The 144179-nt window shown below is 44.6% G+C and overlaps 1 protein-coding gene across 1 annotated transcript; it reads left to right on the forward strand.

Moving 5' to 3' along the window:
* Positions 1–18871: 18871 nt before the first annotated feature.
* LOC147661167 (ubiquitin-conjugating enzyme E2 U-like) lies at positions 18872–115911 on the forward strand (the record flags this gene model as incomplete). Its single annotated transcript, XM_086951268.1, has 4 exons — positions 18872–18960; positions 63922–64000; positions 108307–108431; positions 114900–115911. Coding segments are annotated over 4 exons (421 nt in total), but the record flags the coding sequence as incomplete, so codon positions are not given.
* Between the last annotated feature and the right edge of the window lie 28268 nt (positions 115912–144179).

Consider the following 144179-nt stretch of genomic DNA (forward strand, 5'->3'; position numbering starts at 1 on the left):
TCTAATCCCACTGCATTCCTTTGTTTTTCCTCTGTTGTTTGGAGTTAATACTGAACACCCTGTGTTTGTTGCTCTCTATTAAATACAAATTACCTTACCTTTTGATTTATATTTATATTGTGATGCGAAAATCTTTCATATTGGCTGCAAAATTGACACAAATTCTGTTGACACATTGCACTAATACATTGTACGAACTTTCTAGGTTTAGGTCCACTGCCCTAATGTTTCTAGTGCTTTAAAATATGCAAAATGCTTGAACTTTACCTCCGCCCTGCGGAGTATCACTCTCATCTCATGCTGTTGGCGGTATCCTATGGAGGGCGCATATAAACATGGCTATTTGGTAACCCGCTCTGGGTACAGTAGAGCAGTGTCAGGCTTCTGAGGCCCAACAGTTCTTTAACATTGCATGCATAGAAGCCCACTTTACTAGATTACTACATCACATGCTCCGATTTATGATGTTGTTTGGCATAAATTTATCAGAAAGGAGAAACAGACACTTGTAACACATCAGACCATTGGTAAGGAAAGTTTTTAGAGTAACCTCAAAAACCCTATGCTGATGTGGTTGTGCGGTATATCTGGTTCATCCGCCCCGCATATGGGTTGTTGGCAGTTATCATTGATTACTCCAAAGTAGTGATGTTGCCAGCCTCAGCCCGAGGCACCTCTGGTCTATAGTGCAGTGTCCAGAGAAGTGAGAGAAAGTGTGCAAAAATAAATTCTCGAAAAAAGGAAAAAAGGTTTAAAAACTGGAAGAATCACCCTAAAAGATTTTTATTTTTGGTGTGATTTCCAGGTGTGGTTAAAATAATATCGGTACTACTAGATTGATCGGGTTACTGGATCAAAGTAGTTGTAAATCTACACAAACGTCGACATGTTTCAGCTCTGTCGGCCCTAGGGGTCTATAAAGCTTTCGTCAGGACTAACACATAAACAGACAATGGACTTTTTACTCACACCATTTGTGTTGTAGTAGTGACCTGTATAATTTCAGGGATAAAGGCTCCTCCAGTTTCTGAAATAGAATGGGGAGAGTACATCGAGAGATACACACTTTTTGAAACATCCTGATTCAGGTTTGCGCATTAAATTGAATAAAATTATTATTCTTTCGTTCCAGAGACTTTACTCAATGGGGGGAGGGGTAACGGGGTTGAGTTTATTCACAAAAGTGACATAGTTATTAAACTGGGGATTCAGTTAGTTTATTTCACGCGCTAGCATATGAGGAGACGCACTGATTTTCAAAGTTATCGAGTCATGTTTAGCAATCATTAAGAACTGAAAGGTCAATTCACTCACTTTACGCGCTAGCGTATAAAGGGTTGCACAAGTTAGAATTCAGAATTCGCGCTAGGGACTCTCTAGTTGTAGGTGTTGGATTCCCTAAAAATCGGATAAAAAGGACTAACATTGAGAATGTTCGTAAACGCTGCGCGTTTTCCTACCTTACAACCGGATGGCACTCGCTTGCATCGGGGAAAACACTGGACACAGAGCTATGTTTAAAAAGTATCGCATTAGTCGGTGTTACTCGAGGTCATCTTACCGAGATTCTGTAGTTTTAACAGCCTCGCTCCGCCATTACCCGCGTGTGTTAGCAATCTCTTCTTGTGCTGACTCTGCCCCCGGAAATGAGAAGCTCGGGCAGAGCAGTCATTTTTAAAGTCATTTTTAAAGGGGCAGGCGCACAGAGTGGCGTTTTCTGGGTGTATCAAGCGGAGTTTCTTGTTTTTTTATTTTTTGAAGCAAACTTTATTAATGCGGAGTTTCTTGTTTTTTATCTTTTAAAGCAAACTTTATTAATGCGTAGAGCTCTGGACATAGTATTGTATTCATTAGTGTCCAATCGATAAGGGATTGATGTAGCATTTTGGAAATGATCGGTAAGGTTTTACAGATACTTGAGAGTCAGTGGGGTATTAGAAACAGCATCATTTAGCAAACTGGTGCCACGGAATTGAGTCATTGAGTCCGTGTTCGTGGGTTTTAAGACGTTCCACCCACCTCTGTTCCTTCTCAAATAGAGTTCTTTCACATCTCTGAGTTTTGTCATTGAGCATTTCAATTACTGTCCAGTGGATGTCATCGCAGGAGTGACCTGCTTCCACGAAATGGGAACACAATTTTGTGGTATTCTTTTTTAATCTAATATTGCTCCGATGTTCACCAATTCTTGTTTTTACTTTACGACATGTCATTCCGATATAATGCTTGTCACAAGGACAGCTTACCATGTAAATGACGTGTGTCGAATTACAGTTCGTATGTTGACGCTGCTGCCAAAGGAGTGTGTCAGAAAGTTGTAATGTTTTGGATGCTGTTGTAGTTTTACATGCTACGCATGAACCGCAAGGATAATGCCCAGTTACCGGTGACATGGTTACATCTCGGGTTGTGACCACTTTTGCTTTTCTTATAGGTCGAGTGTGTACTAAGACATCCTTAATGTTCTTTGATCTTCGATTTGCAAACCTTGGTCTAGGCCAATTGAAAGATCCTGTATGAAGGATATGCCAGTTCTTATTGATCAGTTTCTTTACTTCATAGGACGCTTGGCAGAATGCTGTGACGCAAGTAGTCAAATCTGGTGTTGGTACTTTTTGGAATGTTTGTAAGAGACACTATAAGAAAAGCAAAAGTGGTCACAACCCGAGATGTAACCATGTCACCGGTAACTGGGCATTATCCTTGCGGTTCATGCGTAGCATGTAAAACTACAACAGCATCCAAAACATTACAACTTTCTGACACACTCCTTTGGCAGCAGCGTCAACATACGAACTGTAATTCGACACACATCATTTACATGGTAAGCTGTCCTTGTGACAAGCATTATATCGGAATGACATGTCGTAAAGTAAAAACAAGAATTGATGAACATCAGAGCAATATTAGATTAAAAAAGAATACCACAAAATTGTGTTCCCATTTCGTGGAAGCAGGTCACTCCTGCGATGACATCCACTGGACAGTAATTGAAATGCTCAATGACAAAACTCAGAGATGTGAAAGAACTCTATTTGAGAAGGAACAGAGGTGGGTGGAACGTCTTAAAACCCACGAACACGGACTCAATGACTCAATTCCGTGGCACCAGTTTGCTAAATGATGCTGTTTCTAATACCCCACTGACTCTCAAGTATCTGTAAAACCTTACCGATCATTTCCAAAATGCTACATCAATCCCTTATCGATTGGACACTAATGAATACAATACTATGTCCAGAGCTCTACGCATTAATAAAGTTTGCTTTAAAAGATAAAAAACAAGAAACTCCGCATTAATAAAGTTTGCTTCAAAAAATAAAAAAACAAGAAACTCCGCTTGATACACCCAGAAAACGCCACTCTGTGCGCCTGCCCCTTTAAAAATGACTTTAAAAATGACTGCTCTGCCCGAGCTTCTCATTTCCGGGGGCAGAGTCAGCACAAGAAGAGATTGCTAACACACGCGGGTAATGGCGGAGCGAGGCTGTTAAAACTACAGAATCTCGGTAAGATGACCTCGAGCAACACCGACTAATGCGATACTTTTTAAACATAGCTCTGTGTCCAGTGTTTTCCACGATGCAAGCGAGTGCCATCCGGTTGTAAGGTAGGAAAACGCGCAGCGTTTACGAACATTCTCAATGTTAGTCCTTTTTATCCGATTTTTAGGGAATCCAACACCTACAACTAGAGAGTCCCTAGCGCGAATTCTGAATTCTAACTTGTGCAACCCTTTATACGCCAGCGCGTAAAGTGAGTGAATTGACCTTTCAGTTCTTAATGATTGCTAAACATGACTCGATAACTTTTAAAATCAGCGCGTCTCCTCATATGCTAGCGCGTGAAATAAACTAACTGAATCCCCAGTTTAATAACTATGTCACTTTTGTGAATAAACTCAACCCCGTTACCCCTCCCCCCATTGAGTAAAGTCTCTGGAACGAAAGAATAATAATTTTATTCAATTTAATGCGCAAACCTGAATCAGGATGTTTCAAAAAGTGTGTATCTCTCGATGTACTCTCCCCATTCTATTTCAGAAACTGGAGGAGCCTTTATCCCTGAAATTATACAGGTCACTACTACAACACAAATGGTGTGAGTAAAAAGTCCATTGTCTGTTTATGTGTTAGTCCTGACGAAAGCTCTATAGACCCCTAGGGCCGACAGAGCTGAAACATGTCGACGTTTGTGTAGATTTACAACTACTTTGATCCAGTAACCCGATCAATCTAGTAGTACCGATATTATTTTAACCACACCTGGAAATCACACCAAAAATAAAAATCTTTTAGGGTGATTCTTCCAGTTTTTAAACCTTTTTTCCTTTTTTCGAGAATTTATTTTTGCACACTTTCTCTCACTTCTCTGGACACTGCACTATAGACCAGAGGTGCCTCGGGCTGAGGCTGGCAACATCACTACTTTGGAGTAATCAATGATAACTGCCAACAACCCATATGCGGGGCGGATGAACCAGATATACCGCACAACCACATCAGCATAGGGTTTCTGAGGTTACTCTAAAAACTTTCCTTACCAATGGCCTGATGTGTTACAAGTGTCTGTTTCTCCTTTCTGATAAATTACCTACTTACCCTGGGGAATGAAACAGATATTCCAATCCCTAATCCCCCCTCTTGATTATTTGTTGTTTGGCATAAATTGACACGAGAGAGTGTGCGTGTGTGTGTGTGTGTGTGTGTGTGTGTGTGTGTGTGTGTGTGTGTGTGTGCGTTCGTGCGTGCGTGCGTGCGTGCGTGTGTGTGTGTGTGTGTGTGTGTGTGTGCGCGTGCGTGTTCGTGTGTAAGAGGAAACCTTACCATTACAGTGTTGCGTCCTATGATGTAACTGTTGTCTGAGTGACGATTGAACTTCGGTGTTGTAACTACTCTCTTTGCTTATATGAGGAAACCTTGCACTCACTACTGCTTCACCAGCCATATCTGACCTTTGTGTTTCAAGCACCTTTCATCTGTCCCCGCTGCCTTTACTATACCAGTTCTGTGCTGTGCACTACTTCTGCCAGCGCCAGTCTGTGCTTGTTGTGTTTGTGAAACTTACTATCATCTTTTCACGACACAAAAGTAATAACGTTTGGCATTGGCAAAACGTGCGTTAGTTCCCGCTACCCTCATCTTGTATGGGTAGATTGCGAAACATTTAAGGACAGATTTACAAGCCCCTTCTGCCACTTTTGCGTCACTTTTAACATGATGCAAAAGTGGCACATGGGGCTTATACATCTGCCCCTTAGTGCTCATTCACAAAGTTTTGCCGCACATTAGTGGAGGTTATAGTAGATTGGTAAAAAAACAAAAAAGATCTGGAGACAGGAATGCCCTGATACTATTTCACGGAATGTGGTTTGCTGAATTCATAATAATTTATGTGGTGATGCCGCCCTCCTGTGGTTTGACTGTGCATGCAATGGTTGAATAATCAATGATTCCAAATAAGTGTGTGTGTTTTTGTATCTAACACTGGGTATGGATTACAGGAGGATGGATTAGCGTTTGATATTTACAGTTCTTTAAAGCCCTGAATGTAGGAAAACCCACTGTAAGAATGTCAGTTACACTCGGCTGTATTTTGATTTTTAAGCACCCAATAGGTGGTTCTAAAGCACCAGCCCTCTAAAGATGTGATAACATTTTGACACTTTGCTCACATTAACTGCACTTTAAAAGATGGTATTTTCCGTGGAAATATGCTCACCCTTCGCTTTTTCACTGCCACGAATCTCTGGTCAAATGTTCTGTTGGAGGGCTGTAGTAAGGCTATCAGGACTGTACAATAGTTTCATTTTTTTAGTTCATCACTAGTCATATCAGTGAAGTTGGGGAATAAAGCTAATAAAAAAGCAGCAAAAGGACGCCTGTCAAAATATGGGAAACCATGGTCAAAGTCCGAATAAGCGATAGTCAAATCAACCCATCTTATACGATGCTACAACCAGGGCCATCCAAAGTGGATCTAGTCAAATCAACCCATCTTGTACCATGCTACAACCAGGGCCATCCAAAGTGGATCTAGTCAAATCAACCCATCTTGTACCATGCTACAACCACCGCCATCTAAAGTGGATCTAGTCAAATCAACCCATCTTGTACTATGCTACAACCAGGGCCATCCAAAGTGGATCTAGTCAAACCAACTCATCTTGTACCATGCTACACCAGGGCCATCCAAAGTGGATCTAGTCAAATCAACCCATCTTGTACTATGCTACAACCAGGGCCATCCAAAGTGGATCTAGTCAAACTAACCCATCTTGTACTATGCTACAACCACCGCCATCTAAAGTGGATCTAGTCAAATCAACCCATCTTGTACTATGCTACAACCAGGGCCATCCAAAGTGGATCTAGTCAAACCAACTCATCTTGTACCATGCTACAACCAGGGCCATCCAAAGTGGATCTAGTCAAACTAACCCATCTTGTACTATGCTACAACCACCGCCATCTAAAGTGGATCTAGTCAAATCAACTCATCTTGTACCATGCTACAACCAGTGCCATCCAAAGTGAATCTAGTCAAACCAACTCATCTTATACCATGCTACAACCAGGGCCATCCAAAGTGGATCTAGTCAAACCAACCCATCTTGTACCATGCTACAACCAGGACCATCCAAAGTGGATCTAGTCAAACCAACCCATCTTGTACCATGCTACAACCAGGGCCATCCAAAGTGGATCTAGTCAAACTAACCCATCTTGTACCATGCTACAACCAGGGCCATCCAAAGTGGATCTGTTCTAGCTAAACCATTCGTTTAGCGAAAGACAGTTCAACCGATTCTAGTGATTATTAAAAGTACCTAATATAGCACTATCACACAAGCAAATAATATTATCTCTTTCTACAGTTCTGAATCCTAAGGTTGCATGCAATGTCAAAAGAACACTTACCTCTTTGTTCCCATGAAAATTGACCCTAACTTAAAACATCCGATTGTTGCATCTTTTTTTCGACTAAAATAACCTCACGCTATGTTCCCATCTTCTCCATGCCTCCTCTCTCTGAGCACAGCCTACTTAAAGTCACTTGCATGTTCACCTTAATCCCATGTTGTATTCTGCAAATTGCCGGCACATTATCTAAAAAATAACAACTTGTCCCTTAAAAGTCAGACCCCTGTGAGCTAACAATACTTATTCTTTTGTAGCTCATCTATTAATACTGCTAACCATTTGGATGAATTCACCATCCGCTCCCTGCTTAAGATGATGCATAATTCCTATTGATTTAATCTACCACATAGAAGCTGAAGTAAATACATGGAACAGTTTCCTTTAAAGCACAAAACAATAACCATTAATAAAAAAAAAAACACTAACCTTGTGTTTGGATTCAGCTAAGCATAAAATGCTTTACTGGCTTAACAGGAGTGGTAAGAATAAATTCAATTATGACACAATATATAACTCTACAGGCCACACTAATATGAATACCATAACATTCAGCAGTCAGCCAGCCAATTGTAGTTCACATAGACTGCATTAATAATTTCCTTACACTGGTTGACGCTCTCACACTCACACAAGACAAAACTGCTTTGAGACATGTTCATTGTCCATTACTGTACCAGTCCACAGCAATAAACCACCCATCACCAACTGAACAAGCGTAGAATAACTGAAGCGATCTGACACATGTAGCTGACCAATGGAGGACTTTAATTTAGTCCACCACTACAGGTCCCAACAACTACACTATGACCACTTCTTGACATCTCACCATGACAATCAGATATGCAATGATATTACCAATGTCCATCCCACCCGATCTTTCCATCATGTCTTCCTCTAACCGATAGGTCTTGAAACTGTGGGGCGCGCCCCTCTGGGGGGGGCGCGCACTTCACCCCACCACTTCACCTTCGCGAGTCGTGTGTCTCAGCCCGGGCTGCTGCAGCTCCTGTTGCCATGGGCCCGGCTGAGAGTGTCTAGAGTCAGAGGCCAGAGGCGCAACAGTTGGGCAGAGTGGTGGGGGCTAATTCTTCCAGCAATAGGAAGAGTAGACATGCAGGGGCTCGAAGAAGGGGTAAAAAAATACAGAGCCTCGTTAACGCGAAATGGTCTTTTAAAGACCAGCTTCTGAATTGCACAGATTTGGATTGTAGTTTAGCCCTGCTGTAGTAGTCTGTGATGGCAAAAGATCATGCTTGTTACACCTTAGCAACTTTCACATGATTCAGTGAATTGCATTGTATCTTCCACTGCCACCGGGCTACCAAATTGTGCGTAGGGACCGCACACGCGGAAAAGGAGGAGGCCTCGCCATCATTCATAAATCTATATACCAATGCTACTGTACCCTGGATCCAATCCCAGACTGCGAAAGCATGTATTTCTGCCTCAAACTCACCCCTAACGACATTCTGACAGGGGCACTTGTATACCGCCCGCCAGGCCCACTAAATCACTTCCACTCCTCTCTACCTTCGTTAGTATCCAAATCTGCCATGTCTTCCTCCAACTTCACGCTGCTGGGTGACTTCAATATTCACTTCGATGTCAGCACCGACAGTACCGCCAACGAGCTAGTTTCTAGCCTAGCCGCGATTCAACTACAACAACTAATCAGGTCTCCCACTCATAACAATGGTCACTTGCTCGACCCAGTCTTTACCAACTGCCCCAACCTAACAGTTAGCACCATCACTCCCCTACCATGGACGGATCACTTCCTGATTCCCCTCAACTGGTCTACCTGTAAAGTCACCCCTCCCCCACCTCACGCAAGATGAGAAACTGATTGAGACTCCCGCTAGGGCAGTGGTCGAGCCTTCTTTCCACCTCCAAACCCGCTCTTTCCAAAAACCCTGCACCTAATAGCAGGACATTCAACAAGTGGATCGAGGACTCCATCGACACCATCCTCCCGTCCAGGAAAACCAGGCTAAAAAGAGCTTGAGAAACTGCTCCCTGGTATTCGGAGAAACACAGGGAACTGAAACGACAGTGTAGAAAACTGGAAAGGAAGTGGCGCCTGGGATATGCCATCACTGAGAAAGACAGATATAGGGAAGCCATCAGGGCATACAAAACCGAAATAATCTCAGCTCAAACCAACTACTACAAAGAGAAAATTATGGCAGCCCGATCTAAGCCAAGAGAAATATATCAAGTAATCAAAAGCTTCTCTAAGATCCCCCCCCATAGCCCCAACCTACGATCCTATTTCTCGCTGCAACGAACTGGCTGAATTTTTCTTTCAAAAAATCAACAAAATATATTCTTCCTTCGCAGCCACCAGCCCTGAGACTATCACTGTCATATCACCTCCCCCAAGCGCTACAGAACACCCTCCGCGAGTTTACCTGAATGAATTCCCACCGTTAGACCTGGAATCACTCAAATCCCTTGCACTTCAGGTAAAATCAGGTTCTCCCCTCGACCCGGCTTCCCCTCAGATGATGAACATGGCCAACCATGTCATCCTCCCCATCCTCATGGACCTACTCAACAGTTCCATGCAAAGAGGAGTGGTCCCCCCCTCCTGGAAACAAGCAATGGTGAGAGCATTGCTTAAGAAACCCAATCTCAATCCCACAGACCCTAACAACTACCGTCCAATCTCCTTGCTGCCATGGGCAAGCAAAATTCGGGAGAAGTACATCAATCTCCACCTCACCAACTACCTTGAGGAGAACCTTCTACTAGACTCCACCCAAACAGGATTCTGTCCCAAACACGGCACAGAAATGGCTCTTCTAGCTGTCATGGAAGAATCCAGGAGGATCTTGAATGAGGGGGGTCAGTGGCAGTGGTCCTCCTCGATCTAAGCGCCGCGTTCGACACGGTGTGCCATAGAACCCTGTTGTCCCGACTATTCGACCTGGGAGTCTCAGGAAACACCCTCGACTGGCTGAGTTCCTTTCTCAGTGGAAGAACCTTTCAGGTCTTCGACGGCGACTCCTGCTCCACGAGCAGACCCCTAAACTGCGGTGTACCCCAAGGCTCCTCCCTGAGCCCCACGCTGTTTAATGTGTACATGAGGCCACTGGCTGGGGTCGTCCAAAAATACTGTATCAAGATCATCTCGTATGCGGACGACACCCAGCTGGTGGTCTCCCTGACACAGAAAAACAGCGGGCTCCCCCAATCCAACCTGGCAGCCTGCATGGAGGATGTTAGAAGATGGATGACAACATCATCCTTAAAACTCAACGGCGACAACACCGAGCTAACGGTCCTCGGCCCCCCTACTCTCATCGACTGCGACCAGCTATGGCCCGCAAGCTTAGGCCCACCTCCAACCCCGAAGGAGGACATCAAAAGCTTAGGAGTATGGCTGGACAAAACGCTCACCTTCAATACCCAGGCAACTAAAACAGCAGCAACCTGCTTCGGAATTATCCGAATACTGAGAAAGATCCTGCCGATTTTGCCCTTTGAAGCTAAGCAGGTGGTTATTCAGCGCCTCATCCAGTCCAGGCTAGACTTCAACAACGCCCTATACTTGGGAGCCCCTGAATACGTGCTGGAGAAACTTCAGCGCACGCAGAACTGTGCAGCCCGCACCCTTCTCCAGATCCCTCGCAGAGAGTCAGCTAAGGCAGGGATCAGGTCACTTCACTGGCTCCCCGTCAGGGCCAGAATAAAGTTCAAAACCCTGTGCATATCGCACCAAGCCTTCCATAGAGCTAGCCCTGAGATCAACCACTCACTTCTCTCCCCTTACTGTCCCGGTAAATCTCTTCGATCCACAAACGCATTTCTTGCTGCAGTCCCCAGAATCAAAAGGTCCAGAGCAGGAGGCAGGTCCTTCACGCTCAACGCTGCTAGACTATGGAACTCGCTACCCTTCTCACTAAGGTCCAACCCTACTCTCTCGTCCTTCCGCAAAGAGCTGAAAACATTCCTCTTCAGAAATTAGCTCCCCTCCTGGTCTTTCTCCCCTGTCCCTCAGAGTTTCATTTCCTCTACTTAGCGCTTGGACGCCCTCGGCCAGCAGTCGTGCTCTACAAAACCCCTTCATTTCATTCATTTCATTTCACTGCATCTACTACTTCAGGAATGGCATTGTTTGTAAACGTGGTCACAGAAAAGTAATTTTAAATTAACTTGCTTTGACCAAGCACTGGTTGGCTGAGAGTGTCTGGAGTCACAGGCCAGAGGCGCAACAGTTGGTGAGGGGGGTTGGGGGGGCTAATTCTTCCAGCAATAGGAAGATTAGACATGCAGGGGCTCTAAGAAGGTGTGAAAAAAAACAAAGCCTCGTTAACATGAAATAGTCTTTTAAATACCAGCTTCTGAATTGCACAGATTTGGATTGTAGCTTAGCCCTGCAGTAGTAGTCTGTGATGGCGAACGATCATGTTTGTGTGAAGTACTCGGGTGCGTCTGGCAGCTCCAAAACTGTCTCTGTGTGTGTGCCCGGGAAGCTGTCTCATCCCGGGCTGACACACATGACAAAGCCCTTTGAGCCCTATGGGCGTTGCACACCTGATGTGAAGGCATTTGTATCCCCCAGGTCTTAGTCAGAAGCCCCTTTATGGGCGGCACCCTAATCTGGTCAAAATACACCACTGGGCCCAGCAGCTACCTCATCCCTCGGGTCTTCGCAACTGAAACTTGTCAAAAGAGTATGCCTTTGTTCCGGACTTCTCTTAACTCTGATCCACACTTTGGGGATCCTCCTGCACCCACAGGGTGTGTCTGAACTCCGATCCTTTGCAAGTCAAAACTGGTCAGACAGAAGGTCCTGTATGTTTTTTAAGGCCCTTGACATGGCTGCCGCCACCGATTCAGATACTGTCAATTCTCACATGATGATAACATCCGTGTCCATAACATATCTTACTGTTGTGTCCTGCCACATGTACCCATGCTCTTCAGCCATGTCTGCGTGAAGGTGAGTGACAAAGGGGGACTACGGATTATCAGTGTTTAGCAATGCAATCAGACCCCTTGGCCCTAGCTGCTGTTGAAACTTGCATGGAGGGCAGAGATTGAAATGGGACCGCTCACAGGGGGGACTGCCCACTAGAGCTCTCCTTGAGCCATGTGACGTCTAAAACCGGAAGCATGGCAACACCTGGCCGTACTCCACATAATCATGGATTTTTCAATTGTCAGAAAGCATGTTTTGTGGAACTTGTTTTTCTGATATCTTGTTTAGGGGCAAGGATGTGGCACAACAGCCAGAGCTGATGACTGTAGAGCTGGGAAACCAGGTTCAATTCTTGATGTCTGCTCAAAATCCTGTGATTCTGGGCAAATCACTTAATTTCCCTGTGCTTTCAAAAAATGAATGTGTGCTTGTGTAATGTAAAAGATGCTCCTGTAAAGCGCTCCAATACCTTTGGGTAATGTTCGCACTATATAAAACTGCAAAAAATATATTACAACGTTTTGTGAGCACTCCCATTTGAAGGCACTACTCAAGACTGGAACTGGAGCTCAACCTAAGTATGGCAGAAGCAAGAATCCATCCACACATTGTCTCTGTGGAGAAAAACATGCACTCCCACACCTGTGTTTTGGGAGCATTTTTGCTAATCTAGCCTAAATTTTGTGTTTTATGTGAAAAATGAAGCACCAATGTAGTTGTTTGTGCTAACTTTTTTCATGGAGACTTTTCATTTGAACTTTAGAATAAGCACATGGACTACCAAAAACTTCAGTTTACTAAACACTCTACCTTTATTTAATATTATTTGCCCTATAAGACCTGGGCTCTGCAGGAGGGAATGGCCGTCAATGATGCAGAGTGCCAGTTTCCAGAACCTTTTTGTCAGGTTGTGGTGGCGGTAGTAGGGGGGGCTCGACGTGTAAAAAGGTTTAGATGGGGGGACTCAGCCAACAAAAGTTTGAAGACCTCTGCTCTAACCTCTACCTGCCCAGGACTATAAACTGTAAGCAAAAATATCTCAGAATGGACTTTTCAGTGCAGTAACCAGTTAATTGGACTATGATCCTAACAAATACCATACATGGACTTGCATAGCTGTTCATTGTAGCTAAATTAATGAAAACGATAAACTGAATACCTTCTAATACACTTCTACAGTCATCATACCGCTATGCATTGGGTTCTGTAACATAATACCCTAACCTAGTGGTCATCTTGCATGACATGGAACTACTTCCCACATGGGATTTAAGCCAAGACAACACACTTCCAGCCATACACCCTACAAGGTGTAGCATGCTACCCATATAGACAAGCACTTCAGCTGACCCCATAGGGGTGGTAAGCACTATATAAATGTTGCAGTACAATAATCTAACTATCAAGATCCAAACAAAAAGTCAAAAACCATACCAAGGTGTTATAGCGAGCATCACTTCAATGGCAAGAAAGGGACACTAGGATCCTGGGGAGACACCCACTGGCCACCAGGACACCAACAGCATTTCCTGTAAAGGTTTGCAGATGAGCTGGAAGTAAGGGAGCAGAGGGCACTGTATGGAATGGTACAGGAGAAGGACCTAACATGGTCAGACGTAGCTGAACAAGGGAGGGAACTTAAATAAAGTGCCATGAAGGCATATCACTGTCAGTGTTATCAGTCATCATCTGCAAAGCAGGCACTACAGTCCTATAAAATAAATTACAAGCCACAAGACCCCTGTGTTGAATGTTGTGTTTAATGTAGTCATGTATTCCCCACGAAACAATCCCCTTCTGGGCAAACACTGGGCCTTATGTCTTTTAAAGGAATCCCATAGAGTCACTGCTGAAGTCATTCTGGGACCTGTGGAAGCAGGCACCATTGTAACCTACTACTATGACATTTCGTTTGAGTCTAGCAGTGTATGCTTACTCACGACCAACCGTCAGCACCTTGATAAAGGTAGGCCACCAAATGGGGAAGTCAAATTATGCCCGGTGTTAAAATGTCAGAATATTATGATATTGTAAATATATTTTTAAAATACTACTGTGAACATGAACTGTGGGTCATGGTTAAGCGACTGAAATATTGCATAACTTATTTCTTTCCCCAATCCTTTTTATAAGATCATTATATATCTTTCTTCTGTGCAGTGAAAAAATTAACGCCACTTATGTTCCAATATTAACAGGAAGACCCAAAATGTTGCACATATATGTATATATACAATTATATATAGGAAGGCATGTCAAAGGTTATAAGGAATAACTAGTCTTCTTCTTTATCACTCCTAATCCGACCTCTTACCCCATCACTGCCCATCTAAATTAACATCCATTTAATACAATTTGAAGAACTTTAACTTTTATGTTTTGCTAAGCTACACTTGCAGCATCTACGTCTCTCTTAATTGTTTTAATTGACCAACTCTTCTGGCTACTTTATTTAAAAGGTCACTTGAGATAAAGGTATGTGTTTTACTTAGTGGAAGTGAACTAGTCTGAGACTAACTGAAAGCCTCATTACCATGGCCTAATGTTATTGATACTCAACATCATTTTGGCATTCCTGTTGACATTCTGGCTCTCTCCGTATGATAGTTGCCCACCTACATGTTGTAAGCTTTCCTTGTGGCGTTGCTACCCCTTGCTCTGTGTTGTGCCTTTCTTTGTAACATTCTGCCAAATTCTGAACATAATAGAGGTCCATTCTGGCCATGATATATTGTTCTTGACAGACACCTGTCTATCCATTGCATTGCAGCCAATCCTTGACTTATTGTGTCCATTTTTACAAAATCCTGATTATCTTTGCAACAAAATAGATATTCAAAGTATTTGATGGTCATGAATAGGCATAGAAAACAGAATCTGTCTATGTGTGTCATATATATACATTAATGCTAGTTGAAATGACAAGTGTGAGGACCAAAAATACACTTATTGAAAATGAGAATCTAGTGGTTTTGGAGAAAACATTTTTTTTCATTAAAATGGCTGGTATACGTGTTGTAGGAATTGACCTTATTTATGCGAAATGAAAATTTGGTCTGCACTTTCAATTTCAAAAATTTGTAAGCTCATATCTTGGGCAAAATGAATGAATTCCTGAAATGCATTTAAAATAAATGAGTAATACATTATGGGATACTGGTTGCTGATTTTGGTTTGTTGGTACCAGAGGGAAATGAGTGACTGCTGTGGCTTTTGTTTCCTAATTTGTGTGGAATCATATACTAATATATATATATATATATATATATATTGATTAGGCTTTTGTGATAATTTCACTACTGCTTTGAGATGCTTTAGCATGTAAGATTGATGTACTTTGTCCACATTTGTTAGCTTTTTGTAATTGGCAGTTGCAATGCTACTTGAACTATACTGAGATGGTGAGATTTGTGTTCCTTTTGATTTTTTCCCTCCTCCTATTTCCAAGTATAGTGTAAATCATAAAAAGTGACTGAGTATCTGCTCTTTAATAAGACAGGGTTTAAAAATGTAGTTAAGGAAGTGCTACATACATTTTGTGTTTTTATTTTGTTGTAATTCTTTGATGGTTGACTGTTAACACATTCTTCTGCATCAAATGGTATCCGGCAGTGCTCTTTGAATTTCATAGGACCTGTAGCCATAGAAATATAAATTTGTATTTGAAATCAAGCAACAAAAAGAGAAAAAAGAAAAGGTAATTGGGTATGAGGTGTCTGGGGTAGAAAACTTGAAAGAAACAAACGTGAATATGTGAGTGTTGTCTTGGCACTGTTAGGATACATGGGATATTCTGATGTGACCTGGCTTCCAAGTCTAAAGTTTTAGCTTTAAAAAGATTTAGGACCTTTTCATCCTAAACTGTTATTCATTTCTTGATTCTAAGGCATCTTTAATGTTTGATATGAGGTGCTCTACTATATCAATATAGATTACTTTTGTGCAGTGTTTTGACATCTTGTTCTTCTAAAGACGCTTCTGCTTCAGTCATATTCCCTGATGTAGCAGGTTCCCTGTCCTGTGTTCCGCGTGGGTCAGATGATACTAGGTGTGTTTGTGTTCTCCTTTGTCCATGCCTCATGTCCTCCAGGTGTGAGTAAGATCGCCTTAGGTATACAATGGGCCTCTAAAGTCTATTTTTTTTTTTTTTTTAGATCTATGATTTCCCACTGTTAAGTATACACCAGATAGTTAGCAATACCGAATGTAGAGAACTACTAAGTGTACATAGTTAACTCTACACCGTATGATGAATTGATTTTTCCTCTTTTATTTTGGAACAGTCAGTTTAGATTTTTGCAAGCCTTTGCTTAGGGCTAGCTGGTGAACTGCCAGATTAGGGCATCTCATTTGTGAGCATGCAAAGAGGTCAGACTGGTTTTGTACTCCTCTATCACCATTAATGCCGTTTTTCGAGGTTTGGTAATTATTGCTTAGCTGCTTTTCCTGCTTTTGGTGACAGTGAGGCAATGATTTTTCTTTCCTTTTAATACATTTTAATCAGCATAAACAGAGCCAGAAGGCAAACCCGCCAACAGTACCTCCTAAAACCGCGGCTAGGATGTGTATGTGTCCAGTAATTCTTACCACAGCAAAGTATTCCAAGCAAGAGGCATAACTCCCTCCTCACACAGGTGCCCATATTATGTTGCCGGTGTTTATATGAGCTCCCCACATTCTCTTGCCTCAAAGGCTCTGCTACAGGCCACAGTTGTTGTTCCATGCCTCTGTCGCCACAAGATCGGCCAACATCTGTTCTGCCATGACGGGTCCCACCACTCATTAACCAGTTGCTACAACATTCCTGAGCTAGTCAATATGCTCAAGTGCTGCTCATGCCCATATTGCATTCTCCCCCAGTCAAGAGATCTGGGTTAAACCCATCATTCTTTTGCTCACTACGCCACCTCAGTTTGGACCCACCCATATGCAACTCAGTCTTGACCCTGCTCTTCATTGCAACAGTCCAGCCCGAACTGCCAAGTCAAGTCCTCCCTGGACCGGAAATAAGCATCCTAGGACCAGTTCCGGGGTATATCACCTCTCATCAGCCAGGCTAGCTTGAATCCAGGTGCACAGCGAGCAAGGGACTGACGTCAAGGCATACCCATCCCCCTTTGGACAAAAAGTGCCTTTGCAACAAATGATGGAAGTAATGCTAAAGAAAAACATTCTCCCCCAGTCAAGAGATCAGGGTTAAATCCATTGTTATTTTGCTCACCATGCCATCTCAGTTTGGACCCAGCCATATGTAAATCAGTCTGGACCCTGCTCCTCATGCAAACAGTCCAGCTCTAACTTCCAAGCTGGGGCCTCCCTAAACCATAAACAAGCATCCTGGGACTGGTTTTGGGGTGTATCACCCCTCATAAGCCAGGCTCGCTTGAATCCAGTAGCACAGCGAGCAAGGGACTGATGTCTAGGAAGACCCATCCCACTTAGGGCAAAAAGTGCTGCAGCAACAAATGATGGACTAAATGCTGAAAAAAGAAAACATTCTCTCCCAGTCAAGAGATCTGGGTTAAATCCATCGTTCTGTTTCTCACTACGCCACCCCAGTTTAGTCCCGGCCATATGCAAATCAATCTTGACCCTGCTCCTAATGGGAACAGTCCAGCCCGAACTGCCACGCCTTCTCCTTCCTGGACCATAAAAAAGCATCCTTAGACCGGTTTCAGGGTATATCCCACTCATTCGCCAGCCTGGCTTGAATCCAGTGGCACAGCAAGCAAGGGACCAGGTCTGGGCATACCTATCCCAGTTAGGGCATAAAATCCTGCAGCAATAAATGATGGATGGAATGCTGAAAAAATTAAACATTCTCCCCCAGTCACGAGATCTGGGTTAAACACATCATTGTCAAGGGAGCACATCACCAAACCTACCCCATCCCCCTCATTCAACCAAGTATAACCAAGGCCCATCTGTTCCCAACTGCTGCCATGATCATTATGTGCTCTCACTGGCTTGAGGCACCATGATCCTGTAGTGTGCATTGAGTCACATGAGCCCCTCACTGTTACTGCACCTCCGCCTATGCTGTCAACTTGCTCTACCTATGGGACATATAGCCCAGGCTCACATCAGAAGAACAACACAGCAATGGTCCTTGCCAGCAACAATAAAAGTATTTAATACTCCTTGTGATATGTTTATTCTTGCTCTACATCTCCAAGAGCGAGAGGTTATCTCTGTGAAAGGCTTTTGGTGGATGATGTTTCCTGATTCATGGAGCCTCAATACCGTTCGCCTATCTTGGTTCCTAGATCTGTAACTCTGCCCCCTCTTCAGAAATATTAGTATGAGGTTGAAGTTCCTGAACAAAACGAGTTTTGAACATTATTTTTTCCACTTCCTTTGCCTGTACACATTTGTATCGAATTCATGGACCCCAGTGCTCGAGACAACCCTATACAATGTTTGCAGTGCGGTGTCCAAACTAGGACGATGTGGCCTAAAGTGGGAAATCACGTACACTTTAGTCTATTCAGAGCTATCCCGTGAATTATTTTGTGCTGCAGGAAAAAGTGGTGTGTTTAGATGCGCTATAAAGTGTACCATCATCCAGACCGCGTACCATGATCCCAGACCTCTGTTTGTCCTACATACAGTAAGAAGGAGCGATAGAGCACATGAGTTCCATGTTCGTGACTTCACCGTTTCCTCCAATCTGTCCCTGAAGGTGCCTGGTTTTCTGTGCTGAGGCAGGCATAATTTAGTGAAATGTGAATTACATCTATTTTTGTATCTCAGATGGTTGTTGGGGTTTAACAATGATGATCAAATTACCTCCATCCCTTCAGACTAGTATTCGAGCTTAGGCATTTTTATCAATCCAAACATTTGACTCCCCAGAACAATCTATGTCACGATATTCCCTCTTTAGTGTTTTGTTGTTTTTAGCTCCCCTGAACCAATGGGCCAATGGGGCACTTTCAGGTGATGTACTTTCCTGAAATGTAAAATGATGTTGTCGTCTAGATAAAATGTTTATTTGATTGTATGGTTCTTACATTTGCAGAAAGATAAAGAACATATCATTTGAAGATTACCACAAAGCCTGGTCTGAAATTGCAACATCGCAAACAGCAGAAGATATAAGAAATCCCGGTAAATTTCCAATGTCATAAATTACACATTTTGTTCTGACAAATCTGGTACTTCAGCACAAGATACCATTGTCTGCCATTAAATTGTAAATCTCCTGTTACCCGAATATTATGTCACTCCGATTAGATAAAGAAAGAAACATTAGGATTTAACACATATTTATTGGTAAGAAGTGCCAAGTGCGGTGCATGTCTGCATTTGGAGCATATAGGGCGGTGTCATATAAAGTAAGAACCGATGTTGCTCATTCGAAGCATGGTCTTTTCCACCGTGTTGGGCAGATTGATGTCTTATATAGTAAGAGGTCTAGGGCAGCCCTAGTTTACCACCTTAGACAGGGTCAAATTGCCACTCGTACTTTAAAGGAAAGCGTGGCTTCGGATGGAGATAATGCTGCAATTGTTGACATGTCTAAAATAATTACAGAATGGAAGGGAGCACTACAGAATAACATAACTAACATAATGACGTGTTAAACGCGGTTAATTCTGGAGACTCTTAAAGGTAAACAGTGCTAGAAAACGACACCAAGCCCGGTTCAAAAACAAAAAGTTATTAGCAGAAGAACTTTTATTTAATAATATGGCCATTTTGCTCGTATGCAGATGTACATGATTCCTACACAAAAAATAAACCCTATAACATGTGCCAGTGTAATTTGTAGTGTATCTGCAGTGATGCATCGGGATAGTAACAGGTGGGTGAGGAATTGTAACACTGACACCCCCTTATTTTCTGTATAAAATAGCAGTGATGCATATAAATGAAACACCCGCGTTGAGAGGAAAGCTACAGGAGAAACCTGATTTTGAGCCCGATCATGAGTTTGGTGGTGTTGAAGTGGGACCTCCCCGCTCCCACACTGACAAACCCATATGCACATGTCCCTCCAAATTACGACTTTTACTGTCTCTGGCAGGCAGTTCTTTTGTGGTCCCACAGTGGTGCCTATAAAATAGGCACCGCAATGGTAATGTCAAAGGCAGTACCGAAAGGGCATGGACTGGGACAGTCCATGCTGTGAAGGTACTGGGGTGCACGCACACAGGGGGGCACATGTTTGGCCCTGAGGCACATGGGGCCTGTAGGGCCCCTTTTGTTTCCTGTCTGCCACGGTTTTCATGGAGTAGGAACCACCATGAAAACCGCGGCGGAGAGGAAACTCGTAATATGCTTGGTGGGACCGCTGCTGTCCCGCCAAGCATATTGGGGGCAGGGACTGACTGGGAACGACAACCGGCCCTGGCAAAGTGCTCGGCCGGCCCCCCTCCCCACTCGGGGGTTGGGGGGGGGGGGGGGGGGAGGGGTTTGGAGGTGCTGCCGAGCGCTTTGCTAGGGCCGGTTTTCGGACGATTTTGTTGCAGGGCCGATTTTGCAGCTATGCTGCAAAAACGGCCCTGTAACAAAATAGGCCCCCAGGGGCTCAAAACCGGCCCCCACCCGTGCGGCGCACCGGGGGATTGCCCGGTGCCCGCTATGGCCAGTCCGGGCCTGATTGGGGGCTCAAGACAGCCATGCCACCGCCTGGGATCTCTGATCCCTGGCGGTTGTGGCGGTGCAACAGCAGTCTAACCGCCCAAGCTGTAATAGAGCAGTTGGCCCGGCGGTGCTGCATTGCCCGCACCGCCGCCGCAGCTACAGAGGTCCATAGGACCGCAGTACTCGTAATCAGGGCCTTAGTCAAGTTGTCTCTAACTTTGCCTAATGAGGTGTTCATACTCTTGAAAGTGTTGATAGATTTTAATTCAGGATTTAATCAGTATATATGACGTTTTCCTCTTCCTCCTTCCTCCATACTCCTCAACTCCTACAGGCCTGTGAATTGCTTCGTATTTCTCCTCACACACCCAGGTCATTAAGTTGGGCATGTCAAGTAAAGGACGTAACTATAGCACTATAGAGACCCTTTTAAAAGTTGTATTTTAATTACTACCGATCAACTTTACTGGGTAAAAACACGGATTGATTTCTCTACGATGAATCTAAAACCCTTAGGCTATCCATGCCAGTGATACATTTTACATTGTACTTCTTTTTCAATTCCTTAAGAGTATTTGATGTTTTCAAGATGTGTTTCCGTAGTTCTTTTATGCAACATATGACTATTGATAGTGCACCCTTTGAGCTGAATCGCCTCCAGCTGTCAGAGTGAGTTCAGGTTAGGTGTGGGTATTTATGATGGCACACGATTGACAGCTCTGAAGTTGAGGAAGAAGGCAGTTTGAAGTTCTTGCAGTGCCTGTCAGTGGGTCATAGAGGTGTGCAGCCCATAAGCACATCCAATGCGTGGTTCTCGGAAGACAGTCTCAAGTGATACTCTCTTATGGACCAGTGGTATCTGTGGGACAGTGAGAGACCGCAGAAGCATGTGGTGTGAAGGGGGGACGGGACACTCCAAAGAGCACACCCCTTCTAGAGACCTTAGTAATGTTTAATTCCAGGTCTTATATTTTCATAATTGAAACATTTGCAATTCTAATTAGCTAGGGATGTGTTGGCGCTGCAGTTTACACCGGGAAAGTCGCAGCACAAAGTCAGCCATGGTGAAAAAGCTAGATAGTTATTCACATTTTGTGCTGCTCTATTTTACATAATATCAGGGCAGATTACCATGAAACATCTTTTTCTCTGATCAAATCCAAGTACTGACACTGGTCCTCCATGTTCTGGCACATTGCTATTCTGCAACAGAGCATTAGAGGCTCGCCTGCTTAAAGAAATGAAAAAGGGCATCTGATAACACTACTTGTTATATATTCACTCCTCTTTCCCTTGCTTTCAACCTGTCGTTTCTCTGTCTCTCCTCCACCCCTTCTCCTCCTAGCAGAGGACTACCTTACTCCATTCCTCTTCTATTTAAACCCCTTCTCTCACCAACTTCCACCACTCATTCTTCTCTCAGTTGTCTCCATACCTCCCTATCCCTTCCTCTCCACTCACACCCTAGCATCAACTTTGCCCTTTAACTCCCATTGTTTCCTTTGTCTTTTCTACATTCCAACTCATTAGTGCCTCTTCTCACACACACAAGCACACACACACACACACTAAAGAAAATGACGTCACTACATACATCTCAACAGACTCCTCTCATCACAGCCTTAGCTTGGCTCTTATCCCCTCATCACGATGTAGACCTACCGTAAGTAACACCAGTGCATAACTAAACTTTCCAGGCAACAAAAAGCCAACTAATATGGGATCCTTCAGCCAGTCAGGATGGCTCCCACGTGTGCTGCCAACTCCCACGAATCAACGAATGCCATACCCAGCAAACACTGAACCTAACCCAAACCCTGACAAAATCACTTGTATATCAGTAATATATAAGCCTAAAATATAAACCGAGTGATCGAGCATACCCCCACCATAAGTTGGAACTAATTCCTTAAGGCTGACACTAATTGCGAAATTCACCAACACCAAACCAGGTAAAAACAAAGTAAAGTATCTCATTTATACATAACAGCCAGAGCTGTTTCAAAGCTGGATCCATTGGACACCCTCAAAAAACAATACCACTATAAAATCACATGCTCATGAATAGTATGATTATTTTCAAGCATAACCATATCCACCAATCATCCAACCCTTCATCATCTTAAACAGTCTACATTTCTTGACTGTTAAATATCCTCTACTCGCTCATTTTCTCTGCTTTCTAAGCTCCACTCGCTCTCTACCCCTCCTTTATCCCACCCGACCCCACCAGCATCTGCCTTATATTTAACCACAACCATATAATACATAGAAACTCACTAACACAAGCAAAACACCAATAGCTGCTAACCATCTCTGAGTGAATTTCTAACAGTCTTCTCTATAGTGGTCACATTCTAACATACCCATTATAACAAACATAATTACACACAGTACGTCACCCGCCCTGAATAAATATCTTAATTCTTTGGAGAACCACATACATTCTCTACCACTTCAGTAAAAGAGAAATTAACCACAGTCTATATGAACCTTAATACCCACTCTATCTCTAAACACCATACTAACATATTTGATCTCCTCTAAGGAAACATTGATCTTGTGTACCTACCAGAAAGCTGGCTCACAAGTGACTGTAATCACACTCTTCACAAAGCAATCCCTAACCCATAGAAATGTATCTTCTAAATTGTGCCAAACCAGAGAGGAGGAGAAAAAGAATGGTCCATAAGTACACATCTCTGACCACCGCAACCTTCTGGTCACCCCTCAACTTCCAGATGCAGCTCAAGATTCAGGTCCTCATATCTATTAGGAACTCTGTTCTGGAACTCTCTTCTAGCTGAAACATGTCACTCACTTCTTTCAGGTCTGCTCACAAATATCACTTCATGTTGAAAGAATTCATATCATCAACTGCACTACATACTTCTCATCCCAAACCACTAGCTATTTTAAATATGTGTAGTTAAAATCTGCAGTTTGTATTGCCTGGTTTACTTTAATTATGAATTACCCACCAACCCAAGAACCTTATTTACATGTCCCCGTCATAAGAACTGCTTACGTGTTGTGTATTTCTTGCTATCTACTTGTACTATGTTCTTGTCGAAGTGCTTACTGATGCTTGTGTGTGATGATTACATAAATAAATAAACATATATGCTAGCCAATGTATCACCGCAGCTTGTGAAGCCCTTCTTCTCAAGTTTTCCACTTCAAGAACTGCCCCTCTCCTCATCTATTCAGACCATCCTCCTACGATCTTAAACTCACAGAAGCACTCACATACTCCAGGCCATCATCCTCATGCACCCAGGTCTCACAAGGTCACTTCAATATCTGGTTTGCCAACATACTCTTTCATGACCAACGTACAAATCATGCACCTGGGACAACTGACCAATGTACTGGAAACAAACTTCTGTAATTTTCAGCTCCCGCAACCTACTAACAGTAGCTCCAGCCATCCCACTACCATTGGACAACCACTTCCTTATCTCATTTACAACCCAATGCCCTCTGAAGACCCCTTCCCAAACCAAAATTCATTCATCATTTGGATGCAGGATATGAACAACACAGACCTGCCCCCTCCTCCACCATACTAAGCAATCCTAAACCAGATATTCCATACAATGCGCAGCCCTACCAACTTATTAAATCCTTCAACAAATGGCTATGTGCAACCTGTGCCAGACCTCAGAAGGCCCTTGAAGCCCTTTCTAAAGAATGCTCCAAGTGGTTTTCACTCACCTCTCCAGACTAAAATGGGCCAGCATTTACTCAAAAGGAAATGCAACCACCAGCCACCAAGGTAAATTGGATTTCCAGCATCTCAGATACTACCCCAATGATCCTCCATCAGCCCCACCCTGTTCATGGTCTACATGGCCCGCACACCCCCATTGTCAAATCCTACGGACTCAACATTGTATCCTACGCAGACGTCACCCAACTCATTGCCTCCCTATCCAACGAATCCAACGCTTTCAAACACACCTTTCAAGAGGGAATTAAAGCAGTTTTCCAAATGGATGAAGAACAGCTGCCTGCAGCTCAACACAGACAAAACCGAAGTACTCATCATGGGCCCACATCCGACGCCTGTAACAACACCTGGTGGTCGCCCGCCCTTGGGAACCCGCCCTCCCCCACGGACCATGCACGCAACCTCTGAATGGGCTCCAAAGTCAAAATGAACCGCCAAATCAACGCTGTCTCATCATCCTGCTTCCACACACCCCGGCTCCTACGAAAGACCTTAACATGCATCCCCCTCGAACACAGAAAAAACGTTACCCATGTCTCATCAGCAGCAGACTCGTTTATGGCAACGCTCTCTATGCCGGAATCAACAAGAACCTCACCCGCAAACTCCAGAACATCCAGAACACCCCGCCAGGCTAGTCCTCAACCTACCGCACCACAGCCACATCGCCCAACACCTGCGGACACTATGTTGGCTCCCCATCGAGAAGAGAATCACCTTCAAGCTTCTAACCCACGCCCACAAAGCCCTCCACAACACCAGACCTGCATACTTGAACTCCCGCCTCTTCCCACACAAGCCAAAGATCCATCCGCTCAGGGCAGATCTCCCTTGAAACAGTGCCTCGCATAAAGAAGACCAGATCAGGAGGTCGCTCCTTCTCCTTCCTAGCGGCCAAGGCATGAAACACTCTCCCACTCCTCCTCAGACAGACGCCAACAATCTCCAAGTTAATGAAGGACCTCAAGACCTGGCTTTTCTACGGATCGCTGTGAACATCTGGGACCTGTCCACCCCCCCTCCACTCCCCAGCACCTTGAGATCCCTCTCTTGGGGGTAGCTGAACTTAACAAGCCCATGATTGATTGATTGATTGATTGATTGATTGACTGATCAGCTAATCAGAGTGTCAAACTACTTTAACACCTTGGCTGCTATGGCTTTTCCCCTCCTGTGCTGATTGATGGATGAATCCCATTATACATGACGAGCTCAGCTCATCATAAGCACACGACCAGTGTGCCTCATGACGAGCTGAGCTCGTCATGAGCAGCGAAAGGGTTAACTGAATGACCTCTGCCACATTCCTCCAAAAGGGTCTATTCATATGATCATTGAGTTTCGCAATAAACCAGCCTTATCAAGCAACACACAGGCCATACATTTTACAACTAAGGCTTCTGATCTCTACCAGCATATACTCTGACACCTGGCAATCACACCCTTCCCAAGAAACATAACCCACAGCTCTGGGGCTTACCATCTCATGTAGACATTTAGCAATCTGAAGGCCATTTCAGAATCGACTCAGGCAAAGCTAATTAAATTAATCACATTAGCTGGCATACCCTTAAACATGTGTCACCCACAGTACTCAAATGCATCAGACCCTACATTCCTTTTCCCAACTTCTTCTACCTCTTCACCAAATGCCTTCAAGGATTTAACGTTACTGAACAATGCAGAGAAACACAGATAAAACCCATCCTAAATATATCCTTCTCAGTCCCAACCAACCTGACCAGCTGCAGGAGCTATCTCCGGTGTTTCTTTTCTGGCTAAACTCCTTGAATACCGGGGCCCTCATTTACAGGGATTTAGCGTAGGGCAGTGCAGCATGTCAGCTTGCTGTGCTGCCCTACGTCAAAGATGAAAGGGCAGGAATGCTCCGTATTTATGCAATACGGTGCATTCCTGCCTTTTCCCCCGCGCTGGCACTGCTTTGACAGCCTAGCGTCAATGCAGGCACCCTTGCACTATGGTGCAAGGGTGCCTGTGTTGTCAGCAAGATTGTTTGTATGCAGGAAGGGGCACCTTTCTGCACAGAAACAATTCTAAGAGGTTTTTTCCTCTTTCTATTTGTGCTGCAGAAGGGAAGAGGAAAAACAAGGAGAAATAAAGTTATTTCTACTCTTTACGCCTCACTCCGGGAGACGTAAGGTTTTGTTGCTTCCCCAGGTTTACATGCTCTCGTAAATATGGGAAATTGTCAAAATCCATGGGTGTTGGGTGGGAAAACCCATCGCAACACCCATGGAATGCCTCCCAAGCGCAGAGTAAGGCAACACAGCGATTTCCACTGCCTTGCCCTGCTCGAAATCTATGAGGCTGTTTAAAGCCAAACATAGTGGCTTTACATGGCCTCAAAGATTTCATAGATATGATTTAGTAGTCTGCGCCGGCGAAGCCTCCCAAAAAGTGATGCTCCGCCGGCGCAAGGGGCTCGTAAATATGCCCCTGTATGTTTAACCACCTGATGCAATGCCTGGAATCTCCGCCTTCCCTAGATTCAGCCCAAGTGGGATTCCAACCAGTCAGGAGAATCAACATTTGTTTCAGCATGAAACAACCTAAAAGCCATTGACAATATTTTTGGCTCAGGGATCTTCATTTGTCGGGGAATATTGGCACACATGATCACAGTGAACCATCAAAACCTTCCTTACAGATTGAAAAAAGTTGGTACAGTGAGCTCTTCACTCACCTGGGTCACTTGTTTCCCTTTAGACCAGGGGTCCCCAGACCTGTCCTGGAGGGCCGGATCCATGCCAGATTTTTGGGATATCCCCATTGAGATACATGTAGTAATTTTAAAAATCTGGCATGGATCCGGCCCTCCAGGACCGGTTTGGAGACCCCTGCGACAGAACTCAGATGTTACACTGCAGAAAAAGTGGCATAGTCCCTCAGGGATCCACTTTGTTGCCACCACTTTTCAATGCCTCAATGCTGCAAATCGGGCTGTGTGGGACCAGAAAAATGCTTTGTACATCTGTCCCCCTGTTACTTAAATAGTCAAAATCATAGTAGTAACTAAGAGGAAAACATAATTACCCACACTACTAATTAATAACCTATGCTGTTATTAAAGAGGCGTGGGCAGTGCTTCAACATGGTGGATGCCTTCCACTGAGTTCTGCAGCAGGAAGATTCTTGAGCGCACTCAGGGAAGGCAACATACCAGCAAAAAAAAAGGGCTGATGACTCCAGGATAAAGAGTGAACATGAAAGGCACCCAGCACCATAAACAGCTGGTGGATGATGCATCAAGATGTTGGAACTGGCTGCAACAAGGATGTAGCACAAGCAGAGGTTCTCAGTCTGTATATGGGCAGGTATTTGAAGTAGGATTGGTGACTTGAGGAGAGTATTGATCCAGCCATGTGCCCCTCCCCAGTCAGAGCACAAGTATTAAGGTAATGGTGAGCAGAGCTTGCTGCTCACAGTTCTAACCTAAGCTTCTGACATTAGATACTGTGGAGGTTTAGGGGACAAATGCCAGGGCGGCTACGCCTGGGCCGGCATTCATGGACTGGAGAGGTCTCCATGATGTACAGCGGGCTAAGGTTAAAGGTATGTGCTCCTTAATGAGACAAACAGAAATCTGAAAGTTCACACTGTGCATGGCAGGAAAGGTAAAAAGTATTCTTGCCTTAAACCTGGATGAAAAAACACTATGTAGAGGATGTAATCAAGATATGAATAGAAAGAAATTACACTCAGTGACTGACACTGGATGCCTGTTTGGTGACATGTGATTACAACGTAGTGATATAGCTTGTCAAGAAGTAATGAAGCTGCTGATCAAATATGGAGGAAAGCTTATATGAGTCTACCAATCTTCAGAAAATATAAAAGGCACCTCTGTGGCTCATGAATGGCACTATATAACAATATCCTGCTTGAAGGAATGTTTTGTGAGTGATGCAGACAAGGGAAACAAGGTAAAAGGTGCCTAAATGCATTATGGTGCCAAAGCAAGTGCAGGATTTTCACAGTAATGTAGTGGAAACTAATACACTGATACCCTGCTTAAACTGGTGACCAGTTCTAATGAAGAATGACTAAAAGCATAGTTAAACGAGCTTTACAAAGAATGGAAAAAGGATCTTTGCTTGGAGATGGGCAATGTGAAAAAGAGTATTATTGATATCATTGTAACCTTTAGACAAGATATAAATCAGATAGGTGTAGTGGTTGAGCTGGAAAGTACAGTGCAGAAATTGCAGGCAAAAAGAAAGATTTAATCACGAAATTCACACATCTAAAAAAACTCAAGTAAAGATATTACAACTGAAGTGTGAGGACTTCGAGAACAGGAAGAGGAGAGATCATTTCAAATTTCTGAACATGAGGGAGGGCATGAGGGATCTAACATAGCAACTTATTCACAAGACTTCTTTTACACGTACCACAACTAAAAGAAGGAAAACTACACAATGCAAAGAGCAGATAGAGTACAGCCCAGGAATAAGGGCACCACAGAGATAGACAAAAAGACATTGTGATCAAATTCTCATCTTCCCCACAAAAGATGCGATTCAGCAAAGAAACAATACCTAATAGATTTCAGAGAAAATAATCCTTCTACAACGCCTCACCCAGAGCACACTGTCGAAATGCAAAACGGGAAACACCCATTACAACGATAACAGCACATCGCGGGTGCATTACAATGCACATTTTACATCGTGGAAACGTTTGCAACGCATGCGTTTACATCACGCATGCTGTAACAACGCATGCTATAACATCGCGGTTTTTCACAACGCATTTATTTGCACAAACGTACTGGACTTGCACAACGCATTACAATTGGAGAAACGCATTTATTTGCACTTTTCAGTGTATGGAACAATGACGTCATGACATCATATGACGTATTAATTTAACGCATTTAGTGGATACACAGTCGATACAAAGTGGGTGCACTATGACGCACAGAACTATGGCATTGGAGAAACGCATTTATTTGCACTTTTCAGTGGATGGACTATGACGCACAGAACTATGACGTACACGAACAATTACGTCATGACATCATATGATGTATGGTGTTGTATTAATTTTACTCATTTACTGGATACGTCATGACATCATATGACGTATGGTGACGTATTAATTTAATGCATTTAGTGGATATACAGTGGATGCACAGTGGATGCACAGTGGGTGGACTATGACGCACAGCACGAACGATGACGTCATGACATCATATGACGTATGGTGACGTATTAATTTGACTCGTTTACTGGATACGTCATGACATCATATGACGTATGGTGACATATTAATTTAACAACGCATTTAGTGGATGCACAGTGGATACACAGTGGGTGGACTATGATGCACATAACTATGGCGTACACCATACACTAACTATGATGTCATGACATCATGGGATTACATAATTGGATGTTGATGTTACATTTATTGGGATAATTTATTTGCACTATTCAGTGGATGGGCTATGACGCAAAGAACTATGACGTACACAAACAAGGACGACATGACAGAATATGACGTATGGTGACGTATTAATTTACCGCATTTAGTGGATACACAGTGGATGGACTATGATGCACAGAACTATGACGTACATTAACTATGACGTCATGACATCATGGGATTACATAATTGGATGTTAATGTTACATTTATTGGGATATTAATGTTAATATAAAATTTTTGGAATACACAGTGAACATTTATTTGGATACAACGGATATGACAATTGGATCTGAGCAAAAATACCTGCTTTGCCTGAAACATTGTATACAGGCAAAGACAAAAGAATACCAATACGTGTCATGGTGAGGTCACACTACAGAGTGATCAATAGGGGGATGGAATATTCCACGTATGATTCAGAAATGTTAATGGGACACGTATGACTTAAAAATATTTATTACTAATTTCTTTATGTACGGCTTAACAGGAAATGCTAGGACAAGGTTTGAATTCTTTCAAGTTTTTATTTACATGTGGTAAAAATAAAAATGTACATTATTAAATTTTTTAATTTACACGAAGCTTACACTTTTTAACAGAAAATTATTAATCACTGTATAGCATTATTAAATTTTTTATTTGCATGACATGAAAGTTACACATTTAAAAATAAAAAAGCATCAACATACTACATGGCATTAATATGACAAGCTTCAATTACACTGAATTATTGTTCAACCGTTTGGTAATTTCTTTGTTATACTTAAGAACTTCAGTTACACAGTACTGGCAGGCCACTTCATAAGGTAATATAAAAGTGTTACATTATGTATGTTACAAATAAAGTACTACAATAGTTACACATAGGAATTCAGTATGTGGGACATGCTACAAAGGTAGTCTGAAGCCACAGACACATTAAAGAGTTGTAATGCTGACAATAGTCTTGCCGACATTTCCTCTGTTCTAGGGCAAATACGTGGGTTAAGACTACCTGTCGAAGATTGAGACGTGCATTTCTTGAAAACTTTGGGCCAGATCAGATGTATCAAAGGGTTTTGCTCATTCCGTGTCTATGGGGAAATGTGTTGATACATATGGCCCTTTGCTCCTTAACCACAACTTCCAAAATGTTTTACAAATTAGGGTGCGGTTTGCCAATTGAGTGGTTTAAGCAGTAGTGCCATCTCTCGATGGCATTATTTGTCTTTGCTCCTCCCTCTAAGCCGGTCGAGTAGCAGTTCCACGAGTCCACAAGAAAACGTGGCTTCCTCCCGCGACCTAACCTGCTTAGATGGCCAATCCATGTGTCTTCAAAATAATGGAGGATAGGTGCCAATTTCTCTTAATTTGACGTAAAGTAATCAGACTCAGTAATAGAGGTGTTGTACTCGTCTACACTTTCAGAAGGAACAAAGCAAAGTGCAGTTTGCTGTCAGACACATAATCTGCAATTAGAGAAGTTTTTTGGATTTTGCGCCAACATGCCTGAGAAAAGTGGAAAAAACAACCTTGAAGTTTTGTCTCACAGTACAATTTTGTTACAGTATTCATCATTGGCAATTCAAAGTCTAATATAACTTTACGAGGACTTTTGCCAGAGGTTTTGGATTTTACAACTGATAAAAACTCACTATACGTGGATGATTGTTTGTCTGGGAGCAAACTGTACACCAAGGGGACAACTGTGTTGTTACAGTACCCATGAATAGTATATATTTGTGTGAAAGGGTGGGGCGTGCTTTTAAATGTACCATCCATCATCCACACCTCACTGTTCTCCAACCTAACAAGGTTTCTGGGGGTGCTAAAGATTAAAATGGGCTTTTGGTCGTTTGCATTGTCATATAATAGGAAAGGTTCATTACAAACAGTATAGAACACAAAAGTGTCAGAGGGTCTAAACATAGAAACTAAATGTGGTACATTGAACTAGAGAAGTTTAGTGAGAATCCCTACATAGAGATAGAGAAAGCAATGATAGGTACCTTGTGATCCCTAACACGGTACCCATCAGTCACCACTCGGAACCGGCCTTCATCATTTGGGATTCCTGTTAACCATATAAGAGGTACATCACTGGTTTCAGATGGAAGGTAAGATGTAAATACCTCTTGTAAACCTAGTGGTGCCCAGTATGTTTAGAGTGTCACAGGCCATTCATTGGCTGGAAAGATGAGAGTGACTGATTTGTAGTGCAAGTGAAAGAAAGTGCTCAGTGAAACTAAAATTGGGTGAGGGAGCAGAAAAAATATTTATTCTATGATATGCTCGCTCCACCAATGTTAAAAAAGCAGCAATGGTAAATTAAACAAATATTTACCAGGATGTAATAGGGGTCAACATGTTTCTGCAAATCTGGGGACTACAGAGTCCATTGCATTCATCAGGACCTAGATTATAATACAGCTACTGCAAAGATAAGAAGTGAAGTGTATTCTAGAAAAAGTGACTACATATAAAACAATCTGCGACATGAAAAAAGATCACCTGGATCCCTTGGTGTCGTCTTAATTCGCAGTTGATGTATGTCACTGGTGGAGAAAAAACACAAAAACAAACAACAGTAAAATGACCACATCAGTTTTGGAAAAGTTAGCATGTGATTAGTCCACATTTAACTAAAATATATCTTATTATAATAAACACATTGGTCTCTTTGGTTGTCCACATGAAGATACTAAAATGTAATTCTTACATGGGGCATTATATACTTCGCCTTACCATTGTAGTCGAAGTAGAGGGCTACACCCCGCCTGGCAACGGCTCAGGACTCGAGGGAAGCACCGCTCTATTGGAAGGAAGCAAAAAACATGGAGATGTCATCGCCTCCTTAGGCAGTTGAAACAGATGCACACCGATACTACCCCGAGAAAGTAGAGGGAATATATGCTGTCAGTTGTTAAGAATCAGATCTTTTAGTTCTATGGAGACGGTCAACATTGGCAAGTTTGGTTGACTCATTAGCCACGTGCTGCTAAGAGTTAGTTTACCGATGGTTGGGTAATTCAAAAATGAAGTAAGGGTATTGGTGTTCAAAACGTTTTTTCTCGCCTTTTTCTCGATCTATTGTAGTACAATCATAAAGATATGGCGAAGGAGCAAAAACGCTGGCGTTAGCCGAAAGGGCCGGGCGTTTAGCGATAGTAGTACCCTCGACAATTGTGTCTCAGGCGCAGTAACGAGTTAGGAAATCGCCAAACATTTAAGTGAGAACCGCCAAGTAAAAAAACAAGCCTTTAGTACTTCCTACCTCTCCGTCGGTACTTCGTTGCCACCTTCCAAGCCGGTGGGGAGGTACCGGAGTAGTGTGGAGGCTTCGGTTAAAAGCCCGCTGCTGATTGGCCCAAACCCGGTCAGGTGATCGGGTAGACCAATCGGTAAGCTTGTTATGGGTAGGTTTTGGTGAAGACACAAACGGGCTGTAATAGGTCCTACATAATCATGTGAGCGGACCTATTATGGTGTATCATTGATGCCTATTGGACATTGACTTGTGAATTCATGGTTGCCAGGAAACAGTATTTGTTATGTTGAAACCATTATTCTGTCTGGCGAGTGAAATAATAATAATGTTAATGTCATGTGCCTAGAAGTAAAGTAATTGATTCAGGATTACAATTTGGACTTTTTTTTTAAACGGAAGCAGAGATGTCTGTTAGTTATAGTCACCCGTAGAATCGATTAGCAGGTGTAATACCGACAGTCTGTTAAACGTGATATTTATTTATCTTAAAGACATTTTCATGTGAATGGCAACTTTTGATTTAAGCTATTCAGATTGTAAACACATGTTTGTCATCGATGTAATCTTGATCATACGAGTGGTATTAACCATCTGTTATTATCTAGTGCTGTTACTTTCATCTCATGATAGTGATAAAGATGGCATAATTAGAGCACGGACCAAGGTATGTCATCATTAAGTCCGACTCTGTTAGTGCCCAACTTAAAAACCCATTTCTGTTCTTTACGCATCAGAAAGTTAGTGCAATCTGTAACATGAGAGGGGATATAGGGTTGTTCAAGCACAGTCCACACAAAAGCAGTGGGATCATGTTGTTTTTCTATGAAGTGATTCGTAAGCTTAGTGGCCTGTCTCTTACGGCGAATCGTGCTTTTGTGCTCGGAAATGCGGATCTTTATCATTCGAGTAGTCATTCCGACATACTTTAAACCGCAGGGGCAAGTTATGAGATAAATCAATTTATCACTATTGCAGTTGGAAAATTTTGTTTGCTTCCATGGTCTGTTTGTGCCAATGTCGACTTCGAGCAATTTAACTGTTTGAGGGCAAGCTTGGCATGAACCGCACGGATGATGTCCTATTACAGGTGGGAGATTCCAAATAGTACCAAGAGCCCTTGGTGTGATGTTACGTGGTCTTGTGTGTACAATACGGTCTCTTAGATTGGGACCCCTCTTGAAAGAAAAAAGTGGTGTTTCTATGGTTTCACGCCCTGAATTGAGTATTGACCAGTGTTTTCTTATTATTTTTTGAATATCATTAGATAAAGTCCCAAAAGTGGTGACACACGTGAGTCTGTTGGATGTTGTTTTAGGCACAGGGGGTTCAAGGAGGGCCAGTCTGTTGTTATTTTTGGCTCGTTTCATCGATTTACGTACCAATTTGGGTGGATACTTCCTAGACACGAGCTGTTGTTGTAAGGCTTTGGAGTGTGTTGTATAGCCTTCTTTGGTTGAGCAGTTTCTCTGTACTCTTAAAAATTGTCCATAGGGCAAGTTCTCTTTGAGAGATCTAGGATGGTGGCTATCAAAGCAGAGTAATGAGTTTTTTGCCATTGGTTTTTTGTAAAGCTCGGATTGTAGGCCTTCTGGGGTGGAGAAAATCCTTAAATCCAGGAACGAGATATCAGTTCTACTGGCTTCTACAGTAAATCGAAGGAAGTTGTTCCTACTGTTCAACCAGTTCTGGAATGTCATCAGATCTTCATGTGTCCCTCGCCATATCACTAGTATATCATCGATATACCTCTTCCACATTTTTATGGAGGTGATATATGGATTGGTGTTGATCAGGATATGCTCTTGTTCAAAATGGTGTACGTAAAGGTTTGCCAAGTTGGGGGCAAAAATGCTCCCCATGCTGGTACCAGACGTTTGGAGATAAACTGTGTCCTAGTATTTAAAAAAGTTTTTCTTCATGGCTAAGGTGGCACAGTCCATGATGAAACTGACAGGTGTTATGCTATTCAAATCTCGAGCCCTCAAGAGAGAAGAAATGACTTCCAGGGTCTCATCTTGTGGTATGGATGTATACAGCGACTCCACGTCGAATGATACAAGGTGGTCAGTTTCTACATCAAATTCGATCTCAGGAAGGAGGCGTAACACGTCCGTTGTGTCTCTGAGATAAGTGGGCATTTCTAGCACCATGGGGCGCAGAAAATGATCAACGAAGGAGGAAAGCGGTTCCAGAATGGATCCGATACCTGAAATATTGGCCGGCCTGGTGGGGGCCTTTGTTCTTTATGCACCTTCGGGAGACAGTAAATCGATGAAACGAGCCAAAATAACAACAGACTGGCCCTCCTTGAACCCCCTGTGCCTAAAACAACATCGAACAGACTCACGTGTGTCACCACTTTTGGGACTTTATCTAATGATATTCAAAAAATAATAAGAAAACACTGGTCAATACTCAATTCGGGGCGTGAAACCATAGAAACACCACTTTTTTCTTTCAAGAGGGGTCCCAATCTAAGAGACCGTATTGTACACACAAGACCACGTAACATCACACCAAGGGCTATTGGTACTATTTGGAATCTCCCACCTGTAATAGGACATCATCCGTGCGGTTCATGCCAAGCTTGCCCTCAAACAGTTAAATCGCTCGAAGTCGACATTGGCACAAACAGACCACGGAAGCAAACAAAATTTACCAACTGCAATAGTGATAAATTGATTTATCTCATAACTTGCCCCTGCAGTTTAAAGTATGTCGGAATGACTACTCGAAAGATAAAGATCCGCATTTCCGAACACAAAAGCACGATTCGCTGTAAGAGACAGGCCACTAAGCTTACGAATCACTTCATAGAAAAACAACATGATCCCACTGCTTTTGTGTGGACTGTGCTTGAACAACCCTATATCCCCTCTCATGTTACAGATTGCACTAACTTTCTGATGCGTAAAGAACAGAAATGGGTTTTTAAGTTAGGCACTAACAGAGTCGGACTTAATAATGACATACCTTGGTCCGTGCTCTAATTATGCCATCTTTATCACTATCATGAGATGAAAGTAACAGCACTAGATAATAACAGATGGCTAATACCACTCGTATGATCAAGATTACATCGATGACAAACATGTGTTTACAATCTGAATAGCTTAAATCAAAAGTTGCCATTCACATGAAAATGTCTTTAAGATAAATAAATATCACGTTTAACAGACTGTCTGTATTACACCTGCTAATCGATTCTACGGGTGACTATAACTAACAGACATCTCTGCTTCCGTTTTTAAAAAAAAGTCCAAATTGTAATCCTGAATCAATTACTTTACTTCTAGGCACATGACATTAACATTATTCTTATTTCACTCGCCAGACAGAATAATGGTTTCAACATAACAAATACTGTTTCCTGGCAACCATGAATTCACAAGTCAATGTCCAATAGGCATCAATGATACACCATAATAGGTCCGCTCACATGATTATGTAGGACCTATTACAGCCCGTTTGTGTCTTCACCAAAACCTACCCATAACAAGCTTACCGATTGGCCCAAACCTGGTCAGGTGATCGGGTAGACCAATCAGCAGCGGGCTTTTAACCAAAGCCTCCACACTACTCCGGTACCTCCCCACCGGCTTGGAAGGTGGCAACGAAGTACCGACGGAGAGGTAGGAAGTACGAAAGGCTTGTTTTTTTACTTGGCGGTTCTCACTTAAATGTTTGGCGATTTCCTAACTCGTTACTGCGCCTGAGACACAATTGTCGAGGGTACTACTATCACTAAACGCCCGGCCCTTTCGACTAACGCCAGCCTTTTTGCTCCTTCGCCATATCTTTATGCTTGTACTACAATAGATCGAGAAAAAGGCGAGAAAAACCTTTTTGAACACAATACCCTTACTTCATTTTTGAATTACCCAACCATCGGTAAACTAACTCTTAGCAGCACGTGGCCAATGAGTCAACCAAACTTGCTGATGTTGACCGTCTCCATAGAACTAAAAGATCTGATTCTTAACAACTGACAGCATATATTCCCTCTACTTTCTCGGGGTAGTATCGGTGTGCATCTGTTTCAACTGCCTAAGGAGGCGATGACATCTGCATGTTTTTTGCTTCCTTCCAATAGAGCGGTGCTTCCCTCGAGTCCTGAGCCGTTGCCAGGCGGGGTGTAGCCCTCTACTTCGACTACAATGGTAAGGCGAAGTATATAATGCCCCATGTAAGAATTACATTTCAGTATCTTCATGTGGATAACCAAAGAGACCAATGTGTTTATTATAATAAGATATATTTTAGTTAAATGTGGACTAATCACATGCTAACTTTTCCAAAACTGATGTGGTCATTTTACTGTTGTTTGTTTTTGTGTTTTTTCTCCACCAGTGACATACATCAACTGCGAATTAAGACGACACCTAGGGATCCAGGTGATCTTTTTTCATGTCGCAGATTGTTTTATATGTAGTCACTTTTTCTAGAATACACTTCACTTCTTATCTTTGCAGTAGCTGTATTATAATCTAGGTCCTGATGAATGCAATGGACTCTGTAGTCCCCAGATTTGCAGAAACATGTTGACCCCTATTACATCCTCGTAAATATTTGTTTAATTTACCATTGCTGCTTTTTTAACATTGGTGGAGCGAGCATATCATAGAATAAATAATTTTTCTGCTCCCTCACCCAATTTTAGTTTCACTGAGCACTTTCTTTCACTTGCACTACAAATCAGTCACTCTCATCTTTCCAGCCAATGAATGGCCTATGACACTCTAAACATACTGGGCACTACTAGGTTTACAAGAGGTATTTACATCTTACCTTCCATCTGAAACCAGTGATGTACCTCTTATATGGTTAACAGGAATCCCAAATGATGAAGGCCGGTTCCGAGTGGTGACTGATGGGTACCCTGTTAGGGATCACAAGGTACCTATCATTGCTTTCTCTATCTCTATGTAGGGATTCTCACTAAACTTCTCTAGTTCAATGTACCACATTTAGTTTCTATGTTTAAACCTTCTGACACTTTTGTGTTCTATACATTACTTAGGGAATGTGTCTCTGTATGGTCTCTAAACTCCCTTAGGTCCCCCCAACTTTAGTTTTTTCTTTTCTTCTCTCATTACAAACAGTGACAGACAGTTGGGGAGGAATACATATATCGGAAAATGTTTGAGTGTTAACTCTTTTAGGGTTGCATGCCTGTTTTTTACGTTGTATAATTCTACGCAAATTTGGGATACTAGGCATACTCATTGCAACATGTTCAGGGATATGTTTGGATACCTCCCTTAAAATTGCACAGCACGGTTCATTAGAGTTGACTGCAATTTCTTTAATTTCATTAATAGATTCTCTCTCTTGAATCACTGTTGCAGAGGCAGAGTGGCTATGGTCTGTGCTTTAATGGTACAGTGGTTCGGAATTTCGCTCTTTGCAATACACATAACCACTATGTTCTGGTAGGCGGTTTCCTCTGCTGGAGGTGAAGTATTTCACCATCTGTGATTCAGACAGTACCTGGGGGGGAAATGAAAAAACAAAATATAGTACTTTAAATACACAGGCAAGTTGGCAGATTCAGGTTGCAATAAAAGGAAAATTACACCTATTGTCAAATGGTGACATTACAGTTATTAATATATAAATAGGAACACTGTAATTTATACCTTGCTGTTTGTGTGCAGCTCTTAGATGACAGTTAATAGCTCACTCTTCTATGTTAGGATTTTAACTTATAAACTGCAAGTAACAAAAGTAACAAAAGGATCTCTCTGACAAAAGCTGTAGCCCACTGACCTATTTACATTATGTGCACTCTGATCTGCATTTCGAATGGACTAAGCTAACCAACCAGAACTACTGGGATTTGGTGTTCCCTTGAAGGTCAGAAATGTTGCATTTCACACTACAAGATATTCTTTCAAAGGTCCATTATTAAATAGAAAGAATGTAAAAGAGACTTGCCTCCGATGCCACCAAGTGGCATATACTATGAAATCGGTCTGATGTGTTTTTTGCTACAGCCGAGTGCTTTCTCTGTACTTTCAAATCTACTGTCATGGCCACAAGTCCTTAATGGCCAGGGAAGTGGATAGGGAGAATAAAGGTAAAGCCAGAAAAGACCACAGGATGTCTGATTCACAGATTTAGATTTTGGAAACAACTGGACAGCTCTGTACGCAAACTTTTACCAAAAGTTGTTGTCCGTGAACACTGCAGATTCCAAACTTATTACCCAGAAGCAATTTACACAGATAATCTGACTGAGTGTTTTGGACAGCGCAAGTAACCACTTATTACATTTTTCAAGGAGGAGAAAACCCTTTCCCTACGCTCCATTTAAATATTAGGTTCCCTTACCACATCCCATCACTCACTCCTAAACATCCGCCCCTACATCTACCCCGTGAACATCAGATGTGGGAAATCCAGTCATATATGGAGTGTGCAGTCAGATAAACCCTGCTCATCGAGATTAGGAATTTCAAACTGCAAATATCACTCAGTAGCAGCTGAGTGCCTCTCCCTCGCTGTCACTCACTGCCTCGCAGCAGGATCTGAGTAAGTCTCTTTCAACCTGGTCTAACTACTGCTAGTGAGTGTGTGAGAGTGTGGAAGGGGCACTGGTGAGTGTGTGGTAGTGTGGGAGAGACCCTGAATCCTGCTCCTGTTACTCTTGTGTGAGTGACAGTATGGCACAAGCACTCCTCCCTGGTCTGCTGCTTGTGAGTGCATGGGAGAGGCACTTACTTGGCTGGTCCCACTACTTGCGAGTGTGCCACAGTGTGGGAGACTGATTAACCCTCTCACGTGGCGTGCCTGAATAGGTGGGGTCAGGCACTCCCCATGTCCATAAACAGGGGGTTTGCACTGGTGAGACCCTCACCCTGCAGCCCCTGAGTGGCTGCTATTGTTACACCGGCACTCGCCTTGCTCTGCTGGGTCTGAGTGGGTGACTCCTCGTCCCTAGACGTGGGGATTGTGTGGCACTTCCCCACAGCAATTCCACACTTCAGCACCACTCTCTGCCTAAAGTATTGTCTGATGGGCAGGCAAGCGGTGTGTGCCCGACACCTGCAACAGGTTTTGATGCACCATCAGGTGCCAGCTATCCCCAGCAGTAGGCAGCAGCACAATCTAAGTGGTGTCGTTTTTACCATGCCCCCAGGTCCTGGATTTATACTCCCCAGCGGTCCCTACTGTGTCATGGACCTCCCTTTCGCCACTAGCTCCTCCACATGTGAATTAGTCCGATGGCCCTCCCCCGGTCCCCGCTGTGGCATGGAACTCCTTTTGGCCGCTGTCTCCTCCACATGTGTGTTAGTCCAATGCCCCCCCCCCCCCCACCCCCCACCCCTGGCCCGGGTCCCCACTGTGGCACGGAACTCACTTTCCCTGCTGCCTCCTCCACATGTGAGTTAGTCCAATGGCATGTGATGAGAGTTTAGTCATTTAAATAGCTGATGCCATGATAGACAGGATGGCATTAAACTTAAGTCACTTAGGAATGTACATCACTTGCATTGGAAACACTTACCTATTTGGAGGAAAACAGCGAGGGAACGTGTACGGTGAACTTCGCAATCTACAAAGTTTACAGATTTTCTGCAGTATGCAGGCCCTTAAGGAGGGAAAAACTAAATTTGTTTATTTTACAATCGCCTACAATCAACAATTGCAAAGAGCGGGTTAAACGCTCAGCCATTACTGGGTACAACTTACTGAATATGGCGGATGTCTGGGAACAGGAACGTTGGACTCACGTCTGGTCAGCTGGACCATAGTGTCAGAGATGGGTGTAAACACTGTGGGTGACACCTTTTATACCCCCATTAAGTTTTTACGCATAGTGAAAGGAAACATTTAAATAATGTAGGGATTTCTATTCTACAATTTATTGATACAAACAAAAAAAAAAAAAAGGGAAATAAAAATAGAAAGGGAAGAATTAGCGTCCTGGGACCGGCGGTGGGTTCTAGACGGGATCACGCTTTTGGGAAAAAAAATCAGGAACTGTGGTAGGGCGGGCAACACATAAAGAACGTGTTGTAATGACATGTGCTTTTGTAGTGTGTGATGTAATGTACTTGCCAATAGGAAACACTGCATTGTCGTTGCAACACCGTGCAATGTAAAAATTGCCGCTGTAACAGTGTTTGCAATGTATTTTACGCGTGGTAAAACCACCGAAACAATCGTGTGTGATGTATGAACATACATCCTGTAAAACTCCCAAACCACTTACAAAGGCATTGGACAGAAGAATGAGACGGTTCAGATGGAGATTTCCATGCAGGGTCACCTTCCAGTTGGATGATAAGACAAATCATGTTCGAATGTCCCAGGAGGGTCTTAAAATCTTGGAACAAAATTTAACACAAACAGATAAGATAAGCAACAGAGATAGCTGTGAGTACAAAAGGATATTGGGTGCGAATGATGTTCGTCCTAGGTTTAGTATTAATTAATATTAAGATTATTAAGATTATTGCTTGAGAGGGAATGAAGGGGAGCCTCGATACATAAGTATAAACTCACATAAGGGCACGCTATACAATTCAACACATTTGTGCTCTTTTAATTCATCTAAAGAGGCTTACTGGCTACGCAAAACGCCCACATAGTGGCAATGCTGGAAACACACTTAACACATGGAGACTTTACCAGATTCAATTCACTGTTTACACAATACAGTTTTATACCACTTCACACAAGAAAATGTGAGGTGGCATTTCTGATTTCGAAAGCACATCAATAATAGATAATACAATTTATAACAATTTATGCACCTAATCAGGGGAATGATAACTTTCTGGGAAAGGTTAAGGTAGGTTGTGACTTTGGAAAATGGGAAACTACTATTAATAAGGGACTTTAACACAAAAGATCGAGAAACGTTAGACAGGTCATCTGGAGAATGGAGTTCAAGTAGAGAGATGTTGCCGAAGGTTACGAAGCAACTGCAGGGTCTAAGCATGGAGGATGCTTGGAGGGTCACACACCCTGGAGAGAGGGACTATTCGTGCAACACACAAGCTCAAGAATCAATATAATCTTCCCTGCTAACCAAAACATTGAGATTCTCGTCCAGGTGGGAATGGGAACAGTATTGGTTTCTAATAATGCCACGCTTTGGATCACACTGAAAGGGTTTACAAACCAACACAGAGGCAAATATTGGAGACTGGAGAAATATATACGGCAGGATGTGGCCAATAGGGAAGAAATCTCAAAAGCCATGGCTGAATAGTGGGAAATAAACAACTCAGTTGAAGTCTCCCCTGCCACCCTTTGAGATGCATTCTTGGCAGTCATTACAGGGAACAGGGAAAGCCGTATTAGCCTAAAATCAACTGATGGAAATATGATATATATACTATATATAAAATGAGTGTCTTGTACACCTGCGCCAGCTACGATTACTATCTGAGATTCATAAACCATCTGTTCAACACTCTTTATTAGCGCAGACTATGTTTTCTGTTGAACCCTATTCGATGTTTACCTTAACGCAATATGAAAAAATGCTGCTTACCCGTTTTAGAATTGACATGTTTCATCTATTGGTCGCATTTCCAAAACAAAATGTTTGGTCATCTACACTTTCTATGTGTTCGTGTGACCTGGTGTTTTTACTGAACCTCGCAAACGCTGGATACTGCCCATTTTGAAAACCTGGGGACTCCGACAGTGCCGTCCTGCATACTTGGCACTTCAGTATCTTGAAAATGAAAACTATGCCAAAGCGATTGTATGTTTTCTTAAATTTTGTATCCGTCATCGTGCGAATCTTTGATTATGAACTATACATAAACCCCGCTTAAATGAAAGACTGTCAGATAAAAGGAAAACTGTACGTTATGACATGGTTGAAAAGTATATAAACTGAGACGTCTTTTTTTTTTTCTCTTTTTTTTTAACCGCTTTCGAACAACTGTATTTTTATATTGGTTTTAATCCTTGTAAACTTTGTAATTTATTTACTGTGAACTTTTATGGTGTTTTTTTTAAACTACCGAATAAAGTTATTATTGAATTGAATTGATATATATACGTCGTATCCCCCACATCTCAGCAGAACAAGAAGAGGATTATAGAAGAAGAAATAATGAATCTGCAATTAAAACTCTTAAGAAGGTATCTGTGGTGAGTTCTACAAAACATATGCAGTCAAAGTAACTCGCCTCTTTAAAAGATCGTTTTACATGGACAACAGGGAGGATCACGCCAAGTATGAAAGAGGCCATAATAATGGTAATTACCAAACCAGGGGAAGACCATGCAAAATGTACATGATGCAGGCTCGTCATACTGTTAAATATGGAGTTTAAAATCTATATGAAGGTTATGGTTCTGGGACCTGTCCCACTTGTCCCCAGACTGATGCACAAAGTCTAGTCAGGTTTCATTATTGGAAGACATACTTTTGGCAACGTTGAAAGGCCAAGCCCTCCTTGTTGAAAAGCGGAGGCGCAAAAACCTAAAGACAATTCTTGTAGCACTCAATGCTGAAAAAGCCTTCAACAGGGTGGGTATGACTTTATGAAATTGGTAGTAACAGATTCTTATAGATACTTCTACCTGTAGACTCCTCAAGACTGGATCTGGAAAACCTTCAAATATCCTCTTCAATGCCAGTAGATGGTGTTGTGTGGCTGTGCACAAGTTTTATTTCGCTCCAGAAGTGATGTGTGGAATCGTATATAACTATCACCCATGCACGCTGACATTAGTTTCTTTCTTTCCACCCCACCATATATAGATCCGGAGCTACCCCTTGTCTTACTGAGCCTTAAAAAAAAATCTGAAAACCAGTGTGCTAGGGAAAATGTCATCCTGTAAAACTACAGGGTTCAATCCTTATAGAGATGGTTGCAAACAAATGTCTGTAACATATGTCCATCAGGTTTGCTTGTGGTGCTTGGAACTTGACTCCAAGGCCTGCAGCGGCTACGCCTTGGTAAATCCCAATGCCATCAGAGAACACAAAGCCAAACTCTACGCCGCCAAGCACTGGAAAAATACATGCCATGACCGGTTATGTTGAGGTCAAAGGACAAACCAATATGGAGCCATTACATCCACTCAATAAAGCTAGTACACACACCCTTTTTCAGCCCTGTGTATAACTCTGTTCTGGTGAGCAGGCAAATTGCACTATGCCATTGCCTGGCTCCCGCTGATCCCGATTTATATTAACTCAGCACCCCATGCCAGAAAGTCCTGTCATGCAGGCCTCAGCAAGCAAAGTCACCCGAAATGCATTTCCTATGATTCCACCGGACCAGGAATCGAAGCACTTGGAAACATTTGGGAAATACATGTTCGATTCTACTAGTATGGCCCTACACTCTGTTAATGCCAGCCACCTCCTGGGATGTGCTTCCCACTCTCTTTTGCATTGTGTTGCTCTAATTATGCCTGGTGTTGTGGCAGATTTGCGTCCCCATTTCACATGAGCCAAGCAAGAAGAGGCTGTCATGCAGCTAAATTTAGTATTCAATATGGCTTTGGCACCACAGATTACCTCAGTACGGCAATTGGCACCAGTGTGGCTATTAGACGACATACATGGATGAGGTCCACAGGCTTAACCGGCGAAGTCTATTGGGAAAATAGGCGGACCCTGTCCTCAAACATGTTAGTAGGGTCACGGCACGCTCGTTGCACCTGGCTGTTCATTCAAATCAGCCACACCACCAATTTCGTCCCCTCTGTGGCTATGGTAGGGATTTCTAAACTGAATATCAATTGGGAGGCCTAGTACCGCTGGTAACTTTAACTCAGTGTGCACAGAGTAAGTAAATTTAGTCTACAATATAGTACACATCTACTAGTTATACATTCTGAGTACATTGTCTTTAATCTGACACCAAAGTAGTTTCACCTTTTTCTAATACAGAGACCAATCTTAAACTTATGGTCCTTAAGCCATAAGATTCAACAAACAATATACAATAAAAGATCCACTGTTGGTTTCAATCGATAATGTAGTGCCTACTGCATGCGTCCATAGCATCATCCATGTGGAGAAGGAACAGTAGGACTACAAATGATGTTCAAAACTACTGCACTCTGACAGGACATGATAGTGCTGGAGAGTTCAAGGTAACTCACTGAGAATGTAAACACCGCAGAGAAGACCTCAAGTATTTTATGGAATTGGCATAGGGCAGTGATATTCGTTTCAGTATTGTTCATGGTGTTTTCTTTACATTCATTAGGTTTTCAGCTCACTGGTTTGAGCATCTCCTCACATGGGTGGCAGTCTGTCTGTTGTTTGTAATAGTGTTACGCTTCGTTATCTGGTTCACAATGGTGTTCAGGAAAGAACTTTGCACTGAACTTTTTTAAACGTTACAAAAGTGTTTGTTTTGCTGTGGAAACAACCACTTATATAATTGTTTTTCATTTAGATTTGTCCCTGAAGAAGGGACTCCATCCCAAAATGCATTGGGCACTACATTATCGACTGGAACCAACCGTGGATCTATTACTGTATATGGTTTGTTGAATCTTATGAGTTAAGGTCCATGATGTTAAGATTGGTGTCTGTATTAGAAAAAGGTGAAACTACTTTGTCAGATTAAAGACAATGTACTAAGAATGTATAACTAATAGATATGTTGTATATTGTAGGATAAATTCACTTGCGCTGTGCACACTGAGTCCAAGTTACCAGTGGTACTTGGCCTCCCATTTGATATTTAGTGAACGTATGTTTGGCAGCATACAATTCAGTGTAGCATGCATCTTGTATTGATTGTGTTTATAAGCAGTGCAGTTTGATAATACAGGTGTTCAGAATGCTTTCAATATTGCCATCAGATATAGCCAGTCCAGGAAGCCAGCAAACTCTTCAGCTTTTGTGGCCATGGCTGCAACACCCACAGGCCACGTGGGGCAGCGTGCATCCCAGTCTTCCATCCCACCACCTGCCACAGCCCCTAAACCTCTTGAATATGTCCTTCACAGTACACAGCCACCCTGTTGGAGGCAAAATCCAGTACTTTGCACAAGGATGGTAGTTGATGATTTTAGACAAGAGAGTCCTACAGATTGTACAGCGGGTTATGGCCTATCCTTCATTGCTGCCCGCCGCATCTTCCACCATCTCCAGAAAGGCTGAAAGAGGACCATCTATTCCATTTGCAGTAGAAAGAGCGGGCCCTTCTGGATGCGTGGGCTTTCTGAATGCGCTGCAATTTCTTTTAGAGTTTTTGTGTGGTGCCGGGGTAAAGTGCGTTGCCGTATTCGAACTTGCTGCTGACGAGCGCCTGGGTGACCATTCTTCTGGACTTGGTGGGGTTCCATTTGATGATCTTCGGGAGCAGTTGGATGATACAGCGTTAATTTGGCTTCATAGAGAGTGAGGAATTGAGGATGATGCTGAGGTTGCATGCGTATTCATTGGGTATGGGGGGTTACAAGCGCTGCTGGCTGACAGGAATTGTCCAATGCTGAGGGAGTGGGGCCCAGGAGGAGGACTTCAGTTTTCTCGGAGTTGAGTTTGAGGCAGCTCTCCTTTATCCAGGCAGCTACTATTGCCATCATCTCATCATGGAAGTTGCTCTTAGCGGTTGTAGGTTTGTCAGCGTAGGAGAGGATGCCCTGCCAGAAGTAGGCTATGATTGTTATTCTCACTACCTTCTGGTGTCAAAGCAGGACAGAGACATTCGTCCTGTTTTACACCTATGTTGTCTCAATGTCTTCCTGCAGAAGGACAAATTGAAGATGATTTCCTTGGCCCAGGTCATGTCTGCCCTCGAGCCTATAGACTAGATGGTAGTGTTGGACCTACAGGATGCTTGTTTTCACACCCCTGTCCCGCAGGCCCACAAACTCTAGCTGCAGTTCCTGGTGGGACAGGAGCACTTCTAGTTTGCTGTGCTCCCCTTTAGCCTCATCAGTGCCCCTTGGGTGTTCACGAAAGTGATGGCAGTAGTGCAGAGCCTCTTCAGAGGTCCAGGGTACGAGACTATCTCTACCTCGATGCCTGGCTGTTAAAGGCAGGCTCCGCCCCAGGCTGTCGTCACCCATCTCAAGACTAAGGTGTACCTCCTGACATAATTTGGATTCACTATCAACAGTCGGAAGTCACAACTGACTCATTCTCAAAAGTCCCCACTTTACTGGAGCCATTCCGGACACAATGATGTTTCATGCCTCCCCACCCCAGAATGGAGAGTGCAGTATATTAAAACTATGATCCCGATGTCTTCGCCTCTGTCTTGGATCTCAGTGAGCATGACTCTGAGGCTGTTGGGACAGATGTCTCTTGACTCCTCTTGGTCAATCTTCCCAGGTTGCATATATGGGCCCTGCAGCTGGATTTGAAGTCCCTATGGGTACAGCATTAGGGGGACCTCTCTGATTACTTCCAGATTTGATAGGACGCTACAAACAATCTGCAGTGGTGATGGCTGAATTGTGATTGGGTCAGCAGCAGACCCATCTCCATACTCCACACAGAGCTCTTAGTGGTGACCATTGCATCCCTTCTAGACTGCAGAGGCCATCTGGGAGATAGGGATATCACAGGCATCTGCTTTCCTGCGGAGTCCCAGCTCCACATCAACCATCTGTAGCTGTGGGCTATCTGATTGGCGTTGAAAGCCTTCTTACTATCAATAGATGGAGGCTGGTACAATAGTTCATGGACAACACCAATGCCATGTGTTATTGCAACAAGCAGGGTGGGGTGGGGTCATAGACCCACTGCTAGGAGGCATTACAACTCTGGAAGTGGCTAGAATATCAAGATATTTTTATAGTGGTGCATCTTTCAGTGGGTTCTTTAAAAACGAGGGCGGACAAACTCAGCCACAACACCTCGTGGATCACAAGAGGCAGTTACACTCAGAAGTGATGCAAGGTCTCTTCTGTGAAAGGGGAGAACATTGTCTAAATAATTTTGCCACCTCTAAAAACGCAATATGTCTACACTTTTGTATTTTGGAGTTTCCAAGGCATCTCTCTCTCTCTCTGAACATCTGTCATCCGATCAGGCAGCCCCTTCAGAATGATCTTCTGTCACCGAGGCAGGGCAAGGACTTCTCCTGTGCAGTCTCCACCTTTATGCTTGGAGATTGAGTGGCGCCAGCTGACTTCTATTGATCCACCTAACAAGGCTGTCAATGTCAGCTTAACAAAAACAGTATGCGCCTGCCATTGGGATACATTTGTGAGTTGAAGTACTGACTGCCAGATTGACCCACTACACACAATGCTGTCCGAATTGTTTGCGTTATCTTTAACCAAGCAAAGCATTGCTTTGGGCAATCAAAAAGGTGCTTGGTGGCTCCTTCTGTTTTCTTGTGGTGCCAAGTCAGCCCTCTTTATTTTAGTCATCTGTTGTGATGCATTTCCTGAAAGATTTACAGCATATGTTTCCACCTTCTTCATTCATTATGCCCAAGTTGGACTAGAATTTGGTCCTTACTTTCCTTATGTGCACTCCTTATGAACTGCTGCCCCCTGTTGTTCTTGACCCTCAAGATAGTCTTTCATGTCGCCAAACCATCAGCACAGAGGGTGAGTGAGTACCAACCCTTCTCCGTCAAAAAAGGGCAGGCAGTGCAGATGAGGACCATCTCTTGGTGGAACTGCTACTCATTCGCGAAGAAGCAACTTTTAGAAGGGTTACTAGCTCATTCCACCAGAATTAGGATCTTACCACTGCTTTAGCATGTGGGGTGCCTGTTAGGATATTTTCCAGGCTGCTATGTGGGCATCACTACATGCATTCACAAGGCACTACTGCTCAGTCCTGCAGAACTTTTTGAATTGAGCCAGTGCACAAACTCACTACCTTGGAGGTACTGATTTTGTACCTGTTCAAAAGGTGAAAGAATCTGCAGGGAGAAGTATTTTTCTGAAGACCAAGATACTTACCTTCAGTAACACTTATTCTAGTAAACACCGTGGTTCCGTGGTTTACGAACTGGGTTCGATGGTTCCGAACCCGTTCAATGAAGATCGTCGGATATGGACGATTTTGGTGTCAGCAGACCTCAAATGGCGAGTGTAGCGTGTCTGAGTGTTTTCATATGAATCGATATAGGAGAACACTCTGTATTCGAGGATCTAGTTCGAACCTTCGGGTTCCATTTTGTATACGGCAGCCATTTTGTGTGGGTGCCCTAACATAGGCCCGATGATTGTGGCCGAACGAGTCCTTGAGACACGTACGCCTTAGCTGACTCCTGGGTGACCTGGCCGAACTGACTCCTTGCCCGAGGCTGACCTCGCTGAGCCAGTTCCTTGTTCAACAGCTGGTCTGATAAAGATCAAAGAGCAGGACATGCCCGAGTTTATGGTACACTGCTCCCACCTTTCTATCTCCTCCCCAATCTGTTTAGCCTTTCCTTTATGACATAATCATTGATTTGGGTTGAAGGGTTTATGATGGGTTTGTCCGGCCTGATCGAACAGGAAACCAGGAATTTGCTTGGTCATTTCTGGTGGGCTGGACAACGGAAAATGGGATTGTCTTTGACTGTCGTCATTTGCTACTTTTGAAATGTTACATTGTCATTGGTCAGTTTTTGATGCACCGAATGTAAATTGGAATGTTGCCTGAGGCTTGATTTTTGGCATAAAAGACCATGCTCCGCTTATTGAATTTGTGCAGTCTCTGACGAACTACCCGTGTGTACTTCGTAGATCTCTGTTCCTGGTTGCAGCCAATAAACTTTGGTCTTTGACGTCATCAAGAAGTATCCCGTGTCTCTGTTTGCCAAGACAGGGGAACTCAAAGGTATCAGGCGTTCTCCCTGACGCCACTGGGTTCTAAAACCCGGTCCTTCAGTTGGCGCCCAACGTGGGGCGACTTCAGCGGTACCGGTCCAAGCCAGAGGTTCGTGAGCAGCTTCGTGTGAAAATTCTGGAGGATGGCCAGCCACTTCATCGACCCCTGTATGTCGTCGTGGTCCGAAAGTCTTTGCTGCGAGGTTTCCTGCTTTCCGACGGCTACGAAGGACTGCTGCCCTGACTGTCGCCCTGTTTTGGAGCCTTAGACGTTTGTAGAGCGAGACGATTGACGGGTCTTCTGGTGATGCCATCGACATTTCAGTTAAGTATAAGCGGAGCGTCTCCCAGTCCTTAGTTTGTTTGGTATCCTATAGTGGATGGCTTTGATTTCGTACCTGCAGGCCCCAAAGCCAAGGGATTCGTGTATTCACGAGACTATCGTTTCTAGATTCCCCTTGTTGTTTGAAGCTAGACTAGTGAGCAAGATGCCTGGTTTTAGCAGTTTTAGAAACTTGTTTAGTTGTGGTACATTGAAGGACTCCCGGTTAGAGGATTCGTGTCCGGTTCCTCCGATCGGAACTCCTACATACGAGTTGTATGTGAAGCATGGTGTGGGTCCTATTAGCTATAATGAGATCTGGGTAAAATATACGAAGAGGGACGGTGTCCTACAGTGGCCCCGTTACGGTAGTTTTGAAACTGAAATTCTATATAACCTCGAGGTGAAGTTGTTCAAGAAGAAAGCCCGGCCGGCGATGTTTGACTCTTTCCGCATATGGCGCAAAGAAGCCAAACAGAAAGAAATAAAATTAGCGAAAAAGAATAAGAGAGGTATGTCAATGGTGCAAGCTGCCATTGCGTACAGAGATAATGAAGAAGAACAAGAAAGTGAGCAGATGCTTAGAGTGAGGAAGTTAGCGGTGGATAGCTGCTATCCAGTTTTGCCGTCTAGAGAGCAGAAAGACGAGAAAGATCTTACGAAAGATCCTTTAATGTCACATCTGTTAAATGCACTGCCGCCTTATGCGCAGAATGCTACGGCACCACCGCCACCAGCAGTGGCTGTGCAACTGCCGGTTGTTTTGCCTCCTGTGATTCCTCTACAGCCAGCTCTTCCGTTGGCTACTGTTCCTTTGGCGCAGCCTCCTCAGGGGCCGCCAACTTTGCCCTTTCCTACGACTGCTGCTTCTATGCCTGTCCCTACTGCTTCTGTGTCTGTTCCGACTTTGGATTCTTCTACTACTGTTTCGTCTCCCCTTGTTCTTCCGACTACTCCTTCTCCTCGACAGCGGATGACCGCTGCTTTTTCTGGTTTCCTAACTCCTTGGTTGGGACAATTGGGTATGTCTCCTGTGAGTGAGCATAGACAGTTGCGTAGCCAGCTGCCTTATACAGATGAACGAGTGTTTTTAGATCACATGGCGCGTAGATGGGTTACGTATGCGTCCCAGTACGATCTTGAGGGTATTATGGATGTTTTCCGGCAATGGGAAGCACCAAAGCAACGTTATGTTTTCGAGATCATGTGTGCGTTCCTCCATGAACAATGGACGGACGAAGTGGGTAAAGCTCCTGAAGAGCTGTTCCGATTGCGTTCCGAATTTGCAAAAGGAACGATTGTGAGTCTCCTCGACATCGAGAGAGCGTTGTCGACGTTATTGTCATTTCGGAGTAATGTTCCTTCTGAACGGCTTCTCGAGCCTGATTCGTCAGTTAGGAGACACGCGCGTCAGTATCCGATGCGAGAGGTTCCTCCAGTTTGGAGACCTGCTGATGCGACTACTGTTCCACCTGTTTCTGCGCACTTTCAGCGAGTGTGGGTACATGTTCCATGGAAGCGTGCAGAAGTTTTAGCGCTTAAACGGACTTTGCCTGATCCACGGAAAAATCCAGCGGGATATTATAAAGAACTTACGCAAACAGTGAGCTTGTGCGTCATGAACTTGGCAGACATAGATATGTTGTTTGAGAACGTTGTTCCACAGCCCATCTGGAATGTCATTCGACATACAGATCATGATAATGAATTGGGTGATTCATGGGCAAATCTTGTTGCTGCGAATGATAGACAAGTTGGAGGTGCTAAGCCTGAAAATATCATTACCGAACTTCCTGGTAGGATTATTACCTTTATGAAGACTTTGATGCCTGAAGTACGTGTGAATTGGGACAAGTTGTCTGCATGTAAGCAGAAGAAAGATGAGACTGTGTCAGATTTTTTCTCGCGTTTCAAGGAAACGTTCGTCGATCATAGTGGTCAGGATATGGCTACTGAGGGTGGCCAGAGGTTGTTTGTCGACAAGTTCGTACACAATCTTCTTCCTGAGTTATGCACTAAGTTGAAGGATTCTGAGAGTGCTTGGCCTGTTTCTACATCGGCGCAGATTCTAGCTACGGCTCAATACTATGAGAATAGACGTAAGGATGAGTTAGAGAAAGCGGACAAGAAGACTAAGGATTGAAGACTAAAGTTCTTCTACAACAAGCTTATCCGCCCCGTGTTAATAATCAACAACCTCAACAGTATTCGAGGAACTCGCAAAGAGATGAGACTCCTCAACAGCGTTTTCCATATGGCCCTAATCCGTGTGCGTACTGTAAGGAAGAAGGTCATTACAAGAATAGTTGTCCGGTTTTGCTACAACGAGGGAATAGTGCACCTGGTGTGAGAGGTAGAGGTGCTCAGCAAGCACCTAGATGTAGAGGTCATGGGCAGAACGCGCGCCCTTTGCCTCCACAGAATTCGATGAACAGTTTTGACCAACAGCAGAATTCGTCTGGTAGGACTACACAGTACTATGTAGACGATTACTATGTTGAGGGTGATGAAGCACATGGTAATGATTGTTAGGACAGCCATGGACAAAGAGAGGGAGTTGTTTCAGTTCCAGTAGATCAGAGCGAACCTTACGTTGAGGTGATTGCCTCAGGTGTGTCAGAGCCTTTTCTGCTAGACACTGGTGCTACGAAGAGTTCGATTATGCATTCTAAACTCCCTGGCGCACCTTTGTCTGGCTTTAATAATGTTTCTGTAGGTTTTTCTGGCGCCCCCGTTACGAATCCGATTTCTGCTCCATTGCCCCTTTCTGTTGGTCTTCGTAGGTTTGAAGCACCCCTTCTTTTGACTACAGGTTGTAATGAGAATTTGCTGGGATTAGATTTGTTAAAGAGATTGTATGCGACTTTGTACTGTTCTCCGTCAGGAGTACATCTTACTTTGGGTGAGCGTGTGATCTCTCCGATGTACATATCGAAAGATTGTCTTCCATCGGAATTGACTTTGTTACCAGATTCACTGTGGGCTACGGGTCCGAATGATGTAGGCCTGTTAGATATTCCCCCATATGTTGTCACACTGAAGGTGAATGCTAAGTTACCACGCATTCCGCAGTATCGCATCTCGAGTGATGGTGAGCGTGCACTCTTAGCGATCATTTACGACCTGATTGACAAGGGTGTCATCGAAGAGACGCGAGGTAACGTGTGCAATAGTCCTGTTTTGCCGGTTCTAAAGAGAACTGATCCTTCACAGCCTCCTGTATATAGATTTGTCATTGATCTCCGTGAAGTGAACAAGATTGTTGTTCCACAATTTCCTGTTGTGCCTGACATTACTGCAATATTGACTCTGATTCCGGCTTCTGCCACCTGGTTTTTGGTGATCGACTTGAAGAATGCTTTCTTCAGCATCCCGATTGCTATGGAGAGCAGGGATATCTTCGGATTCTCTTTAGGAGGACGAAGTTTCCGCTTCAAGTGCGCTCCTCAAGGCTATTGCGAGAGTCCATCTATTTACAGTCAAGCTTTAAAGACACAACTTGATTTGTTGGTTTTGCCTGAAGGTGCAGCCCTTATCCAGTATGTTGACGATTTGTTAGTTGCCGCCGTTACTGAGAATATTTGTAAGGATGCCACTTTGTCTTTATTGCGACACTTATCTGATTGTCACCATAAAGTTTCTCTCTCGAAATTGCAATTCTGTCGACAAGAAGTTACCTACCTAGGTCACCTCTTATCGAAGAAGGGAAGGAAACTGACCCCAGAAAGAATTCAAGCTATTGCGAAAATGAGTGTTCCTACGACACAGAGAGAAGTACGTGCGTTTTTGGGTATTACGTCGTACTGTAGACAGTGGATTCCTAATTTTTCTTTGCTAGCGAAGCCTTTGATAGCTCTTACTGTTAAGGATACTCCAAATCCTATTCCTTGGACTGACGAATGTCAAAAGAGCTTCTCCAAATTACGTAATGCTTTGTGTTCGGCTCCTGTGTTGGGTACTCCCGACTACAGTAAGCCCTTCACATTGTATGTCCACGAGAGAGAGGGATGTGCATTGTCGGTTTTGACTCAGCAGTTTGGCGATAAGCAACGCCCATGTGCGTACTTTTTGTCGACTTTGGATCCTGTAGCTAGAGCGTTGCCGAGTTGTTTGAGAGCTACGGCAGCAGCGGCTGTTTCAATTCGACAATCTGCTGGTTTGGTTATGGATAACACGTTAGTGGTTATGGTTCCACATGCAGTGGATACCTTGTTGAATCGTACAAAGACACAGCACTTAACTAGTGCTCGGTTGTCAGGGTATGAGCATACATTGTAAGCGAGTCATGTGCACATAAAAAGGTGTAATACCTTAAACCCAGCTACATTGTTGCCGATTTTGCTTGAGACAGATGACGATATTGAAGAACAGCATGATTGTTTTCTAAGAACCGAAGAAGAGACGAAAGGGAGAGTACACCTTAGGGACACTCCTCTTCCTGATTGTGATGATGCTTTGTGGGTTGATGGTTCGTGCTTTAAGTTACCGAATGGTGATACGACTGCAGCCTATGCTGTGACGACTTTGCATACGGTTGTCGAAGCTGCACGTATCCCACATAATTCCGCACAAGCAGCTGAATTGATCGCACTTACGAGAGCATGTGTGTTGGCAAAAGGAAAAGGAGTGAATGTGTACACGGATAGTCAGTATGCGTTTGGTGTGGCTCATAGTTTTGGGCGTTTGTGGCGTGAACGTGGATTCTTGACATCGCATGGGACGAAGATACAACATGGACAACTGGTGAATGAACTTCTTGAATCTCTTACGTTAGCATTGCAAGTAGCGATTGCGAAATGTAGTGCCCATAAAAAGGTTACGGATGATGTTGGTCGTGGTAATGCATTTGCGGATGAAGTTGCAAAAGAAACTGCTAGAAACGTGATAAGTCGAATGTATGTTGCGGGTCCGGCGAGATGGGTTCCAGAGAAGAGTATGTGTGAAGATACTATCGAGAGCGTGAAATCTATTCAGGGTGAGGCCACAGAGAAAGAGTTGGATGAATGGAGAGAAAGTAAGGGTAGATTGGATTCGAATGGTTGTTGGACTGATTTGTCAGAGCATCGGAGATGGTTGTTGCCTAACGCGTATGTGCTTCCAGTTGTTACGATGGCTCATGGAATGGCACATATTAGTGTGAAAGGAATTTGCAAGTTGTTGGCTCCGGTTTGGCAGAATGTGGGGATTCCGAAATGTGCAGAGAATTTGGTCAAGAACTGTATGGTATGTTTGATGCATAATCCTAGTAAGGGAACTCCAACACCACCTGGTCATTTTGCTCCTCCTACGTATCCGTTCGAGGCTTTGCAGTTAGATTTTATCCATATGGAGAGATGCAACAACTTAAAATATGTGTTAGTGGTTGTTTGCTCTTTTTCTAGATGGGTAGAAGCTTACCCCCTTAAGGACAACACTGCTTTGTCCACAGCGAAGGCCTTGATAAAGGAGTTTTTCCCGAGATTAGGAATGCCGAGAATTATCTGGAGTGATAATGGGAGTGAATTTGTGGGTCAAGTTATGAAGAGAGTGTGTGAGGGTCTCGGGATTAGGCAGAAATTCCACGCTGCAAACCACCCCCAATCAGCTGGTTTAGTCGAGTGCTATAATGGCACTCTTAAGTTAAAGTTGGCCAAAATCCAAGAGAGCACTGGTTTGCAATGGCCAGATGCCTTGCCATTAGCACTTTTGTCCACAAAAATGACTGTGCATTCACGAATGGGTTTGAGTCCGTATGAGGTTGTGTTTGGTCGCCCAGCAAACATTTGGGGCGTACCAAGACCAACGAGATTCAGAGACCTCGAGTATCCTGTGCTGCTTGATTATTTGCGTGAACTGACAACTAAAATTAGTGTTTTACGCCAACAGGTGCATGACAGTCTTCCTCAAGCTACAGAGGATCCAGGGCACTCCATTGAACCTGGGTCTTGGATCTTTGCGCATAACTTTCAGCGGACCAAGAACGAACAGCCCAGTTGGACGGGGCCCTATCAAGTGCTCCTGTCAACGAGATCTGCGGTACGAGTGCAAGGCAAACGTAACTGGATCCACGGATCTCACACCAAGAGGGCACCTTTCACCTTGCCATACGATAAGTGGGTCCAGGAGGGACTTGCAGACTCTGAAACGGAAGTTGTCCCACGGTTTATACCGTTCAGCGATGCTAGACTGATTGGAACGAACTCAGAGAACGAGAGTGACAGGATTCTACAAGCATCAGTACCCCCTGCAGATCGATTGGACACTACCGAGCCTCATCTTTTGTTCGCTGATCAAGAATTAGCTGGAAAGACTCGCTATAACTTGAGACCGAGAGTTACGGACAAATAAATAAAGACTAATAAAGTTTGATGATTTTTTGTTTGCAGGTTAACTCTCACCAAGGATCTACTCATTTTTGTTTTTCTTGAACCGCCATCCGGTTCTTGCTGCTAGGGTCGCGGTTGCTACCAGTCTTGGGAGTGCAAGCCTGAGACACTAGGTCGAGGGTTCTGTTGGCCCGAGGCAGCCTTCCTGGGTTTAGCAGAGGCACTCCTGAGCAGAATCAACCAACCACCGCGAGCAGCACATTTAGTTTAGGATGGATTTCTTTGAGTTGGAGAGACCTGTACAGACACACTGACTTTTAGAAAACGAATATGCAAAATAATATCGAAGAAATGTTTTTTGATACCATGTTTATTTTTACTATTGAGCTTCATAATATTTATAGTTGGTTATGTAACATTTGTTTTTAAAATGACGTTTAATCCCACTGTGCAACCTACACCTTCACCCACTATTTCTTCTCATTCTTTTCATCCTTTGCCTGAACATGAGGTAGTTAGACGATTGGAATTTGCTAACAATTCCTTCATTCAACTTTTGCACCAACACCAGTTAATGATGAATACGACCAACTGCTGGATTTGTGGTTTGATGCCTCATACAACCGATAAGGGTATTCCTTATTTAGTCCTGCCCTTTAGTTTGAATGGTTCGATTTGGGCTTATAGAACGATGTTTATCTATGCCCATAGTGTTTACCCCCAACGTTCGTTAAAAGACAATCCAAAGAACAGTGCTATAGTCAAAGGCATTGTCGACATGATTAGAGGGATTAGTTCGTATGAGACTATTCCGAAGGATGAGACACTAGCCTACATTGGTTGGAACGTTACTGGATATGGAGTTAGTCTGAGTGTTAACCAGCGAGCGAAAAGTTCTCCACCGATTTGGATAGTGCCCCATCGGGGCCACTATTGTTTGCAGGGCAACGGTAAGAATCCGAAGGCTCAGTTAGGGAAGAGTGTTTGCGCTGAGACTTATGTATTTGCGTCTCAGTCTTCCCCGGCGTTCTTAGCTGCTAAGGGTACCTATTTTGTTTGCTATGACAAAGCGTATACATGGTTGCCCCCCGACTTCTCAGGCACATGTTTTGTTTCCTTTCTGTTACCTCCCACTTTTACAGCTGCGGCAGATTACCATAAAACGAGAGTTGCTAGAGGTGTCTTTAGTCAAGAAGACACTGCAGGACAAGAACTGGGAGATTTCTTTAAGGGTTTTCTGCCGTTCTGGGGACCTATGGCTAACAGTAGGAATATTCGCCAGTTGACGAGAGTGGTTGAGTCCACCATAGTCAAAACTGCCGGTGCCCTTGGTAACTTGACTGCTGAGCTCCAGTCGGATAGACTTATGACACTTCAGAATAGAGTTGCCCTTGATGTTATTCTAGCAAATCGAGGTGGAGTTTGCAAACTGATTCAATCGAGCTGCTGCGTTTTCATTCCAGACAACGCTCCATCAGTCTTCCAGGCCATCTCTAAATTGCACAAAATCTCAGATTCTGTCCATTTGGACACAAGAGATTGGTCTTTGATGGGATGGTTATGGGGATTGATATCCACTTGGGGTTGGAAGATTTTGATGGTCATTGGGATGGTCTTAGCAATCCTTTTCATGTTCTGTCTCTGTGTGCAGTGTGCTCCTGCTATTTGTGGCCTCTGTGCTACTTCGTGTGCGAGGAGACCTGTCCAGAGAGAGATACTCAGTAATAGGATGATGCTACAGCAACATATCGATGATCTGATGAATATAGATCCGGATTCAGATTAACATGGGCTTGGGTCTGTTGCCTATGATAGGGCAAAAGGAGGGTCTGTGGTTCCGTAGTTTACGAACTGGGTTCGATGGTTCCGAACCCGTTCAATGAAGATCGTCGGAAATGGACGATTTTGGTGTCAGCAGACCGCAAATGGCAAGTGTAGCGTGTCTGAGTGTTTTCGTATGAATCGATATAGGAGAACACTCTGTATTCGAGGATCTAGTTCGAACCTTCGGGTTCCATTTTGTATACGGCAGCCATTTTGTGTGGTTGCCCTAACATAGGCCCGATGATTGTAGCCGAACGAGTCCTTGAGACACATACGCCTTAGCTGACTCCTGGGTGACCTGGCTGAACTGACTCCTTGCCCGAGGCTGACCTCGCTGAGCCAGTTCCTTGTTCAACAGCTGGTCTGATAAAGATCAAAGAGCAGGACATGCCGGAGTTTATGGTACACTGCTCCCACCTTTCTATCTCCTCCCCAATCTGTTTCGCCTTTCCTTTACGACATAATCATTGATATGGGTTGAAGGGTTTATGATGGGTTTGTCCGGCCTGATCGAACAGGAAACCGGGAATTTGCTTGGTCATTTCTGGTGGGCTGGACAACGGAAAATGGGATTGTCTTTGACTGTCGTCATTCGCTACTTTTGAAATGTTACATTGTCATTGGTCAGTTTTTGATGCACAGAATGTAAATTGGAATGTTGCCTGAGGCTTGATTTTTGGCATAAAAGACCATGCTCCGCTTATTGAATTTGTGCAGTCTCTGACGAACTACCCGTGTGTACTTCGTAGATCTCTGTTCCTGGTTGCAGCCAATAAACTTTGGTCTTTGACGTCATCAAGAAGTATCCCGTGTCTCTGTTTGCCAAGACAGGGGAACTCGAAGGTATCAGGCGTTCTCCCTGACGCCACTGGGTTCTAAAATCCGGTCCTTCAATACTCTAACTGCAGATTCCTCACCACCACTCCCATCTGCCACCTCCTCTGTACTTGACTCTTTTGCAACTAAAAAGCTTCCAGGTCTAGAGATCTGCACACTGGTTCAAACCAATCTGTTATTCAGCCCAGAGTCTGCCTTGAAAGCAACCAATGTCAGCACACATGGGTGATGTTCATATACAACTATACATGTCACTTCCAGAGAGGAACCAAGCTGATGCGGAGCTACACAGCAGCTGTTCGCCTGTAGGGGCTCTGTTGAAGATTTTCTGTATCCTGTCCGAGGCCTTGGGAATACTCAAAAAGTGAGGATTATGTGGTTAGATACAAGAAATAGCTTTGCTGACAGTAACTAACGTATTCATTCAGCCTAGGGGACCAATTACAAATATGGCATTGGCTACCTTTCTTGCCTCCAATGCAAGAGTGACAATAGACAGTGCGAGGTTGACAACCTTGTACTTGCCTATAAAGACAGATATGCCCTTTGTCATTCTTAATACAGCCATGCCTCAGGCTACAAAATAAAATAGTACAATACAGAATAACTACCTCTGAGTATAGCTTGAGGGGTGCAATGGATAGCTCATAATATTCCCTTCTAGTTTATGTGAGGGTTGCTCAGGCACCTGGGCATACAACTAAAACCCTCTGTCTCAGTGTGGTATGTGGCAACTCTATCCAGACTTTATAGCGAAACTGAGAGTGGTTTAAAAAATGGCATAACCTGTCAGTATCTTGGCTGTGCTGTGTAGCTTCGGTCAAATGTAACATAATACTCAGGCTGCAGTACTCTAGATTTACAAACTGGAGAAGGGTAAATGCCGGTTAATTGTGGATATGTTTACTGGTGGGCGAATTAGATCTTTCATTCACTATAAGAAAGCACACACTCTACCAGAAAGATTGTGATAACAACAAATCATACAATGGATACTCCAACCTGGGCTAGGGAGGCAGTAACAAGAGCACTGACAATTGGAGGGAAGCTCCTCACCTCGTACCATGGAACCAGAGGATCGGTCTCTGCTCGTTATACATTTTTCAGCTCCCACAGAAAGGAGGAACCATGAAAGTATAGGTCCAGTTATGAAAGAGACTCACAAATAGAATCCTCAGTGGAGAGATGGAGAAACCCTTCGGAAGGACATATTTAAGAACAGCCTAAGATCAGCCCAAAATAGAGAATCAGAGCAGAAAATTATAACTGGATGGTTCATCCCCAGTGGCAGCTGGTAGGGGGGCGGAGGGAAGTGTTGGCTAGAAAATGAAAAAAGAAAGAAAATTTACCTGCATTGCAGCGTTGTAATTAGTCTGAGTCCCATGGTTCGGCACTCAGACGTGGACAGGGAGCCTGTGCATGTTTTTCACCAGTCTGTGTAATGCAAACTGCGCATGACCGTTTGGCCGACCCAAGACAGTCGGCCAAACAGGTATTTGCACTTTGAGTGAGCTCACCACTCCTCCCCCTGGCTCCTGCTCTTCCCAGACTTGCCCCTCCCTGCACCTAGGAGTGGAAAAATATAACGATAAACATTTTCTGTATTACCATTTTATTTTTCCGCTGCACTGCTCTTAAAACAGTGGGGCCTTAGCGGAGTCGTCGCCACTGTTCATCTCTCTGGACAAGCAAAGTTAGATGTTTCCAGTTACGGCCAATAGGTGCTGGAGGTGGTGTAGCAATCAATCAATCATTCAATCGGATTACCTCATTACAACAGTTGGCACCAGTGTGGCTAATAGACGGCATGCATGGATGAGATCCACAGGCTTTACCAGCGATGTCCAGTCCACCTTAATGGACATGCCCTTTGATAGGTCTTCGCCTGTTTGGGAAAAAGGCCGCCTTTGTCCTCGAACGCGTTAAAGATTGTAGGGTCTCGTGCCTGGCAGGTTCGTTGCATTGGGCCTTTCCTTCACATCGCCACAACACCTATTTCGTCCCCTCCATGGCTATGTTAGGGCTTTCAATATTGAATATCAAATGGGAGGCCAAGTACCACTGCTATCTTTGACTCAGTGTGCACAATGTATCTGAATTAAGTCTACAATATGGAACACATCTACTAGTTATATATTCTTGAGACATTGCCTTTCGTCTGACAATGAAGTAGTTTCGTGAAACACAAAGAGAGGGACTGGGACTTAACCCCTTCCTGCGGGAGTAATTCCCCCACGGTGCGGGGGGTGGAGGGGTGAGCGCGGCGCCACGGTGCTCGTGATGAGACCAGTTCGTTATGAGTCAAGGTGAAGCTGTGCTCATGATGAGCTGGTCTCGTCACGACCCCGCCCACTGATTAATTCGCCCGCACAGGCAGGGAATTAATCTCGGGTGGGCGGAGCAGTGCTGTTATAACGCGATCCAGCTCGTCATGAGCACAGCTCCACTGTGACTCATGATGAAATGGTCTCGTCACGAGCACCGAAGAGGTTAACAGGTCCAGCATATGCCCCTAAATTTCAGTAGCAAGAAAAAGGGTATGCTGTTCCTAATGGTGGCAGGATGATGGGATGCAAATGGGGAGGGGGGTAACCAGATGCAAAAAGGGAAAGGAGTAAGCCTAACGGCTAGGGTGGTCAACCTCAAATCTAGGGAACTGGGTTCGAGTCTCAGCAATGAGGCTGAACATCCTGTGATTCTGGGCAAATTACTTAATCTCCCTATGCCTAACAAAAAAAAATTAATGTGTTCTTGTGTAATGCAATTGGTGCTATGTAAAGTGCTCTGATACCTGATTCGGGTCTAGTTTGCGCTATATAAAAAAACAGTAAAAAAAAGAAAAGTAGAGGGGAGTTGCTCCTTTAGGAGCAATGGCCCTCGCACAGCAAAAGAGGTGTCATGCTTCATCATCGGGCAGCCCCTCGGTGGGCTGGCCCTGCATTGCCCAACGGGCCCTGCAAGGGGGCTCTTTGCCGGAGGTCTTTTCTTTTTGCCGATGTGAAATGGAAGGGGTGGAAGGGCACATGTGTTGGAAGTAGTATGAGTAGAGGTGGAGAAAAGTGTAGTTAAAAATAAAAATAGCTACAGGAATCCCACAGTGTACTTATACAAATATACGATGTACCTTCTAGATACACCTAATCCATGATGGCTGAATACAGGGTAGGACTCCTACCTTCCGGAGCACTGTGGTGTCTGTTTCAGTGTTTGGCAAATTCTTTAATGACAGTCAAGAGTTCTTTGCTTTTGTGTGCGTTGTGTTGATTCGTTCCTGTATTGCAGTTTTATTAGTGGTTCTGATGAGGTGTTGGCGGTTTTGAAGACTGCGTGGTCTGCAGAGGTCTTGCTGCTCGAGCCATCTCCAGGTGCCACTGGACTCTTGGAGGGCGGGGGAGACCCAGCTGGTTTTCCCGTAAGGCTGCTTGCCGGAATATTTCCTAAAGGGAGCCAGTGTATTGGCCCAGTCAGAGATCCATCGGTGGAGGTTGTGTGCTGAGGCGTTGGCGTTTGTATTGGTTGGTGGTAGGGTTTTGCTGAGGGAGGCGACGAGTTGGTTTTCAGAGACCTTGTTCCAGCTCCTGAGCGGGTCACAGTGGGCACAGTAGTATTCGGCAGGTTTGGTGAAGATGCAGTGGTGGTCTGTCCAATATAGTTTGGAGGTGTGGCTGACGGAGATGTATTTGCTTACGGAGATGATGGGGTTGAGCGTGTGTCCTGCTGAGTGGTTTGGGGAGGAGACCAGTTGTTTAAATTCAATGGTGTGGAAGTTTTCCGGTAGTGATGAGGTGTTGTGGTTGTCTAGGTTGTCCAGGTGGAAATGAAGGTTGCCGAAGAGAGTGTAATCCATTGAGGCGAGATTGTGGTGTGCAATGAAGTAATCTATGGATTTGTTGAAGGGGGTACGGTGTCCAGGAAGTCTGTAGACGAGGGTGCCGCAGAGGACAGCACATCTCTTCACATTTGGTGGCACTGCCAAAAATAGTGACATATTGGAAGGAGGTTGTTGCCTCTATTAGAGAAATGATCGGTTTGCCATACCCACTGCTGCAGCTGTTTCAATTATGTTTGTGCCCCTTGAATTGAGAGGCAGTTGCTCAAGGTACCTGGAAATTGATATGCCAACTATTAGTCTTATCTAAACTTCCACTGGTCAGATACTGAAAACAACACATTAACTCAGTATGCACACATGGTATTGGAGAATCTGTCTGACCATGCAGTCAAAAGACTGCCTGCATATTCCAAAAAAGCAAGAGACAATTTCCTGACTATGCTGCACCTGGTTCTTCACTTTTTGGGTAAGAAATAGGCCTGGGCATAGTTTGCGTAGTTTTTCTACGCGAAACTCCGCGAAGTTACAAAAAACTTCATGAAGTTCAGCGAGTAGCAGAGTGCAGTGCAAACTGCAGTTTGTGCTGGTGTTCCTGCTGCTCGGGTCGAAATTCGACCCGAGCGGCAGCTTGCACACTTACCATTCGCAATCGCGAGCGGCGAAAAAACTCTGCTGCAAATCGGGAAGCGGAGTTTTCTGCACTTCGCGAACTTCGCGAAGTAAAGAAAACTCTGCAAACTCCACAAACGGAGCGAAGTTCACCGCCCAGGCCAAGTAAAAAACAGGGGAAGATGACATGTCCCCCTCAAGCTCAGAGCCCTTGGAATATGTTACTGATATTGACTGAATTTTAAGGAACGTGGATGAGTGTTCAGTGAAAAACAAATTTGACTTAGAAAGATGATGACTTTGAGAATGTACAAAACTGCACGACCATCTGTGGTTTGATAGGAATACTTAAATGTTGATTTTCCTTCTTGATTTTTTCTGGAATACTTAAATGTTGATATTCCTTCTTGATTCTTTCTGCTTTTCATTTTAACTGTAATAATAATGTGGCATTCAATAGGTATTTTATTGAGAACAATAGACATTTATGTAATATCCCTTTTTTTAAAGATTGCACTCACTTGTGGTAGAATGTCAATAAAGAGTATTACCAAAATATATTACGTTCATGGACATATTTTAACTTTAATGTTTTCAACAGTATTGCAGGATCCAATGATGGACAACCACGACTTAAAGAAAAATAAAAACATTGAACCAGACCCACATGAAATGCAAGAGTAAGAGAAAGGAAGGACATTAACTCATGTATAAATAAGTCTTGAAGATTACTTTACTAGTTGCATTTATGATTTACACACACATTTAAACAAAAGGAATAAAATGTCTCTATATCAAATTTTGATTCCAAAATAGTATCTCAACATTTTAATTTTATGCGTGAAACCATTTAAAATGTATTGCCTTGAAATATATGTGTACGGGGATATTTATAATGACATTCATAAAGTGTTATGTATGTGTATTCTATGTTTTTCAGGTATGTTGAATTTCATTTGTCAATTATTTCATTATTAATTTTGCTGCCTGGGGAGTTTAAAGCCCTACTAACTGCCCTACGTATTCATGAGACCTCTGTTGTATGGGTACAAATCAGAGGTAGTGGCAATTTGCATTAAATTACATTTGCCAAACTAGTTGTTCAGAAGCAGTTGGACAATACATGTAGATGGCATAAAGTCAAATATGTACCCTAGCTAGGAAGGGATTAGTTTCAAAGTGGAGAGGACTGTTGTGCACCATATATAATTTTGCAAATGCCAGAGTAAACAAGGTAGTCTTTTAGGATCTTCTGAATGTGAGGTGGTTGATTTTCAGTGTTAAATGTAGAAGTAGGGTGTTCTGAAGGAAGGAGACCTTAACGTGATCTAATCTGAAGTATAGACCTTTGCAAGGTAGCACTGTAAGTGGAGATGGCATGCCTTTTGTGCGAGGTAAAAGTGTTATAAGGTCTCTCTCTCTCTCTCATTTGGTGGGGCTAGATGGAGGGGTTCAAGGCTGATATGATGTGACTGACTACATTTCTAAATCTCACAATACAATGCCCATGTCTCTTGGAACCGATATTTTAAAAGGCCTGCTTACAAACAAATGTAAACGTCAGTTCAGTTTTTTCCTGAAGTCAGTAAGGGTGCCTTTCTTAAGTTGGTCTGGAGTTCCTTTTAAACTGTAAAGTATTGACCACCCTAAATTTGGGATCTATCAGGGAAACGTTTATGATTTGCTGTGAAGATTCCCGGCAGAAAATATCCTTGAGCTTAAAAGGTAAATATTCAGTTTTCAGATGGCTGAGACATGGCTTAGCAGTTCGGGCTGGACTGTTCCCATGAGGCACAGGGTCAAGGCTGATTTGCATATGGCCATGTCTGAACTGGGGTGGTGTGGAGTGCAAAAAAAATTGATTTAGGCCCAGATCTCTGTACTGGGGTGAATGTATGACATTGTTCTGCATTCTCTCCATCAATTGTTATTTTTGCATTTGTCACCCCGAGTGGGATGGTATGCTCAGACGTGAGTCCCATGCTCTCCACACCACTGAAGTCAAGCTATCCTGGCTGAAGACGGCTGATAGCCAGAAACCGGTCCTAGGATGCTTGAGTCTGGTCCAGGATAGACATGGCTTAGCAATTCGGGCTGGACTGGTCCCATGAGGCACAGGGTCAAGGCTGATTTGCATATGGCCATGTCTGAACTGGGGTGGTGTGGAGTGCAAAAAAATTATGGATTTAGGCCCAGATCTCTGTACTGGGGTGAATGTATGACATTGTTCTGCATTCTGTCCATCAATTGTTATTTTTGCATGAGACACTTGAATGCCAAGCAGCCAGCCTTGAACTAAATAAGGCATGGAGTCATCTGCTCAGCTTAGTGATGGCTCTAGGGGCTGCAATTTTAGCTACCTTTAATTAGTTTAGTAGAAAAGCAAGAAGAGACCAGCATATAGTGCATAACAGTAATACCCTCTTGAATTTATTATAGCTAATACCTATTCCCAAATAAAAGCAAAGTCAGAATGGGTCTGATGTTTTTATTTTCTAGTGCAACTCGAAAGCATCAATTTAATTTTTAAGATGCACATCTGTCAAGGTTACAACCAGAACCTAAAAGGTAGATTGTTAAATTCATGCCAAAAATCTTATGGGGGCTTGGAAAGAGGAGAAAACTTCTTCCGTTTTGTCCAAAGATAATGATCAAGAAAAATAAGTAACCGTATTTTATTAATCATGCGTATATGTACATGACAAGGGCAGATTTTACATCTTCATTCATAACACCAAGTCTCCTATAAAGTTCAAATGCTGATTTAAAGCCTAGCTTAGTTGAAAAACAAAAAGAATGTCAACAAAATAGACAAAATATTATTATCAAATTCAAGTACAGTTGTAAACAGTTTGGTATTAGTTATTGCCCAAGACGTAAATGCTAATGTAGTGTTTATAAGGAAAGGTCCGTGAGATGTTGGATCCCAGAACTTCTATTTTAAAAATTGTGGTGAGGAGTATGAAGCTTCACACTGATTGGGGGTGGCTTAGGGACATATACTTACAGGGATAGTGTATGAAGCAGTGTTGTTCATTTGTCATGTTTTGTAATGAAATGTGGTAAGGGCTCCGTGAGATGTTGTGACCTTTTTCTTAACAACACTAAACTTGGGGCCCGATGTAGGTCGGCAATTACCGGTCGGTAACGGCCTAATTCGGCCGTTACCGACCGGTATTTGGGAATTGACATGCAGGTGGCATTTAATTTACAGAATCGGTATATTTACCAATTCGGTAAATTTACCGATTCTGTAAAATACCGAAACGGTAAATTTACCGAATCGGTAAATACAGATGTAGGTGGCACTGGAAACAGTGCCACAGGCCATTACCGATTTGTTATTTACCATGTAATACTATTACATGGTAAATAACGAATTCCAGTGTACATGCACATCTGTGCATGTACACCTGTGCCATGTGGCACACAGACATGCCCTAAGGGCATGTATGTGTGTCACATGGCACACAAGCCCATAACAGGGGTGCAACAGGGTGTCAAAGTGACACCCTGTCCCCCTTGTAAAATCGGTAATTTTACTGATTTCGGTAATTACCGAATCGGTATTTGTTATTGAATCCTCTGGGCTTCAAGGCCCATAGGAATCAATGGCAAATACCGATTCGGTAATTACCGAATCGGTAATTACCGAATCTTACCGATTCGGTATTTTTACCGAATTTTTTACCTACATAGGGTTAGATGTAGGTAAATAGGTTTTACCGATTCTTAAATACCGAAGTTTACCGATTCGGTTTTTAAGAATCGGTAAAACCTATGTAGGTAAAAAATCGGTAAAATTGATCAGCACTTTGAAATGCGGGGGTACCATAGGTACCCCCCATGTGCACCCCCCGGAGTCCCAGGAGGCCCGCAACGGGCCCCCGCAGGGAGTCTCCGCATGCCTTTTCGTGGCGGAAAGGCATGCGGAGACTCCCTGTGGGGCCATCCTAATATGTTTGGCGGTGTCTATTAGACACCGCCACCATATTAAACATTTTCCGCCCCGTCCGCAAGGCGACCGGGGCGGAAAAGCGGCGGACGGTGTTTAAGTCCGCCACTGTCCCCCCCGCCATAGTAATATGACGGGGGGGAAATGGGTGGGTGGCGGGCATTAATGTCGGGCGGATCGCCACCACCACCATGGCGGTGGCGATCTCCCCGACATCGTAATGGACCCCTTAGTTGTGGGATGGATATCTTTTGTGCCATAATGTGTTGGTAAAGTATTTTGTTCAAGTTTGGGCCTAAGGGGTGGGGAGGTAGTTGTCTGTTGTGTGCAGATTGATTAGGATAAGTATTGAGCTCTGTGATACATCTTTATTTGTGTAAGTCATAGGCCACCTACCAATGTTTTTGCATCTAACTTTGCAGGTTTAACACAAGGGTTATCACTGTTCCAAAGAAACAGTTATATGTCTAGGTCAATTTGACAAAATAGATGGGGGAATAGCTAACAGGACCATACTCAATATATCATTGTATCTTGTAGTTATCATAATTTTAATTACTTGAATATGTCTCCAAAATTATAGGTTTGGGTTTTCCATCTATGGAAATCATGATTCATTTGATGGATTCATGGATTAAGGTTGTCAGTAATAATTTTGACTAAATCTGTATTTAATTGTATACCCAGTTAGCTAAAATCATAGTTTGCTATTAGCTTTAGTGGGGAAATGCAACTAGGGATAGTCTCGAGCTTCATCAGGCATCGAAAAACATAAAAACTTTACTAGACCTGCTGTTCAAGTAACTTGAATCATCTGTTCAACTGAACTGAAATGCACTTAACCCATAAATTAGTCTCAAATTGTGTGATCCTAGGCAAATATGTTATCTCACAGTGACATATTTTTCTTCAATTATAACATGAGAGCGCCTTCAAACATGTAAGTTCAGCATGTCTGATGTGCAAAGATAATTATGTTTGATTTAGTAGGCTAAACCTTTGCACCATGTACATTAAACACTTAGCCCACGTAAGGTACACATGATCGCTGACATGCCTCTTAGTTCACTGATAGCACTGTCACTGAAGGCAGGAGTGTTTTTCAGTTCATGTTTAAAAACTGTCACTTTTAATAAATATATACTTAAGCACAGTGGTAACGCACTGCCCTTTACAGACTGTGCATTTCCTTTGAAATGGCCACAAATCTTCCCAATGACATGAAACTTTACTGATAAAACTATATAGCATAAAGACAATTTGTGGATTTCCGTTTTCAGCAAATATTCATCTTTTACACATCACCAAGTAAAGTTTTTTGATTTGTTTTGATCTTATTAAAATCTTTGTTTCCAAAAAAACTTCAAAAAAAAAATGAAACTGCTTTCTGATCTACTGAAATATATTTTGGAACACAGTTAATTTGCAAGCAGTTCAAATGTTGTGTTTCGAAAAAAAATGATATCTGGATCTGCTACATAGGTGGCTCGTTGACAGATTTGAGGAGCTAGCTCCTGTGATAATTTCCAGTAAAACCAGCAGGCGCGCTTCTGCCCCGTGGTTCACTCCCTTTCTCGGTGAGATGCGACAAGAGTGTAAGAAAGCCGAAAGGGCTTGGCATCGTCTGTACGACCCCAGTGATAAAAATAAATATAGAGAATCAATTAGGCTCTATCACAGCCATATCATGGCTGAAAAAAAACCTATTTCGATAAAAGAATCGAGGATGCGGCGAATACAAGCAAAGAAATATTCCGCATTGTAAAAGAGTTCATCTCCCCCACCTCGATCTTGCCTTCACACTCCCATACTGAATCATGGGTTTATCAACTTGCAATCTTCTTTGCTACTAAAATTAAATCCATTCAAGATACTTTTCCCACTACTAGCTTAGTATCTGCACCTGAGACCAGGCTTCCTCTGCTCCCATCCTTGGTAGCGGAAGGCCCCTCTCTCTCTGAGTTTCAGTCTTTGTCTCTCTCTGCCTCACTTGACCTTTTCACCCAGCTCAAGTCTGGTTCCCCGCAGAATCCCTGCCCCGCAAAATGTCTTGGAAGAGTAGCGCCTGCCATAAATTCCTTGCTCAACCCGGTGCTCAATATGTCTTTAAGCACGGGAGTGGTTCCCCAGGTCTGGAAGCATGCCTTGATCCTGCTGCTTGTCAAGAAGCCCAATTTGGAGCCAATGGTCCATGCCAACTATAGGCCTATCTCCCTCCTCCCGGCTTTGGCAAGAGGTGGAGAAGGACGTGCACGTCTCTCTATCCAACTTCATTGAGAGTAATGATATTTTACACGACACTCAGTCGGGTTTCCGTGCCAATATGAGCACGGAGACCGCTCTTCTTGAAGTCACCGATGCCATCAGGGAGGTACTAGACACTGAAGGAAAGGCCATAACTAGTCATGTTGGATCTGTTGGCGGCCTTCAACACCGTTCCCCATGACGGTCTCCTTTCAAGACTCAGTGAGATCTGGTTGCGGGGAACGGTGTTGAACTGGTTTGAGTCATTTCTGGACGGTCGCCGGCAAACGGTCTGGGCGCCACCTTTCTCCGCCGATATGCCGCCATTGGAGGTGGGAGTGCCTCAGGGTTCCATCTTAAGCCCCACCCTTTTTAACATCTATATGGCCCCTCTGGCGGCAGTGGCGGAGTCGTTTGGTGCCCAGATCGTATCTTATGCTGATGACACCCAGCTCCTCTTCACCTGTACAAAGGGCTCCGACTTTGACGGCATGCGGATCAGAGGCTGTCTGGGGGCTGTCTATGACTGGTTCAATCAGCACAGTCTGAAATGTAATTCCGATAAATCGGAACTGCTTTTCTTTGGCTGCTCTCCAGATCCCAGATGGAAGGCCTGGTGGCCCCCAGATATGTACCCCCCGGCAGACGCTTCTTCCAAGGCAAAGAACCTCGGGTTTCAGATTGACGACGGCCTTTCCTTTGGGCCTCAGATTGTCGGCTTACAGGGAAATGCTTTGGCATTTTGAAAATGTTAAGAAAATTCCTTCCGATCTTGTCTCTGGAGCATAGAAAGTCCACTGTGCAGGCCTTGATAGGCTCACGCCTGGATTATGCAAATGTGCTCTATCTGGGACTGCCAAAATTTCTTCTCTCGCGCCTGCAGATGGTGCAGAACTCCGCTGCAAGAGCTATCTACGGCCTCCAGCGGAGAGTGAGTGCATCGGAGTTGCTTAAAAAGCTCCACTGGCTTCCTGTTTCAAGACGGATTACTTTCAAGGCACTGACACTTGCCTTTAAGGCGCTCCACCATGTATGGACCAGATACATTAGGAAGCGCCTGGCCTTCTATGTGCCTTCTAGAACTCTGAGATCAGCTTCCTCGGCTATGGCTTCTGTTCCTTCCATCAGGCGGGCTAGAATCGGAGGTCGCTCCTTTCGCCACTTGGCACCTCGATGTTGGAACTCTCAGCCCGCCTCTCTAAGGAAAATCAGCAACCTACTGGCTTTTAGGAAGGAGCTGAAGACATGGCTTTTTACCCAGTAATTTTCCTGCTCGCCCTCTCATCTGCCCTGGATTTTTCTTTCTCGGGTTTTATCAAAGCGCTGGGACACTCCTCTGAGTAGCCGTGCGATATAAAAAAAAATCTGTTTAACATAACATCATACAGCCCTTCATTTTACACTGGCTGTAACCCATCACAGTTGTTAGACAGCTCATTTTACTTTTGTTTCTCTGACTTCAAAGTTAGAGGATTATGTTAAGACCCAATCTCCAGGATAAAATAAGCAGCAATTTATACGAAGACATAAGTTGACATTAGACCTCTGTCTTTCAACTACAGCAAAGTGACGAGATAAAAACAATATTTAAAGGCATCTTTATTCCTCATCCACATCCAGAACACATATTCTTTGTCAGAAGCTCTCTTGCCAGACCGGGACAGTAGGCCCTACATATGGCTCGCCCTGGTAAAGTTTTCACTCACCATAGGGAGTGAACGAGTAGACTTCTTGAGGCCTAGTTTATCTAATGTTTTTATATCTCAACATACTAGCGAAATTCTCTGCAAGCGACATGAGGGATGGTAGTAATGTTTCAGGTTTTTTCACCATTATTGTGACATTGTCCTTATAAGGAAGTGCTGTTGATCTGATAGGAATGCCCCACATGTCACTTGCTCTTGAGGGCCTTTATTGAGCAATTTTGATATACATTGGCTCAGCATAAACCGTCCCTTACCCGAATATATTTCAAGCGAAATCATGATGGTTCCTAGAGTCCAATGGGTGGGTAATAGTGCAAAAAAAACTTCGGGTGATTGTGTATTAGTAAATTTTAAAGATCCTCGTACGGTGGATCATATTTGCAACTGGAGTTATCAGACCATTAGATCAACAATTGAATCCTGGCCACTTTCATACTTCTACCCATTGCCCAATCCACCGGAATAAGGAGTAGACTGGACACAGGTCAAGCATCGCACAAGAGGAAGGATGCCATATGAAGGGCATGGTCTCTTCAATGATTGGAGAGACTTTCCAACTTATAATAGATTCAGTGGCTTCGATAATGTCTTGGGTTGCCTAAAAAAATTTATCTCCCTAGATTAGCGGAGGGTCAGGGTAAACCACACCCTTCCAAATTACCATTAAATAGGAGAACGGATAGGGTTGATATTATAGGACATGGCACCCAAATTATACTGGGGGAGAAAGAAAGTCACTCTTTAAAGGTAACCCCGGCCTTGGTGGACATAGTAGACAGGCAAGTAATTTCAGAAGCACCAATGGCCTCCAGAACGCCTGGGAGGACTGTGTGGTTCTGTGAAAATGGGCCTCGTTACGAAAGGTCATGGTTCCGTCACGATTTTGGTGATGTCGGACGGTATTTAGTGAATGCGGCTAATGTGGAGTGAATTCGTCACGTTAGCTAGCGAATTCACCATGTATTTGGAGATTTCGTTTCGAACATGGGTTCCATTTTGTTTAGGCCTCCATTTTGTCTTGCCATCACGCAGGCCGACAAATGTGGTCGAATGAACGAAGCAACCTGGCCTTCATGTATTGCTACACATTAACAGGGTCTTTCTTGACTTCGAGGTGAATTGCAAGAACCTGATTCCTTCGCCTGAAGCTGACCCTGCCGAGTCAATTTTCCCTGGTTTGATCGTTGTCTGAGATTACCAATCATTGTTCAGGACATCGTTAACTTTTAGTCTCCTTACACTTGCTTTATCTTGCTCACTATCAGACATTGTTTCCTTTCCTATGTTCTTTATTACATGCATTGTGCTTTTCAACTACGGGTTTGTCCCGCTTGAGGAAATTGGATTTGGGACATTCCCAATGATTAACTTTGGGGTGGGACATTGCAAACTAAGCTTTTCGTCATGTGATACTTTGTTTGAGAATGTATTCCATTGGTTAACTTTTGGCGCAGTGGTAGTGTACCCTCATAAAATGTGATTATTGTGTATAAAAAGGGATGTCTTACTCTACGAATTGGAGCAGTCTCCTGAAATACTACCATGCTGTGTTTCTAGGATCACTGTTACTAGCTGCAGCTAATAAACTTGGTCTCTGACGCCACCCAGAAGTATTCCGTATCTCTGTAAACCAAGACAGGTGAATCCGAAGACTTTGGGCATGCCCCTGGCGCTGCTGGGTTCTAAAAGCCCAGTTCTTCAACTGGCGCCCAACGTGGGGCGACTTCAGCGGTACCGGTCCAAGCCCGAGGATCGCGAGGAGCTTCGTGAGGAAATTCTGAAAGAGGGCCCCCACTTCATCGACCCCGGCATGTCGAATGTGGACTGAAGGTTTTTGCTGTGAGGCTTCCCCTTTCCGACGGCTACGAAGGACTGCTGCCCTGACTGTCGCCCTGTCTTGGACCCTTTTGTGAAGATTTGTAGAGCAAGACGATAGACGGTTTTCTGGTGGCGTGACAAGACATTTTGGTTAAGTATAAGTGGGTCGCTACCACGACTTGGTTTAGTTTCTTGGGTTCTTTGATTTGGTTTTTGCAAATACCAAAGCCGGGGGGCTCGTACATTTGCGAGTGTATCGTGTTAGATAACCCCTTGAAGTTTAAAGCTAGATTAGTGAGCGAAGATGCCTGGTCTTAGCAAACTTAGGAATTTGTTTTGTTGTAGTTGCAACAGAGATTCCCGATTGGAGGACTCGTGTCCGTTACCTCCGGTTGGAACTCCGACTTATGAGCTCTATTCAAAGCATGGAGTGGGTCCCATTATGTATAATGAAGTATGGGCCCGCTATACACGTAAAGATGGTGTCTTAAAATGGCCACAACATGGTAGTTTCGAATCAAATATCCTAGATAATTTGGAAGTTGCGCTATTTAGGAAGAAAGCCCGGCCGGTGATGTTTGACTCTTTCCGCCTCTGGCGTAAGGAAGCCAAACAGAGAGAAATTAAGCAAGCTAAAAGAGATAGGAAAGATAAGAATATGTCGATAATGCAAGCTGCTAGGCAGTTTAAAGAAGATGAAGAAGATCGTGCGATTGAAGTGTCAGACAGACAACGTTGCATGGCCATTGATAAGTGTTATCCGGCTTTGCCACCTCCTGTCCCGAAAAAGGATCCTTTGATGTCGCATTTGTTGAGTTCACTACCCCCTTGTATGCAGAGTGCTACGGCACCTCCGCAAACCCCAGTTGTGCAACCTCCAGTTGTTGTGCCTCCTGCTGTTGTTCAGCCACCGGTTCTTCCACAGTTGGTTCTCCCACCTCTGGCGCAGCCTTCTCTAGGGCCGCCAGCTTTGCCTTCTACTCCTTTGCCTTCTACTCCTTTGCCTTCAACTTCTTTCTCTACTGACCCTATGTCTTTGCCGTCTCAGAATACTTTGTCTCCTGTTCTCGTGTCGACTTCTTCTCCTTCTACTCGACAACGAATGGTTGAAACTGTCACTAGCCTTTTGTCTCCTCTTTTTGGGTCACTTGATATGACGCCGGTTTCAGTGAGGACACAAACGCGTAGTCGGCTCCCGAGTTTCGAGGAGCGGGTAGTGTTAGATCTCCTTGCTCGTAGATGGGTTTTGAATGCTTCCAGGTATGATCTGCAAGCGGTTATGGATGTTTTTCTACAGTGGGAAGCGCCAAAGCAAAGTTATGTTTTTGATGTTATGTGTACTTTTCTTCGTGAAGAGTTTGACGATACTGAAATGGGTACGATTCCATCAAAGTTACTTAATGTTCAGTCCGAATTTGCTAATGGACGATAGTGAGTCCCGATGTTGAAGAAGCAGTAGAGACGCTTCTTGCGTTTAGGTGTAGACTTCCTTCTCAGCCGTTGTTTGAACCTGATCCTTCTGTTAGGAGAAAAGTGAAGCAGTATCCGATGAGAGAAGTTCCTCCGGTATAGAGAGAGGCAGTTGCTGCCAATGCCGCTAATAATATTCAGGGTGTACCGGCTCATTTTCAGCGTGTTTGGGTACATGTTCTGTGGAAGAGAGCTGAGGTTCTGGCTCTTAAGCAGACTCTACCTGACCCCCGTAAGAATCCTGCAGGGTATTATAAGGAGTTGTCCCAGACAGTTGATGCGTGTGTGATGAATCTAGCTGATATAGATATGTTGTTGGGGAATGTAGTCCCTCAACCTTTGTGGGTGAAGATCTGTCACGCGGATCATGCAGTAGAGTTAGGAGATACATGGGCTAATATTACTGCAGCAGATGGTCGTCAAGGTGGAGGGGCTAAACCTGAGCCTTTAGTTACGGAACTCTCTGGAAGGATTATTAATTTAATGAAGACTTTGATGCCTGCTATGCGAGTGAATTGGGATAAGTTAGCAGCCTGTAAGCAGAAGAAAGACGAAAGTGTGTCTGATTTCTTCACTAGATTTGAATAGACTTTCATCGATCACAGTGATCAAGATATGAGTACAGAAGGTGGCCAAAGGTTGTTTGTGGATAAGTTTGTCTATAATTTGCTCCCCGAGCTTTGTAATAAATTGAAGGACTCTAAGAGTTCATGGGCTGTTTCTTCTTCGGCCCAGAAATTGGCTACTGCACAATATTACGAGAATAGAGATAAAGATGAGAAGGATAAAGCAGAGAAAAAGACGAAAGAATTGAAGACAAAGGTTCTTTTGCAACAGGCATATCCGCCTTGTTTTAATCAGCGTGAGTTTCAGTAACTTCAACAGTTTCAGAGAGTGTTGCAGAAGCCCGAGTCTTTTCAGCAGCGAATTCCAGTAGGCCCTAATCAGTGCGCGTATTGTAAGGAAGAAGGCCACTTCAAGAATAGTTTGTCCGATTTTGCTACAACGTGCGAATGGTGCGTCTGGTGTGAGAGGTGTTCAGCAAGTACCTAGAGGTAGAGGACGTGGTGTGTTCCCCCAGAATGGACGTTCCTTTCCCCCACAGAATTCTATGAATTGTTTTGATCAGCAGAATGCCGCAACTGGTCAGTCGACTCAATACTATGCTGATGATTACTATGTTGAGAGTGAGAATGCTGACTGTAATGATTGCTAGGACAGCCATAGACAAAGAGAGGGAGTAGTGTCAGTTCCAGTAGACCATAGTGGACCTTATGTTGAAGTGATTAAATCAGGTGTGTCAGAACCTTGTCTGTTGGATACTGGTGCAGCGAAGAGTTCTGTCATGCACTCTAAACTCCCTGGCGCACCTTTGTGTGGCTTGACGAATGTTTCGGTAGGTTTTTCTGGCGCCCCAGTTCGTTACCTGGTTTCTTGTCCCTTGTCTCTTTCTGTTGGACCTCGTGAATTGGAAGCACCTCTGATTCTAACGACAGGTTGTGGTGAGAATATGTTGGGTTTGGACTTGTTGAAAAGATTGAATGCAACATTGTATTGTTCTCCTGCGGGAGTACATCTTACATTGGGTAAGAGAGTGATTTCTCCGATGTATTTGTCTAAAGATCGGCTTCCACTGGAATTGCGTTCGCTCCCTGATACTCTCTGGGCTGCTGGTCCAAATGATGTTGGCCTTTTGCAGATTCCGCCATACGTTGTTACCCTTAAGGCGAATGCTAAGTTGCCTCGTATTCCACAGTATCGAATCTCGAGTGATGGCGAGAGAGCTCTTTTAGCGATCATCTATGATTTGGTTGAGAAAGATGTGATTGAAGAAATTAGAGGTAATGTGTGTAACAGTCCGGTTTTGCCTGTCCTTAAGCGTACTGACTCTTCTCAGCCACCTGTGTATCGGTTTGTGATCGACCTTCGAGAAGTGAATAAGATTGTTGTTCCTCAGTTTCCTGTTGTCCCGGACATTATTGCTTTATTGACTATGATTCCAGCTTCGGCTGCCTGGTTTTCTGTGATAGATATGAAGAACGCTTTCTTTAGTATTCCTATTGCTGAAGAGAGTAGAGATATTTTTGGCTTCTCTTTAGGAGGCCGAAGCTTCCGGTTTAAGCGTGCTCCCCAAGGTTATTGCAAGAGTCCGTCAATCTATAGTCAAGCTTTAAAGACTCAGCTTGATTCTTTCGTTTTGCCTTCTGGTGCGACTCTTATCCAATACGTGGATGATCTGTTGGTTTCTGCTGATGATGAGGAGATTTGTAAAGAAGTTACACTTTCTTTGTTACGGCATTTGTCTGACCTCCATCATAAATTGTCGCTTTCGAAATTACAATATTGTCGCCAAAAAGAGACCTACTTAGGTCATCTCTTGTCGAAGGAGGGAAGACGGTTGACCCCAGAGCGTATACAAGCGATTGCGCAAATGACTGTACCATCGACACAGAGAGAAGTGCGTGCTTTCTTGGGTATCACCTCGTATTGTAGACAGTGGATTCCGAATTTTTCGTTATTGGCGAAAACTCTGTTGGCACTTACTCTTAAGGATACACCGAATCCTCTTCCCTGGTCTGACGAATGTCAGAAGAGTTTTTCTGAATTGCGTGATGCATTGTGTTTGGCTCCGGTGTTGGGTACCCCCGACTACAGTAAGCCTTTTACGTTCTATGTGCACGAGAGAGAAGGATGTGCGTTGTCAGTGTTGACACAACAGTTTGGAGACAAGCAACGCCCATGTGCATATTTTTCGGCTACGTTAGATCCAGTAGCTAAGACGTTGCCGAGTGGTTTGAGAGCTACAGCAGCAGCGGCTGTTTCGATTCGACAGTCTACTGGTCTGGTATTGGATAATACGTTGATTGTGATGGTCCCACATGCAGTAGATACCTTATTGAATAAGACAAAGACACAGCACATTACTAGTGCACGTCTGTCAGGTTATGAGTTGACGCTTTTGGCGAATCCAGCTACGTTGTTGCCGATTTCTGTAGAGACAGATGTTCAGGAACAGCATGATTGCTTTCTCAGGACAGAGAAAGAAACGAAGGGTAGAGTTGATCTGAAAGATACTCCTCTTTCGAATTCTGATGGTACCTTATGGGTAGACGGTTCATGCTTTAAGCTTCCGAATGGAGATACGACTGCAGCGTATGCGGTTACGACTTTGTACACGATTGTTGAAGCTGCACGTATACCACAGAATTAAGCTCAAGCAGCAGAGTTGATTGCACTTACGAGAGAATGTGTGTTGTCGAAAGGAAAAAGAGTGACTGTGTATACCGATAGCCAATATGTGTTTGGTGTTGCCCATAGCTTTGGACGTTTGTGGAGAGAACGTGGATTCCTTACTTCCCATGGTACGAAGATTCAGCACGGACAGTTGGTGAATGAACTTCTTGAGTCACTTACGTTGCCGACTCAAGTTGCGATTGTGAAATGCAGTGCACATAAGAAGGTTACGGATGATGTTGGTCGTGGTAATGCATTTGCGGATGAAGTAGCGAGAGAAACGGCAAAAGATGTGACGAGTCGAATGTGTGTTGCAGGCCCTGCGAGATGGGTTCCGGATAGAGGAATGTGTGAAGATACAATAGAGAGTGTGAAATCGATTCAGGCTGAAGCTACTGAGAGAGAATTGAGTGTGTGGAGAGAGAGTATGAGAATGTTGGACTCGACTGGTTGTTGGATTGAGTTGTCAGAACACCAGTGATGGTTGTTGCCTGATGCGTATGTGCTTCCAGTGGTTACGATGGCACATGGATTGGCTCATATCAGTGTGAAGGGGATATGTAAGTTGTTGGCTCCAGTATGGCAGAATGCTGGAATTCCGAAATGTGCTGAGAATCTGGTGAGAAATTGTATGGTTTGCTCGATGCACAATCCTGGTAAGGGAACTCCAACTCCAGCATGCCATTTTGCTCCTCCGACGTATCCGTTTGAAATTCTACAGTTGGACTTTATTCATATGGAGAGATGCAACAACCTAAAGTATGTCCTTGTGGTTGTTTGTGCCTTTTCAAGATGGGTAGAGGCTTACCCTCTAAAGGATAATACTGCCTTATCTACAGCTAAAGTTTTACTGAAGGAGTTTTTCCCTAGGTTTGGTTTGCCGAGAATGGTATGGCGTGACAACGGAAGTGAATTTGTGGGCCAGGTTATGAAGAAAGTGTGTGCAGGTTTGGGAATAAGGCAGAGGTTTCATGCTGCGAATCACCCCCAGTCAGCTGGTTTGGTTGAATGCTACAATGGCACCCTTAAGTTGAAGTTGGCTAAGATACAAGCGAGCTCTGGATTAGCATGGCCGATGCCTTGCCGTTGGCACTTTTGTCAACGAGGACGACGGTGCATTCTCGTATGGGACTTAGTCCGTATGAAATTGTGTTTGGTCGTCCGGCAAATGTTTGGGGTGTGCCGCGGCCAAAGAAATACAGCGACATTGAGTACCCTATGTTGGTTGACTATTTACATGATCTGACTGCTAAATTGTGTGTTCTTCACCAACAGGTGTACGATACCTTACCTTCAGCTTCTGTGGATGAAGGACACTCCATCCAACCTGGCGATTGGATATTCGTTCGGAATTTTCAGAGGACGAAGAATCTCGAGCCGAGGAGGACCGGACCCTACCAAACTCTCTTGGTGACTCGGACAGCTGACAAAGTTTCCGGAAAGAAAAACTGGGTGCATGCCACCCACACCAAGAAGCTTCCACTTCCTTTGCCGTATGACCAAAGCATTGCTGATGGTATTCCCGGTTCAGAAAGCGAGAGAATTGTGAATTTTGTCCCTTTTAGTGATGCGCATTTGACATTGACTCAGTCGGAACGTGAGGATGATGAGGTTTTGCAAGTAGCTGTGCCTCCGTTGATGAGACTTGACACTACGAATCCAGAGATATTATTTCGGGATCAGACTGTTTCTGGCAAAGAGCGCTATAATCTGCGTAGCAGAGTGGACAAATAAAAGGTTACGAGTGTTTTCGATATTTTTGAGTGGACTATACTTTATCAGACAAGAGACTTTTTTTGTGTTTTTCTTTTTCGAACCACCATCCAGGTTCAGCTGTAGGGTCGCGGTATAAAGACTTAAGGTTGTGAGCTGTGTGGACACAAGGTCAACGGTTCTGGTTTGTTCTAGGGCGTTCCCTGGACTTACAGACGCACACTTGAGTGAAGAGAAACAACTGCCGCGAACAGCACGGTTAGAGGATGGAGTCTTTTGTAAAAGATAAAGTTGTTGAGAAAATGAATTTTAGAATGAGATTATGTACATTGGTTCATAACAAATGTTTTATTATATTGTGTTCTTTTGTGTTTTTGAGTATCACATTGGCTAGTGTGGGTTGGATTATATATGCTATATCGTTGATTTCTGCACCCACCATCCAACCTATGCTTTCTTCTACTACTGTTTCTTTGCACAAATTATATACGCTGCCTGAACATGAACAGACACGAAGATCGGAATTCGTAAACAATTCATTCATACAGCTTTTGCATCAACATCAGATGGTAGTTAATACTACAAATTGCTGGGTATGTGGTCTTATGCCCCATACGACAGATAGAGGTATGCCATATCTGGTTTTGCCTTTTTCTTCCAATGGGTCTGTATGGGCTTTGCAGACAATGTTCATCTATGCGAATGAGATATACCCTATGCGTTCCATGAGAGACAACCCGAGCAATAGTGCTTTGATAAAGGGAATAGTAGATATGACCAGAGATATCGATGCATACAATGCTATCCCTAAGGATGAGATAACAAAGTAGGGTTTTGGCTAAAGCACAGTAAGGCTGTGCCAATAACGAAATGAACTGAACGAAATGAATCCCTAAGGATGAAGCACAGGCATATATTGGTTGGAATGTCACTGGGTATAGCACTAGTTTGACAGAGAAGGAGAGACGAAAGAGGTCTCCCCGATTGGATCGTACCCCATCGAGGCCACTTTTGTTTACGTGGTAATGGTCGAAATCCGAAAGCTCAGCTAGGTGAGAGTGTATGTGCTCAAACCTACGTTTATGCATCCCAGACTTCTCCTCCGTTTGTGCCAGCTAAAGGTACATATTTTGTATGTCACGATGGAGCCTACACATGGTTGCCACCTGATTTTTCAGGCACATGTTATGTAGCGTTTTTGCTTCCCCCTACGTACACAGCTGCTATGGGTTACCACAGGATGAGATATGTTAGAGGTGTCTTTGATCAGGAAGATACCGCAGCACAGGAAGTAGGAGATTTCTTTAAGGGTTTCCTACCCTTTTGGGGTCCTATGGCCAATAGCAGACACATACGACAGCTTACGAGAGTGGTTGAGGCCACTATAAATGAGACTGCAGGTGCTCTTAAAAATATTACGGTGGAGCTACAGGCTGATCGTGTTATGACATTACAGAATCCTGTTGCGTTGAATGTTATACTTGCAGATAGAGGAGGGGTATGCAAATTGATCCAATCTAGTGGTTGCCTTTATATACCAGATAATGCCCCGACAGTGTACCAAGCCATTTCCAGATTGCATAAGGTTCTGAGTCTATTCATGTAGACGAAGGGAACTGGTCGTTGATCGGATGGTTTTGGGAATTGTTGTCTAAGTGGGGATGGAAAGTGCTGATTTTTCCTTGGTATGGCTCTAGCTATTCTCTTCTCTTGTTGCGTTTGCATCCAGTGTGCTCCCACCGCTTGTGGTCTTTGTGCTACAACGTGTGTGCGGAGACCTGTCCCGAGGAGAGAAGTAGAGAGTAATAGGATGATGCTCCAGCAACACCTAGATGGTCTGATTGATAGACCTAGATTCAGATTAACGTGAGTTTAGGTTATTGCCTACGTAATGGCAAAAGGAGGGTCTATAGTTCTGTGAAAATGGGCCTCGTTACGAAAGGTCATGGTTGCGTCATGATTTTGGTGATGTTGGACCGTATTTAGTGAATGCAGCTAATGTGGAGTGAATTCATCACGTTAGCTAGCGAATTCACCGTGTATTTGGAGATTTCTTTTCGAACATGGGTTCCATTTTGTTTAGGCCTCCATTTTGTCTTGCCATCACGCAGGCCGACAAATGTGGTCGAATGAACGAAGCAACCTGGCCTTCACGTGTTGCTACACATTAACAGGGTCTTTCTTGACTTCGAGGTGAATTGCAAGAACCTGATTCCTTCGCCTGAAGCTGACCCTGCTGAGTCAATTTTCCCTGGTTTGATCGTTGTCTGAGATTACCAATCATTGTTCAGGACATCGTTAACTTTTAGTCTCCTTACACATGGTTTATCTTGCTCACTATCAGACATTGTTTCCTTTTATGTGTTGGGTGTTGGAACCCATACATTTAAATGGCTTTCGAACATTTCATACCCCGGCTAAGCCTTCAGCGAGGGGGAGAAACTCAGGGGGTCTCTGTACCTACATTTCCAACACGGCAAATATAAAAATTAAAAACTATAATTTAGGGTCGTCTTACTTTCAATCTCTAACTCTAGAAAGTGGAGAAAATGAAACTATTAATCTGATTAATTTCTATAATAACACCTCAAAGGCAGATTTGTCTTCCACTCTTAATGAGCTTTTATATCATGTAAATGAGATAGAAGTAGATACTCCAGCAGGGGCTTGTATTCTTTGGCTGGGAGATTTTAATTGTTACATTTGCCAGCATAGCCATACAGCGATTTGTGGGTTAGAAAATCTTAAAGGAGAGCCATGCACTCACTTTGTCCATACTACCCATGGAAACTTCTTTAATACTCTTGTATATCCCAACATGACTTAAGTTATGTTTTTTTTTTTTTTTTTTTTTAGTGTATCTTATATAGCGCACGGCTACCCCAACGGGGAGTCCCGGCGCTTGCATTGGGAACCCGTCCTGGCTTTTCCCTGTGAGATAACCCGTACTGGGCATCCCCAAGGTGAAAGCCAGGCATCCCGCCGCGGGGGCCGTAGTGGAGATTAAGCAAGCTATTGCCCAGAGTTGCAGAGTGTGAACCCGTGGTTCGAGTAGGCGCCGAAGTGAGAATTATCGAGTCCGTGAACACCTGGGCTTAGACCCTGCCGCGTCGGGAATTGAACCCTGGTCCCGGGCCTGACCTGAGCTTCCGGGTATGCTTCCTCTAACCATTGAGCCACACTTCTCCTGAATGAATTATGTAGTCCACAGGTAGATTTTAGCCCGACCTTTAATGGTAGGGGGTGTAACTCCGTATTGGATTATGCCTTGTTGTCAAATTGTCACTCTGGAAAAGTGTCTAACTTTAATATAGGTGATATTGCCATAAGCGATCACTATCCGATGAGCTTTTCCCTATCCTTTTAAAAAAATGATAATAAAAAACACGATGTTGTAGATGACATATAAATATAAGCTATCTTTAGCAAAATTAAATGGTTATGCCATAAAATGGGAAAAGATAGAGCCTCTGACTTTCATGGAAAGTCTCCTAAGTAACAACCAAGAGGAGTTTATGACTTGCTTATCTGCTGACAAGGATAGTTTTTCAATTATGACTGCCTACCAAAAGATTTCGGCTGAGATCTCGAAGGCACTCACAGGAAACAAAAGAAGGATCGCAAATGACAGGGTGGAAGGCTGGTTTGATAATGAGTGTAGAAAGGCCCATGCTGCATTGTTACAGAGCCCTAAAACTAAGCCTAAAAATGTGTCTGAAATAAGAAAAGCAAGAGCCAATTATTATGGCTCCATCAAGAAAAGGAACAACCAGATTAACAGGAAGCATGGCGAGTTCTTCATCAAGCCTGCATCCTGAAGGATAACGTGGGTTTCTGGAAAGCAGTGAATGCCCCGTTTTTCCAGAATAGGAAGGCTGACATTATAGAGATGGCTATAGAGGAAGGCTCATGGGTAAAACACTTTACAGAGCTCTACAAAAGAGATGACCTACAGGGAACCAGCCCGGCCGAACCCGCTGGGCAGTCTGGAAATATTCCACAGGCACTATATCCTTTAATTATTACTTTTACAATACCTGAAGTCGAGGTTGCAATTAGAGAAAGTGCGGCAGGGACAAACTTCAAGTGGTCCAAAATACTGCTGCGCAGATTAGTCCTTAATGCCCCCCCCCAGGTCCCCTTCTAAACGTCTTTTTGAAAAGCTACACTGGTTGACAGTTCGTCAGAGAGTAAAATTCAAAACTTGTTGTATAGTCCACAAGAGTCTGCATGGACTTGGACCCTCCTATTTAGCAGAGAAATTTGTCTCATATGTTCCTGCCCGTACCATTAGATCAAGCGATCAGCTTCTCCTACAAGTCCCTAGGATAAGAAGGGCAAGGCAGGGTGGCAAAGCTCTTTCAGTGGTTGGGCCTGTGCTATGGAACACGCTTCCACTCCTGTTGAGGCAATGTTCGGACCATCTGACCTTCAGGAAAAAGTTGAAAACCTTCTTGTTTAAAATGTGACAGGGTCTTTGTATTCTTCAATCGCACTCTCCCTTCTCATGACTGGCTTTTTCTCCCTCTATATGCTATTGTTGCTTTTTTTGGGCGCAGAGATACTCCTCCGGGAGTGGATTCAAGCACGATACAAACCCGCAAATAAATAAATAAAAAATAAAAATAAAATAAAGCCCCAGGGCCAGATGGGGTACCCGTTGACATCTATAAATCGAATGTAGAACCATGGGCCCCCCTTCTGACCAATGTGCTAAATAACTGTAACAATGTGGGGTTTGTAAGTACATGGCAAGAAGCAATATTGGTCCCCATTTTCAAAAAGGGGGACCGAAATGACCCCAAGTGTTATCGTCCAATATCACTATTGAACTCGTTGATAAAGGTGGCTGGAAGAATCATTTTGAATAGGCTGCAGGAATGGGCAGACGATACAGGAGTCCTTTCAAAATTCCAGTATGGTTTTAAGGCAGGGCTGGGCACAGTCGAACAAGGGCTTAATCTCGCTATCATCATAGGTAAATATGTAACAGCATAAAGGGGAAATTTGTTCCTAACCTTTGTCGATTTAAGCTCGGCTTTCGATTGTGTAAGCCATGACATTTTGTGGGACGCCCTAACAAAAATGGGCATCGAAAGTAATATTTAGAATTTTATAAAGGAGCTATACCGCGGGGCGAGTGCAAAGGTACGGTTCGGTAGTATGGGCGAGTGCACTTCAAATTTTCCCATAAAAAAGGGGTCCGTCAAGGTTGTATCCTTGCGCCGTTTTTATTTAACCTCTACATAAATAGCGTGGCAAGTCATCTTACTAGCTTGGGACTGGATTTTCCGCAAATTAATGGCTGCTTGGTTCCGATTTTACTTTATGCGGATGACGCTGTCATCACGGCAAGAACACAAGTAGGCCTCCAGAGAGCACTTGCAATTTTCGCAGACTATATGAATGTAAGAGGTTTAAAGATTAACGTGGGTAAAACATTTGCTATGAGCTGTTCACCCAAGAGAAATCTTCAGTGTAATATTTACTTAGATCAGTCAAAGATAGAATTAAGCAATACTTTTACTTACTTGGGTATTAATTTTAGTAATAATGGGAAATGGACATCTGCTGTAAACATGAGGAAACTGGCCTTTTCTCGGGCCATTCGTGCGGTACGTAATTTCTCAAATAAGTTGGGGGGTCGACCAGTTAATATCCTCAGGGACATTTATATTTCGAAATGTGTCTCCACTGTAATCTATGGTGCCGGTTTATGGGGCCTAGCAGACAACCGGGAGATCCAAATATGTGAAAACTCTTTTCTGCGCTATCTGCTAGCAGCACCCAGATCGACCTCGACACTTGTCTGCCACAAAGAAATAGGAATGGCTTATATAACTGATCTTATAAAAGATAGCCCAGTCTTTTTGTGGCACAAGATCTGGACGACAGAAGAAATGGGCTTTAATAGAGAGGTAGTGTTGGATTGCTGGAATTTACAGGGGGCATCGAAGATTGATTGGTTTGTTTATATTAAGGGCTTTCTGAAACAAATAGGTCACCCTGAATTCTTTGACTCCCCAATGACCTTAACGGCAATTTCTAGAAAAAAGTTAAAAGAGAAATGCCTTTGTTTTTTGGGAAATAAACGCTGGCTAATAGAAAGTAAGAAAGTTTAGACAGAGGAGAATCAACTAATGCTACAAGGGGAGGGCATCCAGCTTTACTTATCTAATACTCAGAGTAGTTATACTCGGATGCTTCTTACACGTTTTAGAACCGGAAGTTTCTTCAGATTAATTACCTTCCCCGAAGTGAATAGTTGGTCAAGGGACCTAATTCTCTGTCCATGTGACGATGTATCTGAGCAGTCCACTCTACATTGCACTTTTTTCTGTACATTTTATTCATAGCTAGAAAGAACTATTTGGGTGTTCTGCTGAGAAGATGGGGTCTCAGGCAATGTAGACGAGCATTACTGAAACTTCAAATGTTAGAAGATGAGATGGTAATTTACTTAGTAGCTATGTTTTTAAAAAATGTCATCAGATGCAGATTAACCATGAATTAAATTGAATTATCTGAAATTGGTTCTTAATAATTAACTGTACTACTGTATTTTATATGTGCTTTTCATGATTTTTTATTGGAAATCGAATAAAGCTATCTTTGACTTGACTTGACTTGATATACAGCTGTAACCCAGATTACTTTTCTTAGGAATTATAAGGAGAAAGTCCCTCTCCACTCAATCAAAAGCTTTCTTTGCATCAGGAGAAGGCCAGCCTTGGGTTGTCGGAATGTTTTGTCATCCACAGCAGGAGGCAAAGAGAGTGAAATTGACTTGTGATCCAAGAATCAGTAATGGAATGACCTTGCAGAGCCTGTATACTAGATTGTTTTCGCCAGGATCTTCATATGTACATTGATTAGTGAGACAAGGCAATATTTAACACTGTGCAAAAGGTCATTGTTAAGTTTGGAAATCATTGTTATTACAGCTTTATTTAAAGAAGAATAGGAGAACTGTCTGTATCCTTAAAACCTGCATATAACCGCTGGGTAGTGTGGTTATCAAATTTTATTGAATTCACTTGAAAACGATATTTCCCTGACACTTTGTTGTTCAGCAGTACAACAATTATGTCCTTTAAAATATCTCTTTCCAATAGTTCTTTTCCAGCTGTTATCAATTCAGGAATTCGAAACTCATTTAGTAATTCTTCTTCCCTATACGTGTTAGTGTCCACTATCCCAGACTTGTACAGTTTTTCTCGAAATTTTGCAAAAGTATTTACGATGATTTGTGTGAGTATGTGGAGATTGAACTAATTGTGTGGCTAAGAGCCTGCCCCCTTTCTCACCATGTTCATAGTGTCAATAATACAATATATGTAGGGAGTATTCTTCTATTTTATCAGTCAAAAGTGTGTTTAGGGCAAATGTTCCCTTCTCTTTTTGTCTTAATCTCGCTCTCCAGTGTGGTTGACATTGTATTATTGAGTAAGATTAGTTAGTCATTGTTCAAGGTCTGCTTGCTTTAGTTTTACTTTTGTGCATGCTATAGCGCTCTCCCGCATCAGAGTCCCTCTTACAGTTGATTTACCAGCTGACCACAATGTTTGCTGTGAAGTTACAGTTCCTTTGTTATAATCTATATATTTTTTCATTTGGGAGCACTGCTGTTTCTTTTCTTATGGTAGCCTAAATTTAGATGTATTCATGTGCCACCTTTTCTAACAAATGCAATAGTTTGTCCAGCGTTTATCTCTAATATTACGCCCTCTTGGCATGATAACCCAGGTTAAAGAATTTCCCATTAGAAAATCCTGCTGATTAAACTAATCGTAGTCAGGTAATAATTGACCCTGCAACTCACACAATGTATAAAACAGATTACAGTTAAGTTTTTATCTCTCTGGTGTTGTAGGAACCACTGTCTATTAGGGCATGGTGCTGTATGATATCATGTAGCAGTGATCTATCTGAAGAGTTGCACCTGTCAGGTGAGCCAGTCCTTTCTACTATGTGATCTAGTGCTAGATCCCAGGCTCCTCTTATAGTTGTACAGGTTTTGCCATATTTCAGGAAAAACAGATTTAGCGCAATACAGAAAGGGATCCTACAGAAATTAGGTGGCTATATAGGACCAATAATCAATACTTCATTTGCTATTTTCACCTAATTAAAGTATAACTGCCCTGCTGATATTTCCACTGTTTCAATACCTGGACTGTTAGATATTTATTAAAAATCTTAGCCACTCGCCGAGATATCAACCAAAACGCTACAACAAGCCTGAAACGCAGTAGTGGAGCATTATTTGGTCTTAACTTACAACTATCAACCACAAAAGAGACTTAAGCTCTGTAAAATATACATTGCAACCTGTGTAGTGACAGCCATGTATCTTTCATCGAAAACCTAAGGAGCCTAGCGTTTGTTCTGAGTTTTGTAAGATAATATACCACAACCTTAGGCGTAGCCTGTGTGATTTCTTGGAACTCTTCTTGACTGATTCATTCTTGTGATGAGCACTGAACCTCTATAAGGACTCAATATTTTGTAAGTTTTGCACTGTTTCCGTAAACGTACATTAATTCCTACAGATGTTTATGTTAAACATTGAATCAATTGATCCTAACTGTAAATGTTTACACTTATTTTTTTTATTTTGCTCCGTTTTCATTTTTATTTAGATGTTATTGCTATTTTGTAATACATGATTACTAATTTATTCTTCTAACTGTATTGCATTGTTAACACTTTAGCTCCTCTTTACATATCAATAGTCATTGACTAGTATCATGCCACACCCAAAGACCCTCTAGACCAAAGGTCTACAAACTTTTGTAGGTTGATTTTTTTTAGATGTTGGGCTCCCCCACCCCCTGACAGAAATTTCTGGAATCTGGTACACTACATAATTGACCGCCACATGCATATCACGGGCCATATCCGGAAAATAATGTTCTAAACAACGAGTGTTTAGCAAACTGCAGGTTTGTCAGTGGGTGTGGTGAAATGACAGAGGCTTATTATATGGCTCAAAACACAATTTTCCAAGATAAAATGTGTGAAAATGGTTTTTACTAGAATGCTTTGTTTTACACATGACATAGATTAATAATAACACCACCAACATAAATGTGACGGGTGTGCCTGTTTTTTACCTCAGGCGGTTAATCTGTGGATGGTTTATTGCCACTGCCATCCTCAGGTTGTGCTCCTGGTATTGCCAGCACTTGTCTGTGCATACTTTGAACATCAAATATAAATAGAAAGCACTTTTGCTTGTGCTCTATGGCTGCCTGATCCATGATTGATAATAAAAGGGAACAAAGACAGAAAAGTCACATCACAAATGAAGACATACCTCTTTATTTATAACCATATTTAGTGTCAAGACCAGCAATTTTCAGGCTGTTTAAACACATGGCTGGCTGGCATTTTTCTTTTGGCAACTTGAAGCCCTTTTAGACCTGGGGGCAAGCGCGCCTACCTGTGTACTTTTAAAAGAAACTTTGTCTCCTTTCTGCTAAGAGCTAACCCTCCCAGGACGGGGTTAAATTGGTAGAGCTGAAATGCTTCAGCTGCAGTGGGGGGCAGGATGACTCCTCTGCCAAAACTAAAAGAAAGGAACAGTCAGTCATTTCAGCTGCAGTGGGAGGCAAGGAGTCTCCTCTGCTTTGAAATGGAACAGAAGGAACAGGACTGTCTCTTCCTTTGCGTTTGATTTTAGCAGAGGAGACTTCCTGCCTCCCACTGCAGCTGAAGCATTTCAGCTCAACCAATTAACCCTCTCCTGGGATGGACAAAAGCATGGGCAGGTCGTGCCCAATGATTTCCCCTCCCTCACCCCTTCAACCCTCTGTTACTAAAGTTCTCTAATGAAAAGAAATTCCCATTTGAAATGGGTGAAGACTTGCGATGTGTGGGACAGTGGAAGACAACAAAGGTAAGATTTTAGGGTCGAGTGTTCAACCCCCCTGTGATGGCGCGACCCACAGTTTGAAGAACTCTGCTCTAGACAACCTTGTTAATATTGCAGTTATATTGTATCCACCATTCACTATTTTGGCACACTTTAAGATTGGCAGGCCATCTATCCTGTCAAAGATGAATCCAGCCCCCAAGAAGCTGTCTTTCTGCCCAATGGCAATTTATTAATTTCCATCTTCAAAAACTTTGTGAGCTGCTTGAACCCACACCGCTTTCCACCATCCCTGATTCCTCACCTAGGCCCACATGTATGAATGTTTGAAATAGCGAGTTCCTAATTGTGATTGTTTCATTTTGGATTTCCAGTGGGTTGCAAATATACCTACCTCATGAATATTAATGAGGTAGTTCTTGGTTTGCAGCCCAATGGGAATCGATAAATCACAGGGATGGTGCCCTGCTGCGATTAGCAGACCACCATGTCTGTGATTGTTTTTAAAAGTAGCAATCTTGTTTTTTTAAAATGCAGCCCGTTTTCCTGAAAGGAAAACAGGATGCATTTCAAAAACAAAAATAAAAACCATTCTTTTATTTTTTAAGAGCAGGCAGGGCCATTGCCTGCTTTTAAAAAATGCTTTTACAAACATCTGGTAATGGGTTGATACCAAATTGAATTTGGTAGCAAAATGCGAATGTTTTGCGACTGCATTTTGGTCGCAAAACATTCATACAGGCCACTGCAATTCAGTATTTAGAAGGGATACACTCAACACGCACCTGCCTATCACCGGATCACACACCCAAATTGCGATTCGGCAACAGGTTACCAAATCAATATTTGGGTTTGGTACATGCCAAAATGTCTTTTTGCATTTGCGTACATGTAGCCCCTGATGAGCTATATGTCTGATTCCATAGCAAACTGATTTGCAAAGCAGGAAATATGGGTTACCCACATTTAAGTGCTTCTACATGCTCCCTCTGCACCTGGTTCCACCCTAACCTTGACAATATTAAACATTTTGGGCCTGATTGATAATGGCATTTTCAGCTGTATAAAAGGATTCCTAGCAGGCATAAAAGGATTTACTACTGTGACTTTCTTCATCACGTGTGTGGAGAAATCAGTAGTTGTAATTCACATAAAGTATAGTTTGGCTTTTAAGATTGTGAACACCCACATGAGCATTCCCATACTGGAATCCAACCGTTCTCCACCCTGGAAATGGGCAGAAATGTACTCATTTCAAGAGTCTGCGTAACTCCCCTTCCTTGATCCCAAGCGGAATGGATCACCCCACATATTTGCTGGTGGTGTGCTGGAAGAATATTCGCCACAGAGAAAAATGTTTCCCTACGTAGAGAAAAAGAATTGTTTGCACATTTGGCTGCTCTTCTCACTGTGCAGAACTGTTTGCTGTGTGCAGTGTTGCACAGTAGAAATAGGCAGCCATTAGAAAGTTACATGAGAGTGTATTATTACACTAGAATTCTAGAACGACTTTCTAGGCATATTAATACACCTATTATTTAAACAGCAAAAATCTGTAATAGTACTTTTGTGTGGCGTGTTGGAGCTCCTGTACTTTGGTTAATCAAGCCCTCTGGCCTTTTGATGAGGCTGGTGATTCAGATTCTGTGGAAAGTCACTAAACATGTTGAGGGCAAGAAATCAAGACCAAGAGCTAGTCTAGTGAGGCCATTATGGAACCATTGGAACCAAAGAGAAATTTGCCCCGATCCCAAAACTTGTAACAGCTTCATGGATTATCCTGAGAGTGACACAACCTGCACATCCATCAACTTTCACAGTGAGCGTTCCCAGAAAGCAAAGACTATTACAAGGAATACATTGCTGAAGCTCTTGTCAACAGCTTTATTGTAAACTAAATGTGAACAAGAGTGCATTCCTCAGGGTTTATTTTGGCAGAATACAAGTTTTTATATTCGGGTATTGTCATAGAAATTGATCAAAAGTCAGTAGATCAACAAAAAATTACAAGATATGCAACAACAAAAAATCATGATTTGTGCAAGTTTGAGGATGATGAAAGTTGAGCTAAAGCCTACATAGGAAAATCATTAGGAGGATCATGTAGTCACATCTCTTGGCACTGATGATCATTTGAGCTGCCAGGTAGAAGATGACTGTTAAGTGTGCTAAGCCTAATTTGGACAGGCATATGGATGCTATTTTTCTGTTATTTATGTTACAAAACTAGGAATTTTGCCACTGAACTGAAGTTGTCTAGAGATTTACCCTTCCTTAGAAGGTAAGGTTAATAGAAAGCGCATTTAATGGTATCTTGATTTGGTCACATAGTTTGAAATTACTGTTGAAGTAAAGGAAATGGATCTTACCAATGAGACATAAGTAGATGTAAGAGAGTGAGTTTGACGGGGCTGGAAGAGAAGATGAGGGATTTATAGAGTAGAGAAATAGAAATGTAGGCCCATATTTTTCAAGTTCTTGTGTCGCCCTTACGCCAGGCGACACATAACCTAAGTGAGAGCTATCAAGCCACTCAAAGCTACCTTGCATGATCCAGCATGGCTTGATAAATCTAGAATAACGTAAAGCAGCACAATTCTCTTCCTTGCATTACTCTGCAGCAGGGAGGAGTGCTGTGGGTGGAGCATAAGTGTTTTCACTCATCTACCATGCATTCTGACAAATTCCCAGATTTACCAACACTAGTAGATCTGGGAATGCATCAGAACTGTCCGCCTCCCCACCAGAGGCTCAACGAGCAGACCTATCTTTGTTTCCTCTTTTTAAGTATGCAGCATTTTGCAACACACTTAGAATAAGGAAAATACCGCTGAGGGTTGTTTTTGTGCAGGAAGGTACCCCTTCCTGCACAAAAACAATCCAGCCTACCACCCAGTCACCCTTGCACCATGGTGCAAGGGTTCCTGTGTTGGCGCTAGGCGGCAGTTTGTGTGCCAGCGCAGACAGAGAGCAGAAATGTGCATTATAATGTTAAATAAGGTGCATTCCTGCCCTTTCATGCAGCGCAGTGCAGCAAGGTAGCTTGCTGTGTTGTGTTGCATGAGATATTGATTAATATGAACCACAGTTTTAATAGAACTTAGCATAAGAAAAAGGGAGGCATCCCTTAAACAAGTCATGTAAGATACAATTTCAACCAGTTGCTATCTTGCAATGGTGGTACTCTGAGACACAGCTAAGAGTTGGTTTCTAACTGTTCTATCTAAATTTGAGTGGAGAAGGAACCAGAATTGAACCTTGTGAAACACAGTTTTCATAACCTGAGATCTGCCAGTGAAAAATAATGAATGCCCTGGGTTCTGCTGTAGTAACGTCCATACTGTGGGCTACAGATTTTGAGCTCTCCTCTCAGGGAACTTTCTGGGCTAAAGGGGCATATTTTCCTTCTGTGAATTAGCTCCTTGACATTCATGACTGCCACACCTGAAGCTTCTCCTGTGTCAGAACCACCAAGCCTCCAAGGACCGGACCCAACCACCTCCACTGCATACTCCTTAACACCCGCTCCGCACGTAAACACGCCGTCGAGCTTAGGGACCTGCTCGACACAAAGGCCCCAGACGTAGCATTCCTGACAGAGACCTGGTGGAACGAATCCTTGGCACCGGACATCGCCATAGCCATCCCAGACGGCTACAAGACTACCCGCATTGATCGCGCCAACGGAATCGGAGTAGGAATAGCCATTGTCCACAAGTCCACACTCCAGGTTCACACCCTCGCAGACTACTCTCTCAACTCCGCCAAACATCATCAATTCCGGATCCACACCGACCCCAACACCACTCTCAGAGGAACACTCATCTAGAGACCTCCCGGACCCCGGTCCCAGTTCAGCGACTCCATCGCCAACCTCGCCAGCACCCACGCACTAGCCTCCACGGACTACATCATCCTCGGGGTCCTGAACTACCACCTCGAGAACAACAACAACACCAACTCCGCCACCCTGATCGCCAACCTCGGCCTCCGACAACTCGTCACCGAACCCACCCACGCCGCCAGCACACGCTCGACCCCATCTTCTCCACAAGCACCCACGTTGCCTTTAACCACACCACGGAACTCCACTGGACCGACCACCACTGCATCCACTTCACATTCAAGAAAGCAACCACGCACCACCACACTCAACAGCTACCTCGCCGCTGCTGGGGCAAAATCACCGAGAACCAACTGACCTCCGCCCTCGCCCTGGACCCTCCAACCGACCCTATCGACCCAGACACAGCCGCCCAAAACCTCATACAGTGGATCGAAGACTGCGCCAACACCCTCGCCCCGGCTAAAGCAGCCCTCCATCAACCACTCCAGCAAGAAAGCCGCCTGGTTCACCGAAGAACTCCAGACCTCCAAACACACATGCCGGATGCTAGAGAAAAAATGGCTCCAAGACCGCACGTCAGACAACCACGCTGCCCACAAGGACGACATTGGCAGACACCACCAACTCATCAGAACAACCAAGAGATCCTCCTTCAAAGCCCGCCTGGACAACAACGCACACGATTGCAAAGAGCTCTTCAGCATCGTCAAGGAACTCTCCAACCATAGCGCCAACACCAACGACATCCGGCCCTCGCAAGAACTGTGCGACTCACTGGCCACCTTCTTCCGCTGCAAGATCATCGACATCCACGACAGACCCCACCCCGAACACCACTTGCACTAGCTGACCTCCTGGCCCCACGTCAACGACGACGAGACACGAAAGATCATGAACTCCATCCACTCGGGATCGCCAGCAGACCCCTGCCCACACCACGTGTTCGACAAAGCAGACACCACCATCGCACCCCAACTACGAAAGATCATCAACATCTTCTTCGACTCAGCAACATTCCCGGAAAGCTGGAAGCATGCCGAAATCAACGCCCTCCTCAAGAAACCCAAGGCGGACCCCAAGGACCTCAAAAACTTCCGGTCCATCTCCCTGCTCCCCTTCCCGATGAAGGTCATTGAGAAAAGCGCCAACATACAGCTGACCCGCCACCTCGAGGACAACAACATCCTAGACCCGTCGCAATCCAGATTCAGACGGAACCACAGCACCGAGACAGCCCTCATTGCCGCCACAGACGACATCCGACGCCAACTAGGCAACGACGAAATCTCAGCCCTCATCCTCCTGGACCTGTCAGCCGCCTTCGACACGGTCTGCCACCACGCACTAAGAACACGCCTCCACGAAGCCAGCATTCGGGAGAAAGCCCTGGACTGGACCACTTCCTTCGTCTCCGACAGAACCCAGAGTGTCCGCCTCCCACCCTACCGATCCAAAGCTACCAACCTCATCTGCAGCATACCCCAGGGCTCAGCCCAACGCTGTTCAACATCTACATGGCCCCCCTCGCACAAGTGGCCCACCAACACGACCTGAACATCATCTCCTACACCGACGACACCCAGCTCATCCTCTCCCTTACCAAGGACCCGCATACCTCCAAAACCAACCTCCACGAGGGTATGAAGGCCGTCGCCGAGTGGATGAGGAGCAGCCGCCTGACGCTGAACTCGGACAAGATGGAAGTCCTCATCCTCTGCCCTACCCCGTCTGCCTGGGACGACTCCTGGTGGCCGACAACACTAGGAACAGCACCGACGCCCGAGGACCACGCACACAACTTGGGATTCATCCTCGATTCCTCCCTCTTCATGTCCAAGCAGGTCAGCGACGTCTCCTCCTCCTGCTACAACACCCTCCGCATGCTTCGCAGGATCTACAAGTGGATCCCAATAGAAACCAGAAGAACGGTGACCCAAGCCCTCGTCAGCAGCCGGCTCGACTACGGCAACGCACTCTACGCAGGAATCCCGACCAAACACCTACAGCGACTACAACGCATCCAGAACACCTCGGCCCGCCTGATCCTCCACCACCCCGACGCAGCCACATCACCCCCCACCTCAGAGACCTTCACTGGCTCCCAATCAACAAGAGGATCACCTTCAAGCTCCTCACCCACGCACACAAAGCACTCCACAACGCCGGACCAGCCTACCTGAACAACCGACTCAACTTCTACACCCCCGTCCGCCAGCCTCACCCTCGCCGCTGTCCCACGAATCTAGCGTACCACCTCCGGAGGCAGATCCTTCTCCTTCCTCGCTGCCAAGAGATGGAACACCCTCTGAGGTTCCGTGACAATTGTAAGTGGTGTTTTCGACTCGCACGAATATGGTCGAGTCTGGTATCTACGAACCGCAAATGACGAGTTTAGTAAGTGTGCGCAGTTTCGCTGTGCTAACTTAAACCGTTCGTTTGTTACGTGGGTTTTTCTTCTGTACCCACAGGTTCCATCTTAGATACGGCATCCATTTTGTCTCTTGCCCTCAAGTAGCCAGCGAACGGACATTGTCCGCTTCGCGACCCTGGGGCTCCCAAGATATTTGCGGAAGACACACGTCCTTTGTAAGTGTCTTTATGATGAGGGGGATGATACTGTAAGGCAGATGGCGCCGCTCGAGGCTCATCTCGCCGTGCCGGTTTATTGTCTCAGCCGTGCATCTCATTAGGCACGTCCCTTTGATGCCTGTAGCTCGTGTTTCCCGATACCTCCCCTTTTACACCCTTTCCAATCTCCCCACTGTTTCCATCTTCCTCCACACCTGTTCTTGTTCCTTCTTCGATCTGTTTTACTGCCGATTGGAATGTACTAATGGTGGGAAGATGGGTTTTTACAGTTGGGAACCGCCAAATGTTTCCGCACTTATGTTCCGGACCTTGTGTGTATCAAAGTGACCAAAGCGACCCCTCTCGGGGATAATTGTGGGAACTGGGTTGTAAACCTTTGTGTGCTATGCAAACCTATGGGAGAATTCTGTATAAAAGGAGCGATCCACGGAACCAATTTGAAGCAGTCTCCCCGAACTACACTCGTTGTACTTCCTGTGACTTCTGTGTTTCCCTGCAGTAAATAAACCTTGAATCTTTGACGCCGAAGGAAGTGTCCCGTGTCTCTGTCATTCGTACGCCGGAGCAGGTTACCCACGAAGGTTTCAGGTGTTGTCCCCTGGCACCGCTGGGTCTTAAAGAACCGAGTCCTTCAGTTGGCGCCCAAGTGGGGCTGCATCAGTGGTACCGGTCCAAGCCCGACGATCGTGAGGAACTTCGTGTGAAATCTCCGAGGGAAGGTGCACTCCGCTTCATCGATCCTGTTGTCGAAACAAGTGGCCCGAAGACTTTTCCCGCGAAGATTCCCGCCTCCTGACGGCTGCGACGGACTGCTGCCCTGACTGTAGACCTGTTTTGGCGCCTGGCGTAGACCTTGGTAGAGCGAAACGACTGACGGGCCTTCCTGGTGACGCCATCGATCTTTGAGTTAAGTATTTGTGGGTCGCTCCCAGAGTTCTTGGTTGTGGTTGCTTAGTGGTTGCATGGTTCCATTGCATTTGTGGTTCTTGGTACTTTGTTGTGTTGTTTGACGACTGCAGCCGCCAAAAACCGAGGGTTTTTGCTTTTTGCTGGGACTTGGTAAATCCCGTAACCTTTGACGTTTGTGAAACTCGGCTAGTGTGCAAGATGCCTGGTCGCAGTACTTTGTTTAGTTGGTTCAGACGTTGTGGTGCGGATTCCCGACTGGAGGACTCGTGTCCGATACCTCCGGTTGGAACTCCGACTTATGAACTGTACAGCAAACATGGGCTAGGCCCGATTACTTTTAATGATTATTGTATTCGCTATACTAAGAAGGACGGTGTCCTTAGTTGGCCACCTCATGGTAGCTTTGAGACCCCGATCTTAGATAACCTAGAGGCTAAATTATTCGAGAAAAAGTCAAGGCCGGCCATGTTTGATGCCTTTCGGTTGTGGCGTAAAGAAGCCCGACAGAAAGAAATCAGACAGACTAAACGGAATCAGAGAGATGGTGTTGCTACCATTGTAAAGAAAGCAGAGCAGTTTCAGCGTGATAAGGAGGTTAAGGAAAAGGAAGTGTTTGATAGACTACAGCGTATGACTATAGATAAATGCTATCCTGCTTTGCCTACGGAGTCGGAAAAGAAGGAAGAAGCAGTTGAGGATCCTTTAATGTCCTATCTTATGAAGTCGCCACCTCCGTATGTACAGGGTACCGCAGCTCCTGTGGTTCCCCCTGTACCTATTCTTCCACCTATTCTTCCTCCTCCTGTTCCTCAACCTGCACCCGTTCTTCCGACTGTTCCTGCTCCTTTGCCTGTTGCTATCCCTACTGCTCCTCCGCTTCCACATACTCCTGCTCCCGCTACTGCTCCTGCTCTGTTAACTCCTGCTGTTGCTTCTGTCTCTACTCCTTCGCTTGTTAGTCCTGTGTCCTATACTTCTCCTTCTACTCGTAGTCGTACTTCTCCTCTTGCGGCTAGCTTCTTTCATTCTCTCGGACCTGTCCTTGGGTCCGCTGGTTCAGATGGTCCTCAGAGACGTAGTCAGCTTCCTGGTAACAGGGAACGCGCTTCGCTATATAATATGGCGATGGGTTGGATGACACATCCTCTTAGAAATCCACCACGTGTCGTACTCGATACGTTTTGTCAATTCAATATACCAACTCAAAGATTCGTGTTTGAAGAAATGTGTAAGGTCCTTCGCGATCAGATATCGGCCGATGCACCTGACGAGGTGCTGACCGCTTTGTCTGACCTACAGCTTCAGTTCTCGACTGGACTGATAGTGGATACCAACGTTCAACGTGCTGTTGAGCGGTTGCTATCTTTCCGTCCCACTCCTATACCTCAAGCCTTGTTTGTTGAAGATGTTGAAAGACAGCCAGATGAGTCTGGTCAATTTCCTATGCGGGAAGTTCCACCAGTGTGGATGCCAGGCGATCCTAATGCTAATCCCATTATTCTACCATACTTCCAGAGAGTGTGGATACATCTCCCATGGAAACGATCAGAAGTGTTGCAGGTGAAACAATCCTTGCCTGACCCTCGCAAAAATCCTGCAGGGTATTATAAAGAATTATCGCAGCTCGTTGATGCTACGGTAATGAATCTTGCTGATATTGACATGCTGTTTGGTAATGTTGTACCGCAACCGGTATGGGCTAAGATTCGTCAGGAAAATCACGCAAACGAATTAGGTGGTGATTGGGCGGCCATTATAGCGGCGGATGGTCGACAAACTGGTGGTGCTAAACCCGAGCAGTTGATTGCTGCTCTTCCTCAAAGAATAATTACGTTAATGAAAACTCTTATGCCAGCTATGAGGGTGAATTGGGACAAATTGTCAGCATGTAGACAGAAGAAGGACGAGAGTGTCTCCGACTTCTTTACGAGATTCGAGGAGGCATTCATTGATCATAGTGGTCAGGATATGAGCACTGAGGGTGGTCAGCGGTTGTTCGTAGACAAATTTGTTTCAAACTTATTGCCCGATTTGAGCAATAAATTGAAGAATTCAGAAAGTGCGTGGGCCGTTTCTACCTCGGCTCAGATACTGGCCACAGCACAATATTATGAGAATAGAGAGAAAGAAGAGAACGACCGCGCCGATAAAAAGACGAAAGAACTCAAAACTAAAGTGTTGTTACAGCAGGCCTATCCCCCACGTTCGAATGAGAATGCTTCGCAACAGAATAGACCGCAGTCACAATCGAATCGCTCACAATCTCGAAATGACTCCTCTTCCCAAAGATCTTCGTTAGGGTACAATCAATGTGCCTATTGTAGACAGGAGGGTCATATAAAATTCAATTGTCCTGTTCTAAACGATCGTAATAGCGGTAATTCATCTAGAGGAGGTCGTGGTGGTTCACAGCAGACATCACGCGGTAGGGGTCGTGGTGCTCAGAATGACCGTTCAGATAACTCATCAAATTCCGATAATTGTTTTGATCAACGCGGATCATCGCAAGGACGATCTGCGCAGTACAATGTAGACGACTATTATGTCGATCAGGGAACTGACAACAGTAATTACTAGGACAGCCTTAGACAAGGAGAGGGAGTGGTATCAGTTCCGGTTGATCAGAGAGGTCCTTACGTCGCAGTTGCTACATCGGGCGTCGTTGAGCCCTTTCTGTTGGACACTGGTGCAGCGAAAAGTTCCATAAAGCATTCGAAACTCCCTGGCGCACCTTTGTCTGGCTTAACCAATGTTTCCGTTGGATTCTCTGGCGCCCCCGTTAGCAATCCAGTTTCGCGCCCTTTGCCCCTTACAATTGGGCCTCGTGAGCTAGAAGCTCCGTTGATTTTGACTACGGGTTGTGGTGAAAATCTTTTGGGCCTGGATTTGCTTAAACGTTTGTATGCAACTCTGTATTGTTCTCCTGCGGGTGTAAAACTTACGTTGGGAGAGAGGGTTGTCTCTCCTATGTACTTGTCTCTCGATAAGCTTCCACCGGAATTGAGTTCTCTTCCTGCATCTTTGTGGGCAACAGGTCCCAATGACGTGGGCCTGCTTGACATCTCCCCTTATGTTGTTCAGTTGAAATCTAATGTGCGGTTGCCACGTATTCCCCAGTATCGTATCTCTCTTGATGGTGAACGAGCATTGTTAGCGATCATTTATGATTTGATCGAGAAAGATGTAATTGAAGAAACACGGGGAAACGTGTGCAACAGCCCTGTACTGCCCATTCTAAAACGTACTGATCCTTCGAAACCACCTGTTTATCGTTTTGTTATCGATTTACGGGAGGTAAATAAAATTGTGATTCCTCAGTTCCCCGTTGTGCCTGACATCACGGCGCTACTGACTCTGATCCCAGCTTCTGCATCTTGGTTTTCGGTGATTGATTTGAAGAATGCGTTCTTCAGCATCCCGATCGCGGAAGAGAGCAGAGACCTTTTCGGTTTCTCTCTTGGTGGACGCAGTTTCCGGTTCAAACGCGCTCCTCAGGGCTACTGTGAGAGTCCATCGATTTACAGTCAAGCCTTGAAGGGTCAACTGGATGCGTTTTTATTGCCGGCTGGTGCGGCCTTAATCCAATACGTCGACGACTTATTGGTAGCTTCAGATACTCAGGACATTTGCAAAATTGCTACGGTGTCGCTGCTGCAACATCTCTGCGAGTTAAATCACAAGGTGTCACCTTCTAAACTCCAATATTGTTGTCAAGAAGTAACCTATCTCGGTCACTTATTGTCAAAGGAGGGAAGGCGGTTGACCCCAGAGAGAATTGCAGCAATTGCGCGAATGGCTGTGCCAACAACCCAAAGAGATGTGCGGGCCTTTCTAGGTATCACGTCGTATTGCAGGCAATGGATTCCAAATTTTTCATTGCTAGCGAAACCATTGGTGGCGCTTACGTGCAAGGATGTTTCAACTCCTTTACCATGGACGGAAGAATGTCAGAAAAGTTTTTCTGAACTGCGTGATTCATTGTGTTCGGCTCCTGTGTTAGGTACTCCTGACTACAGTAAGCCGTTTACATTATATGTTCACGAGAGGGAAGGTTGTGCTTTGAGTGTCTTGACGCAACCTTTTGGTGGTAAGCAACGTCCATGTGCATATTTTTCCTCGACCTTGGACCCGGTAGCTAGAGCATTGCCGAGTTGTTTGAGAGCAACGGCGGCAGCTGCGGTGTCCATCCGACAATCAGCAGGATTGGTCATGGATAATATGCTTACGGTGATGGTTCCGCATGCAGTCGATACTCTTTTGAATCGTACGAAAACCCAGCACTTGACGAGTGCGAGATTGTCTGGGTACGAGTTGACGCTGTTGGCAAGCCACATTCAGATAAAACGTTGTAATGTCCTGAATCCGGCGACTTTGTTACCAATTAGCTCAGAGTCAGATGAAATAACAGAACACGACTGTTATTTGAGAACGGAAGAGGAAACAAAAGGTCGAGTGGACCTTAAAAACACTCCTTTGGAAGACCCAGATGGAACGCTGTATGTGGATGGTTCATGTTTTAAACTGCCGAATGGCGATGTGACTACTGCATATGCTGTTGTAACGTTGAATACTGTTGTTGAGACTGCAAGATTAAATCAGAATTCTGCCCAAGCTGCAGAGCTGATCGCTCTCACTAGAGCGTGTGTGTTAGCGAAAGGGAAACGTGTGAATGTGTTTACCGACAGCCAATATGCTTTTGGCATCGCCCATAGCTTTGGACGGTTGTGGAGAGAGAGAGGTTTTCTGACATCGCATGGTACGAAGATTCAGCATGGTCAGCTTGTGAATGATCTTTTGGATGCACTTACGTTGCCTAAGCAGGTAGCGATTGTTAAATGTAGTGCGCATCGTAAGGTGACGGATGATGTTGGTCGTGGTAATGCGTTTGCGGATGAGACTGCTAAGGAGACTGCCCGGAACCTTAGCACTCGAATGTATGTGACGAGTTCGGTTAGGTGGCCTACAGAATCGAGTATGTGTGAGGACACTATCGAGAGTGTGAAAGCAATTCAGAATGAGGCCACCGAGACTGAAAAGACGAAGTGGAAAGAAAGTACGGGAAAGTTGGATGCGAATGGTTGTTGGGTTGATTTGTCGGAACATAAGAGATGGATGTTACCGGATGCATATGTGCTAGCTGTTGTGACAATGGCGCATGGGTTAGCACATATTAGCGTGAAAGGTATTTGTAAGTTGTTGTCTCCTGTGTGGAAGAATGATGGTATCACGAAATGTGCTGAACGCTTGGTTAAGAACTGTATGGTATGTATGTTGTACAATCCTGGTAAGGGAACCCCAACTCCTCCTGGTAGTTTTGCTCCCCCTTCATGTCCCTTTGAGGTGATCCAACTAGACTTCATCCATATGGAGCGATGCAATAACCTGAAATACGTTTTAGTTGTGGTTTGCGCATTCTCCCGATGGATCGAAGCCTACCCTCTTAAGGACAACACTGCTTTGTCAACTGCGAAAATCCTACTGAAGGAATACTTTCCTCGGTATGGAATGCCTCGGATTGTGTGGTCGGATAACGGAAGTGAGTTTGTGGGGAGTGTGATGAAGAGTGTGTGTAAGGGCCTTGGAATTAATCAAAAATTCCACAGCGCCAATCATCCCCAGTCAGCTGGTTTGGTTGAAGGGTATAACGGCACCCTTAAACTGAAGCTAGCGAAGATTCAGGCTACGACTGATCTCTCGTGGCCTGACGCTTTACCCTTAGCATTACTGTCAACAAGGGCAACCGTACACTCCCGAGTAGGGCTCAGTCCCTATGAAATAGTGTTCGGTCGTCCTGCAAATGTTTGGGGGGTCCCTAGGCCGGGTGTGTTCTGTGATCTTGAGTATCCAATGTTGATCTATTATCTTCATGACTTGACTGCTAAACTGAGGTTAATTCACCAACAGGTTTACGAAGCATTGCCGACGCAGACGGAGGGTCCAGGCCACCAGCTCCAGCCCGGAGACTGGGTGGTGACGCGAAATTTTCCGCGCAAGAAGAATTTGGAGCCCAGATTCACTGGACCCTTCCAGGTCCTCCTTGCCACGAGAACTGCTGTTCGTCTAGAGGGTCGGAAAAACTGGGTGCATGCCACCCATACGAAAAAAGTCCCTATTCCGTTGCCGGCAGACTCGTGGGTGAGGAGAGGCATTGCATCAACTGAAACCGAAGGATTGCCGGCGTTTGTACCTTTCAGCGACGCACAACCTGTCGGAGAATCCTCAGTGCAGCAGAAAGACACTGTTGAACATTTGTCATCAAAAGACTCAAGACCAGAACATTCAACTGATCAACAGAACGCTGTCTCTTCAACGGATCCTTTGTTTGACGAACAGACACGTCCTGGGAAAACCCGATACTTTTTGCGATCCAGCACTAAAGACTAATAAAAAAATCCTGTTCTGTCCCTTGACAACTGCATTATCCCGTTTTCCACGATCAGTTTGAACACTCGTATCATTGTAATTATTTTTGTATATATACATTGAGTTTCGTTCCTCATATTTTTGCTTCCACAGCTGAGAGACACTTTGCATACACATAATTGTGAATAAAGGCCGTAGGGCCGCGCGTGTACTTCCTTCTGGTTAGTAGGTCTTGACACTAGGTTAAAGACCGTCGGTTCCTGGGAACTCCTAGGGATTGACTACTGCTACACAGAACGAAGTGCGTCAAGAAACGTTGCGGACGGTCATAGGGGATGGCATTTTCGAAGCTGATGGACTTGGAAGAAGCTCAGGCGCAAAGGTTCAAGTTGCAACAACTTAGTCGTACCAAATGTTTTATGTTCCAAATATTCGTATTGCTTTTGACTGTTTCTGCATTATTGGCGGGTGGGGTGTATTACATGATGTCTTGTTTCTTATCTCCTGCCATACCTACTCCTACCCCTGATCCTAAACCTACCACTGTTGCATCTCCCCATTCCTTTCATATCTTACCCGAACACGAGCAGGCTAGACGTGCAGAATTCCGCAACAATTCCTTTATTCAGCTCCTTCACCAGCACCAGTTAGTGGTTAACACTACTAATTGTTGGGTGTGTGGGTTGATGCCACATACTACGGATAAGGGAATTCCATATCTGGTGTTACCGTATAGTTCCCAAGGGTCTGCTCGAGCATTTCAAACAATGTTTCGAAGCGCATTAGATTCTCACCCCAATCGAGAGCCACGTTCTCCCTACCTTGGCCCTGGCTCGTACTATAAGCCTTTGTCTATAGCGATAGAAGACTTAGATAGAGATATCTATGAGCCATCGCTCATTCCAGTGGAAGAGGTACAAGCCTATAGGGTCCTGAGTAAGGTTGAGTATAGTGCGCTCACGAGTGATAAACAGCTTAAAAGCTCGCCTCCGATATGGGTCGTACCCCACATTGGTAATTTTTGTCTAATGGGTCGTGGCCGAAGATCGAAAGCCCGACTTGGAGAGAGTGCTTGCACCGAAAATTAGATGCTGCCGATGATCTCGTCCCCTGTGTTTCTGGCTGCCAATGGTACCTACTTTGTCTGTCATGACCGTGTGTATGCATGGTTGCCCTCTGACTTCATGGGCTCATGTTTTATCACAAATTTGTTGCCTCCGACGTTCACTGTAGATGCAGATTATCACAAGACTAGAGTTGTGAGAGGCGTAATTAGCGAAGAGGATACTGCCGGTCAAGAGGCAGGAGACTTTTTCAAGGGTTTCCTTCCGTTTTGGGGACCTATGGTTAATAGTAGGAACCTGAGACAGTTGACTCGAGTGGTAGAATCGACAGCTAATATTACTGCCAGTGCCCTTGGTAATATCACCACGGAACTTCAGGCGGATAGACTTATGACGTTACAAAACCGTATGGTTTTAGACGTGATCTTAGCAGATCGAGGTGGGGTATGTAAGGTGATCCATTCGAGCTGCTGTATTTTCATTCCTGATAACGCTCCGACTGTCTATCAAGCCATCTCAAAGTTGCATAAAATCTCTGAATCCATACACGTGGATGTAGGGGATTGGACGCTGCTTGGGTGGTTTTGGGGCCTGATGTCGACTTGGGGTTGGAAGATTCTGATGATCATCGGAGTCGTTGTGGCGTTCTTGTTCACGTGTTGCCTTTGTGTGCAGTGCGGTCCTGCCTTATGTGGCCTCTGTGCTACAACGTGTATGAGACAGCCGCCTGTTACCAATGGAACTCGGTTGGACAGAGCTATGCTACAGCAACATCTAGATGGTCTGATGAATATCGAGTATGATTCCGACTAGTGCTTGCCTACATGAGGGCAAAAGGAGCGTCTGAGGTTCCGTGACAATTGTAAGTGGTGTTTTCGACTCGCACGAATATGGTCGAGTCTGGTATCTACGAACCGCAAATGACGAGTTTAGTAAGTGTGCGCAGTTTCGCTGTGCTAACTTAAACCGTTCGTTTGTTACGTGGGTTTTTCTTCTGTACCCACGGGTTCCATCTTAGATACGGCATCCATTTTGTCTCTTGCCCTCAAGTAGCCAGCGAACGGACATTGTCCGCTTCGCGACCCTGGGGCTCCCAAGATATTTGCGGAAGACACACGTCCTTTGTAAGTGTCTTTATGATGAGGGGGATGATACTGTAAGGCAGATGGCGCCGCTTGAGGCTCATCTCGCCGTGCCGGTTTATTGTCTCAGCCGTGCATCTCATTAGGCACGTCCCTTTGATGCCTGTAGCTCGTGTTTCCCGATACCTCCCCTTTTACACCCTTTCCAATCTCCCCACTGTTTCCATCTTCCTCCACACCTGTTCTTGTTCCTTCTTCGATCTGTTTTACTGCCGATTGGAATGTACTAATGGTGGGAAGATGGGTTTTTACAGTTGGGAACCGCCAAATGTTTCCGCACTTATGTTCCGGACCTTGTGTGTATCAAAGTGACCAAAGCGACCCCTCTCGGGGATAATTGTGGGAACTGTGTTGTAAACCTTTGTGTGCTATGCAAACCTATGGGAGAATTCTGTATAAAAGGAGCGATCCACAGAACCAATTTGAAGCAGTCTCCCCGAACTACACTCGTTGTACTTCCTGTGACTTCTGTGTTTCCCTGCAGTAAATAAACCTTGAATCTTTGACGCCGAAGGAAGTGTCCCGTGTCTCTGTCATTCGTACGCCGGAGCAGGTTACCCACGAAGGTTTCAGGTGTTGTCCCCTGGCACCGCTGGGTCTTAAAGAACCCAGTCCTTCACCTCCCCACCCACCTGCGGCAGACTCAGGACCTGCTCACCTTCAGGAAGCTCCTCAAGACCTGGCTCTTCGAGCAGTAGCAGCAGCCACCCCTCACACCTCCCCTGAGCATGGAAGTCCTCATCCTCTGCCCTACCCCGTCTGCCTGGGACGACTCCTGGTGGCCGACAACACTAGGAACAGCACCGACGCCCGAGGACCACGCACACAACTTGGGATTCATCCTCGACTCCTCCCTCTTCATGTCCAAGCAGGTCAGCGACGTCTCCTCCTCCTGCTACAACACCCTCCGCATGCTTCGCAGGATCTACAAGTGGATCCCGATAGAAACCAGAAGAACGGTGACCCAAGCCCTCGTCAGCAGCCGGCTCGACTACGGCAACGCACTCTACGCAGGAATCCCGACCAAACACCTACAGCGACTACAACGCATCCAGAACACCTCGGCCCGCCTGATCCTCCACCACCCCGACGCAGCCACATCACCCCCCACCTCAGAGACCTTCACTGGCTCCCCATCAACAAGAGGATCACCTTCAAGCTCCTCACCCACGCACACAAAGCACTCCACAACTCCGGACCAGCCTACCTGAACAACCGACTCAACTTCTACACCCCCGTCCGCCAGCCTCACCCTCGCCGCTGTCCCACGAATCTAGCGTACCACCTCCGGAGGCAGATCCTTCTCCTTCCTCGCTGCCAAGAGCTGGAACACCCTCCCCACCCACCTGCGGCAGACTCAGGACCTGCTCACCTTCAGGAAGCTCCTCAAGACCTGGCTCTTCGAGCAGTAGCAGCAGCCACCCCCCACACCTCCCCTGAGCACCTTGAGACCCTCACGGGTGAATAGTGCGCTTTACAAGTTCAGTGATTGATTGATTGATTGAATTTAACATTCCATACATACGGCAATCAAATCAATTGTAAAGTGCAAAATAGTCTGTGTATGATCAACTACCTGCACCAAGCTGTGTTGCTTCACTCTTAAAAGTGCAGCCCACCCCATACTATAATCAAGGCAGCACTCAAGAAATGCTGTAAGCGGAGTGTAGACGTAAATGTGGGAAAAACGGCACCTTCTTTCATATCATATGGGAGTGTGAGCAAATACAAACCTACTGGCACGCCATACACCGCACACTCAGCAAGGTACTCACAATAGACTTGCGTCCAGAGGCACGCAGGTGCCTCCTGAACATTTGAGAACCAACGGACCTCACCTCCTACACTAAGCTATGGGCAACACAGGCAATAATGATAGCAAAGAGAAACATCGCTCGACATTGGGGAGCTCTCCAACCACCCAGAATAGAACTATGGAAGGAAGATCTAGACTGGTGCATGTTCAGGGAGAAGTCAGTCTACAAAGCCAGAGGGTGTCCCAGGAAATGGAACAGGGTATGGGGGCCTTGGAGCTCCTACAGAGGAGATATTTGCACCCTGCCGGCACATTTGAATGAAGATGAAAACCTTACACCCCCCTGATAGTTACACATTGTGCACTATGATTTGAATCTCTGTAATCCAGAGCTAAAATACTTCAAATGTACGGTGTCTCCTTAACAAGTTCCTTCCAATATGGTATGTCATGTCGATAATATTTAATAAAAAGAAATGTTAAAATAAAAAAAAGAAATGGTGTGATCAATTCAAGTGTGGTTGAAATGTACAATGCTCTCTGTAAGGCTTTACCAAAATACTGACATCAATACCTCAAGCAACTGGGTTCAAGATCCTAGCAAGAAAATCGTGATATGTCTCAAATTAAGTTCTGAAATGCCAACTCACCCTCTTCCTATCCCACCTGTCTCTCAGAACTAGTTAAAAGACAGACAGAATGAGTCACTTAGTTGAGTGCTTGCTGCTAATATATAGGTCAAAACATCACTACAGTGCTAGAAACTATATATCTCTTCTGTAAGTGCTAGAAAATAGTATAAAAAATATTATTAAAATGTTTTTCCTTCTCCCTTTAAAAGACAAAAATGCAGATAGTGTGTTAAAATCATGTGAACATTATATTTTGAAGAAATTCGTCAAGAAACATTTTTCGTCAAAATATTCTGAATGAAAAAGAGACCCTCCATAAGGGTTTTTCATACCCAGATTATCCACCCTTCTTAAACATTACAGAATCAAAAATATGTGTTGGCTATGCGGGGTGTTAGGGTGCTTCCTCTGTATCATTAGACTCAGTTGTGATTTGGTGAAGTCCTTATTCCAATCTATTCTCTAAACTTACATTTACTTCTGTTCAAATATTTTAAATTTTCTCCAGACAGGTTTAGAACTCGGTGTTCTTACTTTCGTACCATTATCAGATTTCATGTACAGGTTTGTTGTTTGTTCTATGTATTGTGGTAAAACTGATATAAAAAGGATTCTGAACATAATTTTATATATACAATTTCTACATAACATATGCTTTTCCACTCAGTTACACTATTGTTGTTCGTGGAGTATTCACAAAACCTACAAGGACAAAGGAACACGATTATGAGAAGCAGTCAAGAGTGAGCAAAATTAAAATGAGAGACACCTATCTGCCGCATAAAGCATCAGGTAATGTACTATATGCCTTGTTTGACTAAATAACAATTTTTCTTTATAGTAATGTAAGTGGTATTCTTTTAGCGTTACCAATTATCATTTGTTGAGTGAACTAAAATAATTAGAGGAAAAAAAATCTTAACTTTCACTATACTCTTTAACTCTGTGATAAATGCCATCTTTTTTATCCTGTGTGGGATTTACTGGAGGTAACAGGTCAACTTTGGGGGCCAACTACCCCTCCTATTACCTCTAGTAAGTCCCACACAGCAGGATTGCTAAGTGTCATAGCAGGCCACGCTTTCTTTCCCCACCACTCTGCAAACACACTCCCTGGCACGCTCTTAGATGGGGATGAAAGTCCCCTTCGCTGCTGGGAGTCCTTAGGGGCCAACTAGCCTACCTGATACCTCCAGTATGCCCCAGATAGTGGGATTTCTGACAGGTGGACACAAGCAATCCCCCTTTCTCCACCGCTCTGCAAACGCCCCTCCTGGTGCGTTCTTGGTTGGGGGATTAAGTCGCCTTGAATCCTAAGGGACCCTGGGGCCAACTAGCCCACCAGGTACCTCCAGTAAACCCCACACAGCTGGATTGCTGAGAGTGGTCCGAGGACACACACCCTTTATACACCACTCTGCAAACGCACCTCTTGGTGCAGTGCTGCTTGGGGGATGAAGTCCACTTTAGTCCTGAGGTCCCCAGGACACAAGAGGACCTCTTCACCCCATGTTTCCTGCTCTCGCTTCCACAAAGCAAAGCAATGTCTGCCCTGTCATTACAAACTGCAATGTCCCGGGGGTAGGTACCCCAGGAAATTGCTGGAGCCGGCCCTGGGAGGTGGCGGTCCCCAGGGAGGGCTCTAGGAGGGGGGCTGCGCAGCCCCCCTCCCAATGTAAACATAGCTCCGGGGAGTTGGTGGTCTCAGGGGCCTGGGTCCGCAACGGACCCCTGCATTTTAATAATTAGTGCACAGAGGAGGTGGTGCTCCCTGAGGCAGTGTTGGGGGGGCCGGAGCCCCTCCATGCAGTATTTTTAAAAACACCACAGGGTGGTGGCGGTCCCCAGGGCTGCGGGGCGAATTTCCCCCCCCCACACGTATTATTACTAATTGCCCTTCCAGGGTTTGGGGGCCCGCAAGGCCCCCTGGCCCATAATAAGAAAAACCCTGGGGCGGTGGCGGGCCTGGGGCAGCATAAGGGTCTCGTAGATTTTTAAAAACGCCCCGGGGAGGTGGCGGGCTGCGGGGGGCCACGTGCCCCCGCTCATAATGAGCAAAACCTCGGGGAGGTGGACCCCTGCTTCCTAAATTTGGATTGCCCCCAGGACCTGGCTCACCCGGGGGCTTAAGGAAAACCCAGCGCGACTCCGGGGCAATTTTATTTTGACATTTTTTTGGGGGGGTACTGGACCCCCTGAGCAAGCCTAGAGGCCCAGGGTGTTTCTACCCTGCCACCTTTTCTTGTTTTTTTATCTTTTTTTTGTACTGTTTTCTGGGTTTATCAAGTCACAAGATGGCTGCCAACTCTTCTTTGTTTGGAGTGCTGGCAGCCAATCAAAATAAAGCTTGTTCAAAAATCCTCCTCGGTCACCAGATCTCTCTCTCTCTCTCTCTCTCTCTCTCTCTCTCCGACCAATTTGTTTGCATCAAAAATAGTATTGTTATTTTATTTCTAGAACCAAGTCAAGCCAGGTGCAGCTAAGTGGATTTGAACATTGCAGTAAACAGTACAAATTAATGCAGTGGGATATACTTGGTTTTGTTTACAGATAAATCACTTCTAGTGCAATACTTTGAAATATTGTACATATACTTTGTAATTACTTTAGTAGAATCGTTTATATTGCTTTGCAGAATACTTTTCTTACACAGTGTAACATACCTGGATCCTACGCTGGGACATTTCCTGAATAAAGGTAAGTAAATGCATTTCGGCAATTAGAACACAATTGTATAGGTTTTTATAGATTTTCCAACTCCACACTTAAAAACTTTTTCACAAGAAAACAGTCAATGTTATCCTATTGGAGGAAAAAGAGTTATCGGTTAACAGGTAAGTACTTTGTTGGGGGAGTTGGCTTTCTAGGGTTAGACTCAAGGGTCCCCCAGGTTCAAGGATGCACTCTCAAAGCACCCTCAGCGGCACTAGGGCGGCCGGGTCCAGAGTGCTGAGGCCCAATGTTATCCAATGGGGGTTAGGGGCTTCCGGTTGGTGGCTGCTCTCGAGCAGGCCACAAGGTTATGGGAACACAGCTCCTGGTGTTATGCTCAGGGCAAAGGGGTATCCGAGTTAGCACCCAAGTACACCTGCAGCTGCAGCGGGGTTCAGGGTGCTGGTTTGTATTCGGGTGCCCTGTTGATTTAAATAGGGATTCTCCAGTTCCAATAAAGACTGCAGGCTCGAGGACGAAGATCTTCTGGAGGTGACCACTGGTTGGAGAGGTAAGTTGCGATGCCTGAGGATGAAGGGCACGGTTGGTTGGGCCACCCAAGGCCGTGGGACATCGGGTGCATTTGGGCACCGGATTTTCTTACCATCTCCGGTTGCAGTTGTAGGGGTCCTCCAGAAAGGGACTGCAGGCGTAGTGTGGAGCGTTGAGGCAGGTCAGAGATCATCCAGATCTCAGGTCAGGATCGCCAGCAAGACCTCCTCGTGGTGTTGGCCACTCAAGTCTGTGGTTGAGCAAATCCGGTGCTCATAGGAGACAAAGTCTTTGGGTGGAAGGCAGGGCAGGCCCTCCGGGTTCTTGAGGTTGCTGGTTGCAGGACACACCGGGATTTAGCTGGAGCAGGTTCGAGGTTGGGACAGGCCGGTAGGGCTGGGGCCAAGTCAGTGGGCATCCTCCTCTTCTTAGTTTCTGCAGGCTCTGCGATCCTTCTTCTTCTTGTCTTCTTTGTCTGTTCTTGCCTGAGGTGGCAAGGTTTAGGGTGGCCCCTGAATACTAGATTTAGGGGTGTTACAGGTAGGTAAAGGTTTGGACCTATGGGTCCCTTACTTGGGGTGGGTACACCCACTATTATGCCACCCTCCAGTGGGAGGGGGGCATATGCCTCACTCTGGTTGGTTGGGTCTCCCCATCTTCATGATGGCGGGAGCTGAGAGTTGTGCTTCACCTCACCTCCGCCACCTGAGGGGTGTGGTTGGCAAAGATGGGCACACCTCCCTTCCTACTTGGTTTTCTCGCTGATTCTCCTGCCCAAAGTGGGGGTCCGAACCGGTGGGGGCCAGTTGCTGGAAGTAGCAAAAGGCCTGGGGAAGCTCACAAAGGCTTCAAGCCTTTGTGCTTCCCCTTTGTGGTCCCTGCCCATCCTGGGGGAGGAGAGCTTGGCACCTTGTCCTAGGATGTGCTTTGTTGCAGACCCCCCGAGAGCAGCAGGCTCTCGGCCCAGTGGTCCAGAAACATGTCTAGTGGGGGCAGCTGGTGATCAACCACTCAGCCTTAACACTAGTGTTAGGTCGCGTTTCAGGGGGCATCTCTAAGATCCCTTCTGAGTGCATTTTTCATGATACCAAACTTCTCAGTTTTCAGTAAAGCCATCATGGTGCTGTGGAGTTCGTAATGACACCATATACTCTTCATGGCAGTACTGCACTTACAATGTCTAAGAATTGGCTTGGACACTGTAGGGGTACAGGGCTCATGCACCTGTACCCTCACCAATGGTATTGTGCACCCAGCTTGAGGGGTGGAGGACCTATGCCAGGGCAGTGGGCTGTCGGCATGGCACACATCCCTGTCGACTCTTCACTTTGTTCTGCACCAAAACACGCAGCCTGCAAAGGCAATGTGTGTGTTTAAAGGTACAGGGCCTCTAAGGGTGGCAAAATAAGTGCAACAGCCCTTGGAGGTCTAACCTGGCCACAGTACCCTTGATACCTGTGGTACCATTTACACGGGACTGACCTGTGGCCAAAGAGTGCCAATTGGTTTTTGTTTTTAATGCAGTTTTAGGGAACGAATGTTGACCCTGGGCACCTGTTTGGCAGGCACCCAAGGCACACTCAGTCGAAGTACATCAGCAATTCAGCAAAAAGTGGGGACAACCATGCAAAAAGAGGGCACTTTCTTAAAACTTTTTCCTAATCTCATGTTCACACCTGCCTAAAGGAAGTGTACTTCATTCCAGGGCTGGTTACCTTTATCCTATTATTGAGTCATTGTTGTGTGTTTAAACCAGTCCTCATGTTGTAGTAATTCCAAATTAACTATATTTTCTCATTGTACATATAGAAACCAATTATAAAGTGATATCTGTCGATGGATAGTCGATCCTTTTATACTACTCACTAAATATCTATTATTAGACTATTCACGTTAACCTACTGAATCTCGATGCCCGTCCCCTTTGCTCCCCGTAACTTTTAGATACTGGCATAAGCAATCCCTTTAGCATTAGTTCGCCTGACTTTTATCGTAGTTGTATGAAAGACTCAGTATCGTCTTATATTATCGCTTATTTGATTGTTTATTGATCTTTTATTAGAACATGACTGCCATCCGATCATGCTACTGAATTTTATATTGCACCCAATATTATGTTGCGTCACCTTCATGCTATCCCCACCCTTATTTCTGTGAAGCGCTCTGATATCTGTAAAGATCTTGTTCGCGCTATATAAAACTCTGAATAAATAAATAAATAAATAAATATGCATTAAAAGTAAAAAAAAAAAGCCCATCTTGGTACCTGCATGTTTCTGTTTACATGTGTTGGTTAATTTTATTTTAAACGTATGGCCACCATGTTAAGGCAGCAACATTTTTTTGTTTTGTTTTGATCTTGTGTGAGACATCAAAGGTAATCAAAAAAGAATAGAATGTAACCATTCTCTATGCAATGGTTGATAACAAATTATAACTAGCTAAAAAAACAAAAAGGGGAAAACGCTGCATCTGGTTCATGTATGAGTTTTAAATGTCAACAGAAAGAAATATCACTTTATTAAGCCCCCAAAAAGATAATTTTCCTTCTACATAGATTTTGCCTGTAAATCATGTCTGCTTTATATAGTTTTGGTTCCTATTCAGTTGCTTCTTGAGCCTCAACATGTTTTACCTAGTTTATAAAACATTTGCTGACTGATATCATTTATGTCTGCCTCTCCTTGCAGAGGGCCACATTGCCGCTAATCTGATTCGAGCTCATGCCTGTTTATTCCACCTGCCTTTCTCCCTCTTGCAGATTCTTTTTCATTCAGTTACCCCGTTGTCTTTCTTTTCCTATCTTTCTCTTCCAATGTTCCTCTCCCTTTTCTGCCTTTCCCTCTTGCCTTTCTCTATGGGCTATCGTCTGATGGTGAAATCAAAGACCCTTTTCACCGTAAATGAGTCAAGCGCACAGAAGCTGACGGGAGGAGTGCCTGAAAATAGTCTAACCACTGGCAATTACTCAGGGTATCATTCCACCTAATTAGTTTCAGACCCATCTATATGAAAATCAGCCGTGGTCCTGCTCCAGTAGGAACAGTCCAGCTCGTACTACCAACCACGGCCCTCCTTGAGCTGACACACTGGCAACCCTAAGACCAGATTCGGTCTACCTACTTTTTCTGGCTCCTTTTTTACAGAATGCTTCAACTGCCTGTTGGCAAACAGACCTATTGTAACCTCATAGATGCTCGTAAACATTCCTCCCCAGTGCTGCGCTGTCCATTGGAACTAGTGCTGAATGGACGTCCAATGGGCGTGCGCAGCACTGGGGAGGTAGTGCTGCCGTCGGTCAACGCCCCGAGGCAGCACTTAAGGGGGTAATCATTGTTGGCCTAGAGTGGACTCTTTGTGCCCCCCTTCCTCACAATTCTTTGCCTTTCTGGTCTGTCTCACTTCAGTGGCTTTCCTCCATACTTCTGTATTTGTACTGCTATGTAATACTTCTTTCTCATTTAGTTTTGATTGGGTTAATAAGACCTTCTTGACTTGACGTCAAGCATTGCATGGCAAGCATAAGGGACTATTTTCTCTGTCGTACTTTCTGCTTCTTTCCTGCCCTGCTCTGTTTGTTACATAATAAGACACCCCTGAGCACCCACTTACCCACTTACCCCTGACCCTCCACACACTCCTAGCTCTGCCGAAGGGTATAGATGGGCAGTTGTTAAAACTCTTTATAGAGCATTCCAAAATGGCTGCTGTGTGTGCAAGATAGCCATCTGGGAATAATGTTCCTAAACTAACAGAAAACCCATTCCAAGATAGTTGCCATTTGTATGCAGGTAATGGCTTTTCTTTTCATTTAAGAAAATTCATTACAATACAGCCGACGTATGTATGAATCCATGCAGTGTGACCCTGTTACAATGAGTTTACTTTTAGTGTAAGAAGAATCATTACAAGGTGATCATCCCTAAGCGAATTTCTTTATGGACAGTATGCAACAGGCACTTCTGACTAAACCATGTTTTCTATTGAAAGGATGTAGTATATTTACTAGGGCCTTTAAAACAATAACTTATTTGCATTTTTTTTTTCACCCCACAGACAAACCACTGTTTCTAGCAACACAAATGGAGTCATCTATGAGACATAAAGAGGAGCTCTGGGAAAAAGAAGTTGACAATCTGGTAGACTGGACGAACACCCTCAGTATGGACATTTTGGAAGATTAAAATAGATTTTCATAAAAGGACGAGCTAACATATTCCTTTTCATAAATTAAGTTTGATATGAATACCAAGTGATAGATTGCCTTGTTTTGGCAAAGGCACCACATTAGTTTCAAACTAAAATGCACATTAGTTTCCACAACCTTTGTCCCAGAAGCAGTTATGCGATCTTGTGCCCAGCATTATAATTCCACAAAGGAGCAGCCAGAAAATTAAAATACCCCCACTTCGAACCAAATCTCTTACGGCACCAAGCAAATGAAGTAAGTAATCACAACCCTCCTCAAAAGAGCTCTCTTGTTTCTTAAACCCAAGCATCTATCCATATATCCTTTCATTCTTCCTCCCACTTGCTGATATCCACGATTTCACCTTTACATTCTGTCATTCATTCATTCTTTCATCTATCATTGAGTTTTTCACCATTTTATCTGTCCACCCATCCATATCTAAACCTACCTATCCATCTTTTCACTCATCCATCTCTCCATCCACTCTTTCACTCATCCATCTATCCTTTCATTCAACCATCCATCGTTTCACTCCGTTCGTCGTACCCATTCACCCTTCTACTTTTCCCCACATCCATTCATCCACCCAACCTTCCATCCTTCCATTTACGCTACCACTCAAGCATCCATCCATACTTTCACTCATCTGTCCTACAATTCTCCCTCCCATTCACTCATCATCCATTCATTTTTTAATTCCATCAATCCTTTCACTCATCCATTCATTCACCTTTCCTATTCCTCATCCCATCTATCCTTCCTTTCACTCAGCCATCCATCTTTTCACTCACTCATCCACCCAGCCAACCTCCCTTTCACTCAGCCACCCATTATTTCACTCTTACATCCACCCTTTTACTCATCCATCTATATACTCATCCAATTTCACTCACCAATCCATCCGCCCTTTCACTCACACATCCATCTAATATATACTTTCAATCAGTCATTCACATGTGTCTGCCAAGTTGCAGATAAAAGAGTTCCATCAAGAATTTTACACCCGCTGTAGCTGCTAAAGTTGGGAGTTCACGACCCCTCAGCTCCATCCTGTCTCACAGCCATTTATCCTTGCACTCATCCATCCATTCATTTTTTCACTCATCCATCCTCACATCCACCCTTTGACTCATTCATTCATCCATCCTTTCACTCATCCATCCTTTCGCATCATCCATTCAACTTTATATCCTTCCATCCACCCTCCCTTTCATCGATCCATTCTTTCACTGTGCATCCTTAGATCCATACTTTCATTCGTTCATCCACTCACCTATCCACCCTTTCACTCACAAGTCTACCCTTTACGCTCACATATCTATCCATCATTTCAATCACACAATCCTTTTTTACGGTTTTGCAAGTCTGCTGAGTTGCAGACAGAAGAGGCCCATCAAGAACTCCACCCTGATGTAGCTGCTTAAGCGAGGGGTTGACAACACACCTGTAATTCCACTGCAAACGGAATCCTTAATATCTTCGACTTCCTATACTTTTTACTGAATTGTAAGTTCTATTTTGTAGCATGCTATAAAGAGAAAACGAATTTGTAACTATTGCTGCTACAAATATCCCCTGAATCTATTCTAATTTAAATCATTACCATGGCATTTTATTTAGCCTACTTAATCCTTTTCGAATGCTATGATGACCCTAATCGAGCTAACCCTCATTGGGTCTTGTTTACAGATAGAGACAAGCCCAGTGTGTTAGTAGCTGAGTTGCGCATCACTAGTTGGTCTAAACACTTGTTTAGCATAAGTGGAATCTTCTAACAATTTCATTGAGATGGATAATTGCTGGACAAAAAATACAGGTTATTATATGTGGTTACTTTAATGCAAAACTGTCCACTCAATTGTTCTTGGGAGCTCTTTATAGAGAACTAGATAATGGAATGTAAGTTTCAAGGCCCGCCACCTTGGAAATTAGGTCTAATAATATTGGGAAGATGTTGATGGTCAGGCATGCCCCAAGCACCTCACCTACTAGATGATCACGCACCCAAACCAACATTCTTCAAAGGTCCCTATTCAAGATTTAAACATTATATCTTGATACGCACTTTTACTTTTTTGTTCTGTTTACCTTTTAAGGAGCCGGCAAGTGATAATAAACCTCTCATACTACAGCTAATGCTCATAACAAGGTACTTGTTGTTCCTTTATCCCGATTCATTAATGCAGGCTTAAATATTTGCATCCAAAGAAGGCGTGAACACAATTTGGAATTCAGAAATGGCTTAACAGATCATCTCTTATTCATAGCTATGAAGGCATGGTGTTCGAGGCACAGGAGAATTTAGCAAACTAAGATGTTGTCTTTATGATTGGGGATCCATGCATTAGGGTAACTGTAACCCTGGGATTTTCCAAAGATCTTCCTACAAACCCATGCAGGGCTTGGTTAGGAAATGATAAGAGCACAATGTTTTGCAAGAGAAGCAGTGTAGCTTGAACAAAGACAATTCAGAAAATCTCTCCTGTTACATAAGAGAATACAAAAAGCTTTTGAAACAAAAAATGCCTTTGTGGGATGCTTCCTTTAACTCAGGGAAAAACAACGGTCCTATGGTTCTTTGGAAATTATGATGTTCGGACCACAAAAAACCCAAATCCTAATATATTAAATTAATTTAGCTTCCCTATCCAGGAGATTCTCTAATTTTTTTTAATGTTTCAGGCAAATATCATAAATTTATGTTCTGAAATTGTTCCGGCATTGTTAATGTATCAAATCAAAACTATACAAAAAAAATGTTGTGACTCATGCTCTGCCCCTTCTATTGCAATGACTACAGAGGTGTTATTAGAACTGCTTTGCGACTCATTCTTTGTCTTTGATTTTTTTTCCTTGTAAATGCTAAAGTGGACCCTGAAACAATAACTGCCAGCTAGACTCCTGTGTGTAGGCCAGATAAGACCCAGTCAAAATAAAATGTATGTGATGCAGCCAATCACTGTTCAAACTTGTGCTTTTGGAATTCCACGACTCCATTTTGGTTAATAACTCTTGGAGCAAATTGGGAGATTTGAAAAGACGGACAATTCAAGAAGTAATGCCATTGATTTTAACAGACTATTGGATATTGCCTTGTGCCTAAGCCTTATTGGATATTTGCAACAGCTAAAAAATAAATTTGATAGGGACCTCCCAATCTGGATGAAAACCAATACTCTCGTAATCACAAGATTCCATATGTGCATTTTTTTATATATATATATATATATATATATATATTTTTATTGTTATTTACAGGTTGCACGTTACATCTACTGACAGACATATAATTGCATTTCTTGAATTCTGTCTTGTACCAAAACCGGAAATCTAAAGAGTCAGGATTTGGATAGAAGGCGCATTTTCTGACTTTCCTGTGAAATAAAAATATACTGCACTTTGTTTTATGCACTTTATATGCTGACGTTAGAAAAAGAAGACAGATTTTTCTCAGGGTTAATTTTGCTAATTCACTTTCAGATTATTGAATACGTGTACACATCTTAATGTACTATTGACAACTGTGAAATAACGAAAATCCGATCCTAGGCTGTTAGATTTCACAACAAAAATCTAGGTTTTTAAACATGTTTGTTTGCTTTTCTGAGTGCTTGTGCACTCTTTACATAACATTTGTTTTTCCGTGAACAGCTATTTTGCTGCATTTTTGATCCATAAATAGCTTTCAGTAATTTGGAAAATAAGGGAATCTACTTTATATTTGTATGTTAATTATAAAAGCAAAAATAAATGCAGTTGATTTTTCTGCTGCTTCAGAAACTCCCATTTAACTAAGCTATCAGATAACCATATTGTTTCACATTAGTGTAAAAATGAGTGTCTGTAGTGTGCGGTCCAAAATGTGAGATGATTGACAATATTAAATACAAATCGTGCAGAACCATGTGCTTTTTTTAAATGAATATATTCTTATGTTTTAATTATAAACCCCGAGCCTAGCTTGGAGAAACTGAAAGCTCATCATGTGAGTGCGGGAATATGTTGTGTGAGATTCAATGCCCACAATTCTGAGAAGAAAAGAAGAAGTCATGGAGAGACTGACTGCTTTCGGGTTTATACGCCGAAGGAGTTGTGGGAGCCTTGTTGATGACTGATGAGTTGCTCCTTGAGGCCTTGAGGAGGTATTCCTTTGAGGCCACTCACAAACATATTTTCCGGATATGGAATTACACCTGACATTAGATCGTCGTTTCCTTGCTGCCCGTGCCTATATTGTTTCTTCTTTCAGCATTGAGACCCAGTAGGTCAGAACATGGACCGCTAACTTCTGCTGGTCTGGGTTGCATTTAAGGAAGATGGTTCCTAAGACAAACCTCTGTTTGGAAATCCAGAGGGTATATTAGGACTGACAGCCATGAAGAAAGATGAATGGAAAAATATGGCATCAGTGTGGAGGTGAGGAAGGGTCTCACTAAATACAATTATAGTGATGTAAAAGTGTGGGAGATTGTAGACCGATCATAACACGTTTGCTCCTCTTGAATTGCACAAAAGTGTCTTGCATACTCTCCCATGGGTGCTGAATTGACCTCTCCGGTTGGCTTTTCTTCCATTCTTCCTCATTACTGAGCTCTTGGCACACATAGTAGGCAAGAGTGCTGGTCATCATGTAGTGCCTGACTGGATTATATTTGATCTACCATCCTTGATTCGACACACCGAGGAACTAATGTGTGCCTCACCCTTCTATTTGTCATCCGCACTTTGTCTCGACTATTGTTGGTGTGCTGATGAAGCTTCTGTGTGTTCAAAATGTTGCTTCTAAATTAGCCCTTGGACTGCCTAGATATGGATTTGCATTCTCTGGCCTTGTCTAGCTGCATTGGCTTCCACTAGTAAGGAGGATTATGTTTAATTCCCTCTGCTGGGTGCATAGGGCTAGATTTAAGCGTATATGATCTGGAGGCAGGGCTTTCTCTGTGACGGCTTCTAAGTTGTGGACTTCTTTGCCTATAACCCTGCACAAAATCCCTGTATTGCTTTAATTCAGGAAAGCCTTGGAGACCTGACTTTATGCGTGGCGATGCTGTCCTGGTTTTAAATCGCTCGTTCTCATGTAGCTGGGACACTGAATTAGAATGTCTTACAATTGTTGTGGGCTATTATTCGTGTTAGTCTCTTTAGCGTCTGGACACCCATCTGGTATTTAGGCGCTCAATAAGTTCCATGACTTACTACAACCACAGGTGATTTTGCATACAGTTGGAAGCTTTTGATGCAAACCAGAGTTTGATTCGCTTTGTGGAAATATGCAGTCAGTGGAATGAATTATGACACAGCTCTTTTGGGTAACTGCTAACATTCATTGAAAGTGTGTGATAAGTGTCTAGTGAAAGAAGTGCTAGTGGTAGAGTCGATAGCCAATTACTTGGGGGATGAACTCTGCTGGATATGTGTTCAAATTGTTTCTTTAAGGTATTCTGTTTATGGATAGTTAGGTTGCTTCAGGTTATCTATGCCTATTCCCTTTTATCTTGTGTTACTTTCAAATTACAAAGATATTTTTACAGATATGAAATAATACTTTGCTGTAGTCTGTGCTTGTCCAGCTATCAGCTTCCCGCTATTTGTCTCGTTTCTACATTAAGACCAGGTTAGTCAATCAATCAATCAGTCATTTGTTAAGCGCACTACATACCCGTGAGGGTCTCAAGGCGCTGGGGGCCGTTACTGATCGAACAGCCAGGTCTTTAGTGTCCTCCTGAAGGTCAGCAAGTCTTGGGTCTGTCGTAGGCTCAGTGGGTGGGTGTTCCATGTCTTGACGGCGAGGTGGGAGAAGGATCTCCCGCCGGTGGTTGTTCTTTGGATCTGCGGGACGGTAGCGAGTGAGAGGTCGGCAGAGCGTAGGTGGCGGTTGGGGGTGTAGAAGGAGAGCCGTCTGTTGAGGTAGGCTTTGTCGGTCTTGTGGAGTGCCTTGTGTGCATGGATGAGGAGCTTGAAGGATATCCTCTTGTTGACAGGGACCCAGTGCAGGTTTCTCAGGTGGGGGTGATGTGGCCGTGTCGTGGTACATCGAGGATCAGTCGTGCCGAGGCGTTTTGGATGCGTTGTAGTCGATTGATGAGCTTGGTCGGGGCTCCCGCATAGAGGGTGTTTCCGTAGTCGAGTCTGCTGCTGGCGAGGGCCTGGGTGACTGCCTTTCTTGTATCTGTCGGGATCCATCTGTAGATCTTGCGGAGCATGCGGAGGGTTTTAAAGCAGGAGGAGGAGACGGCGTTGACTTGCTTGGTCACTGAGAGCATAGAGTTGAGGATTATTCCCAGGTTGCGTGTGTGGTCGGTGGGGGTCAGGGCAGCCCCCAGTGCCATTGCCCACCAGGAGTCATCCCAGGCTGACGGGTTGGAGCGGAGGATGAGGACCTCCGACTTGTCCGAGTTCAGCTTCAGACGGCTGATCTTCACCCAGTCGGGGACGGCCTTTATACCTTCATGGAGGTTGGCTTTGGCGGTGATGGGGTCCTTGGTGAGGGAGAGGATCAGTTGAATGTCGTCGGCATAGGAGATTATGTTGAGGTTGTGCTGTTGGGCGACGTGTGCAAGCGGGGCCATGTAAATGTTAAACAGGGTCGGGCTGAGGGAGGATCCTTGGGGTACGCCGCAGATGAGCTCGGAGGCTTCGGAATGGAATGGAATGGGTGGAGGCGGACGCTCTGAGTTCTACCAGGGAGGAAGGAGGTGGTCCATTCCAGAGCCTTGTCTCGGATCCCTGCGGCGTGGAGGCGTGCGCGTAGTGTGCGGTGGCAGACGGTGTCGAAGGCGGCGGAGAGGTCTAGGAGGATGAGTGCTGCAGTCTCCCCGTTGTCTAGCAGGGTCCTGATGTCGTCGGTGGCAGCGATGAGGGCGGTCTCGGTGCTGTGGTTGCTGCAGAACCCTGACTGGGAAGGGTCCAGGATTCTGTTCTGTTCGAGGTATCGGGTTAGCTGTCTGTTAACGATTTTCTCGATGACCTTGGCCAGGAAGGGGAGTAGAGAGATGGGTCGGATGTTCTTTAGGTCTCTTGGGTCTGCCTTGGGTTTTTTGAGTTGGGCGTTGATCTCGGCGTGTTTCCAGCTCTCTGGGAAGGTCACGGTCTCAAGGGAGAGATTGATGACGTTGCATAGGTGGGGTGCGATGGAGCTGCTTGCTTTGTTGAAGACGTGGTGTGGGAATGGGTCTGACGGAGAGCCGGAGTGGATTGTGCTCATGGTCTTGATGGTGTCATCGACGCTCACGCTGGTCCAGGCTAGCAAGGGGACGTGGTTGATGGTATATGAAGGGTCTGTTGTGTTGCTGTCTGTTGGGGCTGTCTGAGTGTTGAAGCTGTCGTGGATGTCTACTATCTTGCGGTGGAAGAAGGTGGTGAGGGAGTCGCACAGGGCTTGCGACGGTGGGATGTCGGTGTTGAAGCTGGGGTTGGAGAGTTCCTTCACGATGTTGAAGAGCTCCTTGCTGTCGTGTGCATTGTTGTCGAGGTGGTCTTTGAAGGAGGTCTTCTTGGCAGCCCTGATGAGGTGGTGGTGGTTGCGGACGGTGTCCTTGTGTGCTGCGTGGCTGTCGGGAGTTTGTTCACTGTGCCATTTCTTCTCTAGTATCCGGCAGGCTTGCTTCAAATCTAGGAGTTCTGTGGTGAACCAGCTGGCCCTCTTGCTGGTGTCTCTGTGGGGGGGTTTCTTCCGCGGGGCGAGGGTGTTGGCGCAGTCCCCGATCCAGCGCCTGAGGTTGTGGGCAGCGATGTTTGTGTTGGAGGGTTCGGTGGGTGGGCTGAGAGCAAGGTTTGCATGTAGTTGGTCTTCGGTGATATTGCTGCAGCGGCTGCGGGGGATCTGTTGGGTGCGGTGGTGTGTGGTGGGTTTCTGGAAGGTGAAGTGGATGCACCAGTGGTCGGTGGTGTGGCTGACGAAAATGTGTGGGCTTGAGGAGAAGACGGGGTCGAGTGTGTGGCCGGCGGAGTGGGTGGGCATTGTGACAAGTTGTCTCAGTCCTAGGTTAGCGAGGTTATCGATCAGGGTTGTAGAGTTGTTGTCGTTGTTGTTCTCAAGGTGAAAGTTCAGGTCTCCGAGGACGATGTAGTCGGTGGAGGTCAGGGCGTGCGTGCGTGCTGATGAAGTCGGCGATGGAGTCGCTGAACTGGGGGCGGGGTCCGGGGGGTCGGTAGACGAGGGTGCCTTTGAGGGTGGAGTTGGGGTCTGTGTGGATCTGGAAATGCATGTGTTCGGCGGTGCTCAGCGCGTCATCGGTGCTAGTCGAGACCCTGATGCTGTTCTTGTGGACGATGGCGATTCCTCCTCCGACTCCGTTGGTGCGGTCTCTGCGGGTGATCTCTTAGCCGTCTGGGATGGCTATGGCGATGTCGGGTGCGGCGGGGTTGTTCTACCAGGTCTCTGTCAGGAAGGCAACGTCCGGGGAGGTTGTGTTGAGCAGGTCCCAGAGCTCGACGGCGTGTTTGCGTGCGGAGCGGTGTTCAGTAGAATGCATCGGAGGTGGTTGAGGTCTTTCTTGGCGGTGGTTCGTCAGCTCTGTGGCTGGTGTAGCTGCAGTTCCGGCAGGTGAAGGGACCGTGTGTGCGTTTCAGGGTGGCCTTGAAGTAGTTGTGGGTCCGTCTGGGGTTGAGAGCGTGCAGCGTGCTGGCGTCGTAGTGGAGGCGGTAGTCATGGCGGGTGCGGGGGCCAGGGGTTCTGGGGCTGGGCGCCGTCCAGGCGCGGACAGGTGCAGACGGCCTTTCCGCGTGCCATCGGCGCAACCGCACAGCGGCCGGCATGTATGGGGAGGTGAGAGTGAGGAGCAGCTGGGAGGCGGGGGCAGCAAATGGGCCGTCAGGGGGGCGGAGCCGCAGGGGACGCAGCGGCATGGGGTGTAAGGGGCGACGAAGGAAACAGAAGGCAAAAGGGCACAACAATTGAGGGGGAAACGAGTGGCACAGAGGACAGAATGGTCACAAAAGGGCAAAAGGTCACAGAAAAACAGGGGAAACGAGTGGCACAGAAGGCAATAGGTCACAAGAAAAGGGCAGAAAGGTCACAAAACATGGGGGGAAACGAGTGGCACAGAAGGTAGAAAGGTCACAGAAATCCAGGGGCAGCTAAGCAACAGAAGGCAAAAACAGGCAGAGAGACACGGGGCCGTAGGGGAGCAGAAGGAAAAATCGGGCAGAGAGACATGGGGGCAGCGAGGGGAGCAGAAGGGAAACCGGGCAGAGAGACACTGGGGCAGTGAGGGGAACAGAGGGAGAGAACAGGCACAGACCAGGTACAGGCAGCGGGGGAGACAGACCACAGCAGTCACAGACACAACAATGAAAAAGCAGTCACTACAACAGGAGCAATGAAAGAAAATACAGGCAGTACAATGGAGGATGAGCAAACCGATGGCCCAGCATTGGCCACCAGGGATGAGGCGCAGGTGGTAGCCTGCAGGTGGAAGAGGGCCTCGAACTTCCTCAGCAGCGGCAGCTGGGGCAGGGACACACAGGCGGTGCTGTGAGGAGGGGGAGCGACCTACCTGGAAGGGTCAAGGGTCGCTCTCCTCACCGCGCAGCGGCCGGCCTATATAGGGAGGTGGGAGGGAGGAGCAGCTGGGAGGCGGGAGGTGTGGGCAGTGAATGGGCAGTCATGGGGCCGGGCCGCAGGGCACGCTGCGGCGAGGGGCGACAAAGGAACCAGAAGGCAAAAGGGCACAACAATTGAGGGGAAAACGAGTGGCACAGAAGGCAGAAAGGTCACAAAAAGGGCAAAAGGTCACAAAAAACGGGGGGAAACGAGTGGCACAGAGGCACAAAGGTCCCAAGAAAGGGCAGAAAGGTCACAAAAAGGTGGGAAACGAGTGGCACAGAGGCAAAAAGGTCACAAGAAAGGGCAGAAAGGTTAGAAAAAACGAGGGGAAAGGAGTGGCACAGAGGGCAGAAAGGTCACCAGAAAGGGCAGTAAAAACGGGGTGAAACGAGTGGCACAGAGGGCAGAATGGTCCCAAGAAAGGCCAGAAAGGTCACAAAAAACGGGGGGAGACGAGTGGCACAGAGGCACAAAGGTCACAGGAAAGGGCAGAAAGGGCAGAAAAAACGGGGGGAAATGAGTTGCACAGAGGTCAGAGAGGTCCCAAGAAAGGGCAGAAAGGTCACTAAAAACAGAGGGAAACGAGTAGCACAAAGGTCACAGGAAAAGGCAAAAAGGTCAGAAAAAACGGAAGGAAACGAGTGGCACAGAGGGCAGAAAGGTCATCAGAAAGGTCAGAAAAAATGGGGGGAAACGTGTGGCACAGAAGGCAGAAGGTCACAAGAAAGGGCAGAAAGGTCACAAAAAACGGGGGGAAGCAAGTGTCACAGAAGGCAAAAGGTCACAAGAAAGGTCAGAAAGGCCACAAAAGACAGGGGAAACGAGTGGCACAGAAGGCAGAAAGGTTCAAGAAAGGGCAGAAAGGCCCCCCAAAAAATAGGGGGAAACGAGTGGCACAGAGGGCACAAAGGTCCCAAGAAAGGGCAGAAAGGTCACAAAAAAACGGGGGGAAACGAGTGGCACAGGAGTCAGAAAGGTCACAGGAATGCAGGTCAGCTAAGCAACAGAAGGCAAAAACGGGCAGAGAGACACGGGGGCCACGGAGGAGCAGAAGGGAAACCGGGCAGAGAGACACAGAGGCAGCGAGGGGAACAGAGGGAGAGAACAGGCACAGACCACGTACAGGCAGTGTGGGAGACAGACAACAGCAGTCACAGACACAACAATGAAAAAGCAGTCACTACAACGGGAGAAATGAAAGAAAATACAGGCAATACAATGGAGGATGAGCAAACCTACGACATACCACTGGCCACCAGGGATGAGGCGCAGGTGGTAGCCTGCAAGTGGAGGAGGGCCTCGAACTTCCTCATCAGCAGCAGCTGGGACAGGGACACACAGGCGGTGTTGTACGGACGGGAGCGACCTACCTGGAAGGGTCAGTATATTGACCTCACTTTTCTGCTGGTCTCGGTTGTATTTATGCAAGTTGGCATATTAGACTAATCTCTGTTTGGAAATACGGAGTTAAGATTGAGACTGACAGCCAGGGATGATGATGAATAGCTACATTAGAGGAAGGATCTCACCAAGGACAACTGTGGTGATACGAAAGTGTGTGAGGCTCATGATGCAAACGGCACATAACAAGATTGTAGGCCATAGTAACACTTCTACTCCTCTCGGATTGTACAAGTGTGCCTTGCTTTTTCTCCCATGGTTGCTGAAATGCCATCTTCTCCTTGCATTTCCTCAATTTTTAGGTCGAGCAGACATAGTCTGCACGAGACATATTGCTGCCCGTATTTGGGAATGTAGACACGAGAGGGGCACGAGCACAGATTTCACCTCGTGGGCGCGCACGGCGCCGTGCCCCTCTCGTGCCTCATATTCCCATGCGCAAAGACACTCACACAGCCACACTCACGCATGCGCACATACACAGCCACACGCATACACAGGCACACCCACACTGCATACACACACGCACCCCCCCTTAAACAGACTCCTGCGCACACAGACAGACACACGCACAGACACACTCGAACACACACAGACATGCGCGTACACCCCCCTCCCCCTCCACTCATGGGCTCTCGCGCACACATACACACGCACACAGACACACACACATATACCCCCTCCACTCACCGTGCTCTTTTGTCACGTCGCCTCGCTGTGCTCTCCAGGCTCCGCACTCCTCTGGTGTTTTCTTCGGTGCATCACCATACGGGGGCTTCCCTCACGCTTGTTTCTTCTTCTGATCTACTACGGCGCTGACGTCAGTATGCCCAGGGCGTGTGCACGGGCGCGGCCTAGGTGTTTCCTGGGGCTGACGTTGAGGTGGAAGCAGACTTGGGAGGTTGAGCTCCTAAAGAGAGCGAACACCGGCGAATCCAAAGTAGGGTCGGTGTGACGGGCTGAGAGCCCGGGCTTCATCGGGTCAAGGTGGCCTCAGGCTGGAGAGGGTTTTTGCTTTTGCAGGCTTTGCGATCTGCGTGTTATGTGCGCGATGTTTCCCAGGTCTTCGCAGCACTTTATTCTTTCATAATGTGTTTACTTTCCGAGTTTGGAGAGAAAGGGAAAAGGTCGTGCAGATTGAAGGGTACATGCTGATGAGACGTGGGGGTTGGCGAAAGAAAGAGGGGCATGTTGGTGTGAGAGGCAGCACATACCGATGAGACAGGGAGGTAGCGTGCATTCGAGGGGTGGGGGTCGGGGGCAGTCCAGGCTCCTGTAACCTCTGCTGCCCCTTATCGCTGCATTACCCAAGCCCAGCCTCGCCTCCTCCGCCAGCTTCACGACCGGCCGGTCGCAGCGCTTCACAGCACTTTATTATTTGCCAATGTTTTTACTTTCTGAGCACAGCCGGTCGCGGGGATTCACAGCACTTTATTATTTAATAATGTTTTTAATGTCCGAGCACAGCCGGTTGCAGACCCTCATGGCAATTTAGAGAAATAATGTTTTTACTTTCTGAGCACGGCTGGTCGCGGGGCTTCACAGCACTTTAATCTTCGATGATGTGTTGTTACTTTCCGAGATTTAGGGTCGGCCGTTGGTGTGGGAGGCAGCACATACCGATGAGACAGGGAGGTAGTGTGCATTCGAGGGGTGGCGGTCGGCGGCAGGCCAGGCTCCTGTAACTTCTGCTGCCCCTTATCTCTGCATTACCCAAGCCCAGCCTTGCCTCCTCCGCCAGCTTCACGGCCGTCCGGTCGCAGCGCTTTACAGCACTTTATCATTTGCCAATGTTTTTACTTTCCGGGCACGGCCGGTCGAAGGGCTTCATAGCACTTTATTATTTGATACTGTTTTTACTTAGAGGAGTCGAGCGAAATGCTGTGCATGGGCGGCTTGCTGTGCCACTTCTTTTCAATCTCCTAGTACTTGGGCCGGCTCCTCAGGCGTTGCATGCTCCGGGCCCCAGCTGCACGAAAAACCTCTTGTGTGCTTGCGCAAGTAGCTGCTCTTCCTCACACTTTTCAGGTTACTGCTGCTGCACTTTAACTCCAGGGAGCACGTCAGCCCACACTGCCGGGGTCTTTAATGGTGCACCCGTGTATGCCCCCGACCGAGGCTAACCAGGGCACCTTGGCCACACCACTGCAGCGGTTCGTAATCCTTGAAAGCATTTGCCTCGAGGTAAATTGCAAATGTGAAGCACTCTTCAAAATTTCAGCACGCTGTTTATTTGCAGTCTGCACCCATTATTGTGTTCCACTGTGCTTGTGCAAATTATCAAAGCAGTGCTTTCTTTTAGCTGCATTCCGATTTTGAAACACAACGGGCACTTTATTTTCATGCCACATTTACGGGTGCTTTTTGTTGTACATGTTTTGTGTTTAGCGAACTATTCATTTATTTATAGCCTGTAAGATTTATTGCTCAATGTTTCTCATTTTTGTACTAGAATGAGGGGGAAATGACTTAATTGGCGTTAGTTCAACCCCGATGCGCAGCGGCAGGGCTGTTTCAGCTGCCTCCCTACTGCTGCTCATTCCTCCTCATCTGTGCTTTTATGGCTGTCTCGCCAGTGTGCATCTCTGCTCCATGCACTTTCCCCACATAACGGACCTGACATGCTGTCCTGCTCCTCTGTATTCTTTCTGGCGTGCCACACTTTTCACACACAACAGCTATTTTCTCACATGAGCACCTGCCGAGCGGTGCTTCTTTACTGTGTTAGGTTGCTTCTTTCCATAAATGAGCTCCCTGCCGAGATTCATTGCTGCCTCTGCCACTCCACCCTCCTTCAGTGGGCCATTAAACTTCACATGTAACGTTACCAGGGCCGTGTCATAAACCCAGCACACTAGCAGATCAACACTTTGTATTTAGATTGCTGTGCACTTTGTATGTCTGGGTTCTAATCCTATTTCAAGAAACCTAGTTTGCATTTTTAAACATTTGAAATGTTGCTGAAGATTTATTCATTAAATCTGCATTCGCCACCTAAATTATGTTTAAAAAGTTATTTCTCTTCAAAGTCATGGGCAGGGGATGGTTTAAAGTGCTGCATTCAAATTGTAATATCACCTGAACCCCTTCATTTAAGTACTCTGGCTGACAGCATCTCCAGGATCTTTGTTTATTTTTGGGAAATGTGGCAGTTTCTGTCAGGTAACTTTGCATCCAACAACTTACTAAGGCTAAAACAGGCTCTGCAAACACATATAATATTGACACTCCTCCTGCAGCTGTTTTTACTGTTATTCATAACAGATAATAAAATACATTCAATATAGCCTTTGCACATACGTGCACATTCATGTTTGCCACCTAATTACACTCTACTAAATACCAGATAAATACATCCCACATACAACTACTATGCCACATAGCAACCATCCATACAAATACACTCTACGCATGCCACATAATTCCCATCAGCATAATTTAACTCAAAATACCACACAGTTCCACGCCACACAATTCAGCTCCACACATTTCCATTCTGCACCACATATTTCAACAACAAACCACATCATTCAAATCAACACACTTACACCACAATACATCCAATCCACACCTCAAAATTCAACGTCACACAATTCAACAGCTCATCACATAACAGCTCATCACATAATTAAATTCCACTACATACCATGGCACAAGACAACATACCAATACACATATTTACACTCCATTTCACTCAGCACCACCACATTATCACTCAGCACCACCACATTATCACTCAGCACCACCAGATCACCACTCAGCACCACCACCACACCACCACTCAGCACCACCACACAGCGCCACCACAGCACCACTCAGGACCAACACAGAACCGCTCTGCACAACCCCAGCATCACTCAGCACCACCACAGCACCACTCAGCACCACCACAGCATCACTCAGCACCACCCCAGCATCACTCAGCACCACCACAGCACCACTCAGCACCACCCCAGCATCACTCAGCGCCACCCCAGCATCACTCAGCACCACCACATTATCACTCAGCACCACCACGTTATCACTCAGCACCACCACATTATCACTCAGCACCACCACTACAGCACCACTCAGCGCCACCACAGCACCACCACATTATCACTCAGCACCACCACATTATCACTCAGCACCACTCAGCACCACCACTCAGCACCACCACAGCACCACTCAGCACCACCACAGCACCACTCAGCACCACCACAGCATCACTCAGCACTACTCAGCACCACCACAGCACTACTAAGCATTTCCACAGCATCACTCAGCACCACCACAGCACCACTCAGCATCACCACAGCATCACTCAGCGCAACCCCAGGTTGTAGGTGTCACATTTGCGAAAGTTATAACTATTGGCATTGTAAATAACAAAGCTATTAATTTAGCTATTTTCAAAACCAACACATAAATAAAAGAATTGTCATTTACAAGACCAATAGCTCAAACTTTCCTAATGCGAGGCCAATTGCATTGCAAATGCTTGTTCCTCTTGTAGTTGCCATAGTGGGCAAGTGTGCCTGTCATTCATTCACTGTTTACTTGATTACAATGTATTAACCTCCTTGCTTGATTTTCTTCACAGAAGAACCAATATGTCATAAAAAGTTCTGTCTCTCACCCCGACTTTGCAGCCATCCAGGAATAACTACAGTTGTCTAACAATTGGCCTTGTAGACATCAATGGGCCTTTATCTATAATGGAAGAGCTGGTCTTGGAATCTGATGATTCCCTTTCCACATTATCCCTTCTCTTTCTCCTTTGCAGGTATATATCAACGCTGGTTCAATTTGGCTAATCGGTGCATCTCCAATGGACAATGTCCTGTGAACTGTGACATTTTCATCATGATGGGGTTTTCCTGGGCTGGAAGTCTGATCTTAACTGTCTTAACTAGTTACTATCTAAACCCTGCCAGAAATCTACAATGGCATTTCTATAGGTAACTGATGCCTCTCAAATTCTAAGTGAATTTGAGATCTCATAGCAGGTCGGTACAGACTTTGCTTTTAGTATTTACAGCTTTGCAGTTTTATCTTAGTGAATCAGTTTGTGAGATTTACATAGGACCGGAGTGGTGCTCTTGGCTGTGATCCCTTTAGTCAGATATATTAGCAAACTGGTGTATTTTTGCAACAAGAGGCCTACTTGAAATTCCTTCCACAAAACGTTGCTTTTATGTTCAAGCATGGTCATTACTCCTGAAGGTTGTATTTACTTCAGTTGAACTAAGGCATTGTTCTCTCTTTTTCTAGACTCTTCTATACCTGAGGAGGTGTACTTCCACAATCTGTGCTTCGAGTTGTGAAGTTCTTATTGGATTGCTTATTGTGTGCGATTGTCCTTTTGTGGCTTTTGGGCTTTCTCTAAAGATTCAGAATCCCCCTTCTGCTTTCTTATTTATTAGGATTCAATTGGTATTTTTTTATGCTTAGATTTGGTTTCTTTGTTCTATTTAACCCAAGGCTATTCATTAGTGAGATTGAAGCCCCTGGAATTGAAATGCCTGGGGTTATTTAGTAGATGTATTAAGAGCTGCTACATGAATGAGGTTTCATAATTTCATTTGCGACTTTAAATGAACTTTTGTGGATTGCCTTCCACAAATTTCAGGTCTGGGTTCCAGAAGACCATTTGTTATTTCCAGACTTGAATGTGCTTTCATGCTATAGTAAATGTATGGGTTGATTGTGCATTGTTTAACTCATGTCCAATGCAGTGACGGTGCTTTGGTAAGCTGGGAAAACAAGAGGCTACCTGCATGCGAGACCCAGATATGGGGTGGTAGTGTGGGACCCAATGCCCCCGGACCCCAAAACTCTACCAACCATGTAACCTATCTAGGATAACAGAAGACTATACTTGATATATAATGATAGTGGGTGGTAGGGTGGGACCCAATGCCCCCGGACCCCAAAACTCTACCAACCATGTAACCTATCTAGGATAACAGAAGACTATACTTGATATATAATGATAGTGAACAGCCTGTCCGCTATGGTAAAGTGATTTAAAAAAGGGATATGATTTATGTCTTCGTTGTTATAAAATAAGACAAACCAAAAAAGTTTAGTAAAGTTATTTTTTTTTAATCCATGTCCAATGTAGTTTTGTTCAGCAGTGTGTGTTAAAGATTAGCCATTAATGTGGTATTTTGATGAGCAAAAAGAATAAAGTGGGATTACATGAGCTAATTTACCAGCGATCCCGATTACACTAAAATTCTTTGTCACAATTATTCCCATTGCCTTCCTTCAGTTCAGGCTGTCTCTTTCCTAATGCAGTTTCTTGTATGTTTGCTCTCCTAATAGAATGTGAAGTGGCTTATTTCTTGAGTCTAATGGCAGGTGATGTTGCCCGTTTCCTGTACATCAACTCAGGGTACAATTGTACAAACTGAATAGGAATAGAAAGGCTCAGTTTAATGTTGATATTGATACTTTTACATGCTGCACATCTCCGAAAGACTTTAGCCAGCGTGGCTTATTATTGAGTGATTCCTTGTTGAGTAAATATCAACAAATAGAAGTTGTAGAAATGAGTTTAATGGTACAAATGAAGCACTCCCTGCATACAGCTCCGGTCTCAGAGAAGATCGCCAGTAACTGACACAATACAGTTAGGGCATACAGTACAATAGCAAACAACTGGAGATGGTCTCGAGTGATGCACAATTAAACAATAATAACACTCGAGACCAAACTGAATAAAAACAATAGCACGAGTCGGCGCGAGTCCATGTGGTTAATGCACGAGGGGAAACCTCGCACCAAGCATGTACTCGCGCTGACTCGCGCACAACACAACACACCTTCCCCCCTTATGAGGAAAGAAGAGAAGAAAAAAAAACAGTAAATTACAATTTTTTGGTAATAAAAGCAACAAAATCAGACAACCACTTCGGTTTCTTAGTGACTCTTTTGGGTAAGGAAGAAACACCATACTGGGCAGTAACATTTTGATTGATGACACTGCTATCTGGACAGGAAATAACAGTGGAGGCAGAATCCTGGTTGGTTAGACAATTACTAGAACAGCATGGTAAAACATCTGCAGTACAGGAACCCTCATCCAAAAAAGAAAAATCAGGATGTTCAGGAATAACTTCTTTACAGTAAACATCCTTGTCAGCCTTGAGGACAGCAATTCTGCCCAGATTCCAAACCTTATTATTGGATAATCTCACAGAATTTTTCAAGACTTCTGAAACTTCAAAAGGACCCATAAAAGAACTTTCTCCTTTTTTGACCTTCCATGGTTTCTTGACTTTCACCATCATGCCCACTTCCACCTTGGGATCTTTTTTTGAACCACATTTCTCATCAAAGTATTTTTTGTTTGAACAATGAGTGCGAATAAGGTTCTCCTTGACCACACTCAAATCCACATTGGAAGGATTGGATTTTACCAACCACGAAGGATTCACCTTTGTCCTAGGAACTCTTCCTCTCATGATCTCAAAAGGAGAATACCCAGTCATAGAGTTCGTGGTTGTCCTGTACATCCATACCTTCCTAAAAATCTCTACTTCCCATGTTTTATCATCACTACTAGTGATTTGTATGGCCCCTTTAAGAACCCTATTGAATCTCTCTATAACCCCATTCCCACTAGGATTATATAAAGAAGTGGTAGAATGAACGATGCCAAGTCTTGAGAAATAATCATTAGCTTTCTTGGAGATAAATTGTACTCCATTATCTGATATTATCTTAACAGGTAACCCTTCTTCAATAAAAACTTTATCTAGGAAACACAAGACCGAATCAGTATCTATCTTCTGGACAATTTTGATAATGGGCCATTTTGAGAAAATGTCAATAGCCGCTATAACATACTTGGATTCACTGCCAATGGGACCCATAATGTCTATTGCAATGGTTTCCCAGGGATTATCAGGAATATTGTGTGTACCCATATTGGGTTTCAAGGTAACTAAAGACTTATCAGAATTGGCACATACCACACAATTTCTAACCAACCTTTCAATAAACATGTCCATCCCTGGCCACCAAAATAAATGTTTAACTTGTTGCTTGGTTCTAACCATGCCACTATGACCTTCATGACCCTGTAAAACTATAATTTTCCTTACACCCACCGGTGGTACAATGCGTTCACCTCTTTTAATGATGTTCCCGCAACATGAAAGTTCTGACCTTACTTCCCAGAAGCTTCTCAAATCTGCACTCAAACACTTCTTTTCAGGCCAAGTACCAACAATATAACTGGAAACATTTCTTAAAATGTCATCACCCTCAAATTTCTCCTTCCACAAGGTCTGATCAATAGAAATGGGACCCTCATCATGTATCATGGCAATCTGGAAATTGTCCCATTCATTATGTAAATCCTCTTGAATAGGTAAGGGCATCCTAGACAAAAAATCTGCAGAAACATTCTCTCTTCCTGGTAAATATTGTATATTATAAATGAAATCCTGCAAACGCATGGACATGCGTGCAATACGGGCTGAAGCTCTTAACATGCCTTCTGTAGTAAGTAGCCGTACTAACGGTTTATGATCACTTCTAAGAGTGCATTCCTTACCCCAAACAAACACTCTGAAATGTTCCAAAGCCCAAATGCACGCTAAAGTCTCCCTTTCTATTGTGGAATACTTTTCCTCAGCAGGAGTAAGTGCCCTTGAAGCATGCGCAATGATAACCTCTTTTCCCTCTTTATTCTTTTGCGAAAATACAGCACCTAGGCCTTTTGCGCTAGCATCGGTAGTAATAATATTTTCCAGAGAACGGTCAAAGCAGGATAAAGCACTTGCAGAGCAGATTGCATTCTTCACATCACTGAACTCTTTCTCACACTCACTAGTCCATTCAAAGACAACTCTATTTTTAATTAACTGTCTGATATTATATGTTCTGCACGAGAAATCAGGTACATACCTTGCATAGAACTCAACTAACCCTAAAAAGGACCTTACATCATCTTTAGATAAAGGGTGAGGAGCTGATTTAATCGCTTCTAAAAGTGAAGATTTAGGCTTGATACCCTCTGCACATAAGTCATGGCCTAAGTAATTTACAGAATGTACACCAAATTTGCATTTCTCATGCTTAATGGTAAGGCCATGTACATTAAGTGCATTCAAAACTTCCTCTAAAGCCATAATATGTTTGTCTTTGTCATCACTGAACACCAAAATGTCGTCTTGAAAACAGATGGCATTTTTACAATCTTTCAGAATATCTTGCATGACCCTCTGGAAGATTGCAGCTGCGGACGCCAGTCCAAAAGGCATCCTGTTGAATCTGAAACACCCAAATGGTGTAATAAATGCCGTCAAATCCTTACTCTTTTCACTTAACTCTATCTGGTGATACGCAGCAGATAGGTCAATTGTAGAAAAAATATTAGACCCCCCAACCACAGACAACATTTCAGAGATGCGGGGAAGGGGAAATTGATCTACAACAATATTATTGTTAAGGTGGCGAAGGTCAATGCATAATCTCACCTTGCCATTAGCTCGCCTAGCGACCACTATGGGCGAAACCCATTCAGAGGACTCTATTCTATCTATTATGCCTCCTTCCACTAAAGCATTTAATTCACTCCTAACCTCCTCTCTGACAGCAAAGGGAATATTACGAGCCTTATGTATTTTAGGACAAGCATTGTCCTTTAACCGGATTTCATGTTTAAAGCTGGTTAACTTCCCAATGTCTTTGGAAAAAACATTTGGAAATTTACTTAACATCAAAGAAGAGATACCATTTTGCTCATCAATCAACATCACTGGAGTAGGACTATTAGGGTCTAATACAATGTCAAGTTTGCCAAAGTCAAACCAGCTAAGGACTGAGGGACCCTTCTTTGAAACATACAATTTTGCAATACATTTTCTATTCTTAAATCTGAAAACTAACGTTCTGAAACCTAAGATATCTATCCTTCCACCAGAATATCCTTCAGGATTAATATCACTCTCTTCTAAGTGACTGCCAAGTCTAGGTTCAAACAATTTTTTCCAGACAGATTCACACACTATAGAATAAGGTGATCCAGAATCTGCATACATGTTAATCTTTACACCTCCAATAACCATGTCGCACAATGGCTTTTTCTTAATGGAATGATCATTTACATTTAAAACAATGGAATATTTTATGTTCAAAACAAATAAACAGTCATTGGAGTCATCTGTAACATCATCTTCATCACTATTCTCATTCAACTCAATGCACTTGACCTTTTGGTTAACATTACCTCTTCTGCAAGCAGAAGTGAAATGTCCTTTTAACCCACAATTAGAACACTTTTGCCTCAAACCTGGGCAAGTTTTATCATTTGCTAAATGCGATTTGCTGTTACATCTAAAACATTTCAAATTACTCTTTGCAACTTCAGAATTAGCTTTAGAAGAAAACATTTGCTTCTTTTTTAGAACATCCCTATTTTTGCTGTCATATTTTTGATTAATTTTTGCAACAACATCTTTACTGACAGAACTTTCCTTCCCTTTAACTTGTAGTGCACTTCTACAGGAAAGTTCAGCCTTTCTGACAATGGATAAAACAAAATCTAAATTCTCATCACCATTAATCCAAAGTCTCTCCTGTATAGTTTCATTTTTAGAGTGCATGACTACCTGATCTCTAATAAGATCTTCTTGTAGGTTACCAAATTTACAATCTAATGCTAATGTTTTTAGAGAAGAAACAAAATTGTCTACAGTCTCCTCAGCTAATTGCCTTCTTTGAAAAAACTTAAACCTCGAAATTCCTATGCATACTTTGGGAGAACAGTACTTATCAAAATCATATACTGCCTTATCAAATACATCCATGTCACCACTTGCTTGTGAGGTAGGAAGTTGATTGAAGGCTTTAAGTCCTTCAGGTCCCAAAGAGTGTAAAAAAATACCTTTTTTTTCTGGGGCTTTCATTTTGCCATTTGCATCTAGAGTCTCAATATAATTTAAGAAATAAGCTTTCCATTCAATCCAAGGCATACAAGGAGAACTACCAGCTGACCAATAGCTTTGTGGAGGTGAAAGTGTATAGCCTTGGGCACACATGGTAACAGAAACAGGTAGATAAATAAGATACTTAAGATTGAATACTAATAGCAAACAGAATATCAGAGAAAGAAAAAAAAAATAGTCTCAGTAAAAATAAAGCAATATTTAGGTGTTGAAGAGAAAACAAAACAGTCAGAAAGTGTTCATTTATCACCATCAATTTTTGGGTAAACACGATCCATGTCACTGCCCTTCAAGTTTTCAAACACCATAACTTTCTCTGTTCTTGAGGTTATTTCTTCGTTATTTGAATAAATCTCTCAGTTTTCCAGTAGAGGGAGAGAAAAAAAACGAAGTCACCTTGTCAGTTTCACTCAAAACGGGCAAACCAATGGAGAGCGGCGTCACTGATTTCCAACGAAAAAGTAGCAATAGGTTTCGTGTAATCCAATCAGTTAAAGCGCACCAAATGCAAGCGTTTGCTCCGCCCAAACGACAGCCAATGCGTGTACTGGAGAGATTAAGCAGCGCGATCAAGGAATGAAGACGCGCACCTCCACACGCGAGTGAAATGAAGTCGGCTTTTAAGCTGAAGACGCGCACTTCCACACGCGAGTGAAATGAAGTCGGCTTTTAAGCTGGAAATCCAACTCTTCAAATCGCCAGGAAACTCAGCTCTTCAGAAACGCTGAGCACAGTTTTTCATGTAAGTTGGAGCGTAATTGAAAGCGTTTTGATGCTTTAATAATTTTTTAAAAATCATGAAAAATGCGAAAAAGAGTATTAAAATGGACAGGAAGTGCTTCCTTCTAGAACAGGTTCAGTGCTCCGTCCCTCGTCGCCAAGTTTGTTGAGTAAATATCAACAAATAGAAGTTGTAGAAATGAGTTTAATGGTACAAATGAAGCACTCCCTGCATACAGCTCCGGTCTCAGAGAAGATCGCCAGTAACTGACACAATACAGTTAGGGCATACAGTACAATAGCAAACAACTGGAGATGGTCTCGAGTGATGCACAATTAAACAATAATAACACTCGAGACCAAACTGAATAAAAACAATAGCACGAGTCGGCGCGAGTCCATGTGGTTAATGCACGAGGGGAAACCTCGCACCAAGCATGTACTCGCGCTGACTCGCGCACAACACAACATTCCTTTTATCTCTTGGCACATACAGCTGGTCATTGACGAGTCTGTTTTTTTGGTGATAAAAATTAAGTTGTTATTAAGAATGTCTCCTTGCTCGCTGTCCTGATGAAGACCCATTTGAATGATTGACATGGGGAACAAAACACAGTTTACCTATAAGCTGACTTTTAAACAATTACATCTTTTGGAAAAACCTGAACTCTGTTGCTAGTGTCTTTTTTCTGGATTTAAAGTGTATGACAGTCAACTCTGTATTTCTGTTTCACTGCTGCGCACCTTTTCACATATGTCAATCAATCAATCAATCAATCAATGGCATTTATATAGCGCACTACTTACCCGTAGGGTCTCAAGGCGCTGGGGGGAGGGGGGTGCCGCTACTGCTCGAACAGCCAGGTCTTCAGCTTCTTCCTGAAGGAGAGGTGGTCTTGGGTCAGGCGCAGGTCGGTCGGGAGGGCGTTCCAGGTCTTGGCGGCCAGGTAGGAGAAGGACCTTCCTCCTGAGGTCGCTCTTCGGATGCGGGGGACGGCGGCGAGGGCGTGGTTGGCTGATCGGAGGTGGCGTTTGGGAGCGTAGAAGTTGATTCGGTTGTTGAGGTAACTCGGGCCTTGGTCGTGTAGGGCCTTGTGTGCGTGGGTGAGAAGGCGGAAGGTGATTCTTTTGTTGACGGGGAGCCAATGCAGGTCTCTCAGATGTCCGGAGATGTGGCTGGTTCGTGGGATGTCGAGGATGAGTCTGGCTGAGGCATTCTGGATCCGCTGGAGTCTCTTCTGGAGCTTGGCGGTGGTGCCGGCGTAGAGGGCGATGCCGTAGTCCAGTCGACTAGTGATGAGGGCCTGGGTGACGGTCTTCCTGGTCTCGGTGGGGATCCACCAGAAGATCTTCCGAAGCATGCGCAGGATGTTGAAGCACGATGAGGAAACGGTGTTGACCTGCCTGGTCATGGAGAGGGAGGAGTCCAGGATGAAGCCCAGGTTTCGTGCGTGGTCTGTCGGTTTGGGTGCGGTGCCCAGGGCGGGGGGCCACCAGGAGTCGTCCCAGGCGGAGGGTGAAGGGCCCAGGATGAGGACCTCCGTCTTGTCTGAGTTCAGTTTCAGGCGGCTGGTCGTCATCCATTCGGCTACCTCTTTCATCCCTTCGTGTAGGTTGGCTCTGGCGGCGGCTGGGTCGTTGGTCAGGGAGAGGATCAGCTGGGTGTCGTCGGCGTAGGAGATTATGCTGAGGTTGTGTTGGCGTGCGATGGCCGCGAGGGGGCTCATGTAGACGTTGAAGAGGGTGGGGCTCACTAAGCACTTTACACTGCACCACTATTTGGAGCACCTGCGCATCATTTGAGTAACGTTTATTGTTATATCAGCAATTAAATATTGTTGAGCTAATGTTAATCAATTGGTTAGAACTAGTCATTCTCCCATATATATCTGAAGGAATCTAAGGAAACTGGCATATCTCAAATACGATGAAGCCCCACAGAGAAACCTGCAGTGTCTTGGGTAAGTATGGAAAACAAGCCCATAATTTCCGAAATTATGGTTTTAATTGTGTAGAATATACAGAGAGAGTAAAGAAGAGAGAGAGAGAAAAGCCAACACCTTTGTCAACCTGTCTTTACAGAGACATTCCTGATCACAAGAATAACATTTGAGTGTTAGACATCAAAGCCCCTAAAACAACTTTGTATTTGTGAATGGTAAGCCCAATATCCTGGAGAGAATAGCACGAGTGGCTGCGGCTATTCAATATTTTCCACAATGCCAACTGGGTGACAACTTCTCTGGGCGGTACAGTTGGAAGATCCCACTTGGTACAAGGAATGTGGGCAGCTGCGGACCTTTCGATTTGCTTCTTTAGAAAGATATCAGCATCACTAAACGAGATGGCACACTGTGCCCTCAAGGCTTGATAGTGTATTGCTGGTCAGCGAATTGAACCCTCACTTACAGTAGCCTATGGGGAAGGTATCGCTGCTTATACCCATTTCAGCTGATTGTTACAGTATTTCCGCTACCTTAAGAAAAAAAAAAGAGTAGCATCAATTTTATTGTAGATCACAAGCTGCAGATGCAAGATTTGGGTATTAGTGGGATGAAAAAGCTTCCTGCATGGTGATATACCTGATTTCCCAGCTGCCTGGATACCTGAGCTCCTAGTACAGATTTTTGGTCCGAGGTGAACACGGATAATACATGTGTGCCATGACCTAGGCCTGTCTCATGTTAATACAGTCTTGTTATACCAGGAGGGGTGCACCAAGCACTACCCTCATAGTTGTAGAGGGCTCATAGAGGGTGGCAGCATACCCATTTTATGTTTAATGAGAGTCAGCAGTGTGAACAGGCCTTTTTTTTTACCTGTGTCATTGTAATGGTGCCTACCGGCTCACTCATGAAAAGTTCCACTGCTGTATACTTTACTCACCCTTGGGCTAGATGATGATGATGTAGTGCAGGCACGTATGTGTATGTGTGCCCTAGCGTGGTACATAATATGAAGGCCTGTAGCTTCCTTTTTGAAAGCCCAGGGTCTGGAAAGGTTAGTTGGAGGTGGACGCCATGCTGGTGGCGGAACCACTCTGTGACCAGCCACGGGTGCACTGTGCTTGAGACGGAGTGGTTCCGTCACAGCCCCGCCCGCTCAATGGAACGCTCAGCGCAGGTGCACCTAAGGGCATGTTTGCCTCTGTGCCTGCATCCATAACATGATGGGGCTCAGAGGCAAAGCGATTCCCTCATTTGCGAGGGGCCATCCCCATTCAACTGAGGGAACACCTCTCATAATAGCGAGTGCTGATACTGCATGTATGCAAGTGCTATCAGTATTACATAAGGGAATTCACAAGCATCTGTGACTCCTTTTGTGTTAGCATTGTGACCTGGGTGGGGGACACAAAGCGGTTGCCCATGCCTATTGTGCCACCAGAGCACAATGTATAATATTGCCCCAGAGGTTCCAAGCCAGGTCCAGTAAGCCTTGCAGCCTCATGAAGGCCAAGGCATTGGGGGGGGGGGGAATCAAGACTTACACCCTGCTGCGGACCAGGATGTCAGAGGCACCAGACTGGGTACAATTACTCTCTCACGATCATAAGGACCAGGACAGCCAAAAGAGTCCAGAGAGACTCACACACAGTTGAGGCACTGAGCTAGGAAAAGTGAGCCTCACACCCTGATAAAATCCAGAACAGCAGGAGGGAGAGGGGACTCCACCCAGCTTCATACCCCACTGAGCGCCAGGACACCTAAGTGAAATTTAGCAAGCCACACAAGGTACCAGGCTGCATAGAGTGAACCTCACACCTTTCAGAAGGTAGGAGAGGAGGGAGGACAAAGCTTCTTTCTCACTGAAAGGGAAGGCTGGTTACAGTGTGCCTCATTTTCTGCAGAGGGTGTAAACATCAGGAAAAACAGCCTCCATTCTTCTGAAGGATATAACATGAAGGCTAGCACTCCGCTGACTAGTGCTGTGCTTGGAAATCCACTGCAGGACACTTAGTGTTGGATATACTTTTGGGAAAGTATGCACCCACCCCCTGACTATCGGCTGACAGACATTCAGTTTCTCTTCTGCATCCCATGTAATACTGAAGCCACACATTTTACCTTATATGTCTCTTTGGAAGTCCCTATATTTTGCATTTGCATATATGCTTACTAAAACCTCAGACCATGTAAGCCATTATTCGTTTGCAATCATTGATTACTTAATAAGCATTATGTCATGTAACAATGAGTGCTACATTCATACATTTTGACAGCATGTTTCTTGATCGCAGATCCATATATTTCTTTAAATGTTTAATGCATGCAGAAAGGCATATCAGCTTTAACATTAGTATGTAAGTGAGTTCTACCTCTTTACTTCCCACATTACTTTATTAATCACTTAGTAGATTTTCCCCAAAATAAACAGTATGAATGATTTAAAATGATCATTCACAGACCTCATAACCAGAGAGCGAGGAACTTTCAATCTCAAAAGCAGAGTTGCTTTGTCCGTGGAACTGCATTAAGGGCATTGTCTCATAAAAAGTGTGGCTAAAGAGGTACGATTTATCCTTGTCTCTAAGTTAAAGAACGATGATGGATTCAACTCAGATCTGTAACTGGGGGTGAGTGTCTGAAAGGTTTCAGAACTCTGCCCTTGTGTTTGCCCTAAGTTGGCAGGGTATGCCCATACGTGGGTCCCTTCTTCACTTTGCCGCTGGATTCAAGCTAGCCTGGCTGATGAGGGGTGTTAACCAGAAACCGGTACCAGAAGACCGGGCTTGGCAGTTCAGGCTGGACTGTTCCCATGAGGCACAGGATCAAGACTGAGTTGCATATAGCTGGGTCTGAACTGAGGTGGCAAAGTGAGCTAAAGAACTATGATGGATTCAACACAGATTTGTGACTGGGGGTGAGTGTCTGAAAAGTTTCAGAGCTCCGTCATCATCTCCTTGTGTTTTCTTTGTTTGCCCTAAGTTAGCAGGGTATGCCCAGATGTGGGTCCCTTGCTCACTTTGCCACTGGATTCAAGCTAGCCTGGCTTATGAGGGGTGTTACCCCGAAACCGGTCCCAGGATGCTTGTTTCCATTTCCGGGAAGACCTGGCTTGGCAGTTCGGGCTGGACTATCCCCATGAGACACAGGGTCAAGATTGATTTGCATATAGCTGGGACTGAACTGAGGTGGCGAAGTGAGCTAAAGAACGATGATCGATTCAACCCAGATCTGTGACTGGGGTGAAAAGCTTCTGCGCTCCATCCATCATCTCCTTGTGATTGTTTTGTTTACCCTAAGTTGGCAGGGTATGCCCAGACATGGCTCCCTTGCTCACTTTGCCACTGGATTCAAGCTAGCTTGGCTGATGAGGGGTGTTACCCCGAAACCGGTCCCAGGATGCTTGTTTCCATTTCCGGGAAGACCTGGCTTGGCAGTTCGGGCTGGACTATCCCCATGAGACACAGGGTCAAGATTGATTTGCATATAGCTGGGACTGAACTGAGGTGGCGAAGTGAGCTAAAGAACGATGATCGATGCAACCCAGATCTGTGACTGGGGTGAAAAGCTTCTGCGCTCCATCCATCATCTCCTTGTGATTGTTTTGTTTACCCTAAGTTGGCAGGGTATGCCCAGACATGGCTCCCTTGCTCACTTTGCCACTGGATTCAAGCTAGCCTGGCTGATGAGGGGGTGTTGCCCAGAAACCGGTCACAGGATGCTTATTTACAGTCCAGGGGAGACCTGACCTGGCAGTTTGGGTGGACTGTTCCCTCGAGGCATAGGGTCAAGGCAGCTTTGCATATAGCTGGGTCTGAACTCGGGTGGCGAAGTGTACTAAAGGACAATGATGGATTCAACTCAGATCTGTGACTGGGGTGAGTGTATGAAAAGTGTCTGCGCTCTGACCATCATTGCTTTGTTTACCCTAATTTGGCAGGGTATGCCCAGACGTGGGTCCCTTGCTCACTTTGCAACCGAATTCAAGCTAGCCTGGCTGATGAGGGTTGTTACCCCGAAACCGGTCCCAGGATGCTTGTTTCCGGTCCAGGGAAGACCTGGCCTGGCATTTTGGGCTGGACTGTTCCCTCGAGGCACTGGATCAAGACTAATTTGCATATAGATGGGTCTGAACTAGGGTGGCGAAGTGAGCTAGCGAACAATGATGGATTTAACCCAGAGCTGCAACTGGGGGTTAGTGTCTGAAAAGTTTCAGCGCTAAGTCCATCATCTCCTTGTGTTTTCTTTGTTCTCCCTAAGTTGCCAGGGTATGCCAAGACATGGGTTCCTTGCTCACTTTGCCACTGGATTCAAGCTAGCCTGGCTGATGAAAGATGTTACCCCGAAGCTGGTCCCAGGATGCTAGTTTGTGTTTCAGGAAAAACCTGGCTTGGCAGTTCGAGCTGGACTGTTCCCATGAGGCACAGGGTCAAGGCTGATTTGCACGTAGCTGACTCTGAACTGAGGTGGCAAAGGGAGCTAAAGAACGATGATGGATTCAACCCAGATCTGTGACTGTGGGTGAGTGTCTGAAAAGTTTTGGCACTCCTTCCATCATCTCCTTGTGTTTTCTTTGTTTGCCATGAG

This window comes from Lissotriton vulgaris, unplaced genomic scaffold, assembly GCF_964263255.1.
Source record: "Lissotriton vulgaris unplaced genomic scaffold, aLisVul1.2 SCAFFOLD_766, whole genome shotgun sequence".
In the NCBI taxonomy this organism is placed as follows: domain Eukaryota; kingdom Metazoa; phylum Chordata; class Amphibia; order Caudata; family Salamandridae; genus Lissotriton; species Lissotriton vulgaris.